Source organism: Trichosurus vulpecula, chromosome 4, assembly GCF_011100635.1.
Source record: "Trichosurus vulpecula isolate mTriVul1 chromosome 4, mTriVul1.pri, whole genome shotgun sequence".
Taxonomy (NCBI): domain Eukaryota; kingdom Metazoa; phylum Chordata; class Mammalia; order Diprotodontia; family Phalangeridae; genus Trichosurus; species Trichosurus vulpecula.
The window spans coordinates 161,177,884-161,294,578 of NC_050576.1; the positions used below are offsets into that span (position 1 = coordinate 161,177,884).

At 45.4% G+C, this 116,695-nt stretch overlaps 7 protein-coding genes across 11 annotated transcripts; 3 read left to right on the forward strand and 4 right to left on the reverse strand.

Annotated features, from left to right (window-relative positions):
* The first annotated feature begins 8,357 nt into the window (after window positions 1–8,357).
* On the forward strand, window positions 8,358–12,309 carry LOC118848928 (glycosylated lysosomal membrane protein). 2 transcript variants are annotated; one of them, XM_036757974.1, is made up of 7 exons: window positions 8,360–8,537; window positions 9,092–9,322; window positions 9,517–9,717; window positions 9,934–10,152; window positions 11,297–11,553; window positions 11,691–11,878; window positions 12,039–12,309. In XM_036757974.1, the coding sequence occupies exons 1-6, from the start codon at window positions 8,418–8,420 to the stop codon at window positions 11,857–11,859; spliced, it is 1,197 nt and encodes a 398-aa protein (XP_036613869.1). In that variant the 5' UTR covers window positions 8,360–8,417; the 3' UTR covers window positions 11,860–11,878; window positions 12,039–12,309. The 2 variants fall into 2 exon arrangements, with proteins under 2 accessions (XP_036613868.1, XP_036613869.1); XM_036757973.1 differs by having other exon boundaries at window positions 8,358–8,537; window positions 11,691–12,309.
* A 1,230-nt stretch (window positions 12,310–13,539) lies between these two features.
* On the reverse strand, window positions 13,540–19,131 carry TMEM79 (transmembrane protein 79). The gene is made up of 4 exons (XM_036757551.1): window positions 18,750–19,131; window positions 16,912–17,687; window positions 16,131–16,344; window positions 13,540–13,876 (listed from the first exon to the last, which is right to left on the reverse strand). The coding sequence occupies exons 2-4, from the start codon at window positions 17,624–17,626 to the stop codon at window positions 13,666–13,668; spliced, it is 1,140 nt and encodes a 379-aa protein (XP_036613446.1). The 5' UTR covers window positions 17,627–17,687; window positions 18,750–19,131; the 3' UTR covers window positions 13,540–13,665.
* A 678-nt stretch (window positions 19,132–19,809) lies between these two features.
* SMG5 (SMG5 nonsense mediated mRNA decay factor) lies at window positions 19,810–51,625 on the forward strand. 2 transcript variants are annotated; one of them, XM_036754564.1, is made up of 22 exons: window positions 19,810–20,051; window positions 23,475–23,573; window positions 24,111–24,234; window positions 24,654–24,772; window positions 26,435–26,524; window positions 27,562–27,651; window positions 28,378–28,456; window positions 29,173–29,298; window positions 29,392–29,460; window positions 29,924–30,132; window positions 30,842–30,979; window positions 31,268–31,867; window positions 32,606–32,781; window positions 38,512–38,587; window positions 39,225–39,400; window positions 40,719–40,877; window positions 42,548–42,607; window positions 42,938–43,097; window positions 47,457–47,547; window positions 48,608–48,682; window positions 49,209–49,347; window positions 49,740–51,625. In XM_036754564.1, the coding sequence occupies exons 3-22, from the start codon at window positions 24,158–24,160 to the stop codon at window positions 49,821–49,823; spliced, it is 2,793 nt and encodes a 930-aa protein (XP_036610459.1). In that variant the 5' UTR covers window positions 19,810–20,051; window positions 23,475–23,573; window positions 24,111–24,157; the 3' UTR covers window positions 49,824–51,625. The 2 variants fall into 2 exon arrangements, with proteins under 2 accessions (XP_036610459.1, XP_036610458.1); XM_036754563.1 differs by having other exon boundaries at window positions 19,825–20,051; window positions 24,616–24,772; window positions 49,740–51,623.
* A 602-nt stretch (window positions 51,626–52,227) lies between these two features.
* PAQR6 (progestin and adipoQ receptor family member 6) lies at window positions 52,228–64,967 on the forward strand. Of its 3 annotated transcripts, none has more exons than XM_036757990.1 (8): window positions 52,228–52,245; window positions 56,229–56,362; window positions 57,991–58,118; window positions 59,239–59,444; window positions 59,717–59,843; window positions 59,993–60,089; window positions 60,426–60,576; window positions 63,655–64,961. In XM_036757990.1, exons 2-8 carry the CDS (start codon window positions 56,312–56,314, stop codon window positions 63,927–63,929), a joined length of 1,035 nt encoding a protein of 344 aa, XP_036613885.1. In that variant the 5' UTR covers window positions 52,228–52,245; window positions 56,229–56,311; the 3' UTR covers window positions 63,930–64,961. The 3 variants fall into 3 exon arrangements, with proteins under 3 accessions (XP_036613885.1, XP_036613883.1, XP_036613884.1); XM_036757988.1 differs by lacking the exon at window positions 52,228–52,245 and adding an exon at window positions 54,818–54,929 and having other exon boundaries at window positions 63,655–64,967; XM_036757989.1 differs by lacking the exon at window positions 52,228–52,245 and adding an exon at window positions 54,979–55,119.
* Window positions 64,968–65,482: 515 nt separating this feature from the next.
* Window positions 65,483–67,059, reverse strand: LOC118847595 (bone gamma-carboxyglutamate protein). The gene is made up of 4 exons (XM_036756135.1): window positions 66,999–67,059; window positions 66,485–66,523; window positions 66,080–66,149; window positions 65,483–65,746 (listed from the first exon to the last, which is right to left on the reverse strand). The coding sequence occupies exons 1-4, from the start codon at window positions 67,057–67,059 to the stop codon at window positions 65,617–65,619; spliced, it is 300 nt and encodes a 99-aa protein (XP_036612030.1). The 3' UTR covers window positions 65,483–65,616.
* A 2,321-nt stretch (window positions 67,060–69,380) lies between these two features.
* PMF1 (polyamine modulated factor 1) lies at window positions 69,381–92,448 on the reverse strand. The gene is made up of 5 exons (XM_036756136.1): window positions 92,250–92,448; window positions 84,970–85,075; window positions 83,026–83,126; window positions 81,421–81,616; window positions 69,381–70,395 (listed from the first exon to the last, which is right to left on the reverse strand). The coding sequence occupies exons 1-5, from the start codon at window positions 92,411–92,413 to the stop codon at window positions 70,342–70,344; spliced, it is 621 nt and encodes a 206-aa protein (XP_036612031.1). The 5' UTR covers window positions 92,414–92,448; the 3' UTR covers window positions 69,381–70,341.
* Window positions 92,449–92,649: 201 nt separating this feature from the next.
* SLC25A44 (solute carrier family 25 member 44) lies at window positions 92,650–105,616 on the reverse strand. Its single transcript, XM_036756499.1, is given in 5 exon segments — window positions 92,650–94,567; window positions 96,576–96,703; window positions 99,885–100,522; window positions 103,870–103,927; window positions 105,448–105,616. Coding segments are annotated over 5 exon segments (1,185 nt in total). The 3' UTR covers window positions 92,650–94,375.
* Between the last annotated feature and the right edge of the window lie 11,079 nt (window positions 105,617–116,695).

The window sequence follows — 116,695 nt, forward strand, 5'->3', positions numbered from 1 at the left end:
TGTAAATGAGATTATCCCACTAGTACAATAACCTGACTAAATCTTTTGATCAGCCAAGATCTTTGTTCCTGTACCCCCACATATCCTATATAAGCCAAGCTGTCTCCCCAACACGTGGCCATTGATTTGTGGTGCAGTACCCCAATGGCCGCCGGCTAATAAATTCTCCACTTAAAACTTACACTCTGTGGTGTGTCTCGCTCACTTCTGGTACAACATTTTGGAGGCCCCAGCAAGATGAGGCGGTATTTCATGTTACTACCCTGGAGACACACACAGAATTCCGGACCTCAGCAGGGAGTCTCTGCCCCCGATCCACCTTCTCTCACATCAGAGGGCCGGCTCCTGGGGATTTCTTTTCCTAGGACTCTGATGTGGAGTGATGGTCTCGGAGAATGGGCTCTTTGCTGACCTGTCCCTTTATGGCCTACAGAGAATTCTGGTTTTCAGACCTCTAGAGGTAAGTTTTTCTGGTTTGGGGCTAGCCATCTGGTCTCTGTTACCACGCCACCCTTGACGAGGGGAAGGTGGGCAGAGTGGAAGGGCTGGGACGCCAGGTCTCTTCCTGCTGGGGTGTGGGGAGATTGAGGGTCCTATCCCTAAGGAGGAAATCTGGTTCACTTTTCTTTCCTCCGAGGGGACCTGTTTAACCTTCAATCAACTCATGCCATTTGGTTTTCTGTTTTGTGTTGGGGTGTGGGGAGATTGAGGGTCCTATTGATGAGGGTTTGGGGTGAGAGGTGCTCGACACCCCAAAGTACCGAAACACCGGGTCCTGCCGAAAGAATTCGACTCAAGCTTTCTCAGCCAAGGGAAAAGATAAAGTTTATTAAGAGTTAGCCAAATAGGCCTGCCCCAAGACATCCCACCCCTTGCGACGCCTTGTAAGGAAAGCGGGCCAGACCAATCTGAGCTAGATTGGATCTGACCACCTTCATGGAGGCAAGATGGAGATTATATACACAAAGATTGTGGGAGGGATTGAGGGGTGGTCTGGGGTGGCCAGAGGAGGGGTCTAGGGAGGGACTTAAGGAGGAGTCTAAGGAGGAGCTTGAAGGGACTGGGATGAGGTCAGACTCCAGGGTGGGGGAAATAGCTGAAGGCTATATGGAAATGACAACCCATAAAGGGCTGGGGTAGTGGAGCTAGGGTATAGATATTTTGATCAGGTTTAAGGATGGGAAACAGGATTAAGGGTGGGAAACAGCTGGACAATAGAGGACTGGGCAAGGTAGGCATTTGGGCTTAATGGTTATAGCCTCAGGCCAAGGCCAGGTAGAGTGGGAAGATTCAAGGAGAGTTCAAGGGTTCAGGGGGTTCCCAGAGACTGTGCCCTCATCACTATCCCTAAGGAGGAAATTTGGTTCACTTTTCTTTCCTCTGAGGGGACCTGTTTAGCCTTCAGTTCGATCCACACTGTTTTTTTGTTGCATTCTGAGTTCGTCTCTGTTCGCATGTGTGTGTCAAAATTGTGAAATGTCTGTGTTTTATTAAAAAAAAATCTGAAACATAGGCAGCCAGAGATATCAGGCTGCAACTAGGGAAACAGACTCCCTTCCTTGTGGCTCCCGTTTGGCCAACGTGGAACTACGACAGGAATGGGTTATAATTTGGCACATTCTGGGTTTTAAATTGTTAAAAAGTTTGGAAATTGGTTAGTTGAATTTGGGAAGAAAGAACTGAAATTGTAAATTCATTCCAGGATCTTACTCTTGCTGAAACACCTCCTCCTAATGAATGCCTTCTGGCTAAAACCTCTGTTAAAAGTTTTCTGTGGGACTCTCGCTTTTGTCTTTGTCCCCTGATCACAGTTGGGAGGGAGTCTTTTCCCTTGGATTTGGGAGCAGGGAGGTTTTTGGGAGTGAGCAAGGGGTGAAGTTTACTTGAATTACAATCATTGAGATCTTTTCACTAGGGCTGCAGTAAAAGTTAGAGCAGTTAAATCAAACTCCTCTCCTCTCAGATCAGATTAGAAGAGAATGCAGGAGAACTGTAGGGAAAAACTTAAATCGCCCTCCCCACCAGGCAAAAGGAGGAGAGGGACAGAAATTCACAGACTGACAGTCAGTCCTGTGCCCCTGGGTACCTTTGTAGCCCGTCCTTGTGGTAAAGTTTAAAAGGTAAATTTATGAAAGAGAGAGATAGAAAACCTGTATAAGGAATTTAGGAGGGTTGTAGAATAGCAGCTTGAGACTACCTGTCTAGCCAGGAGTCCATGTGTTCCTCTTGGCTGCCAAGTGCTCCTGGCCACACCCTTCCCCCACCCTCCACATTGAAAGATTATCAGAGCTGAAGCTAAAAGGAAACTTGTAAAGAAATAGGGCTGGTTAGTTAGTGCTTGGAAGGGTAGGCTCCTTGCCCTCAAGGGGCTGCCAGGCCCCACCTAGGGAGGAGCCCTTAGAAAACTAAAAGGGATTTTTTCCCTTTATCTGAGACAGCAGGCTGAAGGGGAAACTGAGAAATATTTTAGCTTGGTAAAAAGTATGAGTGGGGGAGTTGCAAGCCATGTGCTCTTAAGGACCACTCCCTCTTTATCTTCCTTGGAAGTCCGGAAAAAAAAAATCCTTTTAGGCATTTTTGTATAATGATGAAGCTTGGAAAAAGTGGGTGCAAAATTAAGTTTCTCTTTCTTTCATAAGTTCATTCATGGCCAGGCAAAAGTTCCTATACCTGGGCCAGAGGTAGTGGTGCTGAAGAATATACAGCTAAATAAAGTGTATTTGGGATGTTAATGTATTAATATATGTGATACATGTATTTATATATTAATGCATTAATATATAATACCAGAAATAATAAGACCCACAATTCCTATATAGTATCTGGAAATGCAATTGATGTCATCTAAAATTTATTGTTTCTGTATTTCTAAAATTATACTGTATTTTAATTTGAGTTTGATATATGTGAATTGGGTGCTTTTAAAGGATATGATGAAAAGTTGGTAATTTTAAACTGTCATATTTGGTTCAGAAATGTATCTACCTAGACTGAAATGAGTAGTTCAGATTTTACATACATAATAACGTTTAGGGCATCGTTACATTTCTATAATATAAAATTATTTTGTTAGAGTTGAATTAGGTTAAGAAGATGGACAGTTGCTGTAACCTAAGAATTTATTACCTCCAAGTTTTGTCTGGAAGTTCAGTTGAAATTGTTCTTGTTATGAATCAACTATTTTGTTAAAATGTGGTTTCATAAACAGTAACCTTTTCTTTTCCAATGCAGAGGGTATTGGGCCTTAGAAATTAAAATGTTACCACTAGTGGTTATGAATCAGATTTGATTTGCTTATCTAACTCAGTTATGATCACTAGATTGGTAATTAATTGGAATCTGTTTCAAGTTTTAAATACATGATAATTAATGAGGGTTTGGGCTGAGAGGTGCTCGACACCCCAAAGTACCAACACACCGGGTCCTGCCGAAAGAATTCGATTCAAGCTTTCTCAGCCAAGGGAAAAGATAAAGTTTATTAAGAGTTAGCCAAACAGGCCTGCCCCAAGACATCCCACCCCTTGCGACGCCTGTAAGGAAAGCGGGCCAGACCAATCTGAGCTAGATTGGATCTGACCACCTTCATGGAGGCAAGATGGAGATTATATACACAAAGATTGTGGGAGGGATTGAGGGGTGGTCTGGGGTGACCAGAGGAGGGGTCTAGGGAGGGACTTAAGGAGGAGTCTAAGGAGGAGCTTGAAGGGACTGGGATGAGGTCAGACTCCAGGGTGGGGGAAATAGCTGAAGGCTATATGGAAATGACAGACCATAAAGGGCTGGGGTAGTGGAGCTAGGGTATAGATATTTTGATCAGGTTTAAGGATGGGAAACAGGATTAAGGGTGGGAAACAGCTGGACAATAGAGGACTGGGCAAGTCCTGGGCAATGCCTACCATTTGGGCTTAATGATTATAGCCTCAGGCCAAGGCCAGGTCGAGTGGGAAGATTCAAGGAGAGTTCAAGGGTTCAAGGGGTTCCCAGAGACTGTGCCCTCATCAATAATTGCTTGGGGTGTACTCATTTCTAAGTTTGTTATTGTATACAAATTGGTTAACATCGCATTACCTGTGCTGTTAGAGAATAATTTCTCTTATAATCTGGATGTTGTTAGATTAAGAATTGTACTTAATTAAGAAATTGAGGTTGTTAACTGAACCGAGGAAGTTTAGATATTCAATCTTGTGAAAGTTTTCAGGGTAGAGGGATTCCTATAGACAAAGCTTTTAAAAGTCCTGGTAAACTTTGTTATTGTAATAAAAGCTAATTTAATTGGGTCCATTACAACATCTTTTTGACTAAAGGATTTTGTGATATCTAGAAATTCTGTAATAACAAAAAATTGAGTTGTTATAATACCTTGAAAAATATAGGGGTATGATTTTCAAGCCTGTATCATCTAAAGATGTATTTATGTATGTTAATCTGGAGGTTTATGGACTAATTTGTGAATGAATCCAAATGTTTAAAGGTTATTTTGCTTTAAGAAGGGAAAATACTTTTGAAAAATGTCCTGTAAAATCTTTTTGTATAGTTTTAGAAGGCCTGCTGAATTTCCACCTGTAAGCCAATTGGTTGCAGTTCAAACCTATTGTGAGTTCTCAGAGTTTCTGGGTGAGAACCTTATTAGAATTATTAGAATTAATGCTTATCTATAGAAGCCTTGGGAGGGGGGTTGAAGGCCCATTTAATGTCTTATTCAAGGTTTTTTTTTTTTTGAGTAAGGAGGTTCGAAATGACAGTCTGAATTCCTTACTCCTCCCTGCCCTTAGTTTAGATAAGAAGAAAATAATTTCACCTTAGCCCACCTGTCAGAAGGGAAGGAAAGGGGAGGGGCAGCAATAAGAGGACGGTAGGGGTCAAGAAGCCTCCAACCAGAGGAAGACTGAGTAATGGGTTTGAAAGATTTGGAAAGGTAAATTAAGGTTGAGGGAAAATAGGAAAGGTAGGTAAGAAAGTTTGGGGACAAATGGGAGTTAGCTAAGCCTCTCCTGTCCCGAGAATGATAGTTTCAGATGGTCAAAGTAAGTTGGAGATGAGTGTGAGGAAATATTTAGAAGATGGAAAAGTTGTGTAGCTTGATTTGATAATTATTAGCTCAATAAAATTTGGGCAGTCTTATCTGAAGGATATTTAGTTGCTATTTAAGATTTTATGGGACTACAATTTAATATTGTCTTAAGCTCTGATTACAGGACTAGGTCACATGAAGCCAGTAATGGCATGGCAGGCATTACAAGTTGAGAATTTTTAAGGTGGGTCTGCCTGGAAACAGTCGTGAAGATGACCTTGGTCACAGCCTAGGTAGGATCTTCCTGACTCTATTTCCCAATTCTGCTATTTCCTTTCTGAAAAGGAAAGTCCCCACCTGGTTACTCCTAAGCCCTGCTTTCAGCACCTGTGACTATAAGATTGGCTATCAGATATGACTCATGCCTGGAATCAAACAGAGCTAAGGAAGTTCTTTCCTTCTGTTGACATATATGACATAGTCCCTCGTTTCTTTCATAGCAAATTTAAATTATCAAGAAGTTTTGTAAGCACTATGCTAAATCTGTTAGGTAATAGATAGATGAATATTGAAATATCTCTGAGTTATTATAATAGGATACAGGTATGAATAGCTTACAATTTTAACTTATGTTCGTGACCAAATAAAACATTGAAATAATATAGGGATAACATCCTCCAAAAGGGGAAAATGATTAGGCAAAGCAAATAAGGCAAAGATGTAATGTGATCAATGTCTAATAAAAGGAAGGGATAGCGAATTTTGAAAAAGGCAATAGGATCAGATTGATTCCCCTAAGAATATGTACAGATGTGTATGATTGGCTCTAAAAATTTATCAATTCTGGAAATTCGAGCTGATAAGTGTGTTTTGGTAATAAGATCTTAAATTTGGATGCTAACACAAGAAAATTGTATAAGATAGTGGTACAAGTGAAAATATATCCCCTTTGTAAAGTATCTGTAAGTTATAGTAAGTTAAAATTGTCTGAGAATTTCTAGATCTGAACCAGAGAAGCAGAACTCTCTTTTACTATCAAGGGACCAGATAACTACAATCAGGCATCTGGGATTTTAAAAATACTGCTTTAAATGAACATTGTGACTGTAATTTAAAGTTACTTTGTATACAAAATATGCAATTAATTGCTGGAATTGAATCAGGAACATTTTTGGCTTTGTTAAGAATGGTTTGTGGACTATTTGTAAATGCCATCAAACAGACATGGCATGGCTAAAAGTTTATGATGTCATATACAATTGTTAATAATGATTGCATTACTTTGTATGGTTCAGGTTTAAGTTTTCTTGTTATCCAGTTTATGAATGTAAAACATGTGGCATGCAAATCTCCCCCTCTATTGTGAGTCATCTAAGTAATTGGTCTGTACCTGACCCAATGTAATTGTGCAGTTTGTGAATTATGGGAAAAACTTTATTGTAATTGTTTGGACTCAGCCCTGTGTGGCTGGGATACTGAACTACTTCTTGTATTTGTTTGAACTTAGCCCTGCGTGGCTGGGGCCTATGTTGTGTTTCTTTTCTTAATCATCAAATGACATGTGTTCTGGGAACCCCGTGTGAGGAGTGGACATCTGGGCCTATAGGAGACCTTGCCCTACGGTTCCAAGAGCCTGAGAGGGACAGCGCCGGATGCGGATGGCTTTCTCATGGGATCTGAAACCAGAACCTGAGCAAAGACCTGCTTTTTTATTCCCTTCTGAGTCCTTGTGTTGCCAAGACTGTTTTCCTGAATTTTTATCATGTTCCCTCTGCTTACTTACAATTAGTTTACAATTTCTGCCCATCCCTGGGGATGTCCAAATACAGAAAAGAGAAAACCTGACTCCACCAGATAGGGATTTTAGAACTTCACCCCTGTGGAAGATAGTTTTTTTTTTTTTCCATACCTTTATTTGGTCTTTAGGCGAAACTTTCAGTTGCCTTCCTAATTTTATTGCTATGCCCCATCAGGTCGTTCCTTTTTCAAGGATTTGAAACCCCCCATGGAAAAAAAAAAGTGGGGAATGTAATACAGGAAAAATTAGGAACCCCTGAGAAACCCCTAGCTACTGACAGGCACTCCCAGAAAGAATGGACTCAGATATCTTTGGCATTTAGCAAACCTCCTGGGACTCCATGACTCCACCAAGGAATGTCAATAGATAGGACCATCCCACTGAAGGATAACCTGGCAGACCCTTTCTAGCAGATATCCCTGGGGCTCTTTGACTCCACCAAGGAATGTAAATGAGATTATCCCACTAGTACAATAACCTGACTGAATCTTTTGATCAGCCAGGACCTTTGTTCCTGTTCCCCCCCCCACTCTGTACCCCCATATCCTATATAAGCCAAGCCATCACCCCAACACATCACCATTGATTTGTGGTGCCGTACCCCAATGGCCACCGGCTAATAAATTCTCCACTTAAAACTTATACTCTGTGGTGTGTCTCGCTCGCTTCTGGTACAACAAAGGGAATAAATGAATAAGTAATATAAAATTTTCTATCACCTAGCTTGTTGCCTCCTTAAACCAAACTTTCAGGTTGACACTAGTATATAGCTTGTTTGTACGTAGTTATTTGCTTAGTGTCTCCCCCATTAGATTGCAAGCTTCCTGAGGGCAGAGACTGCCTTTTGCCTCTTTTTGTATTCCACCCCCACCCCCACTGCTCATCGCATATAGGCGCTGAGTGAATGCTCATTCAAATTCAGAGGTTGGGCACTGATGCCCTCCAAAGAATAGAGGAAGTTAGAAAATGAGGGGTGGGTTTGGGGGCAAAGATGATGAGTGCCATGGTGCCTTCGCCCACAACAGGAACCTAATATTCACTGTTTGGCCAGGGAGTTCCCCTCATTTCCCATTTCTTCTCAGGTTTTTTTTTCCAGCTGGGTGGGCAGTGGATAGAACACTGGGCCTGAGAAGACCTGAGTTCAAATTCAACCTCAGACACTAGCGAGCTGTGTGACCTTAGGCAAGTCACTTAACCCTGCTTGCTTCAATTTCCTCAATCAGTAAAATGAGCTGGAGAAGGAACCGGCAAACCACTGGGGCATCTTTACCAAGAAACCCCCAAATAGGGTCATGAAAGAGTACGAAAGGACAGCTGCCTTTGCACAGGCTCATTCCAAATTGAGGGGGGGAGGGTGCGGTTCTGTCACCATTCAGGGGTTCTAACACGAAAAGCAGGAGGGGTAGGCCGCAGGTTCCCCACCCCTGCCCCAATCCCAAACTTCCCTATCCCTCTGCGGGGGATCGATGCAAAGGGAGACAGGCGGCCCCTTTAAGAGGCAGCCAAAGCTTCCGCCCTTTAAAGGGCTCCAGCGGCAGCCGGCGCTGTCACGTGACGTGAACTTCTTCCTAGCTCTGAGCCCCGGCGGCTGCGGCTGCGGCGGGCAGCATGTTCTGGGAGCGCCCCCAGGCCCGGAGGGTCCCTGCCTCCCGCCGCTCTCTGCTCCTCCTCCAGTGCCTGCTGCTTCTCCGAGCCCCCGCCGGCTTGCTTGGGGACCAGACCCGCCGGGTGAGCGGCGCCGGGAGCGCGGAGATTCGGGAGGCGCCCGGGAGAGGGGGGAACGAATCAATGCAAGGGGAAGGGGCTGGCGAGGTCTCGGGGAGGAAGGGGCTCTTGGCCGGGGAAGCTTGAGGACTGCCTGCCCGAGGGTAGTGACTCAACTCTGAGTGACCGCGAAGGAGCAGGCGTTGGTCTTCGGCCAGTGTTGGGGGCTGGCCAGCCCAACTCTCTTGGCCTCGGTTCTCCGGCGGCGGGGAGCGGGGTTTAGACCTACCAGCTGCTTCAGCATTTTCTCTTGCTCCCATCCTCCACCCCTGCATAGCCTCGGCCCCACTGCCTTAGAGACCCCCTACTTCTTTCCGAGAAAGCCTTCCTCTCTCCCCCACCGTTCCCAGTAAGCTCTAGCTCATTTCCCCAGTGTCTTTCCCAACCCCCGCTTCTCTTAATCCTTAGTATCCTTACCTCTGCCCAATCCCCTTCCCCCCCCCCCCCCGCCCCCCCTGGCTCTGACCGTAAAATCAGGTACGTTAAATGCTGTCTCGACCTCCGACCCCTTGGTCCAGGTGTCCCTAGAGGTTATCCCATGGCGGACAGCCCTCCCGCAAAACCTGTTGCACATCCGGGCCGTGGGAGCCAACTCTACAATTCACTACCTCTGGAGCAGCCTGGGACCCCCAGCCGTGCTTTTTGTGGCCACAGACACTCCTCACAGTGTCCTCAGCGTCAACTGGAGCTGCCTGGCTGTGCTCCCTGCTGAGAGTGTTCGATTTTCCTCAGCCCTCATCTTCCCCAGGGTAAGGAGATGGAGGAAAAGCTTTCAGCTTGAGGGTTTAAACTGAAAATTGGTGGGATGGCTCAGGGATCGGGTGAAAATCTGCAATCTGGGAGGGTAGGGGCTGATTGCTAGGAGGCCAGAAAATAGTAATTTAAGAGTGAGCAGGATCCACGCATGAAAACTCAGCCTCCTGTTCCTTTCCCTCTCTGTTAGCTGTTTGAGTTTGACAGTACCAACAGTTCAGAAGTAAAGGATGGGTCCCCAGGAAAGCCTTACCCACCCTACCTGCTGGCCAACTTCTCCTGGGACGATATCAACAGCACACTAGACCCCACTAAGCTGAGTGCAACACTCCAAGGTTGTCCTTCAAAGGATCCCTCGGGGGCCTTCAGCAATGGCAGCCTGGCTTTCAAGGTAAGGGATAAGGGCCAAGGAACTAGAAATGGAGTCTACCAGGTCAGGGAGAGGTTTCTTGCCATCTATGACTTCAGTAGATGGACAGCAGCACTATAGTTAGAGGTGGGGGAGCAGGGAGGAAGGGAATCTTTGTACCTTGTCTGTCTTCACCCAATTCTTTCAGCTTCTTTTTTACTGAATCTCCTTCCCTCCCCTACCACCCCCCAATTCCAGGTTCAAGCTTTCTCCAGTTCAGGTCGTCCAGACCATCTGCCTCGACTCTTGCATACAGCAGATACCTCCCAGCTAGAAGTGGTTCTGTCTGGGGTTGTCCCACAGGGGAACCACTCCCTTTTTGGGCTGGAGGTGGCAACCCCAGCTTTGGATTCAGAGTGTCCCCAGCTGAAGAAGCTGGATTCCATTGATGATGAATATTGCCCTTCAGTCTTCCAGGTGAGGCTTCATTGAGGGGATGGAGACATGGGAGCCTAGGGGGATGGTTGCCAAAGGTGAGATGAAGGAACTAACTAGACTTTAGAATCATAAATCATATAACCTGCCTAGCCCTTTCCAATTTACAAAGCATTTTCAAACAGACCTCACAGAGTATTATCTTCATTTAATAAATCAATAAGGAAACTTCATCTCAGAGCGATTTAAATGACTTGGTTTGAATCACACAACTAATAGCAGATCGAAGACTTGAACCCTTGTTAGAGGCGGCTTGGCAGCGTAGTAGATAGAATGCTAGGCTTGGAGTCAGGAAGACGTGAGTTCACATCCATCCTCCAACACTTGCTAGTTGTGTAACCCCGGACAAGTCACTTAACCTCTGTTTCCTTCAGTTTCCCCATCTGTGCAAAAGGGATCATAATAATGACCCCCACCTCCGAAGGGTGGTTGTCAGGATCAAATGAAGTAATGATTATAAAGTGCTTGGTGCGTAGCGCTATGGAAATGTTAGCTATTCTTATTATGTCTCCTGACTTCTCCCCTTTTCTCTGGGAAATGAGTGAAAGTGAAAAGTCAATAACGAATGACCCCTAGGTTGCAAACCTGAGTGCATGAAAGAATAGTGGTACTCTTGACAGAAATAGGGAAGTTAGTTCAGCTTTGGATACGTTGAGTTTAAAATGCTTGTGGTACATCCAGGTAAAGACAACTATGAAGCAGTTGGAGATTCAGGACTAGGGCTCAGGAAAGAAATATGTAGATGGGGGAGCCATTTCTATTGAGATGGTAGTCGAACCCATGGAAGCAAATGAGATCACAAGCAAAGGAAACTAAGAAAAATAGACAATATCATGAAAATCCAAGAAGAGAGAGTAATCAACAGCTTTTTCAACATTGCAGAGACATCTTTTTCTCTCAAATGAGGTAATGTCTGTAAAGTACTTTTCAAAACCTTAAAATGCTCTATAAACGTCACTTATTAATTCCTTACCCTTTGTACTACTGATAAGTACTTAGAGGATAGTAGATGGAATAGGGGGTGCATGGAGGTGTGGAGGGGGGAGATTTTAGAGGGGTAAATGACAGGAGTCTCTTTTCAGATCTATACTTTTTCCCCTTCTACCCCACAACTCTTTCCCTTCAGTTGGATCAGCTACTGTGGCGTTCCCCACCAGAAGGCTTCTTACAGTGGCGGCCAATAGCCTTCTCACAGAAGCAACCAGCTTGGAAAACAGCCCTGCCTTGCCGAGTATCACCTCCTGCTCCCACCTTGTCTACCCTACTTCCCCAGTTACCTATTGTCAGAGCCTTCTTCGGCCCCTCCGTTAACTTCTGCACCTTCAACCTGACATTTGGAGACTCTACTGGTCCTGCCTACGAGGACCAGCGCTACCTCAGTTGGTGAGAGGGGGAACTTAGGGGAGGGAAAGGGAATTCTCAATTGGGTAGGTGGGTAGTGAAGGGAGGGTATGGGGGTTGATGTAGAAACAAGGGATAAACCCAAAGCTTTCTTTCTCTCTTCCTTCCCCATCTTCTAGGTCAGCTGTCTTGGGCATAGGAATCCCCACAATGGATTCCTTCTCACCTCTGGTCCTAGGAATCATGGCAGTGGTTATGGGACTCCCTGCACTTCTGCTAGTAGGAGGTGGCCTGAGCCTTCTACTAATACGACATAGGCGCTACTCAGAGTATGAACCAATCAACTGAGGTCCTTACCTCCTCACAGGTGCATTTCCAGATCCTCCTCCCTGTACCACACTAGGGTGAAAACAAGGATATACCTTGGAAGAAAGAAGAGAGGACATCATGCCTCCTCTTCCTCTGTTTCTGGGCCCTGGCCTTCATTTTAATGCCAATATCCCTGATTCCTTTCCTTTTTTTAACAGAACCTTCAAACCTCAGTCTCTTCAGGGCTCCCCTGGGCAACGGGACAGCAGGAGAACCAGTTAATCATGAAAGGGGGATGGGGCACCTAACTTCCAACCTTCATATTGACCTTCTTGAATCCCTTTCTCCCCACCTCACCCCCATTCTTTCCTAGTATTTGGGTTGGGTATGTGAGACTTATACCAGGATCAAAGCCTTAAGAAGCCTAGCCCCCAATCTTTGGGTTCCTAGAAGGGTGAAGATGAAATATATACTTATTTTTTCACCATGCTGTAGTCTCTTGCTGTATGTTGAGGGAGAGGGATAGAAGTGGGTGAGGGAAAAAGCTTCTCAGGGATGAACATTCTCCTCGTTGCCATTGGAGGTTCTGTACCCCAAACACACAGGCGTGGATTTTGTGCTTCAGAGTTTTCTAATGGTTTGAACTGAGCAAGTAGGCTTTTTAAAAAAGGAAGGAACAGAAAAATAATACAATGATCTACTCCGTTCCAATTCCCTCTCTCAAATCATTTTTTGCAAATGGACCAGAGTCTTAAAACACCACTCCCCCTGTTCCTGTCTCCTCTCCACACAGACACACATCAATACCTCAGCCTTACACTGCCACATCTTACTTTGGGGACAGGGCTAACTTTAGCACTCACAGATAAGTGGGTCACTATGGCAGCCCATGTTAGGAGGGGGAGGATGGCAACCCAGCCAAAGCAGTGAAATTAGAACTGTTTGGACTTCAATTAGGCTCATAGGTTTAGGGCTGGACCAGCCCTTAGAGATCATGGAGTGTAATGTTCTCATCTTACAAGTGAGGAAAGTCAGACTGAGAGGTTATGACATGTTTCTTCCAGCTAAGATAGAAAGGTCACTAGGGGGATATTTAAGGAAAGCCCAAAGTTAAGACTTTGCCTTCTCAGGTCCTGATGAGGAAACTTCTGTCAGCTTCGAGAGCCCCTCCTCCCTTTTGTTTTGGACAGCTAGGTGGTTCAGTGGATAGAGCACTAGGCCTGGAGTCAGGAAGACTCATCTTCCTGAGTTCAAATCTGACCTCAGACACTTATTTGCTGTGTGACTCTGGATGAGTCACTTCACCCTGTTTCGCCTCAGTTTCTCATCCGTAAAATGAACTGGAGAAGGAAATGGCAAACCACTCCAGTATCTCTGCCAAGAAAACCCCCCAAAAAGGGGTCATGAAGAGTTGGACACAACTGAAAAGACTAAACAATGACCTCCTGTTTCAAACTAATTTATTAAGTTATTCTACAGGTTTTCTCTTAAGCCAATGAAGATCTAATAAAGGCAGGAATTTTGCTTTCCCCCAACTATTCTTTCCTCTCTAGGAGGCAGGAATTCCTCCCACTAGTGCTACAGAAAAATCAAGGCAGTAATAGGCCTCAAGAGGCTTTAGGATGAACTTGCCTAAGGCAGTGTAAGACCTGTGCTATATGTGTTCCCTGCCCCCTCCTCCCACTGCCCACCCCAACATCAGAGTCAAGCATTGTTGAGGTTCAAAAGCAACTAGTCCAAAGGTCAAAGTAATCCAAAATCCATTCAGTGAAAAGTTCTAGATCATCTCCGATCCCTGGGGTTTGGGGGGAAATGGGAGAACCTCAAGAACAGGCAAAGCAGGTATCACCCCCAGAGGTGTGGCTTGTAGTCAGCAGCTCGAGCATGGTCTGGGTAGTCAAGCCGGCTGTCTGAGGCAGTGAACATACGCTCAGGCTCCACCAGGAACATGTAGTAAAGATTCCACACCAGCATTGAGACCAGTGGCAGGAAGGTCAGCCCATAGCCAAAGCCTCGGAAGGACCTGCCCAGTGCAAAAGTCAACCAGTACACCAGCCTGGGAGAGGAAACCAGAAAACCAGAATTGGAAGGGACTCAGACTCTGCTTGAAGGAGAAGGAATCCACTAACTTCTGAAACAGCCTAGCTTTTGAACAAATCTAAACGTTAGGAAGTTTTTTCATTATACAGGATGTCCCAAAAAGATTAAGCTGCCGACTTAAAACTACACTAAGACTTTTTGGGACACCCTGGTTAAAGCCTGAATATGCCTCTGCCTAGTTCTCGCTGGAGCCTTAAGAATGAAACAAGTCTACCCTTTCTTCCACATGATAGCCCTTCAAATATTTGAGGACACATCATGTCTCGTCTATCTTCTCTTATCCAGGTTAAACACCCCCAGTTCCTTAAATGGCCTGGTTTTCAGTTCTCTCACCATCTTAATCACCCTGCTCTAGACTCAATTCAGCTTGACATTATACTTCCTAAGATGTGGCATCCAAAACTGAACATAATACTGCATGTGCCACCTAGCCAGGGCAGAGTACAGCAGAGGGATCACATTCCTCATTCTGGGCACGAAGTTTTTATTGATGCAGCCCAAGAACACATTATCTTTTGGCAACTAGTATCGGGCTTGCAGTTCACTAAAAGTCCCAGGTCTTTTCTGTGTGGACTGTTGTCTAGCCACCCCATCCTGTAGTTGCATAGTTGATTTTTTTAAAAATAAGTATAGGATTATATTATCTCTATTAAATTTCATCTTGTTATAACACATTTTAAGCCCCTCAAGGTCTTTTAGCCAACATGTTAACGAGACCTCCCAGTTTCAGCTCATCCCTGTGTTTAAGTATTTATGTCTTTGGCCAAGTCATTGTCTCTTGTTCCACATCTTTAGGAGGGCCAAGGATAGATTACAGGGGCACTCCACTAGAAAGACAGGGTCAGGAGAGAGATCAAGGTATGGGTAAGAGAACCAATCCCACCCCATTCACCATAAAGCAACTGTGGCAGTAGGTTAGGGTGAATTAAGGTGTAAAAATTTAAAAGAGTAGGAGCAGAGGTGACATATTTGGGACCAACCCATACTGGAGGGTAAATACATCAATGTTAACTCACAAAGAATTCTTTCCAATTCCTAGAAAAACTAGAAAAAGATAGATTCTCCTAATGTAGATATATAAACATTCTCAAGCATAAAAGATAGCACCCCACATTATTGTTGGTAGGGGACTGATAGCAAAGATAAGCTCTATGTCAAATTAATATACAATGAAGTAAAACTGGCTAATATTAGAGCACTGCATGAGTTATGCAGGGTGTCCCAGAAGTATTAGTGCAGTTTTCCGGGGTGGGGGGTTGTTTTGTTTTCAAAAACTGGGACTCTGAATAACAGGAAGTAATATTGAAGGGATCTAAGAAGATGGTTGGGAGGCAGCTAGGTGGTTCAGTGGATAGAGCACTGGGCCTGGAGTCAGAAAGACCTGAGTTCAAATCCGGTCTCATACACTTACTAGCTGTGTGACTCTGACCAAGTTCTTAATCTGTTTGCCTTAATCCACTGGACAAGGAAATGGCAAACTGCTCTAGTGGTTCTTTGCCAAGAAAACCCCATGGACAGTGTGGTCCACAGGGTCACAAAGAGCCAGACATGACTGAATAACAGGAAGATGATTAATACATTGGATAGTTCCATGGAGGTTCAAAAAGAGCTTAATAAGCTGGGACTTAAGATCCAAATGTAAAGTTCTGCATTTGGGTTAGAAAAAGAACAAGAAGTCTATACAAGTGGAAGATGGGGATTAGAGGAGATTTGGCTTCACACCAGTTCATGTGAAGAACACCTGGGGCTTTTAGTTGACTGTGAGCTCAATGTGACTCACTAATATGACAGGCAGCCAGAAAAGCTAGTGAATTTTGAGGATGCATTAATAGATTATGGGGTTCTGAAAAAGGGAGAGTTCTACCACACTTGGTGTATTGTATTCAGTTTCAGACAACTAGTATGTGTGAAAACAAAGATGACCAGGACGGTATGAATTGCATAAATCATCTTACATGATCATCAGTTGAATCTTTCCAATGGGGATGTTTCTCCCAGAAAGAATACTTAGGAAAGACATGATAGCCTTGTTGCACATTTTTATACCTGAAGAGGTACCATGTGGGAGAGGCAATAAATTTGTTTGCAGTCACTTCAGAGACTGCTATATAAGGAAGAATTTTTTAATGATTAGATTTGTCTAGGTCTTCCCCTCCCCTTTGCTAACCTTTCTATAGAATGTATAAATACCTGGTTCACCCAAAACTCACCGGGAGATGGCGAAGAGGCCAGTGAGCAAGGGTAGCAGCTTGAGGGTATCCTGGGGCAGGTAGGTGGCAAGTACAGCCAGGTTGAAGAAATAAAGGATGAAGAGCTGAACAGATTGGGCCACGTATCGCCTGTGGATTTCGACTTCTCTCTGTTGTTCCCCGAAGGGACGTAGTGCAGAGAAGCACAGCAGGGAGAGACCATAGACCAGAAGCCCTGAGTTAAGAGACAATGGGGTCATGATATGAAGGAGATGGGGAAGGAAAATGAGGAGAGAGATTGGGAAAAGTAATGGGAAAGGATCAAGGAGAAGCAGGAGGAAGAAAGACTGTGGTAGCTGGAGGAAGGGGGGGTGAAGAAGCACTCGGGCACAAGTGGATCTGGCACATGGGAAGAGCAAATGCATAGGAATTTGGGGTGGAGTGGGCACTCAAAATATGGAAACGGGGTGAGAAAGTGTTAAATGGAGTAGTCCACGGGCATAGAATAAGGAAAGGGGGGATTTAGGATGGGAAGAGATATAGGCCTGATATGCATGGGGAAGGAAAGTTGGAATAGTTAAAATCTCTGTGGCCCTTCCAGAATTTTGATGAGCCCAGTTCCCATGACTAGACTTCCCCACATCCCTAGATATTGGCATCATCACCCCAACCCACCCCACTACACGCACTATTACCTTCTCTGTACCAGATCAAGCTTGTTCACCCTCCTTGGAGAACTAACCCATCACACAGGCATCCAGTGCCCCCCTGGGATGCCCATTCCTTTCCCACAAATACTCACCTAGAATTATGGGAAAGGTGGCAAAGACCCCACAGCGGAGCGTGTAGACAAGTCGAGAACTCATGGTGGGCAGTCGGGGGGCATCAAAAGGCAGGAAGGCATAAGCTCCATATAACAGGCAGGGGAAGACGATGAGAGCAGCCCCAAAAGAGGCCACAGCCCTCAACCCCTCACGGCCACAGGCTCCACAATTCCCGCAGCGGGCAGGGGGCGCAGCTGCTGCCTCTGCCCACTTCCTTTCAGGGGGCTCTGATCGGGCAGCCCGAGGCAACAGAAAGGCCTGGCATTCACCCTCAACCTTTTTGTCACAGTGGACAATGAGCTCTTCTTGGGGCTTCCTCTCAATGCACTGTGGGTCAATTGGCACAAATGCTCGGGCTGCCTGTTCAGGCATCAGGTTAATGTCTTCCTCAACTGGCTCCTCTGATTTTAGGGGCAGCTCAGCTAGAATGGGTTCTTTTTTACATCCCTGCCAACCAGGGGAGTCTGGAAAGGGGGCACTGGGCTGGGGGCCAGTACCTAATGATGTCCTTACCCAGGGCAAAGTAGTAGCTTCACTGCCAACTTTCCCAGTTTCATTCTCACAAGAGATAAGCTCTTCCCCATCTTCCCCTTCTAGTCTGAGTCCATTAGGGATGAGGGGCTGGGGCAAATTCTTCTCAAGGGCATCTTGCCCCTTTACCTCCAGCAGAGTTAGTGTCTCAGGTTCTGTCATGCTGGGGCAAGGAAGGGCCCAGATGCCTGGGTTCTGGATATAATACTGGATTGCCGTCACCCTAGGAGGAACAGAGGGAGAATTTGTTAAGAATTTTCTTCATCCATGGGGAGAGAAAGCTTTAGGACCAGTACTAGGGGAAGGGGCTTGAGAAAATTAAGTTATTGCTTTCCTGTGGTGGGCAGAGGTCCCCATACTCTCTCTAAAAGATTTAGCCCATGTCATTAAGGAGAGCACCAAAGGAAAATGGTCTGTAAGAGATGTCTCTGCTTCCCTGGAAATTTAACTCAGATCCTTCCTAGCTTGAAATTTCTATATAGCTATGATTCTAATCCCCTTCTCCTCTAGATCTTAGGAAGGATTGTGGGTTGGAAAGAAAGAGTGAAAATTTTCCTGGGAAGGGGAAACTGAAGTGGAGTCACATTTCGACATTAGCAGAAAAGGGTGAGTCAGGGAGACAGAACCCAGGCACCCCTGCTAATCCAGGCCTCTTCCCTCTTTCCCTCCTTCACAACACTGCTGTGGTCTTGGTCATGGCCATCAACATGTAAGAATGAATGGAGGCTACAGTGTCTTCAGCCCCTCCTTCTGCCTACCATTCCAAGGACTAGGACAACCCCCTCCCCCATCAATCTCGTGCCCCTGCTCCTGCTAAGGATCTTTCTGGAGATTCAGATAGCCCATACCTTCTCTTTCCCCATAGAAAACTGAAGGCTCCCAACCTCCCAAACTCCTCCCCGGAAAGGTCCCCCCTACACACACACACACACACACACACACACACACCTGTGGGATTAAGCTGGACACCTGAGAAGTGAACAGCACCCACAGAAAAATGCCCATGGTTAGGGTTTGGGGGGTAGGTGGAAATTCAGCCACCACTGCAACAGCCCATTCTGTCCTTTGGCCAACTTCCCCTCTCATTGATAAAGTTTAAGGGTCAATCAGGTCCACCTGGGAAATCTATTTCCAATCACTGAACATTTCCTGCCTCCCTTTTCCTAATTTCCCTCCTCCTCTCCTCTCCTTTTTCTTCCAATTCCTCACCATTGACTGGACTAATTTCGCTCAAGGTCTCCGTGTCAACCTCCCCCTCACACCCCGGACCCATAGCGTCCCTTACTTTCCATCTAGAGAGACAGAAGGAAGATCCCGGGCCCCATCCGGGAAAAGAGCTGCTCCAGCTCCCCACTGGCTCGCTCTGCAGGTATTTCTTCGTGTCTCCCTCCCTTTACCTGCAGCTCCAAACCTGTCTGACCAGAGCAGGTGGGGCTGGGATTAAAGGAGAAGGCCCCACCCTCGCCCTTCAGAATCCTCCGACAGAAAAAAAAAAAGAGAAAGGGTCACTGTCCCTAAGGTGTAGGTGTGGCCACATTAGGCGTGTTAAGGAGTGGTCTATACTAGTGAATCTTGTGTAGTATGGACTTGCTAGCAAAGGGCAGGAGGAGGATGGGTTTGTGTCTTTGAGTCCAAATTGGTTTGGACTGGCTGATGTTAATGCGGAATTTGTGGGTCCTGGCCTATGAGACGGAAAAACTTGTTTCCATTTCAACACTTCCCGGCCTGGGGACTGGGCTGAACCTCCAGGAAGGCTGAAGGTTGGACAGCAACCAAGACCTCTCAGAGGCGTCTTGCAGGAGACACAGAAGTGAGAGTGGAATAAAGGATTGCCGCCCTTTTCCCAAAAGTCCTTAAAAGAACTAGAGAGAATCCTGTTGGGCTGGGCTGAGTTGGGCGAAGCTAAACCGGGCTGGACCGGGCTGGTCTGACCAAGATGACCCGCGCGGAATCAGGGGAATTGCTCATAAGGTAACCTCAGGCTGGAGGTCGTGAGGCAGGAGGCAAGGGAGGCGGAAATCAGTGGAACTAAATCTTTGGAAAAAGAGAAGAGTCTTCATGATTTTTAAAGCAGAAGAATGGACTATCTGACCACAGGAGAATAAGGTCACAGGCAGCCCTCCTGCTAGAGACCTGACCAGCCCGACCCTCTCTTAGCTTCCGCCCTCTGCATTGTCCTCTGTCCTTCCCATCGGCTTTGTCAATAAAGTTTTTCGCGAAGCGTGGGAAGGCAGAAAAGCAGCCATGTTGCCCAGAGTTGGTATTGGCAGCTCCCTGCCCACCGGAAGAGACAGGATCTCGCGAGATCTGGGGACTGAAGTTGCTGGCGTAGTGGTGCTGTTCTCGCGAGATTTGGTGGCTGGAGGAGGAGCCGTCACGGGCAGCCGCCTCACAGCGATGGCGGCCGAGCAGGGCCGGCGACGGTGGCGGCGGCGGCTACGGCCGGAGACGGCGGCAGTGGCGGCGGGTGGCGGGGGTTTGTAACCGGGAGCCGCCCCCGGGTCCCGGGCACCATGAGCCAGGGCCCCCCCGCAGCGGATAGCAGTGAGCCCGAGGCCAAGGTCCTGCATACTAAGCGGCTTTACCGGTGAGAGGGTCCGGGGAGGGAGAGGACCCGCTGGGGGTGGGGGGGAGGTAACAAGGTGGGGAAAGCGGGGGCGGGGGGGGCAGTCGGGGGCGGGGCCACGTTGTGAAGGGGCGGAATCAGCAAGGGTACAAATGGAGAAGGAAGAAGAGGGTAGAATTTTGGAGGGAGCTGGGAAGGGCGGGACTTTCGAGCTCTGAGTTGGGGTCTAAGAGTTGGAGTTGGGCTGGGAGGTGGGTTGGACACGTGGAGGAAATCCGGGGCGGCCTCGGGCTTAGGACCGAGTCCCCCGGAGGAGTTGGAGTTAGAAGATAAAAATAGGGCTTGAGGAGTGTTGGTGACAGTGAGATCCTTGGCATTCCTTTGGTGGGAAGGAAGGGGTGGGGGGCGGCCTTAAGCCTGCAAGAGAAAACTCAGGAAAAGGGAAGGGTGAGCTGGGGGACCCACTGAGGAGGGATTGTGGAAGTCCGGACGCGCGGGTGGGTCTGGGGACTGAAAGGCTGTCCCTATATTGGACATAGGCCTTAAGGAGCTATAAGAAGTGATTGATGGGTGTGCTGTAGGGGTACCTGGAGGCTCCTGGGTCCTTTTTCTCTCAGCCTCGTGGCTGGTTCCACATGCTTTATGCCTAGTCTCTGTGCCACACCTCGTGGATCATGACTTTAGTCCTTTGCTGGGAGCAGGATGGCAACCCCACTCAGTAAGGGGTACTGGGGAGACGGAGAGGGGAGGTTGACTGGACCTTTCATCCCATAAGTGCAGCATTTAAGCTTTCCATTCCCGAACTAGGGTTGCTCTTTGCATTTGGCTCAGACTTGGGGCTCACGACAGGAGAAGGCAACTCCTCACATCCTCAGGCTGCATCCCAGCAGGGAAAGAGTCAATTCTTATTGTGTCTTCTTCAGCAAGTGGGCATTATGCCTGTTTCAGCTGTGCCAGCCAGAGGGCATGGGGAGATACAAGCTGCTCCAAAAATAGTCCAGTGATCAAATCCAGCAGCTCGAAGGCTCCCACCTTGAGCTGCCCCTCAGAGGTCCCTGGATGCATGAAGAGCAGGCTGGGGGTGGCACGTGTGTCTCTTCAGTGCTGCCGGGTGTCACTGCTGCCTGTCACACAAAGCGTGGGCAGGCACTGGGCGAGATTTCTCTCTAATCTGCACCTGGTAGTTGTTCTGACCCTCTTCTGAATCATCTCAGAATCTAGTCTCTTCTAAAAACCACCACTTTGAAGTGCTTAAACTGGTGTGTTGGCACATCCATGTACAGATGTTGGAATTCTATCCCTGTGCATGTCTTCAAGCATGAGATTTGAGGCATCCAATCACCTGTCATTATTATTTATATGTAGCAAAGGCATTTGGCAGAAGAGAACTGGGGGTAAGGTGTCTTTTTGAATTCTCTATTTAGAGAAAGGATTCCAAGTATAAGTGTAGGACCTATATCTCTGACGCTAAATTTCTTTAGAGGTAAACTAAGGGATTCCTTTCACACACACACACACACACACACACACACACACACGTACACACACATTCACACTCTCACACTCACACTATTCTTCCCCCATCCCCCCTCAGCTGTTAATCAACAAGCATTCTTGAAGTGCTTATTTTGTGCCTGGCACTGTGCTGTGCCATGAGGATGCAAAGAAAAAACAAACTGCTTTCAGGGATCTTAGATTCTAATGGGGGAACAACATAAATAAATATATACATACATGCGAAGGAGAGATGAGGTAACCCAGCAGCTGGGGGGAACCAGAAAAGGCCTCCGTCAAAAGGTTTGAGCTGAGTCTTGACAGAAACCTGAGATTCTGAGAGGCAGAAGTGAGAAAGGAGAGCATTCTAGACCTGGGGAACAGCCAGTGCAAAGTCACAGAGATAGAGATGTAGCATGCGTGAGGAACAGCAAATAGGCCAGTCTGGCTAGACCATAGAATCTGTGAAGAGAGTAATGTGTAAAAAGACTGAAAAGATGGGAAGGGGGCAGAGAGTTTTAAATGCCTAAAAGGATTTTATATTTTATCCTAGAAGCAATAAGGAGTTGCTGAAGTTGATTAAATAGTGGGGTGATGTGGTCAGATTGTAACCTTAGGAAAATCACTTTGGCAGCTGGAAAATGGATTAGACTAAGGGGAGACTCGAGGGAGAGGAACCATTTGGAGGGTCATTGTGATAATCCAGGCAAGAGTTTTTCGGTGTCTAAACTTCACTAGTGGCTGTGTGAGTGGAGAGGACATATCCAGTACATGTGGCAAGAGAAATCACAAGATTTGGCAGCTAACAGATTATGTGTAGAATATGAGGAATTGAGAATGACACCAACCTTGCAAATGTGGGTGACTGACTGGTAGGATGGTGGCTACCACAACGATAATGAGGAAGTTTGGAAGAGCAATGGCTTGGGGAGTGACAGCATTGGGTTCAGTTTTAGATGTACTGAGTTTGAGATTCTGTGAAATGGGACATCAATTTTGAAAGGTCCAAAGGGCAGTTGGTGATAAAGAACTGGAACTCAGGAGAGAGAAACTGGGACTGGATATATACCTCTTAGAGTCATCTGCATAGAAATAATAATTGAGCCTCCATGGGAGTTGATGAGATCATCAAGTGAGAGGATATAGAGAGAAAGAGAAAAAGGCCCAAGAAAGCTCTGGGATACACGACGTGGGTGGGTGTTAGTTGTAACGTGGATGAAAATCCAGCGAAGGGGAAGTGGTCACATAGGCAGGAAAGCCCAATAAAAGCACATCCAGAAAACCCAAACCCAGAGAGGAGTTAGTATGTTAGAAAAAACATAAGATGAGTTGGTAGTTGGGACCCTCTGGAGACAATTATTGATGCAGGATGGGGTGCCTAATCCTGCTGCCAGAAGTCTGCCTGTCCCTTTCCTCAATATTAGGTACCTCTTGGATTGTCTGTTAAAAGGCCTCGGTAACCATTTAGCCAGTTGCTGGCAGCCACCCTGCTGGCACCAGAATAGCTATCTAGGTGCCAGGCCACCGACAGGGAGGCAGAAGTGCCTGCTGCCACCCCAGGCAGGGGAGTAGAACTTGGTTTGCTTAGGAGTCTTAGCAGGGTTGGTCTTTGCCCTCCAAAGGACATAGGGGAGCAGTAAAGACTGACTATGGCCCCTCCACAACCCAAAGACAGAGTAGTTGTGGTGAGCGCTGCTCTCCTTGTTAGTATGATGTCATTTCTGGTTCCTCTCCCTTCACCAGTCCTAGAGGTGCTACTCTAATGCAGAGCAAGGCACTAAGAATGGCTTTTCTTTGTGGCTAAGAGATGATGAGCTTGCAAAGGATAGGTTCCAAGGATTCTTCAGTTTGAATGGTGCCTTCTTTCACCTTTTTCCTAATCCCTGTTCTTTGATCCATGCCACCCCATACTCATGGCTCAGGGTTTCTCTGGCTTATATTTCTTTTCAGGGCAGTGGTGGAGGCTGTGCATCGACTTGACCTCATCCTTTGCAACAAAACTGCTTACCAAGAAGTGTTCAAACCAGAGAACATTAGCCTAAGGAACAAGTAAGCTGGGGCGACAGCCAGACAACAGTTCTCAATTCTCCTTCACTTCCATCCCTCCCCATTTACCCTGTTCTTATCCTTAGTAAGCCATGTCAAATTCAGAGGTATGCCTAATAAGAAAGACTGTCATTTTGTTGCCCAAGATCTTTAGTTTTTCTGAAGGGAGGAAAAAGGAAACAGCTCCCAGAGTTACCTTTCTTGCTTCATCTTCAGTCTCCATATCTCCTAGATTAGAGATAGGAACCACATTTGAATCATGAGGAAGAATTGTCTGTATTTCACCCTGAAGGGAAGGAGAGAAAAAGAAAAATCAGAGGAAGAGGGAACAAGATGTTGGGGGAGAGGTGTAGCTGATTGAAATTCTAACATGTCTTTTGGAACTTCCGTTTTTTGGAATGGTGATACTTAGTATCATTTTAGACTTTGTCTCTTAAGTGAGAGCACAGTAGGTGTGTTATCAAATGTCTCCTTGTAGCCAGTTCATCTCTTCAGATAACCTCAGAAAGCTTTCTTTCCCCAACCCCTGCCCCTTCCTAGGCTTCGTGAACTCTGTGTCAAGCTTATGTTCCTGCATCCGGTGGATTATGGGAGGAAAGCAGAGGAGCTACTGTGGAGGAAGGTGTACTATGAGGTTATCCAGCTTATCAAGACCAACAAAAAGGTAAGAGGAGAGGTAGAGCTGGGGGAGGAAAGACAGTGAGGACAGCATCTAGGGAGGGGGAGAGCCAGTGGAGGGCCAAAGAGGGTGGGATAGAGGAAATGGAAAAGAGGGTCCAAAGGGTAGAGAAGGAGCCTGGGAGTTAAGAGGAAGTAGTATCATTCTGGATTTGGAGAGTCAGGGGAGGAAGGTAACCAGTGCTAGAGAACAGAACTGAGGTGGAGGGGTAGGACGATGTTCTGGTTGTGGTGAGGGTAAACTTCGTCCTGGGCTTTAAAATTGTAGGCATATTCCCCCCATGTAAGAGGCCAGGGTGGTGGGGGGCGGTGCCCTGAGCCCTTTGCTTAGCCGGCCCCTCCCCTTCCCTGATCCACTGCCCCCCAGCACATCCACAGCCGGAGCACCTTGGAATGTGCCTACAGGACACACCTGGTTGCTGGTATTGGCTTCTACCAGCATCTCCTCCTCTACATCCAGTCTCATTACCAGCTTGAACTGCAGTGCTGCATTGACTGGACTCATGTCACCGACCCTCTAATAGGTCAGTGAGTCTCAAGGACTTCTCTTTTAGTGGGAGGTGGAATGCGGGCTAGGAGAATATGTCACACACCCTTTACAGAAATTGTGTCAAAACTTGAAGATGAAGTTCTGCTGGTTTTTAAAAATTCTAAGATTCTGAGTTATCAAAACAAAAACACAGGGATAGATATAAAAATCTTGAGGAATAGAAGGGACTCCCCATTAGTTTGGAATGGGTAGTGGTAAGCTGATTTAGAAGACGGGGAAAGAAAAGATGACTTTGGGTAGCTCTGGGTCTAGCAAAGTATATTAATCCTCCTTTTGGTCAGAGCCTTTTTTTTTTCCCCCTTTTGGCTTTGAGAATTATCTTTCAGTGTTTCATTTAAGAAAACCTTTGGAAATTATTAATAGGCATTTTCCAAAGTACCACAAATCTCTGCTCCCCCAACAGGTATGCTGGCAACTATAATCCTCCCCCCTTCCTAGGTTGGCCATTTGCTCTCCAAAGAACTAGGGCTTCTTTTCCCTGCTCATCTCGCCTACTTTCCCCAGTAAGAAAAGATTGACAATCTAGATAGATAGCTTATCAGCTTGTGAACATTTAATAGATTAATTCTTTGGAACAGAAGACACTGAGAAGAGTTATTGATACCTTTTGCTTTTATATGATGTTCATTTCTGATTATACACTTTTCTTTCCCATTCAGCAAGTCTTCTGTAAATAAAGATTTAAAAAAAAGGTAGTTCTCCAACTTAATCTTCAGAAAATTAATTTCCTGATATTGATCTGTCCAGCTCATTTACATTCTATTAAAGTCCCCCCCCCCTTTCTCTAGCCTCCCAACCTAAGATATCCAGCTCCCTAAAACAGGAAGGCACATGAACAAGAAGGGAGATGGAGGGGGAGGAAAGGATTGCTTCCTCCCCAAAATCAATAGTTCTTTGAATTGAGGATCAAGGCAACTCAAGATAAAAGGGAAGGATTTGAGAACTCTTGTAACTCATGCTACCATCATCTCCTGGTCACTGGGACCTGTCAATGGTCGTCTCCCTGACCACATTCATCAGTTATCCATAAGCCAAGATCATTTTCCTTCAGCATGAGATACTTGTTTTGTCTAGCTTCCAAACCTGCATAGTTGTATTTGTATCTTGCCTCCAATATCATGTCCTTAGTTTAGATTCCTAGGCCTTCTTCCAGTACGGTTCTCCCTCTCTCATCCTTAGATCCTCTCTTCCTCCCGTTTTTCAAATAAATGTTAACTCATTTTTAGAATTTCTGGTTCAGCTAGGCAAACTGGCTCCCCATTTCTCCCCTCCTACTTCTAAACCTTCACATAGGTTAGTCCTTGCCCAGATATTCCCGCTCCATCCACCCCAACCATATTTCAACCTCTTCTTTTCCAAGAAACTTCCTCAGAATGCCTAGTTCATCCTAGTCTTTTAAAACTGATGTCCAAAGCACTGCCAGGATTTTCTATGCTTGTCCCCTTCCATGCCCCTTCCTACCTATTAGCTAGGAGAGTTCCTAATGACAAGTACTGCCTCCCTCTTCTAGATCTTTTCCTCCTACCCCTATTCTTTCCCCCACCCCCCAGTGCCTAGGAAAGAGCTCTTACTTTCAGGGCATGGTAAAGACATGAGTCGATGTCAGAGAATAGATTCAAAGGCTTTTCTCCCTCAGGTTGTAAGAAGCCAGTATCTGCCTCAGGGAAAGAGATGGACTGGGCTCAGATGGCTTGCCACCGATGTCTGGTGTATCTGGGAGATTTGTGTAAGAATCTGCATCTTTTTTTTCCTTAACATCTTTCTTTTTTGGATATAGGGAACAGTCAGGCCCTGGGTTAAAAGCTAAGCTGCTTAAGTTTTTGCCTCTTTGCCTGGTGTATTGTGTGATCTAGGAGTTTAACCTCTGATTCTGCTTCTTCCCCCTGCGTGCTAACTCCATTTTCCCACTGCCTTTCAATAATGCAGAGAAGGTCAGTGAATGATGAGGAAGAAAAGAAAGTAGATTCGAACTCTCAGGATGTTAGAGTTTTTCCATGGTAGGTTAGAGAAAGTTTAATTTTATATCTATCACTTTACTGCTGATCTTTCTTGTCCCTGTGAATTATTGTGTGGGAAGAAGGTACCCACTGTCTTCCTTCAGGGAACCTCAAAGATACTAGCTCTATATCAGAGAAGAAATGGCAGATTTCAGTAAGAGCTTCCTCACTCTCAAGAGTGTCAACATCCCTGTCTGCTGTCTCCAGGCCAGACAATAATTTATTAGGTAGCCAAGACTGTTATCTACTTTATGGATTATCTGCTGCAAATGTGTAATCCTTGGCTCACTTACTCCCCACCCAAGTGTTGTGTATGCTTAGGGAATATAAACTGTGTAATATGAGCCTAAGCAAAGCATATTTATGAAGATTAAATGCACTGCCTTTTCTCTCCCATCCTCTTTCCCACCCCCTTACTCCCAGATATAATATATTCCAAAACCAAGTAGAAATTTAGGGGGTTCTCTCACCATCTCCCTCTCCCAAATAAATAATTAGGTCTTGGTCGCTTTCTTCCCCCCCCCCCCCCCCGTCTCTCTCATTTTTTTGGATATCCTGACAAAGACGAGGGAGGTTATTGAGCAATTTATCGACAGTCACAATGTATTGGGGCTGTTCCAGGGACCCAAAGCATTGCCTGCATTTTAGCTCAGGTTTCTTTATCTCTTGCTGCACCTCCCCTAAACGGGTTCTGAGATGAGGGCACATTTCCTTTGAAAGTGAGAAGCTAATGCTAACTTTCAACTTTTTCACCATTTTCCCCCAGCCCGATATCAGAACGAATTAGCTGGTGTGGACACAGAGCAACTGGCTGAGAGATTCTATTACCAAGCCTTGTCAGTAGCTCCCCAGATAGGTAAGTGTCATCCCATTAGTTCTCCTGATCCAACATCATTATGCACGTGAGAAAATTTCTCACCATAGATCAGGAAGCTGTTTAAACTTTTCTCCTCTTCTCACCCTTGAGCTTTGTAATGTTATAACATCAAATTCTGTTGATGAAGTTTTCCTCTTGATATTTATTTTGCCCTGCTTAAGTTTGTCTCTCTCTTTCCCCTCCTTAGGTTAAAGGGAATTCGAGAGAGCAGTAGGAAGAGCCAGGGCATCCATAGTTGTAACTCTTTGAAGGAAGATTTTCTGAAAAAAGATATGCTTGGCTTGTTGCCATTGAATGAGAAGGGACAAAAGCCTTCTAATGGAAGGGATGGAAATTAACAGGAAAGATGGCCCAGACAAGGAAAAGTAGGCTGGGATGGTGAAAGAGATATAGGAGATGGCCTTGTAGAGCTGTACTTCCCCTGGAGGAAGAAAGCCTGCTTATTCTTGGTGTAACAGGGAAGGATAGGAAGCAGAACAGAATGCCCTAGAGCACAGTGTAGAAAATGAGGGACTCAACTTCCCCAGAATGTCACCAGGAGCAGGGAAATTGAAGTTGGACAGGACTGAAAAGAGAGATAAAAGATTTCCCCTTAGCATTTGATTGCCTTTCTCCCACCTCATCTTCTATTCTCAGTAGTTGCTTGGGGGTCTCACATTTCTTGGTAAAGGCATTCTGGTTTTAGCCTGATTTCTTCCTTACTAGGTATGCCCTTCAATCAGCTGGGTACCCTGGCAGGCAGCAAGTATTACAATGTAGAAGCCATGTACTGCTACCTGAGGTGGTGAGTACCCTTTTCCTCCTGCAGCTGTGTGTGTGTGTGTGTGCGCGCGTGCACATGTGTACATCCCTTCATTAGGAGCCTTAGAATTCTGGGACTTGCATCAAGACAATATAAACAGAATTAATTCCTTGCTATATCAAGTTCATAGGATTAAAATTCTATTTGTTACATTACCATATGGCAGTACATGATCTGTACCTAAATGGAGCTTCTGCCTTCTGAAAGTTTACTTGTATATAAGATTCACGAGCAGACCCGTAAGATGAACAAAGCCAAATAAAAGTGACAGTATTAAACCAAGATATAAAAAAATACTAAACTATTGTAGTTAAGTAACATATAGATTCAAAGTTAATGTGTTTTAGGAATGGGAATGAATAAATTCATAGACAGGGGAGAATAGCTTTGGTCTTAGGATTTTCAGGCAGGGGAGGTAAGAGGAAGATAAGGCATCTACTCTTGTCAGACTCATCTAGGAAGATATTTTGAAGGAGGTGGATTTTTTTGGCTTGGCATTTTCTTTTTCCTCATGGCACTTGTCTCCAGATCTAGAGTTGGCTGGACATGGAAGGTCAGGATGAGTACAGTTTGTAGTTACTGGTTATCCTTCTCCCATATAATACAGTATCTTTTCCCAAAATCTGAAGTGTCCTTTACTTCATTTCCTCCTCTGACTTAGTCAAGTTATAGCCACAGTGCCTTTTTGTCTCCCTCAGCATCCAGTCAGAAGTGTCCTTTGAAGGGGCTTATGGGAACCTCAAACGGCTGTTTGACAAAGCAGCCAAAATGTACCACCAGCTGAAGAAATGTGAGACGAGAAAACTGTCTCCTAGCAAGAAGCGGTGAGCGAAGTGAAGGAGGGATTCTGTGGAGGTGAAACTATAGACACTACTTCAGAGCCCTCAGCAATAGCTATTTATTCCTTCTCAATTCAGGTGTAAGGATATCAAGAGGCTGCTGGTGAGCTTCATGTACCTGCAGAGTCTTCTGCAGCCCAAGAGCAGGTATGTGCAAGAGTCTGTAAGCTCTGAAATTGGGCAAGAAGCTATATTTCTCTTTCTCAATCCAGGGAGACTCCCTGACTGAGGAGAGCTGGAAGGGCTGAGATGTTCTTGCCAAATTCTACCTCAGTGTAGGAAATCCCCTTCCCCAAGCCAGAAAGGTGAGGGTTTTTTTTTTTTTTTTAAATTTTAAGATCCTTTACTTATAAGGTAGGAAGTTCTTTCTTGGTGTCTAACTTTCATTCTTAGGGGGACCACAGTAGAGTCTGTTTCTTAGGTAGATCACTCTCTGGAAAGTAGTCCTCCATTCACTGGATGGAGACATGAGACTGTCTCACGCAGTCCTTTAGAGTATAGGGTGTCATTACCTCTCAACCTTCTTTTTGGATCCCATTCACAAAGCTCTTTTCCCTCTTTTTTTGTCACCATTGACCTTTCACCTCCATGTTCCCTGGCATCTATCTAGCACCCTGGACTCGGAGCTGACATCACTCTGCCAGTCAGTCCTGGAGGACTTCAACCTTTGTCTCTTCTACCTGCCCTCTTCACCCAACCTCAGTCTGGCTAGTGAGGATGAGGAAGAATATGAGAATGGCTATTCTTTTCTCCCTGACCTTCTCATCTTCCGTATGGTCATCATTTGCCTCATGAGTGTTCACAGCTTGAAGAGAGCAGGTAACCATCTTATCAGACTTACCACCTTAAGCCTCTAGTTGGGTTCCAGGCTCCTTAGAACCCCTCTTTGCAGCAACCTTTGTCCTCACCTAGATACATAGCCACTAAGTCCCATGCTTGCAACCCTTCTGCAGCCCCATTCACGCTGTCCTATACAGAGCTTTGTGGTGGAAGCTAAGGGAGGAGAAAACAATCTTGCTCTCAGATAAATTCCAGTTAGATGAGAGTAGGAGACAATATGCCCCCCCCCCCCCCCCCCCGAGCCAAGAATAAGGACTTAGGTTCCAGCCAACCAGAATTCTCTCCGTTCCCACTGAGGGAATGGGGTATAATCAGGCTAAGAAATCTTTCTTCTAATCTAGGACAGGGTTTGGGAAATGAGACAGGATTGGATAGAGTGAAAAGGTAAAGGGATCTTGGTTGCTAGAAATAACCTGTGTCGGGGCTTAGAGCAGAAGAGTATTTCAGTGGCCACAGAAAGTTAATAGAAGCTATAAATGGAGCAAAAAGTATAAGATTGTTTTGAAGTCACAGGGTGGAGGGGATCTCAGCATACAGAGCAGGTAAAATAGGGCAGGAACTTGGGAGGACTGGATGAGACTTCCTTTGAGCTACTACGTGTATGGGAATAGGAAAGCTAAGACCCTTGTCTCTCGAAGGGTGCTTCTACACTACAACCCCTAAAGCCCTTCCCTGTCTCTAATTTTAGGATCAAAGCAGTACAGTGCTGCCATTGCCTTCACCCTGGCTTTCTTCTCCCATCTTATCAACCACGTCAATATCCGGCTACAAGCAGAGCTGGAAGAGGGAGAGAATCCTGTGCCAGCTTTCCAGAGTGATGGGACAGGTGTGGGAATAGTGGAAGGGACTAAAGAAAATCATCAGAGGATGGGACATTATGTAAAGGGGCGGGGGTGGGGAGAGAAAATATAGATATCTGTATCTGTACATGGAATTCAAGTATGGGTTGGATTAGATGGCCTCCGGCATCCCTTCTAACTGAGATTCTCTCATTCTCTGAGTAGTCAGGGATGGGAACTGAGGAAAAGGTGCTCTTGGATACAGGGAGAAGACGCCAAGCTTTATCCTGTTACTGAGCTCCCCTCAGACTCAGTCATAACACTTCTTCCCACAGATGAGCCTGAGCCTAAAGAACCACTGGAAAAGGAGGTGGAGCCAGAGCCAGAGCCTCCTCCCCCAGCACCAAGAGTGGGTGAAGCCAAGAAGAGTCGTAAGTTCTCCCGCCTGTCTTGCCTTCGTCGGAGACGCCACCACCCACCCAAGGCTGGTGATGACAGTGACCTAAGTGAAGGCTTTGACTCAGATTCAAGCCATGATTCAGCCCGGGCCAGTGAAGGTTCAGACAGTGGCTCAGATAAAAGTGATGAGGGTGGGGGTACAGCTTTTGATGCAGAGACAGACTCAGAGATGAACAGCCAGGAGTCACGCTCAGACCTGGAGGACATGGAAGATGAGGAAGGAACACGGCCCATGGCTCCAGACCCTCCTCGGTCTAGGCCAGAAGCTTCTGACCCCTCCAATGGCCCATTGGGTCCTAATGAGGCCAGTATTGCCAGTAACCTGCAAGCCATGTCCACTCAGATGTTCCAAACCAAACGCTGCTTCCGATTAGCCCCCACCTTCAGTAACATCCTTCTACAGCCTTCTAATGAGACTCGGACCACTGCTGGTAACAGGGCCTGCATCAATGGGGACCTAGACAAATCTGAACCAGGTATTTTAATCTCTTGGGATTATCCAGCCCTGGTTCCTATGTCTGTGCCAAATGGGACTTATTCAAGTGGGAGGTTCTATCTTCTTCTGTGAGGTTGCCCCAGCCTTTAATGTTCCCCATTCTATCTTTCAGGAAGTCCTTAGTACAATCTGGATTCTTTTTCTCCTGTAGTAACAGCCTAGTCACTCACCATACCCACCAGAGATCTGAAGTACTACTTCCTTGACCTTTACTTCTCCTTAGTTTTATATTCTCAACTCCCTAACATTTCTTCCTCTTGCTCTTCCATCACTCTTGCCCCTAAACTTAGTGTTCTGTATCTGTGTGGCAGGTGTGGGGCCAGAAAAACTCACATGTAATGGGATACGTTGAAACTTATTTGAATGTCATCATCGTTGAAGGAAAGCTGGGTCCTGTCTGCCCTTCCTAGGATCATAGATTTAGAGCTGGAAAGAACCTTAGAGGTCCTCTGGTCTAACCCCTTCATTTTGTTTGTGAGGAAATTGAGGCTAAGTGACTTTAACCAAGCAGTAAGTGGCAAGATGAAGGTTTAAACCCAGGTCATCTGACTCCAAATGCAGAGTTTTTCCAATCTCACCATAATGCCTGAGGGGACCCTAAGTAGCCATAGCCAACCATGCACATTAGCCTGAACCTAAAAGAAACTAGATGGCAGGCTTAAGATACCAGACATCAAGTCTTTCATCTCAGCTCTTTGTCCCTCCTCCTCCACTCTAGCATCTGATGATGGATCTGAGTCGGAGGAGAGCGTGTCCAGTGGACGCTCCTGTCACAATGAGAGGAGTATCCATGAGAAACTTCGCATCTTGATGGCAGAAGGACTTCTTCCTGCTGTGAAAGTCTTCTTGGATTGGCTTCGGACCAACACAGACCTCATCATCATGTGTGCACAGGTCTGCTTCACTTCTCCCTCTCCTTTACCCCTCCCTCCCCCCGAAAAAAGAAATTACTGGCCTGTTAGCTCCACAACTTCTGCTGGGGGGTAGGACACAGTACTTGGTGACTTTCTTTTGATGTGTCTACAAATGAATTGAGGGATGATCTATTATGGAAGGCCCTGAGAGGTTGTCTCATATATGCTCCTGTTTCCTACTTTATTCCTGTCATCATATAAGTTAAAAAAAATTCCTTAGAAGACATTTCCACAACTTTGCTCAAAGACCAGCTTCTACTCCTATCCACCTGAACTGTAAGAAAGTCTTTCTTAAGATATGACTTAAATTTCTCCTACTACAAGTTTTGCCCATTTCCTGTTGCCGATTTCAATTCCAATGTTTTTCCTACTACTGAGAACTAGAATTGTTGGCAGGAGCTAGGGGGCCTATTACATAAAGAGAATGGAGTCAAGAAGGCCCCTGTTCAAATCCTGTCTCAGACATTGTCTAACTTTGTTCACCCTAGGCAAGTTACTTACCTCTTCTCTGCCTCAGTTTCCTTATCAGTAAAATGCATATAACACCATCATATACCACAGGGCTATAGTGAGGGTAAAATGAACATGTCATTATTAGTCCTTTCTTCACAATATCCTTGTGAGGCACAGTGAAGTACATTTGGATAAAGATCAATGAAGGGAAAAAGGTATTTATTATTTCTGTTTAACAAATAAGAGCACTAGGACTTAGGGAGGTGAAGTGATTTCACCCATGTCCAACGGTGAGAATCAAAGCTGAGGAATAAACCCAAGTATCCTAATTCTAAGACAAGCATTCTTTCCATTATACCTTGTTGTCTGTCCTATGACCTAGAATGGGTGAAAAAATGTGGGTAGAGTATGTCAAGAAGTTGGAGAGTGGAGCAGTGTCACAGAGGAAGAAAGGAAAGGAATTGTTAAGTTTGCAGCTAGAAAACAAGTTCAAGGTTCTTAGAGACAAGAAGGGAATTGGATGTTCTGAGGAGAAAGCAGGTATTTGTCTTTTCAGGATAGCAGAACCCCATGCAGTATGAGTCAGAGGAAGAAGCAAAGGAGTGGTGATTGATAATTCCCTGCTCAGGGGTTGCCAACACAGCTCTTTAGGGACTTGGTAACAACAGTAAATAGATCTGGGGCACATATTCAATCTATTGATAGTTTCCCAAGTCTCATCAAAATAGATGACTACTGTGCACTTTAGATGATTCTTGGGGGCACAAATGATACAGCCAGAAAGAACCTAAAAATATTGCTAAAAATGTAGTCATGGGCAAGGAACTGAAGGTCCTGTGTAGGGGCAAAGATAGAATGTTTTCACAACTGCTTATTGAAGGCAAAAGATACAGAAGAGAAAAATCAGTTTAGGATGTGAACACCTGGCCAAAAGGGGGTGTATGAGAATGAGATTGGGATTGCTGGACCCCAGTTTTAAAATAAAGGAATGACAGACGGCTTCTGAAGGATGCAGCGCACCTAGCAAAAACCTATAAGAATACATTTGCTGGGTGTCCGAGAGGTCAAAAGTTCAGAAGAGCTAACTAAAAAAGACTGGAAAAAGAAAGCTGCTTATATAGATCCACCAATCTAAATAACATAGAGAGAAGCTGCAATGAAAGAAGAAACACTTAGAAGTTCACAGACTCTAAGACAGGAACCAATAATAAATAAACTCTGTGGCTTCAAATGGCTGAAGTTTAGGCAAAAAGCAAGAGGAACCATAGCTCTTATTTCAAGGATCTAAAATCTTACCTTGTAGACTTAGCACTGAGACTTGGTGGCATAAAACCTGTGACTGAAATAGATGTGGTTCTGAGTGTGTATAGCATATTTACATGAAAGAGGATAGCTAAAAGGTCAGGTGAAAAAGCATTGTATGTTAAGAAGGCAAGTGAAGAAATCTGAAGAGCAGGGTGAAGTATAGTAGAGAGCATTTGGATAAAGATTAATGGAAGCAGTTTTTGTCATTGGAGTGTGCCCTCACCAGCGCTTCTTAAACTGTGGAAGACTGTTTACTTATGAAATGGAAATGATGAGAACCTTGAAGGGGATGGTGAGCAGGGACCACCGTGTTCCAGAGTTTGTGATAGAAGGAAGGAAACCGGAGCAGGATCTGACATAGACTTTGAATGAGAGGGAGCTGTTTTCAGCAGTTGCAGAGGAAAGTTCAGTAGGATTCCATGGACTAACATTCCATAGAAGCCAGCCCAGCAGTGATGGGAAACTCAAGAATTAAACTTTAAAGATAAAAAGGGAAGCAATTTCAGTGAAGGAGTTATCAGAGGAGACTGACATGGCTGCACTAGAGAACTCTCCAACCATCTCACCTTTTAGAAAGTATGTACAGAAAGTGGAAGTGAATGAGGGAGAAACAGTGACTACAAGAGATGGTCACAATAATGCAAAACTAGTGTCAGAAGAGCCAAAGCACTAGGTGTGTTGAGGCTGGCCAGTAAAACTAAGGGCAATTGTTAGAGGGAATATTTTGCTGGGGGGGATGGGAGATTGAAGCAGGGTTCAGACCGCCGTTACACAGGTGGAATGATGGTCCCTAACCACAGAGAAAAGATAGAGCTGTTTAATTCTCATTTTTCCTCTGCTCTTGGGAATGGCAGAACAAAACTGCCTAATGGGAAGTTAATACCAAGATAAATAAGGAAATTGTACCTGACTCAGGTGAATTACATGATGAGTGTGGTTGCTGAGCCCCCATCAGTGTAATATGAAAGATTGGGGAAAATGGGAAAAGAGCCTTGCATACTGGAGAAGGGCATATATTGTCCTGATTTGTTTCTTCTAAAACAGTTTTAAGAAGGAATAGCATCTACGACCTACAAGCCTGTGAGCTTACCTTAGTTTCGTTTTTCTATTTTAAAAATTTTTTTATTCATTTTAAACTTAAATACAAAATGAAAAAAAAATATTCCCATGTACACAGCAGAACATGAAGAGTGGATTCAATATAGAACCTTCAATTTCCATTTCAGCCTGTTTTTTTTAAACTATGTAATAAATACTACATATTGTTTTCAATGCTACCCAGCTTTTCTGTGCTTCCTTCTAAGTTTTCTTTTGTTCTGTGCTGTGGACTTTTTTTTCCTCCCTCCTTCCCCACCCTTCTCTAGAGAAAGCTATAACTAAACACAAATATATATGCATATACACACATATACATTTGTGTAAGACCATACTATACATATTTCTATTTGTCGGTTCTTTCTCTTGAGGTAGATAGCATCTTCTTTGGTAGGTCCAGGTCTGTCTTTGTTTTCTGAGATCAATCAACTCATCATTTCTCTTAGCATAGTAGTATTCCTTCAGAGTCGTGTACCACAACTTGCTTAGCCATTCCCCAATTGAAGGGCATCTGTCATTTTAGCCAGTATGGTAGGCATAAGATGATATCTCAAAGTTGTTTTGATTTGCATTTCTCTAATCGATAATGATTTAGAACATTTTTTCATATGACTACTTATAGTTTTGGTTTCTTCATCGAAAAACTGCTTATTGTTATTCTTTGATTACCTTAGTTTCCTGGGGAAATTCTGAAATAGATTATTCAAGAGATGGTTAATAAACATCTAGAAAAGGATGCAGTGACTCCCAGGAGCCTCTATGGCTTCATCAAAAACAAGTCATGCTTAACTAACCTAGTTTTCTTTTTTGACCGGATTACTAAATTAAAATGTCAGAGGGATTTGATAAAATGCTGCATATTCTTGGGAAAAGATGACTAGATGTGGTCTGGTTAGATGGACTTGGAACGTTTTGAATGGCTGTATTCAAAGAGTAGTCATTTATAGTTGCCAGAAAAGGTCTCCAGTGGAGTGCCCTGGAGATCTATGCTTGATCTTGTGCTGTTTCATGTTTTTGTCAGTAACTTGGATAAAGGCATAAATGGCAATGCTTACCAAATTTGCAAATTACACAAAGTTGGGAGAAGAGAGCTAACACAGTAGATGAGAGATGATCCAAAATTATCTTTCCAGGCTAGAGCAGAATACTAAATCTTGTTAGATTGTATTCACTAGGCATAACTGCAAAAATCTTATGCTTAGGTTCAAATAAAATCACCTTCTTAAGTAAGGAGTAAAGAGGTATGCTTAATAAGCATTTTGTCGGAAACGACTCTGAGGGCATTAATGTATGCCAGTTCAGTGTGAATCAGCATTGTCATGTGTTAGCTATTTGCTAATTTGATCTTGGGCTGCATTGAGAAGAATAACTTCAAGGAATGAGAAGGTGATTGTCCTCTTTACCCTGTGCAGGTCAGAACACATCTGGATTTGTGTTCAGTTCTAGGCACCACAGTTTAAAAAGGGCATTAATTGCTCTGTGCCTCATCTGTAAAATGGGAGCGATGATGATAATAGCACCCTCCTCCCAGGGTAGTTGTGAGGCACAAATGAGATAACACACGTAAATGTAACACTTGGTAAGTCTTCTAAGTGATACGTGCTAGCTGTGATTATTTTTACAAGCTTGAGGATATCTAGGATGGTAAAAAACTTGAGTCATACTGTATGAAGATTGATTGAAGGAACTAGACACGCTTGGTCTGGAGAAGAAATGAATCAGGACACGTAGCTGTTTTTAAGTATTTGAAGGCCTGTCATATGTAAAAGGAGCTAGATTTGTTGTTTGGTCCCAGAAGGCAGAACCAAATTCGGCTTTAGATCAACTCTCCAAAGGTAGAAGACTTCTAACTCTAGAATTCTGTGATTATGTGCTAATTACCAGGATTGTACTATAATTTTGTACCTCTTGTTGTTCCCATATACACCCTTCTTCATAGTGGAACACCTCTTTGCCCATGTAAGACAGATTCTCCCTCTTGCTATTTTCTGATGTGTCATCTCATCTAATAAGCTTGTCACCAACACCACTGAAGTTCAAATCACTGAGATTATTGGGAGAATGGGAAAGAATGGAGATATCTCTGAGAAACATTTCTGAGCAATCTGCTGTTTTCCTTAGACCAGGTGTGGAGTAGGCAGGGTACAAGCATTTATTAAATGCCTCCTATGGGCCAGACACTGCGCTAAGGGCTTTACAAATATCTCATTTGAAACTCAAACAACTCTAGAAGATCGGTGCTATTATTTTCCTCGTTTTATGGTGGAAGAGACTGAGCCAGGCAGATGTTAAGTGTCAGGATCACACAGTCTGAGGCTGGATTTGAATTCAGCTTTTCTGACCCCAACACCAGATCTACTACACCATTTAGCTGTCTCCAGGACAGTCGAAGTCTGGGTTTTTGTTTATCAGTCGTTCTTTAGTCATGTCCAACTCTTTGTGACTCCATTTGGGGTTTTTCTTGGCAAAGATACTGGAGTGGTTTGCCATTTTTTCTCCAACTCATGTTTTACAAATGAGGAAACTGAGGCAAGCAGGGTCGAGTGACTTGACCAGAGTCACACAGCTAGTGTCTGAGGCCAGATTTGAACTCAGGAAAAGGTGTCTTCCTGATTCTAGGCCTAGTACTCTACTGTGCCAACAAGCTGCACCAGGGGGTCAAAATTTTTTTTTTTGGAATGGAAAGAACACCTTTTTTTTCTTCTTCAATCTGGATCATCCCACGTTTGGAAATCAGTTTTTCCTCTGACCTAATCTCCATCTCTTTTGTGGATGCATTCTACCTTCTGTGGATCTCCCCTACATTAGTTTTTTTCTCAGTCCTGCTAAGCCTCTTTCCTTGTTCCTGTCCCTACAGAGCTCCCAAAGCCTATGGAATCGCCTCTCTGTGTTACTGAACCTCCTACCAGCTGCTGGAGAACTCCAGGAGCCCAGTAAGTCAGCCCCTTTTTCCTCCATACCCTATCTTAGCCCGTCTGTTCTCCCTCCCTTTTCCTGATCACTCCTCAGCTACAATTTAAGCTAATCCCAAAGGTAAGGAGGTTAATTAGATTCGTCTCTGCACCCTTAAAGTATACAATAGAAGATTGTGGTCCCAGCCTCTCTGGTTTCCCATCCCTAAACACTGGCTCAGTGTGGAACAGGATAGCTAACCTGATCCAGTTTGGAGCTCTCAGGGGGTAGGAGAAAAGAGACAGCCGGGGCTGGAGAGAGAAGCTGACTGGAGAGAGTGGTGATTGCTGTCACCCTGATGCTTGTGGTCTAGGTTGACCCCCAAGTCTGAGAAAACTTGTCTCTTTTCAGTGCATCTATTTTATTCCCTTTTCTCTTCCCATCTCTGCTTCATACTCCCCTCTTCCAAGGAACCTCCTTACATTGATTTTTTTCACCCATATCTCACATACTTTGCTTCTGCAGTTCCTTCTCATGAGTCCTTGGGTTGAGAGAGTAGGAGTGATAGTAACTATCTCTCCCTTTTTAGATTGTGAGTTCCTAAGTGCAAGGATTCACCTTCTAGATCTTTCCCTGCCTTCCAAGGGTGGATACACTAATGTATTTGTCTTTCCCCAGGCCTGGTCTTGTGTCCTGAGGTACAGGATCTCCTTCTGGGCTGTGAACAACCTGACCTTCCCACTTCCCTGCTGCTTCCAGAAGACACAGCTCTCCGCAACCTACCCCCACTCCGAACTGCCCATAAACGCTTCAATTTTGAACTGGATCGACCATTGCTCAGTCCCATGGAGGAGGTGAGCATATCCCTGGTTCCCATTTGTTTGTCACATATACCTCAAATCACAGGATCTTGAAGGTTTGGGAACTTCTTTTACCTTACCTATCCACTTGCTTCTGAATAGAACCATCCCATCGTTGGCAGAGCAGGCTCTCCTGGCTTATGTTTTCATTCTGGGTCTTCCACCCTCAAATAGGTGAGCATGTTATAGTGCAAAGAAAGAGTATGGAGCCTTGGGTTCAACATTGGAACACTACTGGATATCTCCTCTGCTCTGCTTTCAGTAAATCCTGTCTTGGGCTACTTTTGTTATCCTCTTGTTGAAAAAATATTGCTACTTGTACTCTGCATTTTAGGTACAAATCTGCCAGAAATAATTTGTAGTAATTTAACATTCTAAATTCAAGCAATTTGAGCTATACTGACAGTCTCCTTATCCCCTGGGATATTTTTCTAATATTAGGTATTTTGAAGTTATATAGGAATCTTTTTTTTTTAACGTTCCATTTTTAAAATTTTGAGTTCCAAATTATCTCCCTCCCTTCTGCCACTCTTCCACCCATTGAGAAGGCAAGCAGTATATGTAGAAATCTTAAAACAAGGAAAATGTAACTGATAAAATGCAAGTTGAGTTTACATTTTGTTCTAGCTATGGTAGTCTTAGAGAAAAGCCACTTGACTCTTCCCTTAAGGGGTCTTCCCTCAGCTAATCTCTTAGTGAAGTAATCAAAGAGGCTTCTTCCCTCTGATCCATAATAATCAAGAGATGGGATCTCTTCTAGAAATATAGAAAGGTGGGGGTGGGGCTGTCTTTAAGTAGACTATTACAGATCCCTTTGGGGAATGGGAAGGCAGTGATCTTAACTAAACCCAAGATATTTCTTATTCTAAATTTGGTTACCACCTTTAATCCATTTTCTAGGGCTTTGACTTTCATTTTTCAATTTTTAAACATTTGTCTGAAAGAAGTTAGGCCTGAGAGAAAGAATTTTACTGGAACACATTGTTTCTTGAGAGGCTTAAGATAGTTTCTTTCCTTTAGGTAGGTCTGGAAAAAACTTAAGACTAGAGAAATATTTATTTCCGAATATTTTCATTGGAACTATAAAGAAGGTTTTTAATAGTCTTCCACACTCGCCTTTCCTCAGAATCTTTGAGGTTTCCACATGTATACACCTGGAAGCAGAAAGATAGAAGATAGAATTCTCTGAAAGGGATGAAAGTGGGCAGAGTTTGCTGAGATGGAGAGGGGATATTTGACTGAGTCTCCCTCCCCCGCCCATACCTTTACTGTAATATCTCTTCTGTCTCTCCTCTTCCTAATATCCATCCAGTCTGTCGTGCGAATCTGTTGCATCCGTAGCTTTGGCCACTTCATTACCCATCTTCAAGGCAGCATCCTGCAGTTTAACTCTGAGGTTGGCATCTTTATCAGTATTGCTCAGGCTGAGCAAGAGAATCTGTTGCAGCAGGCTCAGGCCCAGTTCAGGATGGTAAGTATTGATCCTCCTCCCTAACCCCCACCCTTAAGGATCCTGAGGTTCTTCTCAGCATTTCCACTTAAGGCTTATATACAAGGCAACACTGTCTAGCTGGCAAAGTTATAGCTATCAGTATAGAGGGAGAGATGGGAAGTATCAGAGCAAGGTTGGAAAGGTACGTGGCATGGTCGTTTGCGGGCAATGAGTATGGGGAACAACTTTAGGAAGGCTTCTGGGCATGGTCTGGCAGGGAGAAGAGGAGGAGGAACTCCTCCTTTAGCCAGGAGGCATTGGGAGGGCAAAGATAAGCAGGTATTGCAGACAACCCATGTACCAGTCATCCCTTCCGCGGCAGCTTTTCACCTTTACCTGCCTCTCTCCCTCTAAGAGTACCAGTGAAGTAAGAAACCAGCTTCTATTGCCACTTTCCATTGCTCCCTTCATACACAGTTCTTTCCTGTGATTCCTGATTCAATTACTACAGCCAGATTTCCATGTTCCCTTGAATATTTCTATGTAATGACTTGGCACCTTCTCTTCACCCTAGCAGGAAGAAGGAGAATCTTGACTTCAGAGGAGGGTATTTGTGTATGTGTTGATGGGATGTTGTCATACAGTCTTATCTGTATCTCCTCTGTGTGTTTCTTTCATCCAGCATTTTTCCTTCCATTCATACTGATCACCTCTTTTCTAGAATATTTTTTAATTGTTTATTATTAACTTAATCATCAAAACAAACAAAAAAGTTTAAGTAACGCTTTTAGTCACTTACACTAAACCATTAACTCCAAACTAAGGTTTTCTGAGAGGCAAACTTTTATCTATATACCATATAGATATATACAACAAGTTTTTTAACTTGGGGGACTTGCAGACAGCTGGTATCCTCTCCAGTAACAGGGAATTTTAGAAAATGGTAGGGAAACATAATGAGTTCAGTTTTGGACATGTTGAGTTTAAGATGTCCACAAAACATCCAGTTTAGGATGTCTAAAATGCAATTGGAGATGCAAGACTAGAGGTCAGCAGAGAGGTTAGGTGTGGATAAGTAGATTTGAGAATCACTAGTGTAGAGAAGATCATTGGATCTATGGAAATTAATGAGATCACCAAGTGAAGTAGTATAGAGGGAGAAGAGAACAGGGCCTGGGACAGAATCCTGAGGGACATCTAACATAGATAGATAAATCTTGTGGACTATTCAAGTCATTTCCTCCCCCACCCCCAGCTTTCTTTGTTGCAGTCTGCCCTGATCAAATGTTGCTAGATTATTCTTCTAACGTTGCTTCTCCCAACACTTCAGTCTATCGTAATAATACCTGTGCTACCCTTATAGTCCTTGCCGAGTGCTGCCTTTTGTAATTAGTTAGATTTCTGTATGTTTATACCTCCTCTTCCTAACTAGATTGTAAGCCTCTTGAGAGCAGAGACAGAGTTTTTGTGTCCTGTATAGTAGGTGATCAGTAATTGTTAACTGATCGATACAGTGGCTTAGATTCCAGGAATGCACTTTCTTATGCTTCCTTTTTCCAGCAGGGACAGTTAAAAGGTATTTGATTGCAAGGCTGATGCTTGTCTCAGATCCCAGGGATTTCTCCTCATGTTGTTCCTAAGGAAGGCGATTTCTCAGATCTAATCCTTAACTCTTCTTTAGCTAGTCTCTCATTTTCTTTCATAAACAGGCACAGGAAGAGGCTCGTCGGAATCGGCTGATGAGAGACATGGCTCAACTTCGGCTGCAGGTGGGAAAATAGGAATCCTGTCTTTCTCCTCATTTCTCCCATTAGAATAGTTCCCATACACAAGTCCCGTGTACCATCCTGACTTCCATTCCTTTATTTGCCAGCCCTTCATATATTTCACTGGGTTTCTTTACTTTGTCCTCACCTCCCAATTTCTTGTTCTACCTTTTCCTTTCTTTTTTCTTCTCTCCATCCTCTTCCTGAAAACCATAGCAACCTTAAACAGCCTAAGAAACATTAACAGTTGTCCTCTACCTTTCCTACTGAAATGTTAGTCCTTGAAGAGACTTAAAGGCACCAACTTACTGCCTTTTGCTCTTCTCCCACCAGCTCGAGGTATCCCAGCTGGAGGGCAGTTTGCAGCAGCCCAAAGCTCAGTCAGCGATGTCCCCATACCTTGTCCCTGACACTCAGGCTCTCTGCCAGCACCTCCCCATCATCCGCCAGCTGGCCAGCAGTGGCAGGTTCATTGTCATCATCCCTAGGACAGGTAAGGATTTGGGAGTTGGAAGGGCAGGACTATGTCGTAATAGTATCAGCAGTGCTACCCTGGACCAACTCTGTTGTCAGCCCAGGATTCTGTCTCTAACAGGGGCTCAACGGGATATGTTTTGGGACTTCATACATCTTAGCTCACTAGACCTCCTAACCAGTCCCCGTACCTCAGTCTCTCCCTTTTCTATCCATCCTTCACCAGCCACCAAATTAACCTTAAAATACAAGTCTGATCATTCCTCTACTTTAGGGTAAAATACAAATCCTTCAGTCTGGTACGGAAACTCATTTTCTTTCCAAAATTACTTCGTGTTACTGTCCTTCTCTATTCCCCACATATGACATTCCATCTCCAGCCAGTGTACCTGCACAAATGGTCTTCTGTCTCTGGAGTCATTCAGTCCTTCCAATAAACTTAGATTAGGTGGCTACTACATGCCATTCTCTGCTAAACTCCAGGAATACAAAGAATGGCAAAGGCAGTCCTTGCTCTCCAGGTACTTACACTCTAATAGAGGATGCAGCATGTAATCACACATACAAACAAGCTATATACACAGTATAGCTATATACAGGATCAATTGGACTAAGGGTTTAGGAAACACTTTGCGTAGAAGGTGGGATTTTAGTTAGAGCTTGAAGGAGGCAGGTATGGGGAAGAGCATTCCATGCATGCAGTGAGTGTAGTGGGAGTCAAGAATGGCAAGCAGTTTTTTAACTTGGGGGACTTGCAGACAGCTGGTATCCTCTCCAGTAATAGGGAATTTTAGAAGATGGGAGGGAAACATAATGAGTTCAGTTTTGGACATGTTGAGTTTAAGATGTCCACAAAACATCCAGTTTAGGATGTCTAAAATGCACTTGGAGGTCAGCAGAGAGGTTAGGTGTGGATAAGTAGATTTGAGAATCATTAGTGTAGAGAAGATCATTGAATCCATGGAAATTAATGAGATCACCAAGTGAAGTAGTATAGAGAGAGAAGAGAAGAGGGCCTGGGACAGAATCCTGAGGGACATCTACTCTTAGAAGGTATGATTTTTCAATTCAGTAAACATTTATTAAGTGCCTGCTGTGTGCTAGACACTGCTAAGTACTGGGGATACAAAAAGAGGTAAAAGAAGGCAGACCCTGCCTTCAAGGAATTTACAGTCTAATGGGAGCTAACATTTCAACAAATATGTACAAAGTGAGCTATATACAAGGTAAGTAGGAAATAATTGAAAAGGGGGAAACACTGGAATTCAGAGAGGTTAGAGAAGCCTTTCTGTAGAAGGTGGGACTTGGAGTTAAAGGAAGCCAGAGGTAGTCAGTAGTCAGAGCAGAGAAAGGAAAGCATTCCAAGCATGGTAGACAGCCAGATCAAATGCCCAGAGATGGTGTGTCTTATTGGTGAAACAGCCAGAAGGCCAGTGTCATTGAGTCAGAATATGTGTGCTAAGGAGTAAGGTAGAAGAAAACTGGAACGAGGTGAAGAGGCTAGGTCATGAAGGACCAAACAGAGCATTTTGTATTTGTTCCTGAGGACAATGGAAAGCCACTGAAGTTGATTTGAGTAGGAGGGTTGCTATGATCTGACCTGTGTTTTAGGAAAATCACTTGTCCCTGACACTTAGGCTCTCTGCTAGCACCTCCCTATCATCCGCCAGTTGGCCAGCAGTGGCAGGTTTATTGAGTGAAGAATGGATTAGAGTGTGAGGTGATGAGAGCCTCCAGTTGGGTGGTGGCAGTGTCAGAGAAGAGGGTATAAACAAGATATTGCAGAGATGATAACGACAGCCTTGGCAACAATTTGGATATTGGGGAGGGGGGTGCGGTGAGAGATAGTGATCCAGGATGTTGGAGAGCACAAGGGACTGGGAGGATGGTGTTGCTATCTGCAGGATTAGAGAAGGTAGAAAAGAGGGAAGGTTTAGGAGGAAAGATAATGAGTTCTATTTTGGATATAGTGAGTTTAAGATATTTACCGCACATCAAGCTATCTGAAAGGTAGTTGGAGATGCAAGATTGGAGGTCAACAGAGAGACTGGGGAGCAAAATAGGTGGATTTGAGAATCATCAACATAGAGATGGTAGTAAATTCCTGGGAGCTGATGAGATCCCCAAGTGAAGTAGTAGAGAGGGAGAAGAGAAGACCCAGGACAGAACTTTGAAGAGCACCTGCAGTTGAAGGGTGTGATCTGGAGGAGGATCTAGAAAAGGAGACACAGAAAGAGTGGTCTGACAGGTAGGAGGAGAACCAGAAGAAAGTGGTGTCCTAAAAACCTAGAAAAGAGAGTATCAGGGAGTAGAAAGTGATCAACAGTGTCAAAGGCTGCAGAGAGGTTGGGAATGAAGATTAAGAAAAGACCACTGCTTCAGGCAATTAAGAGATGTAAGTTTGGAAAGAACAATTTCAGTGGAATGATGAGGTCAGAAACCAGATTGCAAGAGGATTGTGTGTGAGGAGAGAGAGACCTTTTCAAGGAGTTTGTCCTCAAAACTCAGAAGAGATACAAGACAGTAGTGGAGATGGAAGGATTGAGTGAGTGCTTTTTGAGGATGGGCATGCTTTTAGGCAACAGGGAAGCAGGAAGTAGACGGAGAAATTGAAGACAGATGAGAGAATAGAGGTGGCAGAGGAGACAATCTGTTGGAGGAAACTGGATAGAATGGGATGACTTTAGCATGTAAAAGAGTTGGCCTTGGCAAGGCAAGGGTCTCCTATTCATTCAAGATAGGGATGAAGGATAGTGGCAGCAGGCATCTGAGTGACATAAGATGAGAATAAGAGAAGGGGAAGCTCAGTAAAATATGAGGCAAAGTTCTTATCTGAAAGGGGAGGCGGAGGGGGAGGGAGTGCCATGGGAGGTTTGAGGAGGGATGAAGAGTTTTGGAAGAACCACTACATTGAATGGAATAGTGACAGTTTGGGAAGTGGGGAAGGATTGTCTGGTCACAGCGAGGGCCCAGTTTAAGTTGTGTAAATTTGTGGTGACCCCAGTCAGAAGGGTTGCATGATTTTTTTCCACCTTCTTTCAGCAGCACATTTGTAGAAGGAAAAGGGCATTGGATGATGTAAGTGATCCAAGGCTGAGACTCGATAGGGTGCAGCCAGTGACATAAGAGGGCCAGGGATTGAAAAGGACAGTGTAGATTTGGTTTTTTGTTTTTTGGGGGGGGGGGCAGGGCAATTAGGGTTAAGTGACTTGCCCAAGGTCACACAGCTAGTAGCATCTGAGGCCAGATTTGAACTCAGGTTCTCCTGACTCCAGGGCCGGTGCTCTACTCACTGCACCACCTAGCTGCCCCCGACAGTGTAGATTTGAACTGATTTGCTAAGGGATCAGATGAGGAAAAGAAGAGTAGAGCTAATGCAGGGGGGGGGGTGCAGGAGGGAACTAAGTAGGTGGGGGATGGGAGGTCACAATGTGGATGAAGAGCACAGGGTCTGGAGTCAGAAGGTACTTCATCCAGTTCTTAGCTTCCTTCGAAGACCTGCCCCGCACTCCCTCCTACAGGAGGCCTTTCCTGATCCTCCTGAAATTACTCTGTCTACATTCTGTATTTGGAGTGTCATCTCAGAGAGGGAAGGGGACTGTTGTGGTTTTGTCTTCCTATTCCTAACCCCTAGCACCATGCTTTGTATGGAATAGGCACTTAAGAAATGTTTGTGGAATAAAATAGCTGAGCTTTCCTGGTATCATGCTCACTTGTTAGGGACCTGTCACCAAAACGTTCCAGTTGCCATTACCCATTATGGCCCTGCTCTCCATGGATTTATCCAAGCCCTTCAATTTCTGCCTGCTCATCCTCCATCCCCTTTGTACATTTAAGTATGTCCTTTCACTGTTTCCTACCCCCTCCTCCCAGAGTTTTCATCCTTGGATCATGGGAGATCAGAATTTGGGACTTCAGTTCCCTCCCTCTCCAATTGGAAGGCACAGAAGAAAACTATTTCATGGTTCCTGCCTCCTCAAAGAGTAGCTACTGGTCTCTAGTAGCTTTGGTGACTGAGAAAACCTTTCTCTTTTCTAGCCATTGATGTGGCCACTTGCCACCTTCTTTTGTAGACGCAGAAATTACCCTCCCTCAAAACCTTATCTTTTCCTCTTCCCTGTAACCTATGTAATAAGTCAGCTTCAGAGAAGGGCAGATTTGAGGTCACTGCTGGGGACATTTAATCAGATTTTTAGTGAGTTCCTACTATATTTAAAATGTTATGCTAGGCAGATTCACTCAGTTTCCTCAATTGTAAAATAATTCCTACCAACCAAGGTTATTGTAAGGTTAAAATGAGCTATTTCTGAAGCACTTTACAAACCTTAAGATCCTGTATAAATGGTGGCTGTTGTTTTTCCCACCTTTGGGGAATTAGTGATTGACGGCTTAGACTTGCTGAAGAAGGAACATCCGGGAGCTCGGGATGGGATCAGATATCTGGAAGCCGAGTTTAAAAAAGGAAACAGGTGAGAGCTGGTGCTGGCGTGGGTGGGGCTTTGATGGGGCAAGGCCAAGGGTTAAAGGAGCAGCCCAGGTGTCCATTCTGTCCACTCCTTCTCCCTCGCATCACCTGGACTTCATTCTTTTCGTCTGTTTAGGTATGGGTTGGACTAGATCAGTGCTTCTTAAACTGTGGGTTGAGACATGAAGGGGTCCCCAGTAGAAAAAGTTTAAGAAGCCCTGGACTAGATGGCCTTTGAGGTCCCCCCCAATTCAGATACTTGTCCGGAAGGAGAAGCCTCTTTAAAGTGGGAGAGCCAGGGCTAGGGCTAGGTAGAGGGTTACTAATTCTGTCAGGTTCCCTTCGATGGAGGGGGTCATGGGAGCTAGAGGGAGAGCCTTCCCACAGAGTCATTCATACTGTGGCCTAGGAGCTGATTTAACATCCACCCTTTTCACTCCTCTCCAGGGAAGTGATATGTTGCAGTCTGGCATCATAGGTGCCCGTGTGTTGGAATAGTCAGTCTCTCGAAGCCTTGTCTCTGTCAATACTTTGTAGAGCATGTGCTCAATAACAGGCATTGCCCCCAACAGATCAGGACTTTGTGACTGTTCTCCATCTGGGAGAGCTTGATGGGGGGCTGGCACAGAGGAAAGAAAAGATTCCCCCTCCTCCCCCCTCCTTCTTGCTCAAGAAACAGCCAGCTGAGCTGGCTCTCCTCTCTACCCCACCCCACTCTGTCAGGAAACAGCACAAAGCTGGCTTGTTTAGGCCTTTTCTTCAGAAGCTTTGACTTCAAAAGCGTCTATTGCTTTTCTCCTCCTGGCTCTGGGCGTCTTCAGTGCCTCCCCAGGGAGGAACCAAAGCAGTGATGTTATCAAGAGGAAAAGTGAACTGGGCTCAGCTCAGCAGGAAAGCAGCCTCAGGTGGCCCTTGCAGACGATGTGAGCACAGGGCTTCTTCCCTCCTCCCCCACCGAAAACCGATTCCCCCAGATTCATAATGACCCTCTTTGTCCTGTTACACCCTCCCCTGACACACACCCAGTCTCTAGAACCAAACATCCTTCTGTCTCTCCTTTACAGGTACATTCGCTGCCAGAAAGAGTTGGGGAAGAGTTTTGAGAGGCATAAACTGAAGAGGCAGGATATAGATGCCTGGTAAAGTTATAGACTTGACATCCCCGGGGCCTGAAATGGGAGGAAGGATGTTCTTAGAGGTACCACCTACCCATCCCTCCTGGGATCTTAGCATAGAGCATTGAGAGCTAGAAAATAATTCTTTGAGATATCAGCCAGAAGTGAAGACAATTCATCCCTCCCTCTGCCTCTGGAGAATGGCTTCCAATCTAGGTCCTCAAGATGCTTCCTACTTTTTAAGATGTCACCATAGCCTTCCCCTAGACCCCTGTTCCAGACTAGTAATTGAGAAGTCAGTCCTTCCATATGACCTCCAGCTCTTTCTTTGAATTGTCAGCTTTGTTACTCTGCTGTTGTGGAGATAATCAGTGCTGTCTTCTCTTCTCCCCCTGGAGTCTCTCTTTGGGATGTAGCCCTCTCAGGAGGCCATCATAGCCTATCCCCTCCGGTCTCCCCTCATACCCATTTCTTCTTCCTCTCTAAGTTATATTGGTTTCTAGAGAGAATCCCAGCTCATGGGCTGATGAAGGTTGTCTGTCCATCCCAGGACCCTCTATAAGATCCTGGACAATTGCAAACAACTGACTCTGGCCCAGGGAATTGGAGAAGATGATCCTAGTGGCATGGTGACCATCATCACTGGTCTTCAGATGGATAATCCCAGTACTTTCACTAGCTCCATGCAGGTAAGCAGGTCAACAGAGCTCAAGACTGGACCCCATTCAACAGGAGAACCCCAAGCTCAGCTTCCCCTCCTCTTGTTTTCCTAGGATGATGACTTCTCCACTCCAAGTCAGGTCCTTTAGTAGATAATGACAGTGAGAGAATAAAGAGAAATAAAATCTGGAGCTAAAAAAAGTCCTGGAGAGGCAAGTGAGCAGCCTACAGTTAACTAGAGGCAGGGTCAGGACTTCTCTAACCAGCTGTTGGTACATGGCCTGCCACAGGCACTTCATTTCCCTTTTCACCTTTGTCCTCTGGCCCATTCACCTGTCACCTGCCCCCTATAATGCATGAATACACGAAAAGGAAAGTCTCATGACACCTGTCCCCCACCTCTCCTCTTCTCCCCTTGCAGGCAGCGATACAAGCAGCCACCCACGCCAGTGTTGAGATCAAGAATGTGCTGGACTTCTACAGGCAGTGGAAGGAGATTGGCTGAGACTTCCCCCATGCCCCACACTGGGGTTGACTCCAATCTCTCCTCCCTTCCCCTGCAGCCGGGGCCGCCAACAGCAAACAGCAACCATTCCCCCAGTGTACACAGACAAACACAAACACACACACACACACACACAGGCACGGTCCCTACCCCGGTCATGCAGAGAGGCAGCAGGGAGGGCAAAGGAGGGGGCTAGGAAGATGGGGTCCCCTCCCCCAGCCTAACCTGTGTCCGAAAAGAAGGGAAAGAAACCTTGGAGCAGGAGAGTGCCTCCGGTTCCTTTAATCCTTCCCGTTTTTATTTTGCTCCAATCAGGAAGGTCTTGGCACCCTCACCTACCCCAGCCTCCATTGTCACCCTCGGGGGGAAGCTACAGGCAAAGGGGATTGTATTTCATTTGATTCAAAATCAGGAGCCGTTTGAGGAGCATTTCCTGGACCTTTTGCAAGGAGGGGACATCAGAGAGACCCTCTCCTTCCTTACCCAAGATCCAGGGCAGTGGGGGGAGGAGAGGATGACTCGGCCACCAACCCCAACCCCCTAGAGGTGGTGAGTTGGTTTGAGGTGGGTGTCTGGAGGTTGTCCCCAGACCCCTGCCCCCCTTCTAGTACCTATTCCCCTTCCCTCCATTACCCCGAGTTGGGGTGGGGGAACAGAACAGCTCAGGAGCAAAAAAGAGGCCTGTAGAAAAGGCAGAAATGGAGCCCAGCTCCTTTAGGGAAGATATACAAGACTTTGGCCTCCGTTCCAGTATTACTGCTCTTATTCCACTCCTGCCTGCTTTGTGTTCCACCGGAACCTGGGCCCCCACTTCTGCTTTTTGGCTTTCCCCATAGCTGCTGGGGCAGGAAACTGGAGGCATCTCCAGGAGCCATGGGCTGCTGTGTCTGACCCTCAACCTGAACAAGGTTTCCTGTTCTAGCTTCAGCCATCTTGCGGTAACCTTCCGGCTGCTGTGTTGTGACAGAGCTGGGAGCCTGCAAGGAGAGTAGTGGCGCCGCTGACACCAGAGATTGTGGGAAGGGGCAAACTTCTGCCAGGGTCAGGCCTCCCCAGCAGAGGACTGTAGGGAAGGTTACCTGCATATGTGACAAAATTAGGGGAAGGAGGGACCCAGAAATGTCCAGTTTCTAGAGGCTGATTGGTTGGGGATGTAGAAAGCCCAGAGTGGTTCCCCAGCTATCCCTGCCCTTCCCCTCCCCATTGTGTCTTCAGGCCCTGGCCAACATGGGACTTGCTGGGGAAGGAAGTTAGGGTTTCTGGTTTCGTAACTGAGCATGAGTGACTCATCTCCCAGCAGGGTAGTTTTGGGGGTGTTGAGATCAAGATTGGGGTAGTAGGAGCAAAGATCATGGTAAACGCTCAGGGCATTGAGGGCAGATCACGGCAGCAAGAGCACACTGGGACACACTGCCCAGGTATACCTTCCTCCCACTTTTTTCATTTTCCTCAGGACCCTTTGGCACATGGCAGTGCTCCTTCCTTCTCCCCCTACCCCAACTTAGTCTTCTTGGGGGTCTGGGGAGGGTCAAGTGGGCACCCAGAGTAAGAAGGACTGAAAACAGAGAAAGAAAAGTCAAGTTGGATGACTGAAGGGAGAGGAAGAATTGGTTGCTTCTCCTGCCCCCAGCAGATCCCAATACCAACTTCCCTGACAAGGTTCCCAGAGGAGAGGCACACCTGCCCAGCACCTCTGAGAAACCAAATCTGAAAGAATGGGGGCAGGATTGGGGTGTTCGCTAACCCCACAGCAAAGACTGTAAGACTGAAACATCATTCAATAAAGTCCTCCTAACCCTGTCCCCTGCCTTTTGGAGATTCCTTTCTGTATAGAGTTCCCAGAGGAAAGGAAAATGGGATAGAAGTTCTGTTCTTCTCCAGAGTTGTCTTTCCCCCTCCCAACCCCCACCTTCGACAAAAGGCTGTTTGGGGAGGTCGGTAGGGTGTGAGTGTAGCTGAAGTGAGGGTGGTGGGGGGAAGGTGTTGGACTAAGCACACTGAAGGGTCACAACAGCTTGGAGTTGGGGACAGAATGGTTTGGAGAGGATGATCAAAATAGGAAGTGTCATAAAGGGAGGGGGCTCATCCCTGAAAGGTGAAAGTGGTTCCAAGGTAAAAGTCAACAAGTGATAAGCATGTTTGTGCAAGTCAGAAGCCCTCACTTCTCTTTCTGGCCTGGAAAGCCTTTGTCCTCCTCAGGGGTTAGGGAAAAGCAAATTTAATGGAATCCTAGGCAAGAAAAGGTAGGAAAGTACTGTAATTTACCCTAAGGGTCATCGCCTCCATTCCTCTGTCTCTGCACAGGATCATAGGATTTAAAGCTGGAGGGGACGTTAGAGACCATCTAGACCCTCATTTTACAGATGAGGAATCAGGCCCAGAGAGGATGGAGCCCTCCCCACCCCCAGCTCAACCAGACAGGGTAAGGGTGTATCTTAAGATCCTGTTCCAGATGGGAGAAGCTGATGCCTAATTTTAGTATTTCAGAGATAGAAGGAACATTAAAGATCATCTAGTCCAATCTTTTACAGCTGAGGAAACAGACAATGGGCAACTTCTTGTGCAAGGCTACATAGCAAATGGCAGGACCAGAATCTGAACCTAGGTTCTCTCACTTCCATTAGGGAGTTTCTAGTTTTCAGTCCTCTCCAGGAGTGGAATAGTTAGGGCTGTGGGAAGTCCAGTCATGCTGGGGGACTACAGGGACTAAGAAGATCAGGGATCTGTCAGCCAGAGGAGGAGTAGGGAAGTGAGGAGAGCTGGGCTGCTTAACAAATCCGATGCCTGTGGCTGGGGGCCTATGAAAGCTGGAGGTCAGGAGATAATGTGGGTAGCAGAAGTTCATAGAGATGTGGGTGATGGTGGAGACAGTATTTCAGAATTACAAAAGCACTGTCAGGTAGGGTTCCTTCCTCACACTGGGACTCTTCAAGTAAGGACTGGATGACCACTTGGGTATGTCATAGAACAGGTACTCAGTTATGCCAGGCCTTAGAGGGCCCTTCCAAATCAGAGACCGTGTCCTTGTTCCTTCAGTCACCTCTCCCACACACACAATCTCATCCTTGATTAAATGATAAGAAATAGTCTCAAGTGATGTTGCTGTTTAAATAGTTCTAGCTGGGTGCTATGAAGTAAAAGAAGTGCTTCCTATTGTCTAACCTCAAGCCCTTCTACTTTAGCAACAGGTTTGTAGAAAAAGCCCTGTTCTGAAGGGCTAGGTAGATTTGGAGATGGACCCAAGATAGGAAAGACTTTAAACCATCATGAGATAGCACTAAATCAGTCTGTTTTCCTGACCCCTCTGGGATGAAACTAGTCCAGAAAGTCTCTCCTGACTAGGAAGGGCCCAGATTTAGTCTGGTGACCCCCTCTGCCTCTGTCCTGGGCCCATATGCCCATGCCTGCGCATTCACACACGGAGACACACACGCATACCCTCTTTGGCAGAATAGAGAGGGAGGAAGGGCTGGCTATGGCGCCTGTGGGCATAAGGCCCAGGCTATGTGTAGAGCTGGGCAGCAGTGATCTGCCTGCTAATGGGGATGTACAGATTGACAGCCCTGGGGGACTAAGGGTCCCCCACTGACTGAGCCGTCCAATTGGCTGTATTGCCACCTCCTTTCTGCTTCCCTCAACTCCTAGTCCCGTAACACCATGTCCCACCAAGGCAGGACAAGGCAGGAATTGTTCCCCCTTTGTCTTTCCATTCTACCCCCCACCCCCACCCCCAAGATCCTGCCTCCTAGCCCAGACCTCTGGTACCAGTAGGGATTATTGCCAGCCTTGCCCAGCCTCTAGGGCCTAAGAAAAGGAAGCCAGGCCGTGGATTGAGGTTTCCCTGACCACAGCCTCGGTGGGGATCCTACCATCCTGGTGGAACAGGACATCCCAGAGACATCCCAGATCAGACCCTTTACATGAGACATACCATCTTCTGGGTAAGAAATGGCTTATATTTTCATGAGATGGGGACTTTCTTCTGGACATCAATGTGATCGAATCAGCCATTCCCCCATCTCCAGGGTACCTCTTGCTCCTCCCCCCTTTCTGGGGATATTGAAGCTCAGAGTTAGGAATCAGGTGTCCCCTGACTCTGGTCATGTCACTCTGACTAAGCGTCTTTCTTCCCCAGCCCATACCCACACCGTACCCCAATCCTCTCAGGACTCAGTCATCTCCCTAGAGATAGTATATGTCCCCCCCAGCGTCATCTCCGTGGTGATGGTATCCTTCTATGCCCACCCCAATCTGCTCAGATCTCTAAGCACTACTAGCAACTTCCACTTATGGAACAGAGCGATTTTAAGACTAAGAACTTTGCCTGTAGCATTTGGGAAGAATTAAGACTTAGGTATTCTGTACCCTTCACTCAATATTTGAACCCAAGTTCTTCCCTGAGCAGTGTGCCTGGCTCCCCAGTCCTAACCCTTCCCCTCCCAACTCACGCTCCCCATTATATTCCATGGCTTGGCTGGGTGGACAGACTCTTACATCCTATCCTCATCTTCCCCCTATGTCCCTCGGGCATCTCAGTGATGTGCTATGTGATGCAGTCCTAAAGGAACCTTGGAGGTCCGTTAGGGTGAGAGGAGATTGGGTGCCTGACCCCCCTGGGATTTTCCTGGAGAAAATGAGAAGCACTGAGTTGGGAGAACATCGGCAATGAGGGAGAGAAGGGGAGTGAGGATGGGCAGTGGGAGACCGTGGAGGAGACAGACCAAGAGAAACAGACTGTGTCAGACAGGGAAGGGAAGCAAGGAGTTAAAAGGGTGACAGACAGACCAATGGAGATAAAACAGGGAAGACTGAACCCCCAGGCCAGTAGGATCAAGGGAAGTTGGCAAACAAGGAATAGAACTGGAAAGTTTTATGTGCTGGGGCTGGGCTAGGGCTGGGCTGGGCTGGACTGGGCTGGGCTAGACTTGAGGTGGGGGGAGTGACATCTCTCCTCCCCTGGGGGCGGTTCCTGTCCAGCCTGGCCCTGCCCCTCCACTTGTGCCAAGGAATGTGCCTGAGAAAGGAGGCTAAAGCAGCGGGTGGGGGAGCCTGGGACAGAGCTGGGCCCAGACAGGGGCCACGGAGCCTGGAGAGACAGCTTCACAGGTCTGGGGGAGCCTAGAGGGAAAGGGGAGGGCAAAAGATTCAGAAGAGATTGGGACCCGGTACGGAACTCCCCAAGGCCCCTCCCCTTCCCAAAGAAGACCCAGACATGCAGCATCCCAGGATCCTCCCCATCCTAGAGAGGACCTAAGCATTCTGCACCCCCCTCCTCCCCAGGCCTTCTCTCGTCCAGGTATCTGGGTCCTAACCCATTTCCCATCCCAGCTTGGCCTTAGTTGTTCTTCCTTCCAAGACTCCTCCCCATTCCAGAGAGGACACAAGTGTCCTGCCCCTGGGTTCCCAGCTCCAGACCTGCTTTCTGAGTCCTAGGTTCCTCTTTTCCCCTGTGAGATGTTTTCTGGGTTCAGCCTGGGCCTGGGCACATTGCCTGTTGAGTGTCTTCTCTTGGGTGGGGCAGCATAGGGTAGGGCCTAACAAAGCCAGAACACCTGGGTCCCATGCCTGAAACAGACTTGGTGGGGAGAAGGGAGACAACCAGGCAACCAGCCCCTTGTCTAGGTCCCCTGAGGCTGCCCAGTCCCTCTCAATGGGGTGCTTGTCCATAATAGACAAAGGAGGATTGAATGAAATGGTCACAGTGGAATGGGCACTGCCCAGGGCCAAGTGGATGAGATAGTCACCCCATCCTGGGACCAGGCACATAGGAGAGGTGATTGGGGTCAAAGAACCAAACCTCTGGGTCTTTTCTAGGAAAGGGGGGTTGCAGAGGGCTGGGAGCCTAGGTTCTCTCTGGTTGAGGGAAAAGAAATCAGAAAAGTTCTCTGGGAAAGGGGAGAGGTCAGGGGTCCAAACATTTGAGCCCTGTCTGTGAAAGGGGTGGAGGGGTTTGGGAACCACAATCCTGGACAAAGAGGCTATATTTAGGGTAGGGATAGGAGGTGGGGAGGGGTAAGACACTGTGTTATGTTAGACAATTGTTAGGTGGGGGGGGTAGGTTGGGCTCTTTCCCAAATTGAAAGGAAGTTAAGCCTGGCTTCCCACAGCCCTACAGGAAACCAGGGCGGGAAAGGGGCCCCTGACTCCCCTCAACACACCTCTCCCCGAACACACACATCCAGAAAATCGCTGTTCCAGGCAAAGTGTCTCCCTATTCCCTGGTTCTAGCCTCTCAGAAGACTCCCAGGGGAGAGGGGAGTCAGTTTGGCAGTCTGGGTGCCTGGTGCCTGCCTGACTCCAGCTCAGGGTCTGGATAATGGCAGAGGGTTGGTGGGAGCCGGGCTGGGCTGGCTCTTATGGGTGAGGATGATTTTTGCTTTTGCTTCCCTTTTTCCATGTCTCTAGCACTCCAGGGTCCATTGACTGTGGTTGAGGCAGGGAGGGGGGGCAGCCCCTTTCCTGGGGGTGCCCCCCCGCACTGAGCCACTATGCTGAGCATCAAGCTACCACAGCTGCTCCGGGTTCATCAGGTCCCTCGGGTAAGAGAGGGGTCCCCTCCAATCCATCTCCCTCCACTTTCGCAGCCTTCTTCTCTCCTCTACCCTGTCCTCTTGAGCTAACCTAGGGTGAGAATTGTCTCTTTCCAAGGAGAGTTTTACTTCTCCATTTTATAGGTTCTCATTTCTATAGCCATGAAAGGTGGAAAAAGTACTTTCCTGTAAAATATATAGCATACCCCCATTTTGTCTGTGAAGAAACCAAAGCTCAGAAACCTTAAGTGGTTTGTCTGAGTTAGAGGGTATTAAGAATTTATTAAATGCCTACTCTGGGCGAGGCTCTGTTGACCCAAAGAAAGGGTAAGGACAGTCCCTGCCCATGACCCGCTCACAATCTAATGGAGCAGAGATGGTAGGGTAAAGAGGAGGGCATGGTGTCTGAAGGGAAAGTACTAGAATGAAGAGGGATTATTCGGATAGACTTCCTCCAGAGGTGGGATTGTAGCTGAGACCTGAAGGAAGCCACGGAAGGCAAGGGAGCAGAGCATTCCCCTCCTGGGGGCCAGTATCAGAGTTGGGTCTTCTTCTTGTTTTGACCAGGGCTACCTTCATTCCACTCTCTCAGTCTTAGTAATAACAGTAATAGCTGTCATTTAGTGTAGTAACAATATTTCATTTGGACATGAGAGGCAGCCTGGTATGGTCACAAAACTAGGAAGACCTGGGTGCAAGTGGTCCCTCTGTCACATACTGATGGTGTGGCCCTGGGCAAGTTACCTAAGCTCTCAGTGTTCTAGGCCAATGGTGTCAAATGCTAAGTGGGAGCAACTGAACAATAAGGATTCCTGCAAGTCACACATTGGCTTAGAAAACCACATATTAACATTATCTGTGTTTTATTGCATTTTAATTTTGTTCAATATTTCCCAATTGGGGGAGCACTAGGCAACTTTCCAAAACTAAGTAATTCTATATTGTAGGGAAGGTGCAGACCTATATTAGTAGAGGGAATTTCTGTTACGAGCTTCCAAAGCCTCGTAACTATGCTCAGGGTTCCCCCCAAGCCCCAGGCCTCTGCCTAAGCAAAGGACCTGATCTCGCAGACAATGTACGGGGCGGGAGCCGAGAAAGATGGTGAAATGACTCCGTTTATTATTTCAGCAAGCAGCACATTTATACCTTTAGTGACGCAGGTACATTCTTTGGTTACGTGGGTGAAGGACAGGTGAAAATTCAATACACCTGGGTCCTAGGACCGCCCCAACTCCGCCTACTCTCCTCCCCTTCTCTTCCCGCGCTACCTGAAGCTCCCTGCAGGCAGGCAGTCCAGCAAAGAACCGGAAGTTCCACATGCTCTGCCAGAGAGCCGGAAGTTCCACGTGGTCAGGCAGGTCCGGGCTCAGGCAAAGACCTGGAATTGCCAGGGAGGCAACAAAGGCGAGACCCCTCCTCCTGGCTCCACCCACATCCCAAAGCCCTGAGTTTATCTCAGCAGGCCCCTGGGGCTAGAGGTCGGAGGAGGACAGGGCTCAGCTCTAACGCGGCCCGCAACAAATTTCCTCCCCTGGACTTGTCTTATACTAATGAAATCCCAAGTCAGGTTTCTATCCCTATCTCCTTTGAATAGCACTGTACTACTCCAGGCTCTGAGCTCTTCACTTCTTCCCTAGGTCTTCTGGGAAGATGGAATCATCTCAGGTTACCGCCACCCTACTAGCTCTGCCCTGGACTGTGTGCTCAGCTCCTTCCAGATGACAAATGAGACTGTCAACATCTGGACCCACTTCCTGCCTACCTGGTGACAAGGAGGGGCCATGGGGTGGGGTAGAGTGAAGGAGTTAGCAGGAGGACAGGAGAAGGGAGAGGCGAGGGAGGAGGAGAAAGAGGAGGAGGAGTGAAGAGAGATGGGCAGCAGGGATAGGGAAGGCATGGAAGGCAGGTCCCTGGGTGGGATTTAAAGGGTCAGTGGGTGTGTGGTCTAGATCTACCTTCTCTTGGAAGCCAAAGACTGAAGAACAGAGACCAAGGCCAGTAAATCTATCAATCATATTTCAAGGCACTTTCCTCACATCATTTGTGGGAGGCAGACCAGCAATCTAGATATCATGATCTCCTTTTAATAGATGGAGAAGTTGAGCCTCAGAGAGGTGAAGTGGTCTACAAGGTCTTCGGATGTTGAACTGGGACCATCGGACCCTCTTTCTCCTTTTACAGTAGAGGAAATGGAAAACGAAGAGAAGTTAAATAATTTGCCCATTAACACAGATAGGAAGTAGTTGGATTTGAACCTAGGACAACTGACTCTTCAAATGGAGTGGTCTTACCCAGCACTATTTGGTAGCAAGGGCCATGGCCCCCAAACCCAATCACAGGATTCACACAGGTCATAGAACCTTGGGTTTAGGAGTCAAAAGCTCAGATCTTGGGACAGCGAGGTCTGGGGCATCCTTAGGGTCATGAGATTAGAGATTTGGAGCAGAAAGAGACCTCAGAGGCCACCTGGTCCATTTTACAGATTGGACCCAGAGAATAAGCAGTTGGCTTGGGGCTAATCCAGTGTTCCCCTGTACCATGCCACCTCCCTCCCATGCTCTCTCCCTCTCAGGGCTTGACTCCCCTTGAGGAGCACAGGGTCCCTGGGTCAGCAGCTAAGTATATTTTCTCAGGGTGGACTGCAGCCTTGACTGTGATACAGTGATAGGAGGCCTGGCTTGGGAGCCAAGAGACCTGGATTCTGGTCCTGGCTCTGTCTTGAACAAGTTTTTGGACCTCAGTTTTCAAAGCTATAAAATGGGAGTTCTATCGCCACTCTGAGGTTCCCTCTGGCTCTAAAACCTAGGATCCTATGACCTCCAAAACTGGGGGGAAGATATCTTGAGGTTGCTTCTGGCTCTGCTCTCTGTATTCCCTGGTTCTAGGTATTTCCTGTGGCGGCTCCTGGCCCTGGCTGAGGGTCCTGGCTTCTGGTCAGAGCCATACCACTGGCCACTGCTAGTGTACCTGCTGCTCATCTGCCTGTATCCATTCACATCCTGCTGTGCCCACACCTTCAGCTCCATGTCACCCCGAGCCCGCCACATCTGTTACTTCCTGGACTATGGCGCCCTCAGCCTCTATAGCCTCGGTGAGCCCAGGGACCTCCCATACTGGCATTGAGCTATTCTCTGTGGGATGCTGGCATGAGGCCTCCCCTCCCTGTTCATCACAGGCTCCCTAGAATTTCAGGGGCCAGCTCTCTGTACCCACTTGTTGTTGTTTTTTTTTTTAAACCAAGAACCCAGGCTTTCCTCCACTCGCTTTTTTCCCAAGCCAATGCCCAGGGGCCCTGGCATCCCCATTGGGAGCCCCAGGGAACACCAGGAACAGGAATTACAGGCCACCCCTATGTTCCCCCAGGCTGTGCACTCACGTATGGAGCCTATGCCATGCCTTCTTCCTGGCTCAGCAGCCCCCTGCATCAGCTGTTCGTGCCCACAGCCACAGTCAACTCTCTCCTCTGCACCTGCCTTTCCTGTTATTCGAGGTACCTGCCACCTCAGTCGTGGCTGTGCTCACTGAAGTGGCCCTCCTGTCCCATCATGCCCTATGTCCTTCCACTCAGCACAGAGAACAAGGCTTCAGGCTCCCCTTTGTGTGGGACTTGGAGGATGACTCTGACCTTCCCTCCTTCAGGTTTCTAGAACTGGAGAACCCACGGCTCAGTAAGGTCTTGCGCACAGTGGCCTTTGCCTACCCTTTCTTCTTCGACAACCTCCCACTTTTTTATCGGGTAAAGGTGGGGGATAGCCCCAAACCCAACCCCTGGTATCACAGCCTCAGCTCTTCAACCCAATGGTCCAGAATCCTTTCCCTCCTTCCCCCGGGGAGGCATCTCAGCTTCCTCCCTGTGACCCAGACTCCTAATTCCCAGTTCCAGCCTTGCCCTAGAACCCCTAGCTCTAGACCTCGGACCCAGGCATCCCAAGTCTCATCAGGGGATCCACGTATCTCAGCCCCCCAGGCCCAGAACCCAGGGGTCCAAGCATGAAGTCATGATCTCAAGTCTTAGACACTCTCACCCAATGTGTCCCTTCCTTCCCCTGCCCCCTGCCCCCCGCCTCCCCAGCTCCTGTTCTGTTCCAGTGGGGGCTTCAGCTGTGGGCAGGAAGCTCTGAGTGCCAACCACAGCTACCACCTGCTTTGTGCCCTGCTCACTGGTTTCCTCTTTGCCTCCCACCTCCCTGAACGTCTGGCACCTGGCCGCTTCGACTATATTGGTGAGGGCGAGGGCGAGGGCAAGGGTGAGGCCTGTCCTGGGAGTGTGGGGGAGACAACTCCTGGGTTTCTTAAAAGGCAAAATAGGAGGAAATGTGGCATAGGAGAGATAAAGGATACAACAGGAGGAACCTCCCAATGTAGGATATGGTCTGAAGGTTTGCTTATAATTTGGCTGTTAGGAAAACCCTTTTTCCGCTAAAAACAATGTTATAAATACAGAAGCCAATGATGCAGATAACTAGATAACCAGTGCTCATGTTTGTAAAGTCCTTTAGACAACATCCTCATAGAACAGGTGATGCAGATTAGCAAGGAAACAGGCTTAGAGAAATGACTTGCCCAAGGTCACACAGCTAGTTGTCAGTAAGGATTCAAACCTAGCTCATCTTACTCCAGATTCAGTGTTCTTTTTTCTTTCTTTCTCTTTCTTCCTACTCTTTCTTCCTTCCTTTCTTTTCTTCTCTTCCTCCTTTTCTCCCTCCCTCCTTTTCTTTCTCTCTTTTTCTTCCTTTCTTTTCTTTCCTTCCCCCAGCATTTTTTCCCCCCTATACCACGATATCTCCCATTTGTAATGACCTGAGTTATGGGGCCAGGAAACTGGAGACTATGCCCTGTCTATGCCCTTCCAGGAAGAAAGAGGAAGGAGTGTTTCTTGCCTATTTGGCCCCCCAAATTTTAAGATATTCAGAAAGTCTGATATCCTTCCATCTCCCTTTCTGTGTCCCTCCCCCCAGCAATTCCATATCTTAGGCCCCTCACTTGGCCAGTTCACCCCCCCAAAATGCTCCCAAGTATCACCATCACATGGCGGCTGGGAGGACAGGGTTTTCTTTGTAAACCTTGCAGCACTATAGAAATGTGAGTTACTCTACTTCAAGTCTTCGATGGGTCCATGATCTTAGCGATCCAGGCATTCCTTCCACTTGTGCAGATTGCAACCTCTTCATGCTTTCTAGTCATTTGCAGTTCTTGTCCGTGTCCCTCAGAGGTCAGTCAGTCAAACGAACATATATTAAATGCCTACTATGTGCCAGGTACTGTGCTAAGCACTGGGGATACAAGGAAAGGCACCCCCTGCCCTCCAGGGCTCATAGTCTAATGGGAGAGTCAATATGTAAACGAGTATGTACAAACAATGTATAGACAGGATAAACCAAAAATATTCAATGGAGGGAAGGCATTAGAATCAAGAGGGATTAGGAACTGCTTCCCTGCTTCCCCGCAGAAGGTGGATTTTAGTTGGGACTTGAAGGAAGACAGCAGGTAGAGAAGAAGTTTGGAGAGGGAGCATCTTGCTCAAAGAACAGCTAAGAGTCAGTGTCACTAGATCCAAGAGTAGGTGGGGCATGGCATGTGCTGAGGATGGGATGTAAGGTGAAGACTAGAAAGGTGGAGGGGGAGAGGTAATGAAGAGCCGCTAGGGAGCCACTGGCATTTATTGGGCAGACCTGTACTTTTAGGATCTCTTGGGCAGCTGAATGGAGGATGGATTGGAGTGGGGGGAGACTTGAGGCAGGCACACCCAGCATTGCAGTAGTCCAGGTGTGAGGTGATGAGAGTCTGCATCAGGGTGGTGGCAGGGTCCGAGGAGAGAAGGGACTAATGTGAGAGATGGTGCGGAGATGAAATCAACAGGCTGTGGCAGCAGACTGGACATAGGGTGGGAAAGAGGTGAGAGAGAATAAGGAGTCTAGGGTAACCCCAAGGTTTGGGGCCTGGAGGACTAGAAGCGGGGGCTGGTGCCCCCAAAGTAATAAGGAAGTTTGGAAGGCAGAAGATATGGAAGGAAAGATAACATTCAGTTTTGGACATGTTGAATTTAAGATGTCTATGAGAGATCCAGTTGGATATGACTAATAGGTGGTTGGAGATGCAAGACTGGAACTTAGCCAAGAGGTTAAGGATGGTTAAGTAGATTTTAAAATCATTAGCATAAAGATGATGATCGAATTTGCGAGAGCTGATGAGATCACTAAATGAAATTGTATAGAGAAGGCAGCCCAGGACAGAGCCCTGTGGGATGCCCATTAGTGTTCCTGACGTGGATGATCCAGCTATGGAGACTAAGAAGTGGCCAGATAGGTAGGAGAAGAACTAAGAGAAGGCAGAGTCCTGAAAACCCAGAGAGAAGAGAGTGTCTCTAAGAGGGGTGATTGATAGTATCAGAAGTTGCAGAGAGGTCAAGAAAGTCAAGGAGTGAGAAAAGGCCATGGATTTGGCAATTAAGAGATCATTGGTAACTTTGGAGAGGGTAGTTTGGGTTGAATGAGGAGGTTGGAAGCCAGTCTGCTGGGGGTTCAGAAGTGAGTGAGAGAGTCCACCCAACCAGTCGGAGGCTCCCTGGAAATCTTTTAAAATTCTGTGGATATCAGTGGATCACATGGACTGTCCATCTGTTATCCATCTCCTTGATGATAAAGATATTATTACCCTCCAAGATTACCTCTTCTTTCACATAATTAAAGCTACATTTCCTCAGCATACCAGTAATAGCAGTAACTCCCATCTGTGTGGCTCGCCCTTTAAAGCTTGTAAAGCATTTCCCTACCACCCAGGATTAAGTAGTGTCCCCTTTACACACCCAAAGAGGAGGCTTGTTAATCCCAACAAGCCTGAAATTAGTTAATGGTAGGCAGGGTCACAAAATGTAATGAAGATACAAACCATGAGAGGCAAGGTATTTGGGTGTCTGAGCACCACCACAATGGCAAGACTGTCCAGCCCAGGAGTCTGCCCTTGGTGTCAGCACCCTGAAGCTGTTCCTGCTTTTCCCAGGAAGCAGGGACCCAGTTCTCTCTGTAGAAGCAGCCAGGGGCTAAGCAGATGCATGTGTGTGCCATGTTTATAGGTTGGAGACTGCCTGTAAGTTCATAAAATGTCATTGCTCAAAGATGTAATGCTACCAAAGGAACTTAGAACTCATCTGGCTTGAACCCTCATTCTGTAGAAAGAAAACAGGCTGAGAGGGACTAATCATGGAAACCCACAGGACAAAGGAACTCTAAGGAGAGAAAGTGGGAGGAGGGAAAGGACCAGAGGTATGTACGGACCCCTAACACTCTTGCCTTCTCCCACAGGCCATAGTCACCAGCTGTTCCACATCTGTGCAGTGCTAGGCACTCATTTCCAACTGGAGGCAGTGCTAGCTGACATGGGGGCACGGCGGGACTGGCTGGCAGCTCATAGCACTCCCTCATCCTTGGCGGCCACTGTGACCACCATGGGCCTTGCTGTGACTGGGAACCTGCTCATTATTGCCATCTTCACAGCAGCCCTGCTTCGTGCCCCCCAGGCCTGCCCCCTACTGCAAGAGACCCAGCCTGAGTCAGTAGGCAGGGCCAAGGGGGAATAAGAAGAGGAGGAGCCCCAGAAGGCTACTTCTCCCCAGAGACCACACCATCTAACTCCCCAGGTTCTGGCTCAATCTGCTACCACCCTTCACCCTGATAGTTTTTTCATCTCTAGGAGAGAAATAGACCAGGGACCCTAGGTATTCAGATTCCCAGGCCCTGACTGAGCTCTGGGAGGCTGAGGGTAGAACATCCTGGGCCTAAAAGAAAGAGGCTGTGAGGGGAGGAGAAAAGTAGAAGAGGAAATGGGGATAGGGAGAGAGAAGAGGGGCTGGGATGAAAGGGCAGGGGAGGAGATGGAGCAGGAGACCTCTTGTTTTGAGTGGAGGTAGATGCTAAGGGTGAGAGATGGGACAGGCTAGTGGAAGAAGGCCTGGGGATCCCTCAGGTCTCTAAAGTGTGTCCAGGCTCAGGGGGTTGGAGAGGATCTTTGAAGGGTTCAAATTGAATTTGCTTTTGAGCTGTGTAGAAGAGAACCTGGCATCTAAGCACCACAGGTTGGGCCAGAGTAAGCTGTTAGGGATATTAGAAATTCCAATAGGGGCCACGCCTATTAGGTTATCTGGGCCTAGGTTAGAACAATGTAGGGAAAGTGTTATAGACACAAGGGAACACTATTAGGTGTCAAATATTAAGGTGTCTTACTGGGATTCCTGGATTCAGGATCATGCAGAGAATCTGAGTCAGTCTTTGGGGAAACAACTCTCTTTAGGGACCCTTGGAGTCCCCATGATCAATGACCCCCTCTTCCTGAGGAAACTAACACCATTAATTTAGACTTCACCAAAGGGGCCATGCTTTAACCCCAACCTTTGGGACCAAACTCAAGAGGGGAGAAGGACAGGAGACACCTGCCTCACCTGGCCCTCTGGCATGCGGAAATGACCAGAATATCATGATCTCCAAGCCAAGATGAGAGGCAAAATGGAAAAAGGAACCGATTGATTCCTGGGAGAAACTGGATTGAAACAGTTAGAGCCTCTTGGTGTGTGTGTCTGCTTTATTAGCACCTACTTGCCAATAAAAATTTCCTCCCCCTCGGTGCGGCCTGTGGTGGTCTTCGGAGCCAAGAAGCCCCTGTCATAGTCCCATGGCCAGGGCATGCCTTTGCAAGCTGAGTATATGACTAGAGATGTGCAGTCTGCTCAGCCATGGGAAGCATCCTGAGGAGGGAGGCGTCGTGGAACAAGGACCACACAAACAGCCACCAAGCTCAAAGGGGCAGGACTGAAGTCAGACCTTGGAAGCCTTTTCCTGGTGGGTGGGTGTGGGAGACTTGGACTGGATAGAAGTCCCCTCCCTCACCTGGGGGTAGAGGATGGGACAAGTCCAGGTTTGCCCAGAGTCAGAGGCATAGCTCAGAAAGCTCTGCGTTCTCTCCAGCTCAAACCCACGCATGCCCGCCCACACACACACACACACACACACACACACACACACACACACACACACACACGAATGACAGACCAGCTGATTCCTCTTTCCCTCATGTTTATTTCTGAAAAAGCCAGAAGGTAGGAAGTTTGGAGCAGGCCATGTACTGGGTGTACAAATTGGGGGGAGCTCCTGGAACAGCTGTGTAGCTTGAGGCCAAGGCAGTGGGCCTGGTGTTTCAGAATGAAGGGTGGAGCCAGGACATCCAGGCAGCTTGGGGAGCACGTTTGGGGGAGGGAGTAGGTGTCCTGGGGTCTAGGCTGTCCCGTAGAATCGCCGATATGCTTCGCTGAAGCCAATGTGGTCAGCTAGCTCATCACAGTCAGGGTTAAGCTCACACACCTCCCGTTTCTGCTCCAAGGGGTCAGGGTAGGGAGCAGGAAGCCTAGGGGAGAGGGCTACATTAGTCTATTCTTCCCCTTGCCCTCTGGAGCAAGCCTTCCCCAACCTTGAGAGTTTTATGAAGGTCTGACCTCTACCCCTTTCCCCTTCGGGGCTTGCTCAAGAATCCAAAGATGGGCAAATGGAATGGGTAAGGGGCTTCTCTAGGGACTCTCATTGCTTTGGGCATTTTATGGCAAATGGGTCGCCCAACACAGAGGGAAGCATGAACTGCCTCAATACCCTCACGGGCTCTAAGAGGTCTCCCTTCACCTTCCCTAATCCCTAGAAGTTACGGCTGAGCGAAGCAGCCCCTCTTCCCCGGGCTGTCACTTACCCTTGCCAGTTGTACAGGTAACGCTTGGGTCTCCTCACCAGCTCACTGCTCTCACGCTTGGAGGCAAAAGCTGGGGAGCGGGAGAGAGGTTGAGAGGCTGGCCACCCCTCCCATACTAGCCCACAGGGAGGGAACCCATATCTGCCGCAGACTCCCTCCCCTCAACCCAGCCGAGTAGAAGGCTGGGGGTGGAGCAAAGGGACGTCTCCACTTTGCCAGCTGAGCCTCAGAGCGCTCTGCCTAACGGCGGGCAGAGGACAGGAGGCAGGACGGCAGCAGGAAGGAGGAAACGGAGGTAAGAGGCACATGGGAGAAACTGATGCTCAGCATTTCATCATGAGATGAGTGTGCAAATGAAAACCCATTATGAAAATCAGCTCCCTCCCTGAAGTCCCCAGTGCTCACCTGTTCTTTTGCCAGAGTCTTGCGAACCGGCTTGAGCATCTAAAAGAGAATAAGGAATCCGCCTAAGCATTTTTCTCATAAGCGCCCTTTCATTTTTTCACCTTGGTTGTTCCTTTTTTTTCACACGGAATGGAGAGAAAGCTGGGATTGCAGTAAGAGGCATGAGGTGAGCTAAAAAAAATTGGAATAGCCATTTTCTCCTTGAAATTTTTGAGGAAAAGGTATGGATGCTAGTCCATACTGGTGAGTGGTTGACCAGCCTAGAGGCAAGGGGAGGGAGAGGAGGGTGACCCAAGGGACTCTCTCAAGTCTCTTACTTGTCTCACCCTACCCTCTGATCCCTAGTAGGCAATGCTGGTGGCAAAAGAAAGTATCCAAGATAGGTTGTTGGGTTAACCTCCCCAAATTGAAGCACTTGGAAGAGTTGAAGAATGGGGGACTGGGGGTGAGGTACAGGTGCTGGAGCTGAGGACCCCCGCTCCTTCCACAAAGGCCTCCCTCAGTGTGGACTCACCATGCTTACAGAGGCAGAGGGTGGCCAGGGTCAGCAAGGAGAGAAGTAGGACTGTCTTCATGATGCAGCTATGTCCAGCAAGTTCAGTTCAGTCCACACTGGTCCTGTCTCTCTTTACACCCATTTCCAGGGCATCATTTATACCCTCTGAGCTTCCTGGCCCCTGAGGGGAGGGGCATACCTCTGGCTGACCACAGATGGGTGGGCCTGAGGTAAATCTTGCCAGCTCTATTTGAAGGCTATCCGGCTTAGGATTGAAAGGCCAAACCTCAAAGGATGTTGTGGTTTGGAAGACATCAACGTGTTCAAGGGACAGGAGGATGAAGACCTGGAGATTTCAATGGGCACGGCTATGCGCTCAGCCACAAGAGCCCCTTTTTTTACTACTGTCCCCATTCTGAGTTGTCCATGCTGTAGCCCAGCATGAGGCAGAGATTAGTGCTGAAATAGAGCTAAGATGAGGAAGGAGCTAGGGAACCAAGCAACTGAGCCCCCAACCATGCCCTCTTCTCCAGGGTCCCCACTTGGCCATATTCTCTGCACCGTTTTCCCTTTCTTTCTCTGGTACATTTTCTTATCCCAGCCCCTTCTCCTTCGAGTCCTCCTCCTTGTCCCTAAGTGTAGTGGAAGCTTAAATAGGCATAATGGGGAGCCAAGGGAGGAAGAAGGGAATTCAGGATGATGGGTTTTAAATAGGTCAGTGAGCGGAGTTCAGCTCTGTTTCCTCTCCTAGCCTATGATTTTCATGAATCTGATCCTAGTGGCTCAGGCCCTATGACAAGATGCCAAACCCCAGAGAAAACACGCCAGGCAATGCCCTCTATCACCCGGGTCCTGTGACCCCTTTGTTTTCCAAAAGTCAGGGTATGATTTATAAGAAAATAAAGAGTTTGACTGAGACTCTGATTGGAGGCTTGGGTTGGACTCCCTGGGGCTCAGGAGATGAAGAGTTGGGTGAAGGGCCCGGGGAGAACGGGAGAAAATAATGCTAAGGTTCAAATGAGGATAGAGAGTGGGACACAGTAGGTCAGGTTCCAAGCTTCTTGAAAAGGACTCTAAAAATGAGACTGCTGAGTACCATCCCCATAGGCAGCAGCACTGGAGGGCACTTACATTGCCATAAGAGGAGTGGAGGGTATATATCAAGAAGGACTTCCTGGTGTTGGAGGGTTACAGCAGACACTGGAGCACAGAACAATCTCTTTTCTTGGAGACTCCAGTCTGTGTGGGACAGAAGTGGAGGAGGCAGGAGGATGGATGATCTCAGGTGCTCCTGGGAAGCTCTGATTCCCATCCTGCTCCTTGCTATTGTGATCTATGCAGTGCTCTTCCTTCACTCCTGCACAGAATCTCAGGGTTGGAAGGGATCACCAATGCCCAAACAACAATCAGTCCCCTCTGGGACACACCTGACAAGTGGTCTTCCAGTCTTTGCTCAAAGGCTTCTGGTGAGGATGAAACCACGACTTCCTGAAACAGTCCATACCATTTTAAGATCACTTTAATGCTTAGGAAGTTTTTCTTTACACTTAAATCTGCCTCTCTAAAACTTCTACCCATTATTCCTGGTTCTGGTTTCTGACTTCTGGAGTCAAATGAAACAAACCTAATTCTTCCATGCAATGGTTTCCTCAAGGCAAGACACCCCTAGTTCCTTCAACAACTCCTCCAGTATGATCTCAACCTTATTTCTTCCTGAAATGTGGTACCTAGAACTATACCAGATATACTAAATGTTTTAATGTCTTAAGTTTCATGAAGACAGATCCTCAAAGGGAATAGAAAGCAAAGTCTCAAAAACATTCTATACCAAAATGCCTTCTTTTCCCTCCTGATATAGGCCTGGTCTGAAAGGCAGAGAGGCCACATGAGTCCCCTCTGTCTGGAATGTGACCTAATCAACCCTAGAGGGAGGCAGGAGAGACAGTTTGGCTGACTTACCAAGTAAACACTTTTTCTCCTTGGGCTGCTGGACTGTAATGGGCTGGGATCAAAGGAGTAGGTAAGAAACTGGCCACTGATGGAGGTTAACTCCAATCTAATCCTGATTTTCCCAGTAACTATGAGAAATGAAATCATCACTTCTCTGGCTTATTCTGTGGAAGTCCTTGCTGCTAAGTTTTCTTTCTAACTTAGCATTCTTGTTATGCCTGTCTCATCCCCTACTAAACTGTAAGCTACTTAGAGGGACTGTGTGTAGAGTAGACTTAATAAACATGTAAATGAATCTATTCTCCTGCTATCTGGGTATCCTATTGCTTCTTACTCTGGCCTTATTTTGGGGAGTGACGGTGAGGAGGAATTAAAATAAAGGAGAAAGATGCCTTTTGGAGAGTGTCAACTTATTTTTATCTGCATGCACGAGGACTACAACAAGATATGTAAGTTAAATAGATTTATTCTCAATTAGCCCAAACATAAAACAAGAAAGGTGGGATGAGGGGCAAGGTTAAACAAAATGACAAAATTCTATGCCTACAGTCATTGAGATAGAACTGGGGGTTGGGGAAATCCCAGATGTTCTAGTATCAGGACTAGAGTTAAGGTCTATCTTATCTTCCAGACCTGGAGGCTCTAGATTCTACAGACTGGGAAAACTGATTTGGAGCCAGACTGTCCTACTTGCAAAAGGAACTCAAGGTCCTGGATCCAAATGCTCCATGTTAGCCTGGGGACTAGCGTAAGGACAGCAAATCGGAGACAGTTGAGGCCAACAGGGGCAAACTTCTTGGGAGTGGAAAGATGGCAGTGTAGTGTAGGAAGTTTATTTACAGATGTGGGGAGAACATGACAGGGCAACAGCTTGGCCAGCAAGGCAGCAATCAGTGGGAGATTGGAAACAGATTCCATGATTAGAGGATTCAAGAACTCTGTGGCTGGGGCAGTCTGGACTGAGAGGGACATGAGGAGGAGGGCAAACTGTGCTGAGCTCAGTGAAGAAAGAGATATTGAAATCCAAACCAAGATGAGAATAAACGAGATGAGCAAAAACCTGTTTCCCATCTTACTCCAAAGTAGTAGGAAACAGAAGGAAAGCACAAGTGGAGTTGGAGAGCAGGATGAATGGCACCAGAGAAGCCCAAAACACATGAAGAGGCTGCCATAACCTGCATCCTTGGTTTCTGACTGATCCCTTTACCACTCTTGGATCAGTGGGCATTTTATAGCCCTCTTCTTAGCTGGCTTCCCCTGCCAAAGTAGGTCAGAGTTTCAGCCCCTGTAGATTTTACTTCCATTGGAATCTCACTAAATTTAATTTGTCCAGATGATGTGGATCCCTCCAAAGCCAAAGACAAGGAGTCTTGAGAGTATTAGAAGGCTGGGGTCCAGCTGACTGGCCTCCTCACTCTGGGTCTTCCAACAATGTTGCCAGCTCTCTCTGTTTTTTACTAAGAGCCTGTGTATGGAGAAAGAGAAAAACAATACAAGAGTGACAGAAAAATAAAATCTTTTCCCTCTATGAGCCTCTATTCTGGACTTGGATATACACTAGACAGCAAAGGCAGGATCTTTTGCTCCATCTTCACTGAGGGCCCAATATATGAAAAAAATCATGATAAATATCATGACCATTTACTGTAAACCATACTTCAATCACAAATCCCTTCTACAACATTTCTGAGGCAGCCCATTCCAGTTTTGGACAGTGTTAATATTTGACAAGTTTTTCCTTAGGTTAAGATGAGATATATTTCCCTGTAACTTCTCCACATTGGTTCTCTTCCTGCCCTAGCAAGACTAAGCCTCTCCCACAGGACAGTCCTTTAAATACTTTAGAACAAGGATCATGTCCCCATTAAGTCTCCTCTTCTCTGAGAGAAGCATTCCTGATGGAACCAAGGGATCCCCAATTCTTTTCAGTGACATTTTGGAGACCTCGTTCAATCACCGCATCTTGCTCCCCTTCCTCAAGACACAGAATGTCTTTGTTGTTGTTCAGTTGTGTCTGAGCCCACGGACCAGAGCACACCAGGCCCTTCTGTCCTCCACTATCTCTTTAAGTCTGTTCAAGTTCATGTTCATCATATCTATGATATTATCTAACCATCTGCTGCCCCCTTTTTCTTTTGCCTTCAATCTTTCCCAACATCAGGCTCTTTTCCAGTGAGTCCCATCTTCTTATTATGCGGCCAAAGTATTTAATCTTCAGCTTCAGTATTTGACCTTCCAGTGAATAGCCTGAATTAATTTAAGTATTGATTGATTTGACCTCCTTGCTAGTCTAAGAGATTCTCCAAAGTCTTCTCCAGCACAATTCAAAAGCGTTGATTCTGCAGTGCTCAGCTTTCCTTATAGTCCAACTCTCATAGCCTTTCTAGTCTAAGACACTATGACTCTACTGGAAATACCATGGCTTTGACTATATGGACCTTCGTTGGCCAGGTGATGGCTCTACTTTTTAGTATACTGTCCAGATCTGCCAGAGTTTTCCTTCTAAGGGGCATCTTTTAATGTCATGACTACAGTCTCAATCTACAGTGATCTTGTGAGCCCAAAAATATAAAATCTGACACTACTTCCATTTCTTCTTCCTCTACTTGCCAGGAAGTGATGAGACCAGTGGCCAAAATCCTAGCTTTTTTGATGTTAAGCTTCAAGCCAGCTTTTTTCACACTTTCCTCTTTCGAGAGACTTCTTAATTCTTCTTCATTTTCTGCCATCAGAGTGGTATTATCTGCATATCTGAGATTGTTGATATTTGTCCCAACAACCTTAATTTCAGCTTTTGATTCACCTAGCCTGGCATTTTGCATGATGCGCTCTGTACATAAGGTGACAATAAACAGCCTTGTTGCACTCCTTTTCCAATCCTAAACCAATCAATTGTCCCAAGTTCAGGTTTTAACCATTGCTTTTTGACTCACATACAGGTTCCTCAGGAGACGAGTAAGATGATCTGCTACTCCCAGCTCTTTGAGGACTCACTGCATCTTCTTGTGATCCCCACTTTAGGGTAGGCAATGAGGCAGAAGTACATGTTTTTCTGGACCCCCTAGCTCCCCCCATAATCCAGCCAATGTTGGTGATTTGGTCTCTGGTTTCTCTGCTCTTCCCCAGTAGCCCCAACCCGAGGGGCTCATTTTCCAATGTCATCTCTTTTATCATCTTAGTACTGTTTATGTACCTTTTGTCAGAACTCTCCACTATGACCTGCCTGTCTTCAGTAACCCTGCATGGCATCGCTCATAGTCTCACTGAATTATGCAAGTCCCTGAGCTATGACAAAGTAATAATGGGGGAGCCCCCCACCCCAGCAGCATGAGAGCTTACTTATTATTCTTTTTAAAACATGGCCCTTAGAGCAGGAAACAACAGGTGGAGCAGACCAAAGTGATGTGTGAGCAGGGTGGGGTTTAGAGGGACTCTCACTCTCCCACCCCGACTTTGGATGCCATATTCCAACACCAACACATTACTGGGCTCACAGTGCACAAAATCCTTATGTCTTCTCATACATCTTTTTCGCCACCTCTTCTCCATCCTCAACTTGGGCAGCTGTTGTTTTTTTTTTAAATCTAACCATAGGATTATGTTTATGTTTACCACAATATATAGAATCACGTGAATGTAATGGAATCTTTCTGAGCTGTAAGAAATTATGAATCCAAAAAATTTAGAAAAAAGAATGGGAAGACCTATATGAACGTATGTAAAGTGAAGAAAGGAAAACCAGGAAAACAATGACTAAATGATTAAATGAGTCAATGACTAAAATCATTTAAATGAACACTATGAAACTGAACTCTGTAGTTACAATAACAGAGCTTGGTCCCAGAGAAAAGTTTTTAAAAATGCAACAGTGCATATTTAAAAAAAAAAAAGATTTCATAGGCGTAGAATTGTTGAGAGTCAGAAGGGACCTCAGAGGTTATTTAGTCCAAACCAGAGTTGAGAAAGATGTACTCTGAATACCCTTCTATTATCTTTCTAACAAGTGTTCATCCAGCCTTTGCTTGAAGACCTCCAGTGAATGGGAACGCATCACCTCCAGAGGCAGCTCATTCCACTTTTGGACAGCTCTGTACGGACATAATTTCCTACATTAAGCCTATATCTGCCTCTTTGCAACTTCTACCCACTGCTCCTAGTTCTGTCCTCTTGGATCAAGCAGAATAAATCTACATAATTCCTCTTGCAGATGACAGTGCTTCAAATACTCGAAGACAACTATTAAGTTCCTCCTAAGTGACCTCTTCTCCAGGCTAAATGTCCCTACTTTCTTTAGCTGATCCTTATACAACATAATCGTAAGTCCCTTTACCAACCTGGCTGCCTTCCTCTGGACACTGCATTTGTCAGCACTTCCCCAGAATGTGTTGTCCATGAACACAACAGAGTCTGACAATGGTAGATCAGGGCCATCTAAAATGGTAGATCAGGGCCATCTAAAATGCAGCCGCAGTGCAATTTATCGGCCGCCTACAAGCATAGAAATTTACATAAATGCTTTAGTAAAGGAAGCTGAGCTCTCACTAAAATGGCAAATCAAAATATATTGTCTGTTGTTTCAATGAAAACCTGTGGTTGGACAGCCCTGTGGTAGATTACAGAGGGACTGTCACCTTTCCAGTCTAAGACACCGTGACTCTTAGGAAAGCCTTAGTGATTGATTACTTAGTAATTGCATTAGTGCTGTTGGTTTTTTATGGGCAACAGAGACTCTCTATTCTTGGGTTCAGTGTGCCCCCAACCAGAGCAGACTCTACCAGTCTAGCATATCACCAGAATTTTAAAAAACCATTTAACTTTACTACACTAAAAAAACAGGAAAACATATTAAAATCATTCTCTTCTTGGGGGGTCAATTCTAAATTAATTTTTTTTTAATTAGCAAAAATCTACCTTTCCCTCTTATATCCCTCCCCACCAAAAAAAAGCAAGAAAAACAAAACATCTCCCACCCTGTAATTATACTTAGTTTTGTTGGGTATGTTATTCTTGGTTGTAAGCTTAAATCCTTTGCCCTATTGAAATATTCTATTTTGAGCTCTCTGCTTCTTTATGGTTGTGACTTCTTAATCTTGTATGACCCAGACTGTGGCTTCTTGGTATCTGAATTCTTTCTTTTTGAGTATTTTTTCAGGAGGTGACGAGTGGATCCTTTAATTTCCATTTTGTCCTTTGTTCTAAGATCAATGCAATAACCAACCTGAGGACAACCATGACTCCAGATGAATGATGAAGCATGCTAACACCCTGACAGAGAGGTGATAAAATGTAGATTTTTGGACGTGGCCAATGAGGGAATTTGTTTTGCTTGAAAATGCAGATTTCTTTTTCCTCTTTTCCATGGGAGGGAAAAAATGTTTGTTAACTGAAAAAATTAAAAGAAAAAGACTTTCCTTATACAAATGTATAAGCAAAATGTGAGGAAATGTGACCTACCTGTCAACAATCTACTTTATGGTGGTTTCCAGGAATGTCTGCATGTGTTTCAGTGCGTGTAGGGCAGAGTATTTGTCTGATGAATTTTTTTTGAGATTTTTTATTTTTAGTTTACAACACTCGGTTCTACATAATTTTGACTTCCAGATTTTTTCTTCCCCTCTCCCCCCTCCAAGATGGCATGGAATCCGATATATCTTCTACATAAAACTTCGCATTGAACTTATTTAAACCATAGTCAAGTTGTAAAGAAGAATTATGACCAATGGAATGAATCATGAGAAAGAAGAAAGAGAACCAAAACAAAAACCCAAAAACAAAAACTGATGAATCTTAATTTTTTTCTTCTCAATTGGTAAGATTAGTTGTTTTTGCTAAAAGACATTATATTTTTTCTATTTTTTCAGTCTCTAGTCTCATGGAGTCATCAGCTTCTCTTTAGTCCATTCTAATTTTTAGCGAGTCAGTTGTTCAGGCAAGGTTTTATACCTTTTGTGCTAAGCTGTTAATTCCCCTTCTAATTCTTTTTTCATAGCTCTCCTTTCTCTTCCAATTTTTCCTCTAGTGCTCTCATTTCATTTAAGAAAATGGTTTGACCCTTTAAAAAAAATTTTTTTTCATCTCTCTCAGGAATTCTAATTTAATTTATGCCCAAGGTGAGTTTTTCTTTGAGGCTTTGACTACAGATGTTTTAGAGTCATTCTTTTCTTCTGGGTTTGTGTCTTGTGTATGCCATTATATAACAGCTTTTTATGATGGGATCTGTTTTTGTTTGCTCATTCTTCCAGCTACTTCCTTACTTAAGACTTTATATTAGGTCCAGGCTCTGTACTTATGAAGGGAACGTCTGGGCTGCTTCTACTGTTGCTTTCTAGGAATACCGAGTGTTATGTGATTCCAGAATCTCAGGGACAGCTCAGGTTATGGATTGGCAACCTTTCAGGGCTTCCTAAGTGGTCTAAATGAGAGTAACATCTGATCACTGTCTCCCTGGTTTGAGTCTACAAGTTTCCTACCTGGGATTTGGGTCTGAGCAACAGGTCTGTGGGCTCACCTTGTATGGAGTTTCAATAGACTTCTGCTGGACTCAGCCACTATAAACCAGTTGGAAAATTCTGTGGGTTTAGAGTGACTAAAGCGCAGACTCCCCTTTGGCCTGGGATTCCGGCCCTGATTACTCTGTTGCAGGTTTCAGACTGGACTGAAGGCTAGAACTGAGACCCTGCTCGGTTCCTGGGGTCAGAGACATAGCAGCTGCTTGCTTCTGATCTCACTCCTCTCTTGGAACACAGCCTATGGCTCACGGCTCCTTCTTACCCTGGAATGTCAGCCCTAGGTGCAGGTCCCCTCCTCTGCCCACCCTGAATCTATGACTTAGAACAGGGCAGTGGCAGAAGTGCCCATGAGCACCTGTTCTGGCACCATGCACAAGCTGAAGCCCCTCTGTGCTGCATTTGCAGCCTGCTCTTTCCCTCCTTGACAGACCCCATCCCTAGTGTCCACAGACCTCTCTCTGTCTATGCTAACCTGGGCTGGAAAAATGACTTTTTGTGATTTTTTTCAAGGATTTCCTGATCAGAAGTCAGTCTGGTCAGTCTGGTAGACTTTCTAGATCTATTTGTAAGGGGTTTTGGTGGCATTTTTTTTGGTGGAGGGGGAGTGGAGCTTGCGGTACTTCTTCCTGTTTCTCTGCTCTCTTAGCTCCTACATTCAACAATAGCATTCTTAACACCTCATAAACCAATGGAAAACAATTTCCCTCAACAGACTGGTGAGGAAAATGAAGAAATCAATCTCTGCCCATCCCCCTAAGGGATGGGGTGGGTAGGTGGTATATTTTATGCTCCAAAGACACAGGAGGGAAAGCTGCTAAGATAAGTCTTACTAGTCTCCTGATCCCAGCCTCCAGAGGGATTAGAAAGAATGACTTCAGTTGCTGCTTGTCTCCTCTGCTGTCACTGTCAATCACAACCAGCTCCACCTCTGGAGCTGTCTCCACTCTAAGCACCTCCATCTTCAATTACCAACCAAAGGCTTTCTTTCTCCCATCTGGATAAGCGTCCCTGTGCTTCTTCTCTCTGCTGCTTCAGGTAACAAACAAGCTTTTAACTCCAGATCTCCCAGACTATATGCCAAGGGGATGTTGTTAATACTTAATAAAGGCCTCTTTAAAAGATGACAGCTATTTACCACCTTCTTTGATCTAATCTTTTCACTTATCTCAAAGCTCTACCAAAGTGACATTCAAAATTATTCCTTACAGAATCCTACTATCTCAGAACTGGAAGATAACTCAGAGGCCTTTGAGTCCAAACCATTCCTGAAAAAGAAGCCCTCTACAACATACATGGCCTGGGAGCTCACTATGTACTTAGCACTCCAGCCCATCCCCCTTTGGGACACTTTTAGGTGTTGGGGAATTCTTCCTAACCTCAAGCATAAATGCACTTCTTCATTCCTGGTTCTGCCCTCTAGAAATGACAGAACAAGTATAGTCCCTCTTTCAGATGACCAACCTTCAGATCCTTGAAGACAGCTACCATGTTTCCCTGTGCTGCCCCCAATCTTCTCTTTTCCAGCCCCATTCCCTTCTCATCCACAATTCCTTTAACTAATCCTCATCCACTTAGCAGCTAAGATAGCCCAGACATAACAGTCACCATGAGCTTCCAATCATCTACTGCCATCAGTGGAACTGCCTAGCCCACAAGCTCTTCCCACCTCTTAACTCTCCTGATATTAGCTGAATCCCTGCCTGCCCAAGAGTCCATCCACACTTCCCCACTTCATGTTCACTCAAACCCATCTATGTCACCCCTATCCCTCCCAGGTCCTAGCCCAGGTGTGCCATCCCCTTCCATTGCAGCATTTGGAATTTGTGTTCCATCATTAACAAGTCTTTTTTGATTCTGTACCTCTTCTTCTTGTGCTCCTTTCTTCTAGAACTCATAAAGTCCAGTCTCATATCACATGATGCTGCAACCTAGGAAACTCTGGCATTGGTTGCATCCTCTCTCATACCCTGCCCCCAACATACTGATTCTCAAAGAGTTGGACTATTTCTTGCTCCATTTTGTCACTTCCACACTCTCCCTGACATCATAACTCAGCAGCTTCTCCTCCTTTGAGGTTCACTCTATCCAAATATGTCACTCAATCCAGATCCTGGGGGCAGTCATCTCCTGCAACCTAGATCATTTTCCCTACTTTCTCATGAAGTTCATTGCATAGCCCCCCAGTCTTTCCCTCTACTCCAATTCTTGTTCTTATACCTGGAGTTTTCAACATGCATGTTGGTGTTACTTCCTCACTCTTGACTCCCATAACCTATTCTCCCACTCCACATCCAACACACACAGGGATAGCCATAACTTTAATCTCACTTTCACCCACAAATCATTACTCCATTTCCATGACCAAGAATTCTAAAATTCCCTTATGTAACAATACCATCATATCATTCTGTTTCTTCCTATGCTTCAGCCCTATTAATGACACACTCAACCTTAACTATGACCTCCAGCTGCTCTATCTCTGAGGGCCCTCCCAAACCATCACTCCTGTTTCAGCTTCCTTTTTTCCTTTTATAACCTTTATTTAACCAGTACAATATGACACTGCCTTCTACTCCTGAATCCCTTGTTCCCCGTGTCCTATCGTTCCTGACGTCTTACAAGTCCCCACCCTAGGTTATTCTCATCTGCCTCATCCACACCCACTCACATATGGTTAAATGAAGCTAGAAAAAGTCACACATTCATGCAGACTGGGCCTACTACAAATTTATGTTATCTAATCTCATTGCAATGAGGCAAGCCTTTTACTCCTACCTAATTGATTTTCTTTAAAAAAAAAAAGCTATTCCAAGCTTATTCGTTTCTGTTGAATACAAAGAAAATAAAGTTACTGAGGCTTCTAGAAAACACAAAAGTGACAAATAGTTTAAAAAGTGTGGGTTCTTGCCTTCATTTTTGGTATTTTGCTTTTATTTTCCTTTTTTAAAAAAAGAAACATACATCAGAACTTTTTCTAAACTTAAGCTTCACTTCTCAAAGAAGATGGTTCTAATTTTGGGAGGCAAGGATGGCAAGGGTCACTTCTCTGGAGCATGCAACACTCTTACAGGAGGTGTTGCTGGAAGTGACACCCAAACATCTCCAGCAGTGGGCATGGGAAGATCAGGATTGCTTTGCTTCTAATGATAATACAAACCTCAGTGGTGGCTCCCCAGCAACCTGCCAGACACTGGGCTTCAGCCAGTAGTCATGGGTGGCTGGGTTCCAGATCACAGAGATCATTTACGTACAGGAGATTTCTCACTGACTTCCTGCTGAACTCCTGACAGCAGCTCTTCAAACTTCTTCTCTCATCCTTCTCTTACCTTCCCCTTCCAACATCTGTCTCCTAAGGATTTTGCCTCATACAGTCTACGAAGAGAGGTGCCACCTTCTCCACATCTCAAAATGCCTTGAGATTCTCTATTCTTTCTTCCTTTACTCCAGTGCTGATGAAGAAGTATTCCTTCTCCTTGCCAAGATTCCTCTCATTACATGTACCTATGATCCCATTCCTTCCCATTTCTTTTTGTCTATTTTACCCTAAATCATTCCCCTCTCCCTCTCTAATCTTCTCTCTCTGTGTTTCTGTCTCTCTCGCCTAGGACTTCCCTACTGCCTATGAACACGTCTAGGTTTTCCTTGACATAAAAAACCCTCCCTTGACCCCACCATGCCTTCGAGCTATTATTCAATATCTCTCCTCCAAACTCCTAAAAAAGTTGCCTGTGTTCCTTGCTGCCCTTCCTCTTCTCTCACTTATTTTTCAACTCTCTGAAATACAGCTTCTAACCTCACTCAACAGAAATTGCTGTCTCTAAAGTTACTAATCAAAGACTTAAGAATTCTGACTAGTGTAAAGACTAACCATGATTCCACCCTATCTTCCTGGACATTCTCTCTTTGAGTTTCCATGACACAGTTCTCGTTTGACTCTTCTCCTCCATCTAACTGCAGTCTCCTTTGTTGAAGCATCATCCATATCCTACCCTCTAAACGTGGATGTACCCTAAGGTTTTGCCTTAAGCTGTCTTCTCTCTCTGTACTCCCTTTCTGGGTGAACTCATCAGTTCCCATTGGTTTAACTATCATCTCTTGTAGATGACTCCCAAATCTATATACCTAACTCTAGTCTCTCTTCTAAGCTCTAGTCCCATATCACCAACTGCCTATGACATCCTGACCTACATGTTTAATAGGTATCTAAAATTCAACATGTCCAATACAATTCATTATCCTTTCCCCCAAGCCTAGCTCTCTACCAGACTTCCATGTTTCTGCTGAGGGAAGCACCATCCTTCTAGTCACTCGGGTTCAAAGCCTCAATCATTCTCCTTCACCCCACAGATCCTATGATTTGCTCATTCTTGTTTCTATTTCTGCATCCATTCACTTCTCTCTCCTCACAAAATCATCACCATAGGTCAGGTCTTCACAACCTCTCACCCGGACTATTCTAATAGCCTCCATTTGGTTTCTTTCATCTCCCCCACTTCCCCTCTTCCATCCACCTTCTACATTGCTGTCAAAGTGATTTTCCTAAAGCACAGGTCTAACCCTGTAATTTCCTGGCCCAATAAACTCTAGTGGCTCCTTATTGCCCTTAGCCCCAAGTACAAACTCCCGTTTTGCATGGAAAGTCCTTTTCGATCTGCCTCCATCCTGCCTTTCTAGCCTCATTCTGCACTACTTCACTTCCAACACGCTATGGTCCAAACTAGATTTCTGCTGCTCCTCACATTGAACTAATCCACCTCTTATCTCCAGCCTCTGCCCAGGCTATCCCCCATGCTTGGAATACACTCCCCACTTACCTCTACCACTGAGAATCCCTGGTTTCCTTCCAAGCTCAGCTCAAATACCACTTTCTCCAGGATGCCCTTCCTGAGCCACATCCTCAGCTGTAGGGGCCTCCTCCCCAGTTACCTTGTGTATATTCTGTAAATATTTGTAGGTGTATATAAAGTCTTCCTCCTCTCTCCCTCTGCCCCTGAAGCAATAGAATGGAAGTTTCTTGAGGACAGGGGCCATTTCATTTGTCCTTGTGTCCCCAGGGCCTAAAACATCTCAGGTGTTTGACAAAGGCTCACTGACTGATTGATATAGCATGATCCTTCATCATTCGGGCTGCCCTTACTTGTATGCTCTCTGTTTTACCAAGGTCCTTCCTGAAAGGTAGGGTCTGGAGCCTAATACAAGGCTGCAGATGTGACCTCACCCAGACACAGAACACTGAGATCATGACTGCCACCAGGACAGCTTTGTTCGCTGACACATCCCACTCAGCCTTGTCTTGACCACCTTGCATTTTTGGAGTTGGTTTTTTTTAAAGATCTCCCCCTCACTCCTCTCCATGAAGGGTCTTGAGCCCTGAATTTTGTCTGTGTTGGGGTAGATAATATTCTTTTACTTCTTCCCCCATTTTAGAAATAGGCAGCATACCTTATCCCTACTGTAGGAGCTGCACATCCTTTTTTCTGAGGCTGGGGACACACACATGCACTGTGTACTGGTTTTCAACTTTCATCATGCCTCCCATGTAAACGTTCTTGAAATAAGATAAGCTTCGTCCAAATGCCAAATGACTAATGAGAACAGGGAAGGGAGAGGCACTGGCTGTGAGTCCTACGCTGGCATTCTTGACATATATAATTATAACTGTTCTCCTTGTTAGCTATAATGAAGTTTCTGCTTTGGTGGCAAAGCAGATAGAGAGTGCTGGAAAACCTGAGTTCAGAATTTGGTCTCAGACCCTTACTAGCTGTGTGACCCTAGGTAAGTCACTTACCTCTGTTTCCTCAGCTGTAAAACGGAGACAATAACAACACCTACCTACCCCATGGGGTTATTTTGAGGATCAGATGAAATAACATGTAAAGCACTATATCAGTAAGAGCTGTTACTATCCTCCTCAGAACATCATCAGTTTGGGAACTCCACTGGCCACTAGCAGTGGAAAGGAGAAGACAAAGGACACTTGCCTGCCACGCTTGCTTCCGGGCCTGGATCTGTTGCTGTAGCTCCAGCACCTGCTTCCGCCCTTCCAGGACCATTTCAGCCAGTTTGACATTCTCTTTCTCCTGCTCCTGGACCAGTCGCTTCAGGGATGACTGCTGCTGTAAGAAGTAGGGCATCAGAGTGCTGCGTACATCATCCTCAGGAATCCCACTGGGGCGCCTAGGCAGGAAATCCAGATGTGGCAACATAAACAAAGGGGGTAAAGAAATCTGGGGTGGAGGTGGGGTAGGGAGAGGGGAGGGTATTGTCTTTTCCTAATGACTAATTACTTCCTGTGTCCAAGCCTAACTCAGCTAGGGCTTTGAGGTTTCTTCTATTGCCTTCTACAATCTGTCATTTTTAATAACCTCACAAAAGACTCTTCCACCTGGGAAGACCTGCCTAGTGGCCCCTGACTTGTACCATCCTAAGAGATATTCTTTCTTTTGCCTCTATTAAGTCCATCATCATGTTCTTTCCAATTCCCTCATCTCATTTAGGACTGATCCAATTTTTCCATCCTCCTTTTCCAAACTTCACCACACTGCCCCTTCCCTACTCATGGTTCCCTTCCTGTCCCTCTACCCTCCACTAGTATTTGGAGTTCTAGCTGGCTGCATTATACCCTTGTCTATCAGTCTCCAAGGCACATCCTGTCTCTCTCATCAAACTTGGATCTCCTGAGAGCTGGAATCATATTTCCTCCTCCTTCTAGATCTCCCCTATGGGTTGCATATTGACTTAGAAAACCACATATTAACATTATCTATGTTTTATTGTATTCTTATTTTGTTAAACATTTCCCAAGTCTCTAGTTTATTTTTGAACTTTGTAAAAACTTTCATTAGCTGATTCTCAGTGGATCAAGAGAACCTTGGATTTGAAGCTTCTCTTTCTTCTGCAATCTTTGCAGCTAGAAGCTCCATTAGATCCTCATTCCATAATCCTTCCCCATTAGTCTCAATCAACTCCTCCTAGCCTTAAGTCTAATCCTTGCCTTAAGATCACCTGAAAAACAAGGTTTTGATGTATATATGACAGTTCTGAAGTGATCTCACAAGTCTAATGGAGAGATCAGGTGAATGCAGTGGCTAAGCAAGAGGAACCCCTTCTACTGGTCTGAAAAAATGTCATCCATGAAAATTAAAAACTTTTTAAACAATATTCACAGAACTAAATCAGTATAAAAGAAATTATAAGCTTTCAAGTGATTTTTTATAAGTTTATAGCTTTAATTCTTCTTAAGTTAATAAAGTTTAAAACTGCATTAAGACTTTTGAGATACCCTGTATGGTGAAAATACTTAAATGTTAAACTAAATATTAGTTTACTACTCTTATTCTATGGCCCCTGCTCATTCTATGTCAGTATGTTTCTCATACAGCAGGGACCACGGCATAGTATAACTATCTGTCAAGCACCACATATAAAAGCTTTATAATGATTATTAATTATAATGATGATTAGGCCTACTTTATCACCCTTTCCTCTGAGTTGCAGCTATTTGGAAGAGAATCCAAACATTCCCTGAAAGTGACCACACAAGGGGGTCTTCAATTCCCTTCCTCTTCTAAGCCATCAGTTCTCACCATGCTGGCTCCTTTCGGTCCTCAGCCTCCTCCACAATCTTATCAAGGGAATTCAAAACAGCTTCTAGGTTCCCTTCTTCCTTAATTGTGGAAATTTCTTCCTGAGAGTAAGGGAGAAAAGAGGCAAAGCAATATAGAAAAGAGGCAGAACAATATGGAAGAAGTACACAAAAATCTCCACTGGTGTCATAATGCCTGTCAGACCAAGTCTACAAATTATTGGCATTTAAGGCCCTCTATCTGACTAATACTATCACCTCTTACTTAGCAACACATTCCTTTCCCTATTGCCAGGATAGTTTTTCCCCACATTCTAGGGAGGACATTGATAAATTTCAGCACATCCAGAAGAGGGTGATCGTGATGCTAAAGGGACAAGAGATCACACCGTATGAGGATTATTTGAAAGAACCAGGAATATTTAGTTTGGAGAAGAGGAGCTTTAGTGTGGATGAGACAGCTCTCTTCAAGGACTGAAGGTCTCTGGTATAGAAGAAAGATGATACTGTTTTGCTTGTTCCTAGAAGGCAGGACCAGGAACAATAGGTAGAAAACACAGAAAACCAGACAGCATGGAAAACCCACAGGGAGAAGCAGAGCTGTCCAAGGCAGACAAGCTGGTCCTGGAGTCAGTGAGCTTTCCATTCTTATTAGAAGTCTTCCGGCAGAGGCTGTATGAATAGCTCTCAGAGATGCCAGAAAATGACTCCTATTCAAGTACAAGTTGGGCTGGATAACTTTTAAGGGACCTTCCAATTCTGAGACATTGTGATTCCTCCTCCACCTCCTCCTCCTCCACTTAACATGCCCTCCTTTTCCCTTTCTGACATTTCAAACCCTTTTTGTTGTTGTTCAGTTGTTTCAGGCCTGTCTGATTCTTCTCTACCCCATTTGAGGTTTTCTTGGTAAAGACACTGAAGTTGTTTTGGTAAAGACCATTACAGATGAAGAAACTGGGTTTCTTCAAACAGGGTTAAGTGACCTGCCGAAGGTCACACAGCTAGTAAGTGTCTGAGGCTGCATTTGAACTCAGATCCTCCTGACTCCATCTCTGGTGCTCTATTCATTGTACCACCTAGCTGCCCCAACTCTACCCTACTCTTTAAAACTCCAACACAAAGCTTTCACTGATTCTAGTCTATATGGATTTTGTCTTTAAATTCAGTCCATACCATCCATTTTATTATTTAAACATTCTTTCCTGTCTTAATTTTTCTATGTCTCTTTAATTGAAGCACAAGTTACTTTAGAAAATATATCATGTCATTTGCTTTTGTATTCCCAATAATACTTAATAGTTAATTCAGGATTGGAAACATAGTAAGGGCTCCATATATACCTGCTCAACTGAATTAAATGTCATAAAGTATCAATGCTTCTAACCTCATAGCAATTAATGTTCGGGATTTTTTCCATTTTTTCCATACTCACAGAGAGAAATATGTTCTGGCACATTTTCCATCCCTCCAGTTCACCGTCCCCTGAAGACAGATACCATCATCTTTCATTTCTTCTGTACCTGTCTACTGTACCAACCACCAGGAGCATATAAGGGCTAGGTACACCATGGTCATCAGTTACCAGTGATATCAGTTGACCAGCTGAGAAGGTGAGTGGCAATAACTACAGAGAACTGTTCAAAAGATAATAGGACTTAGAGCTGGAAGAGCCATTAAAAGTCATCCAGTCTAAGTCCAAAGAGGTAAGAGGTCTTTCCCAAAGTCACAGAGGTTACTGTGACTCAGTGTCCTTTCTCCTACACCACACAGCCTCAAATGCACCTCACTTCCTCATCCTCATCCAACTAACATATGTAATTATCTACTATGTGCAAAGCACTAGGCCTAGTGACCAATAAGATGCAGTTCCTAACCTCAAGGGACTTAAAATTGAGTGGCAAAATCGGAAAACCAAGGGAATTTGCTGGGTTTCTTATCTACTTACCCGGATGGATGTCTGCAACTGAGTTATAAACTGCTCATAAATTAGTCGTGTCATTTCAGGCTGGAGTTTGTAGAAGCGCTTGTAGCACTTGGCAAATCGCTCATAACTGGACAAAGGGATGAGAAAATAGAGTTAAATCACCATTACAAGGCACAACTGCTGATTTGATTACAACTCTCTCTATCAGTAGTCATCTCTGGGCTGAAGATTCTGGGCAGATGATCCAGGTTCTCACTTTTCCTGCTCCCTGCTTTATGCTCATTTTGCTGGGAAAGAAGGAAATTTAAACCTATCCATGCTGCAGCTCTGAGCAAATGCAAGGATGGGGACTGAGGGAAGGAAATTATTTCTCTGTACATTTCAATTATCTGTGGCTTTCTTATCACAACCCCCACCCCTCAGTGAAGTGTGTTTCTAGCTCTCTTTTTCCTCAGACACAAAGAATTAAATTAAATGAGCTACTTTTGCTGTCCTCTTACACTTTGTGTTCTCTTTCCTACTCCACCGACTACTACAAAATAGTACATTTTCATACCACCATACCTTGCTGACAACAAGAAACATTAAAATTTAGTCAGGAAAAGCACCTTGGGGATGGGAGTGGGGCAAAGGGCCCACATGCAACTCTAAAACAGAAGTGACACAGTACTGCCCCCAGAAGGGTCCATGCTGCCAGAGGGAACGAGGCAATCCTTTGTACTGTAATCCTCTTCTAATAAGCGCCTAAATGTCAAACTCCTCACAAACAAACCAATGTTTACGAGATCCGCTGACAGCCAAAACATTCCCTACTCTACAATCTGATGTTGAGACAGGGTGCATGGGTCCATTCTAGATAAAAGGCACAATAGCACAACACTGAGGGGATAACACTGCTATGTATTTCTCTCTCTGCTCCCTCTCTATTTGGGCCGTACAAGAAGCGAGAATTACAAGATCAGCTATCCTCCACGAAATCCACTGGAATGAGTGTTATAAGTGGGATTCATGGCATCTAGTTTAAATCCTGGCACCCCTACTACCTTGCTGCGTGATCTGGAGCACTTAAGTCACTTTTTTTGGATGTCAGTTTCCTGATCTGTAACATAAAGGGTCGGGACAAGATGATCTCTAAGATTCTATTTAAGAATTATCTCAGATTAGATCTATACTGCTTCCCCTGAGGGGCTTGCTCATTGCTTAAAATAAAAAAAGAACGATATACAGGATATGGGTCAAAAAATTCCCACTTTCTGGTTAGAGAAGTAGTATCTTGTTGACCCACGCAAAGGCCCAAACAACCAATACAACCAAATTGCTGTTTGCATCTGGTCCCACTAGAAACAAAGTCTGTGGCTGCAGAGGATTGGAGAGGAGAAGATGAGGATACCTCATCCTGGGTAATTGTAGGCTGAAGTCTGGTTTAGCTTTTGGAGATGGGTCAATTTCTGATCCTCCTAGTCCCTTCTCAGGACTAGTGAGCAAAGAGCTTGAGCTTCAAACTATGTTTTCTTCTCAGCTCTATATTCCTAAAGTCAGCTGAAGGAGAGAGGGGTGTGTGTATGTGTGTGTGTTTGTGTGTGTGTGTGTGTGTGTGTATTGTATCTAACTGTGCATTTATAATGTGTGTATACATACATATATACACGAGCATGAGCACACACACATGCATGTGTAGAGAGTGTGACCAGAGAATGGCAAACAGTATAGATAATCACTCTTCCTATCTCCCCAGCCCTTAGGGTTAAGACTGTCTCTATGCTGTGGAGGAAAGGGAGACACACAAGGGAGACACACAAATTCAAAAACCAAATGTGAATGGCTATGAAAAGCAAGCAGTTACTTAACTGGCAACAGAGAATGGGAAAAAATTGGAAGTTCCATTTTAGATTCTTTGAACAGGCAGGGAGAGGGAAATAACACATTTTGGGAAATCTCCCGAGGTTCCTTCTTTCCCTCAAGAATATTCTATCTACTGGAGTGTAAACACCTTACTGGTAAGAACTATGTCTTAAACCTCTTTGCTGTATCCAGAGTCCAACACAGCACTAGGCAAGTAAATAGATTGGTGAATGATTGACATAAGGGTCAAAGGTGAGTTACTAAATGAATTTGAATGGCATAGCCTCAGGGCTGTGGAAAGAGGCCTGTGTGTAAATGATGGGAAGAGCTCACTGTGTCACTCTTCTGCCCAGTCATCCCTTTTCATCAGGAGGACACCAGGTACCTCAAGTGCTAGATGGCTAAAGGTGAAGCTTTAGGCTTTCCCTAATGGTGAACCCAAGTGCATCTCTGCCAAAGCTCCTGGCTGAGGCTCTGCCTCCCCTTCCCTATCTCTACAGGGGACCTGGAATCTTATTGATCCAGTGTTAGAAAGAGCCCAGACTAAGCACTCTGTAAATTGAACAGCACAAAGAAAAGCTTGACCTAGGCCTTAAAAAAAAGTTTCTTTTTTGTTAAACTACATTTACTGAGTTTAAGCAACTAAGACAAAAAACAATTTTTGAGCTAAAAACAATTTTTTTTTACTTAATGCATTTAATTTACTATTAAACTAAGGGTTTCTTTTTTTTAGAAGTTTTATAAAACTCAAAATGTTTTGTTTTTAAAGTCAGTGTCAATTATTTTAGGCCCGTTACTTAAGCTTTTCTTTGCACTTCAGCAGCCCTTATGTGCCAATATGCAGACAGAATGGTTGATTTCCACAAAGATTTGTGCTGATGATATAGGGACTAAAGTACTCAATCTGCCCTATCCTTGGCTTCTTCCTCCTCTTTCCCTTTTCTACAAAGTAAGCCCAGCAGGGGGCAGTGAGGGGCTGAGACAAGAGTGAAGCTCCAGAGTCCATTTTGCTCCTCATGAACAGCTCCAGTAAAAAAGGCTAAGGCGTGAAAGAGCATTTCATTTGGGAGTCAGGAGAGTCAGGCTGCAATGCTAGCTCTCTGTGTGACTGTGGGAAAATTAAGTCACAGCAGCATCCCAACCTCAACTCTATACCTGGTTCTAAACACAATCCCCCACTAGAGAGAGAAAAAGAGAATGAGCAATTAACAAGCACCTACTGTGTGCCCCATTACAAATATTATCTCACTTAATCAACAGCCCTGGGAAGTAGGGGTTTTTTTAGACCCATTTTACAGGTGAAGGAACTGAGGCAGAGGTTAAAGGACTTGCACACAGCAAGGAAGTGTCTCAGGCAGGACTTGCTGACCCCAGGCCCAAAACTTTATCCACTGCACTACTTAGCTGCCTACAGCATGTCTGGAAAGTGATCATTTAAGCTTTGCCAGAAGACTTCTAGCGAGAGAAAAGATACTACTTCCTTGGGCAGGCCATTCTGCTTTTTGATAGTTCCCATCACCAGGAGGTTTTCCCCTAGATCAATCCTCAGTTCATCTCTCTGACAGCACCTACTTCACAGGGTTGTTTCGTTCTAAGGAGCCAATGAGATAATAATACAAGACGCTTTGTAAATGCTACATAAATGTTGACTACAATTATTATTATTCCACCTACCCTCTCCTGGTTCTACCCTCTAGGGTCAAACAGAATAAGCCTAACTTCTCTTTCACACAACAGGTATTTAAATGCTTCCTGAATTCTGTGCAAAGCACGAAGGATACAAAAACAAAAATCAAACAGTCCCTGTCCTCGAGGAAGTGACATTCTAAAGAGGGGCTACAATGTGCACATAATAAATACAATTTCAGGAGGGAGAGGTCACAGACAACCAGAAAAATCAAGGAAGGCTTTGAATAGGAGATGGTATGTGATGGTATAAGTTCCCTGAAGGAAACTAGGTATTCTAAAAGATGGGAGAGCAGAGGGAGGCCCAGAACAAATCCCAAGGTGGGAGATGAAATATTGTGTGTAAGGAATAGAGAGTAGGCCACTTTGGCTAGAATAAAGACTTGATGAAGAGGAAATGATGTGAAATAAGGCTGAATGGATAGATGGGCTGTAGAGGCTTTAAATTCCATGCTGAGGAGTCTGGTTTTATTATAGAGGTGACAGGGAACTCTGAAGATTTCTGAGTAAGGGGATTCAATGATGATACCTATTCTTAAGGAATACAGCTCTCTGGAGAATGGATTAGAGGGGGGAGACAATGGAAAAAGGCAACCAATTAGAAGAATATTACAATAGTGTTAGCGAGGTATTATGAGGGACAGAACTAAGGTAAAGTCAGTGTGAGAGGAGAGAAGTGGACAGACAGAAGAGATGTAAGAATCAACAAGATTTAACAACTAACTGAAGAACCTGGGGCTTGAAAGAGAGTCAAAGTCAAGAATAAAAGTTTGCAAAGGTGGTTGGCCAGTAGGTTAGTTCAGGTTAGGGGACTTCAGAAACAGGGAAGAGATTTAGAGGCGAGATTAGTCTGGGGGAAAATATAGAATGAGTACTGTTTGAGATGCCTATGTGATCTCCTAATGGAAGAAGTATCCAGTAGGAGAGTGATGAAGGATGGATATATAAATTTGGGACTTACCTGCACAGAGATGATAGTCAAATCTATGGGAGCTAATGAGCTCAGACAGTGTAAGATGGCCCAGGACAAAGCCCTGGGGGACACCCATGCTTAATAAGCTTGAGATGGAGGATGACCCAGCAAAGGAGACGAAGAAGGAGTAGAGGGAAGGAGGGAAATAAAGATAAGTGTCACAAAAAGCCAAGGGAGGGAAGAATATCCAGAAGCGGGTGGTTAACAGTGTTGAAAGCTAAAGAGAAGTAGAAAAGAATGAGGATTCAGAAAAGATGATTGGATTTACCACTTTCAAAATCTTTTATAACTTTGAAAAAGGCAGTTTTAGATTGGAAAAAAAGTAGTTTTACTTGTTTTATTTTCTAGCTGGGGTTGGAAGCAGGAAGGATTAGTGTCTAGAACTGGTGAGGAGATAGTATCACTGTACTCTGCCCCAGTTAGCACACACATGTGGGGTACATTCAGTTCTACATTTTAGGATGGATATAGATGTGCTAGATAATGTCCACAGAAGAGCAATCAGGAAGTTGAAAGGTCTCACATTCATGCCAGAAGAGGTTTGAAATAACTGGAGATGTTTAGTCTGAAAAAAGAGTCTCTTTTCAAATGGATGAGAGATTAAACTTGTTTTCTGTTTGACCCCAATGGGAGGAACTAGAAACAAGACAAGGATGTAATAAAGGGACAAATCTAGCCTTGTGCAAGGAAATATTTCCTCACAACTAGAGCTATTCAAAAGTGAAGGAGATGGTCTCAGCTCAGAGGAAATCAGTTCCTTCTCACAGGAGTCTTCCAAGGCTGAAGACCATGTGGAGAGAAGTTGTACCAGAGATGTTCAAGTGTGGGTGGGAACAGACACCTCTTGAGGTCCCTTTTAAGAGTCTATGACTTCAGGCTGAGGTGGGAGAAAACACAAAAAGTGTGTACATTCCCTTCTGGGAGTCAGGTGGTAGAGAGAAGAGAATCAGGATGATAGCTTCAGGGGATGGGAGTGAAATGGAGGGGTTTAGGTGTTTTTTTTTAAAAGGATTTTTAGGCGTGGGGTTGTTTTGGGTGGCAGGGAGGTGAGAAGATAAGGGAAGTTTTTTTTCTCTATACTTTCTTACCTGATGATGTCATCAACTCCTTGGCTTCAAAGATCTCTATGCAAATGACTCCCATATCTAGATAACCAGCTTTTATCATGAAACCAGAGTCTTGTATCATGAATTGTTCAGCAAACAGTTCAAATTCATTATCTCCACCCCTGACCACCCTTAGGTGATCCTTTCACGTCACCATCAAGACCTCAGGACATCTTCAACTTCTCACTTTCCCTCACCCCACATATTCTTTCAGGTGCCAAAGCTTGCTGTTTCTGCCTTCACAACTTATTTTGCATCCCTCCCCTCCTCTCTATTCATGTCAGTTAATCTAGTTCAGACCTTCAAGGCCTTTCCCCTCTTTTCAGTAGCCTCCTAATTCATCTCCTTGCCTCTCCCCACCTCTCCCCTTTCCAATCCATCTTTCACACAGCTACCAAAGTGATTTTCCTAAAACTTAGTTCTGTTTATGTTACCCTTCCTCAACCAACTTCTGAGGCTTTCTATTAACTAAAGTCAAATAGATGCCTCTGGCATTTAAAGCTCTTCATGCTCTATATCTCCAACCTAACTTCCCTGCCTTATTAGACATTACTCCCTTTCATGCTCTCCATGATCCAGTCACACTGACCTCCTTGCCTTTCCTCACTTTCCTAACCCAACACTATGCCTTTGCAGTAATTGTCCACAATGCCTGGAATGCTTTCTCTTGACCCCGCCTCTCAAGTTCTGTTTTCCTTCAAGATTTAGCTCAAATGCTGCCCTCTGTGGAGGAGGCTAAGTTTGCCTTACGCTTCCTAGCTGTGACCCTGGGCAAGACATTTATCGCTGTTTGCCTCAGTTTCTTCATCTGTAAAATGAGTTGGAGACGGAAATGGTGAACCATTCCAGTATCTTTGCCAAGAAAACTCCCAAACCGGGTCAGGAAGAGTCAGAAACAACTAAACAGCAAATATATTGCATTTGCCTATGTGTGTGTGTGTGTCTCCCCTACTAGAATGGAATCTCCTCGAGGGCAGGAGCTGATTTTTCCTTTTCTTTGCACCCCTGAGTGATGAGCAACATGAATCGGGGGAGCAGGCAAGCGGCTGGAGAAAAGATGGGAACGGGATAAAAAGCCCGAGGAGACTGCAAACCGAAGCTTCTTGGAGTAGGGCTGTTGCATTTTTGCCTCTGTATCCCCAGCACTTAACACAACATCCCGCACACAGTGGGTGCTTGGTGTATGTTGAACTGAACGGATGGCAGCGCTGATTCTGGGTTAATCAGACTGCTGAAGGCTGGGAATCATCTTTGTACCTCTACTGCCTGGCACGTTTTGGGGGTCTGACCCTGTGAATGCGGAAAGCTCCAAGTGCACAAACTCCCCAACGCTCGCCGTTAAGTCTTCGGCCATTGGTCATCTGGAGAAGCTCCTGGGAGGAGTCTAGGGCAGAAGAGCCCTCTGCCGTAGGGGACGGGTACTTAACCAGTTGGTGTGTGGTTCGGCCCCCATTCCGGTTTCCTGAGCGCAGTTTACCTTCCCGTAATGTCTCGTGACGTCAGCCACTTAACGCATCTTATGCAATTTGGACCCACTGCCCCCTACAGGTAATGTAAGCTCGAGCCCCGCCACGAGGCAACCACGTGAGAGTTGCGGCTGCTAAGATCTCGCGAGATTTGCATTTTACCTCCTTCCCTCCCCGTACGGCCTCTACGATTCAAGCACTCGCGAGATTTCAGTACCCCCTTCTTACCTCCCGGCAGACACTAGCTTCTGAAGAAAAGTGTCCACCACGGTGTCCAAAACCTTCACCTTTGGGATGTGAGTGGTAGACGACCCCTCGGCCAGGGAGGACTCCTCGCCTCCCGCCATCTCACCGCTGCTACTGCCGATGTTACTCCCGCTAGCGCTCGCCATGTCAAAGTCTAACCGCCAAAATACAACCGCACCACCTGCCCCGCCCACCAAGAAACCCAATTGGTTGATTCCACCACCTCCTCCCCAGGATTGGAGGCGATGGAATGCCCATCAGCGGCACCGGGCGATCCAAGGCTATCTGTGCGCAGCTGCGGGGCGAGCCGGTGACGCGAGCCGCCGGGGCGGGTGCTTGTTTCACAGCCGCGGGAAAACAGGCGCATACCAAGACCAGGGGCTCAAACAATAAAAATTTTTAATCATACGACAAAGACTTCTTACAGTGCAACAGTGAAACCTGTTTGAATAGTCACATTACATGTCACTCAGTACGAAATGGTCAAAGAGCAGTCTGAGCGTTGGTGCATCTTCTCCGCGGGGCCCCTCACAATAGGACCACCCGCTTCCCTGCCTCCCTCCCACGTCAGCGTCAGCTCTAACAGATAGAGTCAACACAGAAACACTCCGGGCATTCCGGGCTTGGTAATTTTTTCTCCCGGACTAAATGTCCCCACCCTGGAGGAAACAAGCCAATAGTCTTCTCTCTTCCCCCACCGCTGCTGGGGTCCGGGTCAATACCCAATCCCTAAGCTACGAATAAACGTTTGTGAGGGTCTCAGTCTCTTTCAGACATTGCTTAATCTCTTAAAAGTCAGGAACAGCGGTGTTGGGCAAGGCGAGGCTAAGGGTACAAGAAAATAGCAAGACACAAGGGGGTTATGGGGAAGCAGAAGAGAGGTGTGTGAAGGCAATGTAGAATGGAAGGGGGTGGGGGGTGCAACCCCCTTCTTGGGGAGCTGGGTTCATGGGGCTGCTCCCCAACACCATCACCACACTTCTAGGTATAGTGCCTGTGCTAACTTCTAACGTCACTGGGTGAGAGAAGGTTATCAGCTCAATACCTTATATTCTTATATTTCAGCTGAGGTGCTCAATGGGGCTGGAAGGCATCTGCTGTCACTGACAGAAGAAATGTATCCAGAGCTGAAGATGACCTGTCATGACATGCTTTCCCCTCCTCTGTCTCAGCAAGCTTCCTCTTCTGTTTTCAAACCCTCTACATGATCAGTCCAACTTCTCAGGGTGCTACTTTAGGCCTGCTCTTCCCTGTCAGCATCAGTTATGTAGGCATCATGCCTATTATAGAAAATGTTTGAGAGGCTGGGATGGGGAACCAGTAGTCAAAGGTGCTGCCTAAGGCCTGCTGGGGACTGGACTAAGGGAAGACAGAACATAAGGAACCAGGGGTGAGGTAAAAGCTACATATTCCAACTACTATGGCAGACACGGGGTCTAGCTGCAGGAATGGTGTTCTGGCAGGGTTTAAGACAACAGGCTGGTTCACAAATTTTTAACAAAAAAAAACAAAACAAAACAACATTAATCCACAGAGAAGTTCTTCCCATTCCCTCACCCCAACTATCAACTTCCCCAGAGATAGAGGGAAGAATTTTCAAGAGAACTAGAGGTTCTCTGCTGCTCCCTCCTTGGTGAGATGAGCACTCCCCCAATGGTGGGGGGAAAGATGTTACAGTTTTCTTGGCAGCTCCATCCTAAAAGAATTAAGAATCAGCTGGCTTAAGAAAGGGGGCCAGGGCAAGTGGTCCCTCAAAGGATGGAAAAGCAATCAAAGGGGAAAGAAGAATGAAAAGCAACCTATGTACAGCCTGAGGATGGTGATGGAGGGAAGCTGAAAAAGGTTCCTTAACTATTCCCTTTTTAAAAAGGGATTGGCTAAGGATTAGAAAAGGAAGCCTGGATGAGGGGGCTCAGTTTGACCAGAGAATTAAAAACAGGGTGAGCTGGAGATCCAAGCTCAAAACCTCTTCAATTAGAGCAGTTTGGTGTCCCCTTTCCAGGCAGCCAGCCCAGCTGAGGACTGTGTGCATGGCCAAGGGAGGGTACTGTCCCCTTTTTCTCTGTCCCTCTCTTCAAGGCATGGCAGGCTCCTGTCCCCACCACCTATTACCAATGTCTGGAGTCCATTAGTTCTGGCCGAAGGCTGAACTTCTTGAGACTCTCATAGCCTATCACTACAAACATGGTGGAGGGTGTGGCTGCAATGATCCTGGCAGAGAGACCCTTCATGAAGCCCCAGGGCCCCTCTTCTGCCAACAGCTGCTTGAAGGTCAAGATAATTGAGTTCTTGCCTTCCACCTATAAAAAACAACATGGGGAAGAATCAGTATATGAATAATAAAATATATATATATATAGCAGAGGGCTTTACAAAATTCTCACTTGATTCTCATAATAGCCTTATATGAATACATAGAACAGGTACAATTATCCCTGTTTTACAGATGAAGAAACTGAGGCTCAGAACAACGCCAGTAAGCGTCAGAGGCCAGATAAGAAACCAAGTCTTTTGACTCCAAGCCTAGAATTCTATTCTCTCTGTCACATCAGTGAAGCTATATTGTTTATTTACTTTTAATGACTCCCCTACCTCCATAACAGCACTAGCATTGAGAGTTCTGACTGGATCCTCTTTTTTACTTCTGATCTGAAAAGGGGGAAAGGTGTGTTTTACTCCTCTCTAAGACCTCTAGAAGACAAAGAACCTCTTCTCTTTTATTCTTTCTCTGGATAGCTCCTCAGAAGCACCTCTATCTAGAGACTCTATGGCCTAGGGTAACCTACAGGAAGAGAAACCCCTCCCTTCTCCAGACTTCATTCTCTCCTACCTGAGTCTTCACAGAAGATTTCTCCTTAGCCCCAAACCAGAACCACCTCCTCTCTACCCAACCCTATCCCTAACAGCAGACATTTAGCCAAGTCTCACTCCTGACACTTGCTGGCCATGGGACCACAGGTAGTTACTTCACCATTCTTTTTCAGTTGCCTCATCTGAAAAACGGAGATAATACTTTGACTTCCTACCTCACAAGGTTTCAGTGCAGAAAATGCTTTGCCAACCTTAAAGTGCTACATAAATGAGCCAATATTAACTCCTGTTCCACACTTCCCTCTTCAGAGAAGCCTTTTCTATAATTCACTCTGATTCTGCTTCCTTCAACTTTTCCCAAAGATCTTTCAACTCAATCATCTGCCAAGTTTTGCATCTGACCTATCTCTCCTATCAAACTGAGGACTCCTTAAACGTGGAAGCTTCTACTCCCTGGACCAACTCTCAGCATCTGGGGCAAGATTCACCTCTCCAGGGGAACTCAACTCAGGTGGACTGTGGAGCAGAATGGCTGAACCCAAAGAGGTGGGATTAAAGGTTGAACGTCAGCCTTTCAGGAGATCTCTAGTGGAGCACCCCAGGGATCTGTGTGCTAGGTAACACTTTTATCAATGACTTGGATACAGGCACGGTATGCTCCTAAGCTAACATGTTAGATAACAGAATCAGGATTTTAAAAGGCCTTGACAGGCTAGAATGATGGCTGAATGTAATAAGAAGTTTAATAGGGATCAATGTAAAGTCTTATACTTGAGTTTGAAAAATTAACTTCCTAAGTAGATCGAGGAAATGTAGCTCAGAGAGCAGCTTATTTGCCAAAGATCTGGGGATTTCATTGGAATAAAGGTTCGAGAACCTATACCATAACATAGCACTCACAAAAACTATTGTGACCTTAGTCTGCATTAAAAGACTCCCTAGTCACTGGGACTGAGAATATAATAGTCTTTCTGTCTTTTACCATACTCAAGCCACATCAGTATTTTTGTATTCAATTCTGGGCACCACATTTTAGAGAGAACATCAGTCAGCTGGAGAGCAACCTTACGGAGGGAAATGAAGATAATGAGCGGCCTTGAGATTAGACCAAGTGAAGAAATGAAGGAGAAGTAAAATTGTTTAGCCTGAAGAAGAGATTTAGGAAGGTCAAGAGGGTTTTCATGTACTTGCAAGGCTACCATGTTGAACAGAGATTTCTGACTGGCCCCAGGACCAAACTAAAAACATCAATATTACAAAACATATTAAAGCTTTATCTAAGAAAAACTTATTAATAATTAGAACTATCCAATGGGCTGTGAATGTGAAGTACCACAAGAAGGGATCTGGCTAGAATGGAGGGATCAAGATAAAATAGGTATAGGGAGATGAGCCAGAATAGAGATATGAAAGCAGATATTGAAGATGGGACTTAGAGATGTATATGGCCTGGGAAGTCATGCTCAGGGCAGGGTTCAACAACCATAGACTTCTTACCTGTACCCTGGCTCGGACGATGTCCATCGGGTTGGTGATGACGGAGGCAGTGGCTGCAGCCAGGGGCCCAGAAATGGCTTGGAAGACTATGTGGGGGCAGTCCTTAGGACAGATGTAGGAGAGCTGCTCTGAAGTAGGGAGAAAAGCAAATACATATAAGACCTGCAAGTGACTTCCCTTTGCTCCTTGCCTGAAGATGACTATTCTCCACTGCTGGCCATCTTTTATACCCTACCACCCCCACCTTCTCCTTGTCTTCTTTCATCCCACCCTTTCCAAATGTCATTTCAATCACATCTCAATTCAATCACATTTGAATACAAGAGGTCCCTTCTGGGGGAAAAGATTCTATAACTTTGCTTACCTATTCTCATGATAGATGGGGAGTTCTTCCTGCTATATTGCCCCTATTCTTCTTATTGGAATACCTCCCATTTCCAAATTAAACAGCAAAATCATTGCTCTGAAAAACTAGAGAAACTCCTTCTCAAAGCCCAGGTCAGTGGAAGTTTATTCTTCAAAAGTACTAGGAGAGGAGATGGTACCACTTACTCAGTACATGTATTCCTGGATCATCAGGAAAGCCTTCTGGTAGTCTAGCTTCAATCTCCCCACATACTCCCACTGTCACAGCAGCTACCTCCTTTTAGCATATCCTCCATGGAGGTAAAAAATAAGGGCTCACCACATACATGGAGTTAAAATTTCCTTCAGTGTTCTCTTCTTCAGACTGAGTTACCATAATTCCTATTACTTCTCAAGAAGGTACCTCCTGCTCCCTCTTATCTCCCTCTTCCAGTTTTGGTGGTTTGTTCTGATACTACTTAAGAATGACTGGAGTAGTTGGAACATGGTAAAAGAATCACAACTGATATGGCAAAATTCCTACAATTCAATGCTCCGGTTTCTAGTTCCTTTTCCCCCAAAAGCACAGTACATGAACATAAACTCTGGCTGATGGTAGGCCAGCAAGACCAAACTGGATTGGCAACACTATCTCCTTTCTGAATGTCCTATTTCTTTCAAAAAGGCAGAGGACAGAGATTATGCAACTGGCAAAGAATATCAAGCTGGGCAACACCAGCCAAAATGGGCTTGTCTGGACTGGCCCCTGAACCTACAAGCTACAGCATGAACCAGGTCCAGTTTCTCACTTTGGTGGAGAGTGGAGAAAGGAAAGAGGGAATAATGGAAAGAAAGCAGTAGAAGGTGGCAAAGATCCCAGCTACCATTCATCCCCTTTCACTCATTCAATAAGATGTTTATTAAGTACCTGCTATGTGCCAGGACTGAGAAGGATATAAAAATAAGAGAGCACTTGTGTTCAAGGAGCATACAATACTCCTTAAAATGAAGGAATCATCCCAAAATGATACTTTCTTTGAGAGGTATGGATGAAGTGCTATTCAGAAGACAGAGAAATAATTTGTAGCTGGGGAAAGAGGAATCAGCAAAGGCTTCACAGAGAAGGAGGCATTTGAAATGGGCCTTAAAGTAAGATTCTGACAAACAGATATGAGGAAGAAGAGGATTTTTAGGTAATGGGTACTGCACAAACAAATGCACTGCGGTGGAAAAGCACAGAAAATAGTCTAAAGTGAGGGGTTATGGGAAGGGGAGTGGTCTTTATTTGCTAAGCGATAAAGAGCAACTGAAGTCTCCTGATTCATGAACAGACATGATCTTTCTTTTTAAGGAGACTAATGTGGCAGCAGTGTGCAAGCTGCATTTAAGGGAAGTTAGAAGATAAGTTAGGAAAGTCTAGGGAAAGATAACAAGGTTCAGATGACCCTCAAAACAGGATGGTAGGGACAAGTGTCTGAAATACCACAGAGGTAGTACTGATAGGTCTTGACAATTGGAGACTAAGGAGCCAAAGATGTCTCTGAGAATTCAAGCCTGGATGACAGAGGAATGGTGGTCCCATCCATAGAAATAGCTTAGTCAATTACTTCAGTTTTGGACCTACTGAGCCTAAGAAGTTGGCAGGGCACGCAAATAGAGAGGTCCAGACTGAAGATATAGATTTGGAGGTAATTTGATGTGAGATTTTTCAACCAGATGGAACTGGTTATATGAAACAATTCTGGGATTTTGCTGCAGCTGAGATAATCCAGAGGGTGAGTGCAAAGAATTGTTGTTATGCCAAGCTCAGGGCACAGCTTGCTTGCTGGGAATTAGCTCTAGAAAACAGGGTGTCTCCTAATATCTTGACAGATTAAATGAAATCACCAAGGAACAGAGTATAAACAGAAAAGGGACAAGGACAGAATTCTGAGGAGCATTCACAATTAGCGGGTGGGAAAAAGCCAACAAGAGACAAAAGTAACAACTGGAAAATTGGGAGGAAAAACCAGAACAGTGCATGATTATGAAAGCCAAAGGAGAAATAACTTTAATAAGGTAAGACAATGAATACAGATCACTCTTGGAATCTAAAGAGTTGTCAGGAAGATTAAAAATCATCCTATCTAACTTCCTACATAATGTAGAAATTCCTTGTACACTGTCATTTATTATCACCAGAAATTTGGTAGTGAAAATAAAGAAAAGAAGGAAAGAGAAAGGGTGATAGCTCAAGAGAGTAGCAGTACTGAAAAGTTTTCTTTTTAGGAAGAATGGATGGGTCAATATCAAATGCAACGGACAGGTCAAAGAGAAGATCTGAGAATAGGTAACTGAATCTAACGATTAGAATGTCAGTGGTGAGTTCTGAGAGAATAGTTTCAGTAGAGTGGGGGAGCAGCAGAAGCTTAATTCCAGGGAGCACTGGAAGATGACACAAACATAACTGACAGAGCAAGATAGTAGAGGATGAATTAGATAAGAGGGCACAATAAAGGGTTACAGGCTGGAAAGGTACACAGAGTGCCCAGAAAGAGGTAAGTAGAGAAATTTCAAGGCCGTGAGTTAGAGAGATACAACGTCACATTCCACAACAGGAATCTAACATCTAACAGGAGCAACACTAAAGAAATATACCCATGCTAAGAAGGCCTCACAGTATGGTAGAGTCCTGAACTTGGAATCAAAGAACCCAAGTTCAAATTCAGGCTCAGCAAATGACTACTTGTATGAAATAGGCAAGATAAAGCCTCTCTAGGCTTCTCTCCCTTTCTCTGTAAAAAAAAAAAGTGGGGTTTATAATCTACCCCCAGTATTCTTTCCATGGTCAGTTCATGCTTCTTCCCCATTCCAATGTCCCATCCCATTAGCTAATCCTGATTCTGTTACAGAATGCCATTGGCAACTATAACCATTATTTAGTATTTACACTCTTCATTGACTACCCACTTCACCCTTGCCTACCTGCATAAAAGTGGTAGAAGGGCCACCATAAAGCACTGTTGGGTATGTAGGTGAGTAGAGAAGCCACATAACCACGGTAGAAGCCCCGTATTCCATCAGCTCGAAGGATCTGCTGAATGATATACTTGGTTTGGCCAAAGGCCACTATGCCCCGGCCCTCTGTACCCTGACACACCTGGAATCGGCCCATGGTCTCGCCCTTGCGCTGCATCATCAGGTGCTGGGAGACCACATCAATGGGCACTGTTATGCTCTGGGCCACCAGTGAGGCTGAGCTACCAGCTACTAGGGACTTCACAGTGTTGCTCTGACTGTATTTCGACACAAACCTTCGGGTGAGCTCATAGGTAGTAACATAGCACTGGCCAGAGACCAGGGTGAGTGTGTTGACCAAGAAACCCCGATAGAGGCCTAACACCCCATCTGTCCGCAGAATCTTGACAAAGGCATCAAAGGTTCCTTGATAGAGGCTCTTGCCCTTCTGTATCTGGAGCCGTGTGCGGATGAGGGCGAAGGGGTAGACACTGATTCGGATCATCATTGTCATTGCCAAACCACAGACATAGAACTTCTTTTTGTCCAGATGTTCCCACTCAATGATTGGGATGTTGCGTTTATCCTCCATTGTGCCTGAATGCCTAGGCAATGCAGGGAGTGGAGTGGAATGAGATGAAGAAAAAGAGGAAGAGAGATAGTAACAAAGGAACAGGTCAGACTCCTTTGCCCAATGTCTCTATAATTTGAGTTCTGAAGTTGTATCCCCAGGCATCCTAGCTAATGCTTCATCTTCTAGAAATCCCAGTCAAAAACCACTTCAGCCTGACAAAACTCTTTCCTATCTTAGGTTCACCCCAGGCTATTTCCACCCTCTAAGCTTTTACAAAGGCTATACCTCCCACCACTGGAATGCCTAATAGTCCTGTTTGCCCAGCCCTGCCCCTCACAAATAATTTAAACATTCTAGTCCTTTAAGAAGCTCTCAAATTGTTTTACCAGGCTTCACTTCTAAGCCTGGTCACCTTCTCCTAGATATAAAGTTCTACATGGATGCACAATTTGCCTTGTTTCTGCCTGGATTCTGGTAGTATATCCCTGGTCAGGGACTGTGTCACTTTCTTCTCAGTCTTCCCAGCACAGTCCAAAATGAAGCAGACTGGTCACCTGCCAGTGGAAGAGGTTTCTAGGGACTGACATCCCTAAAGATGTCCAATGGAAAGTCCCTGAGCGAGATGGGGAACTACAGAGACCTAAAGTCATTGCATCACCCACTGTGGTCATCCCCCAATAGCTAAATGGTACACCTGGCATCATCATCTTTTTCACTTAATCTCTTTTTCCTCATGGCAGGAGTATCCGTTGTCACCCATCAACCAGCCCACTGTTACTCAGTCCTTCCTCTCTGGTGATTTAAACCTCCCTACTTTCAGTCCTATGCTAGTCTTTTTGATCCTTATAGCCTGCTTTCAATCCACCCTACCATTCATTGGTTCTAGAAACTTTCTCCTGCTAAACAGATTGCTGGGGATGGGAAATCATGGTAATAAGGTATGGAGGTCACTTGTGCTCTCTCTCTCTCTCAACAAAGCTAGGCCAAAGGGGTCAGTATTCCTTTAATTATTACATTCTAAGGAAAGGATGAAAAGAGCAACTATTTGGAAAGGTTGGCTAGGTTTCCTGGGCTTTGCCCTTAAGTCCCGGGTCCTGAAAACCCACTATGTGTTGATCCCTGTTCTAGGTGCTTGGGAGGAAAATCTGGAAGAAAGATAAGATAAGGTGTCCTCAGAACACAGAGCTCCCAGCAGGATAAGGTAAATAAGACATAACTGTAGGACACAAACATCAGACACAAAAGTAGAAGTGTAAATGAATGTATACATGCTGCCCTCCCTGCCCCAAGGTTAAAGGAAATTCACCTTGTATAATTTCAAACAAGAAATGATCATGTGCACTGCTAATTCATTTTAGAATGAATTTCCTCACCTCTTACTCTTCTTAACTCTACACTTTGGCTTCCAATGTCATCATTAAAAAAAAAGAGACTGCTCTCTGCGAGGTCACCAATGATCTGCCTTTTTCGTGACCTCTCTCTCTAGCCTCCCATCCCATTCTCCTAGACACTCTCTTCTCTCTCGGTTTCCCAGACCCGATTCTATCCCGGATCGCTTTTCACCTATCAGACAGAATCTTAGTTTCCTTTGCAGGAGCTTCACCTGGGTCAAGCCCACTAAATGTGGGGGTTTTTCTCTTCTCATTCTAAATATTATTTCACTTAATCTCATCAGCCCCCAAATTCAATTAGCAGATTCTACACTAATGATTCTCAAATCTACTTATTTGGACTCAACCTCTGTGGACTTTCAGCTGAGCATCTCCAACTGCCTATCAGACATCTGGAACCAGCTGTCCTATAGATATTTCAAACTCAACATGTCCGAAATTAAACTCAGTATCTTTCCCCTTCTGTTCAAATTTTCCTATTATTGTTGAGGGCACCTGCATCCTGATGTTCCCCCAGACTCACAACCTAGGTAGGTGTCCTCCTTGACTCTTCACTATCTCTCACCCCCTATATCAACTCTGTTATTAAGGCTTATCAATTTCACCTTTGTAACTAACATCTCTCAAATGTGCCCCCTTCTCTCTTCAGACACTGCCACCACCCTGGTACAGACCCTTATCTCTTCACACCTGTACTACTGCAATAGCTGACTGGTGGGTGCCTGCCACAAGCCTTTCCCCTCTCTAGTCTGTCCTCCATTTAGCAGCAAAAGTGATTTTTCCTAAAGCACAGATCTGATCATATCACCCAGCTACTCAATAAACTCTAGTGGCTCCCCATCACTTCTAGGATCAAATATAAAATTCTGTTTAGCACTCAAAGTCCTTGAGAAGGAACTCCACCCCCACCCCACTTTCCAGTCTTCTAATATCTAATATGTTTCCCACATAATCTTCAATCCAACAGCAATGGCCTCCTAATTTTGTGTAATGATTAAGTTTTTTAAGGTGAAAGAGCTATTGATAAGCATGTTCTTTGAACAAGAAATTCCATCTCTTGCCTCTGGGCGTTTTCTTTGGCTATCCTCCATGCCTAGAAATCTTTCCCATCTTATCTCTAGCTCCTGGCTTCTTTAGCTTTCTAACCAATTTTGCTGAAACACAATTTTCATTAAGCAAAAGATACCTGTAGAGTAAACTGAGTATATGAAGGTTGAGAGTTCAGTCAATAATTTAAAGTTAATGAATGGTCAGGGTTATTCAAGGTTACCCTAGAGAAGGCTTCTTTGGAGTAAGGAGATATAAAACAGTTTGAAAGCAGGAAAGGAGCATGGATGGAGAAAAATACCCTTTCCATTCCTTTCTAAGTGGAGAACAGCCCATACAAAAGTTTCACAGTAGAAGACTATGAAGACAGAAAATAAGACTGGCTCGGCTAGAATGGCAAGTCACAAGAAATGAAGTTGATGAGACAGGGAGGACTTTGGGATCCAAGAGTATAACTACTTGGAAATTCTAATATTGAGTGAGATAGCAATACTGAGAGATTGGGAGGGGTGAAGGGCATTTCTTTCCCTACTTGTGCAGAGGATATTTACCCATCCTAGCATGAGTGTCTCATTCTGACAGTGAAGAAAAGCGGGGCATTATCATTTGTTTCTGGACACAGAAATGTGTCAGATACATTTCCAGTCTTGGGAGTTAAGAGTTTTGCTCTGGGGTGGGCAGCTTTCCACAACAGTTCACTCAATGCTGTGTCAGTTCCTTCCCAAGAACAGGAGGCACAGTGGTGGAAATGTGGCCTTAAGGCCTCCAACTCTGAGTGACCCTGATGACTAGCTAGATGCCCAGGCACTGCTTTCGTTTGCCCAAGAAAATTCAATTTCTTTCTCTGTTTTTCCAACCTGTTTTCTGAGCAGTGAATGTGCTGTTTTAGTAGGACAAATACAACACAGTTTTTGGAAGACAAACTTCCTGTTATACAAACCTGATGATGCACTGGGCAGGGCAGGAACATGGAGTTAAAGAGGATAAGGAGAATCTGGCTAAGGATGGGATCAGTTCAACAGTTTAATTTTAGGAGGGAGAAAAATCTTTATGACAAACCACAGGTCACCAAGGTATCTTCCTTTATTATCCCTTCTTAATGTTCCTATGCTTTCTGGTCCTACTGTCACACTTTTTGCCTCTTTAGCTCTTACCCGTATTTATCTACTTTAAATTCTCTGAAAGAGAAGAGATCCCTGAGGCTGCTGATTCACACTATTTTCAATAGGATAGGCAGATAGGGAATGTTCCTTAGAAGTGATTCAACACTTTGGGAGGAAGGCTAAGAAGAGAAGAAAGGACACACAGAGTCGTCCCCCGCCCCAGTTCCTTCATGAAGTCACTGCTTCCAATCATATGTATTTGAATTCTCTCTTCCTGCAATCTATCCCCAACACTTCCTGCCACAATGCTGCCAATACTTCTCCTATATGAAAACTCGAGTCAAGAAAGCCATTCTCCTTCAACCCTATCTTCCAAATTCAATCACCCAATTACTTTGTTTCTTTCTTGGTCCTTTAATTGTGGCCTGATACCTTCTAATTTCTTCACACTGTGGAGAAACACAAAGGTAGGTATCTGAAATGCGTCCAGCGTAGGTAAGGTTCTGGCCCCAAAGTATATTCTAGTCCAGTGGCAAAGTCAAACCACTAGACTATTTAGCTGAGAGGTGCAAAATGTCCTAGGTACAAACACCAGTTCTATTCCTCACACTAAGCAACCAATAGGTTGACAGAGATCTGGGTCCGCTTAGAGTGTACGTTGTTTCCTGATCTTAACCAAAAGAATCTGCCTGACTCCGTCCTGATTTCATTAGGATTGGACCTATGGGTCTGCATCTTCAGTCCTTTTGATATCACTGTCTCCCAGGCCGAGTCCTCATGCCGTCTCACCCCAAGCCAATTTTTCTGCACTAATCTCCCCTAGAGACTTGAAATTGGGGAGATTGGGTTGGGGGGCCTCGAATCCCTCCCACCCACCTCACTAGATGAACACCAAAGACGGACCTGGGCACACAAGGGTTGACTGATTCTACGAGGGTATTTCATTTGCCCTTACGAGATAACTCCTGGGTCTTTGTTAGACCTTATATAACCACCTTATGTAAGCCCTTCTGTGCTAAACCATCCGTGCAGACTCCCCTCTTCGGAGGTTACTTACATCTATGCCATTCATGCAGCTCTTACGTGCCCCATCCCCACCCCGCTCCCCAGAACGAACGCCAAGTGACTCCCCCAACTCCACCTCCCCCGACCTCATACTGACCCAAAAGCTGACCCTTGCCCAGCCACCCGCCCCAAAAAGGTCAGTCCTGGTCCTGAGACTCCAGATTCAAACCTCCTAGCAACCTCCCGCCCCCGCCCCAGCGCCCCAGAGCCCCAAAGGCAATCCCCACGAACCAACAGGCCCGGCCCTCCCCTGACCCCGCCCCTACCGCTTGCCCCGCCCCCACTAGCCCGCCCTTCCCCCCATTTCTCTCACCCGCAGCCCCGGCTCGTGTACACCCACAGGTACCTACCTTCTGAGCCCCGGATGGCCCTGTCTACAGTACCGACGCTCAATGGGCCGGAACTCCTAGGCTGTTGCTCCTGCCCTAGTTTCAGCTCTCGGCCAGCGGACCCCAGCGGCATCTTCCTCCATATCGGCCCGGCTCCTCACGCCGCCGGAGCCGGAAGTGAAGCTGTCATCGACCTCCCCTTCCCACCGTCCCGGCTCAAAAGGAGGTGGGGCTGAGCGACAGGTGGCTTGACCAATGGCGTGCTGGAGGCCCCGCTCACCATGGGAGAGGTGAGTTCGAGGGCGGGTCCAAGAGCAAGGATGATGGGCGGGTTCGGAGGCCATCTTAACAGAGGGCATCGGCCACGCCCCCTTGTGCTTCAGCGAGCCCCAGCCCGCTTCTGACTTGTTTCACTTTGGAGTTTCCAATTCATGGAAGTCGAGTCACGAGACGCTTCTTAAAAAGCGGCTTGCCCGTGGGTCACCTTGTGGCTGGCGAACAATTGCAGGTTCGAATCCCACTTCCCTAAAGTTTTTTTTTTCTATTAATTTAAAAGAATAGTAATTGACGCTTAAATGTAAGTTGACCAATTGATTCCTGTTCCCTGCACAGTTTCTATAGTCACGGAAAGCAAAGGGCAGGTGGCAGAAGAGATAATGAGGTCCTCACAACAAGGAAGGGCAAAATGGGTATTACAGGTACCCATTTTGCAGATGAGGAAACTGAGGCACAGAGGAGTGAAGTGGTCGCAGAGCTAGTAAGGGTTAGGGGTGGGATTTGAAGCCAGGTTTTCTTGGAGAACTTCAGTGGTGTGATGACCAGAGTGCTGGATATACAGTCAGACTCTGACCCTTAGTAGCAGTGTGTGGCCATAGGCAAGTCATAGTTCCTGCTTCACTAGGTTGCTGTGAGACAGAGCAGGTAATGTATGGAAATTACTTTACAAACTTTTGTATAAGGGTCAGTTATTTTTCGTGACTCCAAATCCTGTATTCCATCTATCCTTTGTGTCATACTGCCTGTCAATCCCAATTCAACAGGAAGATTCTTAGTGCTGCTCTGTGAAATGGCAAATCATCAGTCTTTGGTCTGGTTACAGATTGGCTCAGTCAATCAACAAGTACCTACTGTGTGCCAGGCACTACGAAAAGCTGGGGATGCAAATACAAAGAATGAAGCAAGGACTCTTGTTTACACTCTAAGTGGGGAGACAAGTACATTTATAAATATACAGAATTTATAAATATAAAATGAATAAGCACAAATGCAGGGTGTTTCAAAAGTCTAGGATGGTTTTAAACTGTAATAGCTAATATTAAAGCTTAAAACTGTGCTATTTGAAACTCCTTGTATATAATAAGTAGTTACATACGACTTTGGGAGAGAGGACCTTAGCAGTTGGGGAGGATCAGGAAAAGCTTCATGCAGAAGTTGGTATCTGAGCCATACATTAAGGAAGATGACTCTATAAAGAGGAGGTAAGAAGGACCTATATTCCATTTATGAGGGACAAAGAGCGCAAAGTCAGAAGACAGAGTGCTGCATCTATATGGGAAACAGAGAAGACCAGTTTTGCTGGAGGGAAGACAGAAGGGGCAGTAATGTTCAATGAGGCTAGAAAGATAGACTGGGGTCAAGCTGCGAAGGGCTTAACAACTGAATGGAAATGTTCATGTTTTGTCCTAGAGGCAGCAGGGAGTTGATTCAGAAGAGAAGTCACATGGTCAGATCTACAGCTTGAAGAAAATTATTTTGGCAGCAGTGGGTAAGGTGGACTGGAGTGGCAAGAGACTGGAGGCAGGGAGTCCTCTTAGGATGCTATAGAAATCATCAGGGTGAGAAGTGGAACCTGCCTGAACTAAGGTGGAAGCTATGTGAGTGGAGAGAAGGGTATGGATGCAAGCTGTGTTTCAGAGGCAGCAACAACAAGATTTGGCAACTGAAAGGAAATGTGAGGTGAGGGAAATTGAGGAGATAAGACAGTTTGAACCTGGGAGACTTGAAGGATGATGATGCCTTTGACAGAAGTAGGGAAGTTTAGAATAAAGTTTGAAGGGAGGTAATAAGTTCAGTTATGGATGTGTTGAATTTGAGCTATCTCCAGGACATCCAGTCTACATTGCCAATAAGCACTGGTGTTGCAGGACTGAAGCCCAGGGGAGATATAGGGGCTTTCTCAATGTGGTGTATATTCTCTCTGAAGAACTTTGAAATCAGATGTGAGACAAGGGAGACACTGGCACAGGATCACCCAGTATAAAGATGCTGTGCTCTATGAGCAAAGCTCAAAAGAAATGTGAAATGCACAAATTCAGAGACATCTCCACTCCAAATGTTCATATGGACTACTTGTGCCTGACCTGTGGTAGAACCTTCTGAGCTTGTGTTGATCTGATCATTCACAGTCAAACACACTGTACTTTTTGATCCCAAACATAGTGATGTCATTTTGGTCCCCTTCAAGAATAAAGGACAACAACCAACCATATGTATATGCATATACATATACATACACACAGATACATACACACATACATATGCATATATGTGTGCGTGTGTCTATGTGTATGTTTATATATCATATGCTTATATACATTATCATCTGTGGAGAGTTGACAGTAAAACTGTGATTTGATGAGGTTACTAAAGTGACAATATAGAGGGAGAAGACAAGATGGCCTAGGGATTTGAGGAATGTCCTCAGTTAAGGGACAGCAAAGAAGACTGAAGACAGGTAGGAGGAGAGCCAGGGGAAAGTAGTGTCATAAAAATCCATAGAGGAAAGACTATCCAGGAGGAGAGGTCTAATGGTAATCAGGGCAGGGCTTTTTGCTGTTCTTCTCTTAAGTGCCTTTAATGAGTCTTGCCTTTCAAATGTAATGGCAAAGCAAAATGGGACTTTTCACTGTTCTTTGTTTGAATGGAGCAGGTACAGTAGGATCTTTGGTTAGCTTTGCTAACCCAGACCCATTGGTTCTTCTCTGGTGACTACGTATTGTGATTTGAATCAGACAAGGTCTGTCTGTTGATGTTTGTAATTTCTGTTTGTATTTGCCATGAAGTTCAGGGGGTTGATATTTTCCCCCTGAACTAAATGAATGATATTTGTATGTGTGATTAAACTAATTGTCAACAACTAATTGTTACTTTCATTAGTAAAGCCGATCAAAAGAACCTGTGCTAGCAGCTCTTGTTGCTGGTCTTGTTGGGTGTTACACCCCACAATAGCTGCTGCTAGCCAAATTGTTGCTACAAGAAGGCAAGAGGGTGGCCAACAGTGTCAACTCAGAGGATCCTATGTCAGCCCAACATCCAGGCTGCCCACCTTCAGGCCCCTTCTCTTGGGGTTTCTCAGAGGGGCATTTGTTAGCCGTAGGCCACTGGCCTTTAGCATCTGTGCTCCATGGACCCATGGACCACTTTCCTCCTGACTGGACTCCCCTGGGCCATACCAGACTTACCTTTGTCTGACTGCTGTGACACCAGCCTCCCAAAGCCTTGCAGAACCCAACATCACCACCTGCCATGAGGAAGGACCTTGAACAGTATAATCACCTGCTTCCCTCAGCAACCCTTTCTCAACTGATGAGGGCACAGTCTCTGGGAACCCCCTTGAATGTGGAATACAGTCTCTGGGAGCCCCTTTGAACTGTCCTTGAATCTTCCAACTAGATCTGTCCTTCCCCTAAGGCCATAAGCCTTACATTATCATTAGGCCCAAATCTCTACCCAGCCTTACCCTTTATTGTCCTGCTACTTCCCACCCTTGATACTATCAATATCCATGCCTTCAGCTACTTCCCACCCTTAATCCCATTCTCTTGGTTCCTGGAGTCTGACCTCATCTCATCCTTCTTAGACTCCTCCTCAAGACCCTCCCTGAACCCCTCCTCTAGTCACCCCAGACCACCCCTCAATCTCTCCTATGATCTTTGTGTATGTAATCTCCATCTTGCCTCCATGAAGGTGCTCAGATTCAATCTGGCTCGCTTGTGAAAACAGGCATCACAAAGGGTGGGATTTCTTAAGGCAGCCCATTATGGTGAATCCCTAATAAACTTTGTCTTTTCCCTTGGCTGAGAAGGCTTGAGTTGAATTCTTTTGGCAGGACCCGATGTGTAGGTATTTTGGGGTCTCAAGCACCCGTAGAAGCCTATGGTTCCCTACCATCATCATTTTGCTTAAATCTCTTCACAACAAATGGTAGTCTAGACTCATTTGTCAATGGTTAACGTACTATCACACCCTGATATTCTCCTCATCCTAATAATTCTGACCCCCCAGCTACTAAAGTACAAATTCCATTCTCTATCCCCAACTGCCTTCTCCCTCACTCCACTCCTTTAACCCTACCCCAAACATGTCCCATTCCAGCAATTCTCTCTTTTTCTCTGTGCTCTCTGGAATACCTCTTCCTTAATTAATAAACTTGCTTTCTTTGTAAATGTAAGCCTTTTTTTCGCCCACTCCATCCATTTTCTAATGCTGACTGAGCCCTGACTGCCTCCTGATGACATTGCATACCTAGGCACCATTTCTAATAATACTGGTGCTGCTTAATGAGGCTAGAGAAAATCACAAAATCTTGCAGAATGGGTCCATTACAGATTTCTGTACCTTACATAATCTCATCTGGACCTTTACTGTAGCAAAGCAATCTTCTTATACCTTTCCTAATCAATTTACTATTTCATCCCTCCTCAAACCTCCCATGGTTCCCCCTCCTCATACCCTTTCAGCTGAGAACTTTGCCTTGTATTTCACTGATAAAATTGAGGCCATTTGCCAAAATCTCCTTGTTTTCTCCTCATCCTCATCTCATGTCACTCAGACATCTTCCCCTACTATTTCTTCCTTCACTCAGTCTCATAAAAAGCCTTCTCTTTGTCAAGGCAAACATCTTCTACATGCACAAGTGATCCCATTCTATGTTGCCTCCTCTGTCATCCCCACTTTTCTCAGTCTCTCTCTATTGGCTGCTTCCCTGTTGCCTACAAATACACCCATGTTTCCAACCCTTACTTGATCCTGCCATCCCTGCTAGCTATGGTCATATATCTTTCCTCCCTTTCATGGTTTAACTTGAGAAAGCCATCTACAATCAGTCAACTTCCTTTTTTTATTCTCTTAACTCTCTAAAATCTGGCTTCCAACCTCACCATTCAACTGGAAGTCCTTTTTCCAAAGAAACCAATGATCTCTTCATTGCCACATCTAATGGCCTTTTTTCAGTCCTCATCCATTTTTGACCTCTCTGCAGTCTTTGACATTGTTAATCACCTTCTCCTTCATGTTCTCTTTTTTCTAGGTTTCAGAGACACTGCTTTTGCCTAATTTTACTTCTGTCAGAATTATCCTCCTTTGCTGCATCTTCATCCAGGTCATGCCCACTCACCTTGGGTGTCCCCCAAACCTCTGTCCTGGGCCCTCTACTCTTCTCCCTTTATACTATTTCATTTGGTTATCTAATCAGATCCAAAGGATCCAACTATCATCACTGTGCTGATGATTCTCAGATCTGATAATCCAGCCCTAAGGTCTTTGCTGACTGCCAGTCTCACGTCTCCATCTCCATTACCTATTAGAAATTTTAAATTAGATTTCCCTCAGACATCTTAAACTCAATATGTTCACTACTGAACTTATTATATATCTCCCCAAACCCTTTCCTCTTCCATCACCATCCTCCCAATCTTCCAGGCTCACAACCTAGGTACCATCATAAAGACATCTATAGATATAGATAGATCCATAGATTAAATATATAGGTCTATTTGTCTAGATGTAGATAGTTCTATAGATATAGATTTAGCTAGATAGAGATCGCCTTCCTTCTCTAACACTGCTCTCACCCTAGTGTAGGCCCTCATTTATTCACACCCGAACTATTGCAGCAGCATTCCTTCTGGTTGGTCTCCATGCCTCAAGTTTTTCTTCACTCCAGGCCATCCTCAAGGAGTGCTCTGTTGTCAGAGAGATACCTCTAAAGTGCAGGTTTGACCACATTATCCTCCCCACCACCACCACTCCCCATTCAATAGCTACTTCATTGGTTGCCTATTGCCTCTAGGATCAAATAGAAAGTCCTGTTTGGCCTTTAATGCCCTTCTTAACTTGCCCCTTACTCCTACCCCCCACCTCTGCAGTCTTCCTTCCTTCCTCTACACACTCTATGATCTGGTGGCATTGGCCTCCTTATTGTTCTTCCCACAAGACACTACTCTATGAATTTTTACTGGCTGTCCATCCCATTCTTAGAAGTCTTTCCTTTCTCATCTCTTTATCTTGACTTCCCCGGTTTCTTGCAAATTGCGCTAAAACCTTTCACAAAAAGTCTTTTCCTGACTTGAAAAGTGACAGGACTGAGCTTCTCAGTTCTGATGTTCTGTGAAAACTTCAAGTTGTGGTATATGATTGGGCTGTAAGAAATGACAAGCAGGATACTTTCAGAAAAACCTGAGAAGACTCATACAAATTGATGCAAAGTGAAGAAAGCAGAGCCAGGGGAACATTGTATATAGTAATAGCAATATTGTAAATGATCAACTGTGAATGACTTAGTTATTCTCAGTAATACAGTGATCCAAGGCAATTCCAGCATGCCTATTATCTGTATCAAATTGCTTGCCTTCTCAAGGAACAGAAGGAAGGGAGAGGGACTTTCCCAAATTCACAAAGCTAGTAAATGTTAGTCAAGTCTTCCTGATTCCAAGAAAAGGAAAGGAAGAGACAGATTTAATAGGTGCTACAAGAGATAATGGTTGCTAACTGAATTCCCAAGTTTTGAACACAAATGACCAGGCAATATTTTTTGACACTGACACTAAGTTGTGGAGAAGTAACTGCCGGTCATAGGTTGGGCAGGGGAAGCTGATATGGTAGTGCCTTCAGGAATACATTGCCAACACCCATTCACATTGGCAGGCCAAATACTTAAAGGGTACCTACTGCTACTGTTGAGGTTTAGGGGTGCTAGAACCCCAAAATAGTGACACACTGGGTCCTGCCCAAATGAATTTAACCCAAGCCTTCTTTCAGCTAAAGTAAAACAAAGTTCATTAAAAATATGCCATATTGGTCAGACTCTTAAGACATCTCAGCATTAGCTAGACTCTTAAGAAATCTGAGCATTTGTGACACTTGTATTGACAAGTGGGCCAGATTGAATCTGAGCATCTTCAAGGAGGCAAGATGGATCTTATATACAGAAAGACTGTGGGAGGGACCTAGGGGTAGTCAAGTAGTCTAAGGGAGGAGGGGTCCAGGGAGGATCTTGAGGAGGAGTCTAAGGAGGATCTTGATAGGAGTGGGGTGACTAAGACTCCAGGAACCAAGAGAATGGGATTAACGGTGGGAAGTAGCTGAAGACTACCTGGAGATAACAGACAATGGAGGACTAGGCTAGGTTAAGGGTAATAGAGATTTGGGCATAGAGATAATGGAAGGTTTATGGCTTCAGGCAAACACTAGATCAAGTTGGAAGATTCAAGAAGAGTTCAAGGGCATTCTCAGAGCCTATACCGCATCACTACTTAATTCTATAGAGTTTTGTGGGTAACCTTTGGCAACCTGAAAGTTTGGTTAAAAGAGGCAAACAGTTTAGGGGCTACATAAATTCATATTGTTTTATTCCCTTAAAGCTAGCAGATACATGTACACAGAGTCAAAACTTAGATTTTTACTGTCTGAGAATGAATGAAGAATGAGAAGCCTTAAGTACGTTTTAGAACAATCCCAATTCAGGATGTATGTGTCACTCAAAGTTATGATATCCATGTATGTTTAACCATCATATGAGAAAGGAATTTTCTTCCTTTTTTTGGAGGGGGCAAGGCAAGGGGTTAAGTGACTTGCCCAAGGTCACACAGCTAGTAAGTGTGTCAGGTGTCTGAGGCCAGATTTGAACTCAGGTCCTCCTGACTCCAGGGCTGGTAAACTCACCGTACCACCTAGCTGCCAAGAAAGGAATTTTCTTAATTGAATAGGTTGTAAATACAATAAGATAAGAGAGTTGACAAAGTGTACATTGAAATTACAACCCAGAATATCTGTGTTAGAAACAGGCTTGGCACAGAGATTTAGGTATCAAGGGCAATTTATTATTATTGAGGAATCCAAGGGAGTTGGGCTTACGTTCCTGGCCAGGAGCAGCCTTCACTCTTCTTTGGGAGGAGGAAGCAAGGGAATACAGGAGCAAGACCAACTTTATTCTGTTAGACTGCAGATTGATGCAGCATCAGCTCAGTACCTCCCTTCAGGGAACGGATTGGACCTCTCCCTTCTGGATTATAATCTTCCCTATATGCCCTTCATGTTCCCCCCACCTCAACATAGGTCCCATGTTCAAAAATGGCAGGAAAACTCCTCCCTGTGGGTGTGTAAGGTAATATTCAATTAGCCAATTAAGCATGCCTGATAGCAATTCGATATTCCTGGTTTGTGGTTTTTACAAAACTGCTGACTATTCAGATTGGTTGGACCACTTGCCCTAGTTAATTTTTATTCCCTTCTTTGTTCAAAGTGACACTTCATTAATTATTCTGTGGAAACTTAATTTTCACTGATCTCTCACATCTGTGTTTCTTTTACCATTAACGTGACGTAACATAGTATATGTCCATAAACTATTAAGATAAGAAAGTCTCATTATTGAAGGTAGTGGCTGGTCAAGGTACCTTGTCCTTGGTAGTCATTAACAGAAGAATGGTCTGGTCAGCTTTATCTGACCTTGTAGTGGGAAGGGGCATTTTGAGTTCACTCAAAGAGCAAGGCATGTGTGTAATGCCAGAAAATGCAGAGCATGATGGTAGATGAAGCTCAAAATGAGCCATAATGCCTCTCCTGATTGGCCAATCCAGGTTTTAGGCCTGTGTGAGGTAGTGAGAGAATAAAGTGTGAAGACTTCACAGGGTATATATATATATATATATATATATATATATATATATATATATGTGTATATATATATGTATTTATATCTAAAATGTTTGAGAATCAATATTTAGAGAAGGGGGAAATGGGATAAGTTTGAGTCTGTGGGCGTCTGATTATTTAGCCTTTAGGAATGTCTTTCTCTCCCTTCTTCTTTAGATTTATAGATGTCACCTCAGCTGTGAATGGAATACAAGATTGTGAAAGCTTCCCTATGAATAACTCATGCAAGGCAATATTCAAATAGAGATAGTACAAATTTAGTTAGGATGTGAACCTCACCAGGCCTAAGTTTCGTTTTCCTGTAAATCATATGATTTCGGGGAAACCAGATGATATTCCCCTCTCCCCCTTCCCTAGCCTACTTACAAATGGCCATCTTAGCATTAAAGTTTCCCTACAAGGTAATTCTGTAGTTTCTGTGCTTGTATTGGGTAAAAACTTATTCCTGGTTATATTGTGAGGCCACTCGTCTCTGTGAATGGGGACGGGGGTCCAGCCTCTGGGGTGGGATTTCTTAGAATTGCTTGTACAAGGGTATATATCTCCCTGCTTGCCTTCCCCCCCTTGCCTCTCTTCACTGCTATCTCTGCCCTGGTAGTGAGAGATACCCAATTCTTGAGACTTGATCAAATAAAGCTTCTGTTTTTTTTCTGCCTTGAGAAATCAAGACATCTCTGGTTTTTTTTTTTAACTTGAGCCAGTGGTCTTTTGTCCCACACAGGCCTTTCTCAGGTCTGTTGCTCATGAGCCCTGTGGAAAATATTATACTATTTTATATCATTTCTTATTTCAACCAGACCCAGAGCCTGAATTAATGAGTAACTGGATGAAGATCCAGGACCTGGGCTTCTTTGTTCTCTCTAAAAGTTTGCCCAGGTAATACCCTTACCTCTGTCAACAAGGCCAGATTAGACTGACCTAAGGATATTACCCTAACCCCAAGAGAGATTACCTTGCTTAATATTCTACAGGCATATACTATGTTATGGAATGTAATGAGACACAGAGACGCTGGGCTGTAGTTTTGATGAGGGCACAGTCTCTGGGAACCCCTTGAACCCTTGAACTCTCCTTGAATCTTCCCATTCGAACTGGCCTTGGCCTGAGGCTATAACCATTAAGCCCAAATGCCTACCTTGCCCAGTCCTCTATTGTCCAGCTGTTTCCCACCCTTAATCCTGTTTCCCATCCTTAATCCTGATCAAAATATCTATACCCTAGCTCTGTTACCCTAGCCCTTCATGGTCTGTCATTTCCGTATAGCCTTCAGCTATTTCCCCCACCCTGGAGTCTGACCTCGTCCTTAAGTCCCTCCCTAGACCCCTCCTCTGGTCACCCCAGACCACCCCTCAATCCCTCCCACAACCTTTGTGTATATAATCTCCATCTTGCCTCCATGAAGGCGGTCAGAACCAATCTAGCTCAGATGGGTCTGGCCCTTTTTCCTTACAGGCGTCGCAAGGGGTGGGATCTCTCGGGGCAGGCTTATTTGGCTAACTCTTAATAAACTTTATCCCTTCCCTTGGCTGAGAAGGCTTGAGTTGAATTCTTTCGGCAGGACCCGGCGTGTCGGTACTTTGGGGTGTCGAGCACCTCTCACCCCAAACCCTCATCATTTATGGTTCCCTGAACCGGGAAGCACTGCTAATCTCAAGTTCTTCTCCAGCCAAGACTGAAGGTATGTGAGCCTCCCCCTCTCCCAATCCCCCTCCTCGCTCTCCAAACATTTTGGATGTGCTTCTCGGGCCTGACCTCAGCAGGTCCCAGTGGGTTGGACAGCTTGGTCCAGTGGTCTCAGTGAGTCGGACAGTCACACTGTCCTTGTCAACCTGACGCTCCCTGGTGGTTCTCGGTGGGTCGGACAGCTTGGTCCAGTGGTCTCAGTGAGTCGGACAGTCACACTGTCCTGGTCAACCTGACGCTCCCTGGTGGTTCTCGGTGGGTCGGACAGCTTGGTCCAGTGGTCTCAGTGAGTCGGACAGTCACACTGTCCTGGTCAACCTGACGCTCCCTGGTGGTTCTCGGTGGGTCGGACAGCTTGGTCCAGTGGTCTCAGTGAGTCGGACAGTCACACTGTCCTGGTCAACCTGACGCTCTCTGGTGGTTCTCGGTCCAGTCGAACAGCTCGGTCCAGTGGTCTCAGTGAGTCAGACAGCCAGGCTGTCGTGGTCAACTCAACCTGACGCTATCAGGTGGTTCTCGGTCCAGTGGTCATGTCGAAGGACATGGACGGATGCCCCATCCGGAAGCATGTGCCAGATCCTTTCAATTGTTTCGGCGCTGGGAATTTGGGAAAGTTTCAGGTACCTTCTGTATATTTTGTTTTCTTTTATTT

Bases quoted from the DNA above. Each gene is read 5' to 3' on its own strand.
- LOC118848928 (XM_036757973.1), top strand. From the start codon at position 8,418: ATGTTCTGGGAGCGCCCCCAGGCCCGGAGGGTCCCTGCCTCCCGCCGC. The intron at 8,538-9,091 runs GTGAGCGGCGCC...CCCTTGGTCCAG, and splicing joins TTGGGGACCAGACCCGCCGG to GTGTCCCTAGAGGTTATCCC. The intron at 11,554-11,690 runs GTGAGAGGGGGA...CCCATCTTCTAG, and splicing joins GACCAGCGCTACCTCAGTTG to GTCAGCTGTCTTGGGCATAG.
- TMEM79 (XM_036757551.1), bottom strand. From the start codon at position 17,626: ATGACAGAACCTGAGACACTAACTCTGCTGGAGGTAAAGGGGCAAGAT. The intron at 16,345-16,911 runs GTGAGTATTTGT...CTCTTAACTCAG, and splicing joins CACCTTTCCCATAATTCTAG to GGCTTCTGGTCTATGGTCTC. The intron at 13,877-16,130 runs GTGAGTTTTGGG...TTCCTCTCCCAG, and splicing joins GGCCTCTTCGCCATCTCCCG to GCTGGTGTACTGGTTGACTT.
- SMG5 (XM_036754563.1), top strand. From the start codon at position 19,978: ATGAGCCAGGGCCCCCCCGCAGCGGATAGCAGTGAGCCCGAGGCCAAG. The intron at 23,574-24,110 runs GTAAGCTGGGGC...GCCCCTTCCTAG, and splicing joins AACATTAGCCTAAGGAACAA to GCTTCGTGAACTCTGTGTCA. The intron at 31,868-32,605 runs GTATTTTAATCT...CCTCCACTCTAG, and splicing joins CCTAGACAAATCTGAACCAG to CATCTGATGATGGATCTGAG.
- PAQR6 (XM_036757990.1), top strand. From the start codon at position 56,312: ATGCTGAGCATCAAGCTACCACAGCTGCTCCGGGTTCATCAGGTCCCT. The intron at 56,363-57,990 runs GTAAGAGAGGGG...CTTCTTCCCTAG, and splicing joins GGGTTCATCAGGTCCCTCGG to GTCTTCTGGGAAGATGGAAT. The intron at 60,090-60,425 runs GTAAAGGTGGGG...CCGCCTCCCCAG, and splicing joins ACCTCCCACTTTTTTATCGG to CTCCTGTTCTGTTCCAGTGG.
- LOC118847595 (XM_036756135.1), bottom strand. From the start codon at position 67,059: ATGAAGACAGTCCTACTTCTCTCCTTGCTGACCCTGGCCACCCTCTGC. The intron at 66,524-66,998 runs GTGAGTCCACAC...ATTCTCTTTTAG, and splicing joins CCTCTGCCTCTGTAAGCATG to ATGCTCAAGCCGGTTCGCAA. The intron at 66,150-66,484 runs GTGAGCACTGGG...CCCGCTCCCCAG, and splicing joins AGACTCTGGCAAAAGAACAG to CTTTTGCCTCCAAGCGTGAG.
- PMF1 (XM_036756136.1), bottom strand. From the start codon at position 92,413: ATGGCGAGCGCTAGCGGGAGTAACATCGGCAGTAGCAGCGGTGAGATG. The intron at 83,127-84,969 runs GTAAGTAGATAA...CCTTACTCTCAG, and splicing joins AGTTGCAGACATCCATCCGG to GAAGAAATTTCCACAATTAA. The intron at 70,396-81,420 runs GCAAGTGTCCTT...CTCCATACACAG, and splicing joins CCCGGAAGCAAGCGTGGCAG to GCTCTTAGTAAAAAACAGAG.